This window comes from Cyprinus carpio, chromosome A20 (assembly GCF_018340385.1).
Source record: "Cyprinus carpio isolate SPL01 chromosome A20, ASM1834038v1, whole genome shotgun sequence".
NCBI classification, from domain to species: Eukaryota; Metazoa; Chordata; class Actinopteri; order Cypriniformes; family Cyprinidae; genus Cyprinus; species Cyprinus carpio.
In genome coordinates this window covers 671,714-815,892 of record NC_056591.1, presented here as the reverse complement: position 1 = coordinate 815,892, position 144,179 = coordinate 671,714, and the positions used below count along the sequence as shown (strand labels likewise).

The window sequence follows — 144,179 nt, the reverse complement described above, 5'->3', positions numbered from 1 at the left end:
GCTCGACCTGCTCGCTGACCTGGTGAGTAGGGATGGGTACTTCTAATGCAGATCCATTAAAGGATTTTTAGGCTGCATTAATTAGGTCAACCGGAGCTGGGAACACTTCCAATAACACCTGATGTACTTGCTACATCATTAGAAGAATTGCATCTACGCTAATATTAGTCTGTTTCTTTCTTATTCCGAGGTCACCAGAGGCACCAGATCCAGTCTGTATCCAGATCAGAGGGTCACTGCAGTCACCCGGATCCAGTACGTATCCAGCCCAGATGGTGGATCAGCACCTAGAGATGACCCTGACAGCCCTGAATGTCAGCAGAGACCAGGACAACTAGATGAGCCCCAGAGGCAGATCTCCCAGGATTCTTTTCTCCATTCTGTCACCAATGGAGTTTTGGTTCCTTGCTGCTGTCGCCTCTGTCTTGCTTAGTTGGGGACACTTCATTTCCAGTGATATCGTTGACTTATATATTGTACAGATACTATTTAAACTGAACTGAGCTGGATGATGACATCACTGAATTCAATGATGAACTGCCTTTAACTGAAAATTGAGTGTTTACTATTGTCATTTTGCATTATTGAAATTAATATGAAATTAATATTAATGAAATTTACGTAAGGAATAATTGACGACGGGCTGTTGAATTATTAGAAAAATAATGCACACCCGAGGTGGTGATACGGCCACGAAGCGAAGCGGAGTTACACCTCAGGTGTGCATTATTTTTCTAATAATTCAACGGCCCGGAGTCAATTATTCCGCTTATACTATGGTTACCACATCTCAAGACATCGATCCGATGATTAATATAAAGGGATTCATCCGGTTTTTGTACTTAAATCGCTATTGTGAGTAGGACTATTTCTTCCGCATCTCATCCAATGAGAGAGATTTTTTTTGTTGGGATGGATGTTGAGAATCTTTTTATTTTATTTATATCTAAAATGTATGTAAAGTATGTTAATTTTTATTTATTTTTTTGGATTGATGTTGAATGTTTGTTTACTATGTTGAGTGGATCTAAAATTCATATAATGAAAAAGGTGTCATATTTTATTTTGATTAAAAAATATCTGAATAAGAATCACATCTTTATGCTTAATCTTCTAATATTATTAGGTAAGTTTTATATACACAAATGTAAATGGTCAGAAAGGATGCCCAATATTTTTTTTCTTTTTTTTTCTTTCATAAAGTATGATTGTCCTGTTTGTAATATTTTATGATATGAATGTTAATTGTTCAGCATTTTCAATAAAAAAAAAGAAAAAAAAATGAGCATTTGTGGTTAAAAAGTATATGAATATTTATTTAATTTTTTAAAAATGTTTTTTTTTTGGCTAGATAAGACCCTTATTCCTCGGCTGGGATCGTGAAGAGCAATTTGGACCTTCAGTCCATTAGTCCCCACTGAAATCCATTATATGGAGAAAAGTCCTGGAATGTTTTCCTCCATAACCTTCATTTCTTTGCAAGACAGAAAGACACAAACATCTTGGATGAGTAAATTATCAGGAATTTTTTATTCTGGAAGTGAACTAATCCTTTAAATGTTTTATTCATTGCTGAAAAACTAAGATACTTTATTTTTTTTTCTTTATTTAAATTTTCAGCATGTGGAAACACAGTCTGGGGAGCAGCAACAAGACAACTAGGGATGGGTAATCGAGAACTATGTAGTACTAATTAGCTTCAGTACTGAAAAATTGCTACAGGACCAATGGTGCTGCTTTCAGTAATTTTGTAACATTAATTCATTACCCTTTAGGCACAACCAAATACGACCCAAACTATCTCCAGGTTGACAGCAGCAAGAATCCAGGATCAAGAGATCATCCAACATGAAGACTGTGTTCCATAGGAAGCCGCAAATTCTGGGTGACACCACGTTGTTTCAGCATCACTCAGGCAAGACTAAACAGATTTAAATTGATTTCAGTGGCTTGTATGTTTTGGGCCTAACTGAATATTCTGTTGTCCTGGATGTGAGGACATGCTGGAACTGCATTTCTCATGGTTGAAAGATTGGTATCCAGACATACAAGCAGGCTTTCTGGACCCATACGACAAAAGGGTCAGTAGGAGAGACAGGTAATCCACAGGGCTGGATTTCTTAATTCGATTACTCATAGCTAAATAGATATCAATTAATAGTGTAATTTCAGAGCCTACGAGCAATGTTGTTTTGTTGAAATCGTTGATGCTCATGTGGTTGTGGTATGAGAGGAATTACGATCCAAGCCGAGCACCTTACGACAATGATTTTCAATCCTGAATGTAGAGACCCACAGCACTGCACATTTTGTACGTCTCTCTTTTCTGATATACTCAACTGAGTTAATGGAGCTCTTTCCTCAGGAGCAGATGAGCTGAATCAGGTGTGTTTAACAATTAAGACATACAAAATGTGCAGTGCTGTGGGTCCCCAGGACTGCCTTTATGAGCACCTCCTGTTCTCCTGGCCATTTTTAAACATGTTTTACAAATATTGGAGTTGGCCCGAATTTGACCAGTGTAAAGGCTCTTCTCTGTACTTTAATCATACACAACCACACCACAGTGTTTTTTTTTTTTTTTTTTTTTTTTTGAGACTATGGTTGCTGGACCTGGGTCTATCTGTATGGTGCACTTTAAGAGCTCCAATCCATGCTTAGGGTGGAGATTTTACAAAGGAAAAACTCTATGCATTGACTCAAACCTCGTTTTAGTTATTGAAGACTCTTAAGAGTTTTGTGAATAGGTTTTAGGTTAAATCTTCTAGCTAGGACACCTAGCAGTAAGATGAAATTCTCTGTAAATATGGCCTTATATTCTGCCTTTCCTTTAGAAGCTGGAGAACTATTTAAGATTTCAAAAGGAAAATTCACAGTTTGTTGCCACCATCAAAGACAGTCTGGGGTGACCTATCCAAATTGTCTATAAAATTGTTTAATTATTTTTATATGTTTATGTTTGTGTAGGATGATGATATTATGATGTTTTTTGAGGAGGTCACTATACTGGACACTAGATTCAAGGAAAAGGTGAAAAATTAGGAAGTCTGGGAACGACTGAAGGAGGTCACAGTGAAAGAAGTAAGTAATCATCAGAATGTAAGTTATTTGAGAATGTGTGCACTGTTTAAAACAAGGTGTGTTTTCATTTGAATGTAATAATGTATACTGCTGATCAAAAGTTTTCAGTATATTGTAAAATGTAATTTATTCCTGTGACACAAAGCTGAATTTCCAGCATCATTACTCCAGTCTTCAGTGTCACATGATCTTCAGAAATCATTCTAATATACTGATTTGCTGCTCAAGAAACATTTCTGATTATTATCAATGTTGAAAACAGCTGCACAATATTTTTGTGTACACTATTGTTCAAAAGGTTAGGGTCACTAAGAGGATTTTTTTCTTTGCATTAATAGACATTAATAGCAAGGATGCATTAAATTGATCAAAAGTGACAGTACAGACTTTTATAATGTTACAAAATATATATAAAACAGGGACGTGGGAAACTATATTGTGAGAGGGGGGGGCGGGATTCTTTGGGGGTTGGGGGGGGGGGGGGGTGTTAGTGACTTTATGATTAGTTAAATCTGTTTTATCCTGATTGACTTTATGATTAGTTAAATCTGTTTTGCACATGCATCGCCACAGAGTTAACCATTTCAGACAGTACAGGACAGCCTCTGTCTCGTTCACTTCACCTCTGTGGCCGTTACGCACAGCTCAGTGTGGCCCAGGCACGGCGCCAGGATTCCGGTTTTGGATGGGCCAGACCAATCGTGGGTGGGCCTTAAATTAAAAATGTTAAATTAAAAAAAAAAAAAAAAAAACCTTATCCAATCACTGCTTAACCTAATAAATAGCCTGTTATAGTATATAACAGACTATTTATTACTGTTATATTATCTGTGCGTATACATAATATAGATTTTAATAGCTTGATGCTCTTTAAATATTTTGTTGCATTGTTAAAAGTTTCGGTGCATAGGACAGACCTATCCGCGATCGCTCTCCAAGGTTCTGACCAAAGAAGAGCGCTTTGGAATCTCCATTACGCATGAAAACGCATCATACCTTGGCGGCGTTTCCCGATAACATTGTCTCTTAGCGCGCTACGAAAGACTCTTCAGGTATAACTTAACTAAAGGTATACTACCACTAAAGGTATACCATTGCTAGGCGTCTTCAGGGGTATCATCCACTCGCGAGGCATAGGCCCTGAAAGGCAGAGGCGCTGGCGCCCTCTTAGCAACGGCGCTGTTTTTGGTAAAACATGATTTTGACGACTTCATTAAGTTTTGTTTTATAGAAAACTCTTTTTAAAAGATATTCGTTTTGTATAAATTGTATCTTAATTTTGATCAATGTTTTATCAATCAATTGCCCATATTTAATAAATAAGAAGCAAATATATATCAGACAATGTAATAACCTTAGTGTAATTGACAGAATTACTAAAAAATATTTTGCTACCTAAAAGTTAAAGATTTTTTGTGTCACGCATGCATGCATGTCTATTTCCCTCATATTAAATATAAAACGCATGTGGACTGATATTTTTCCAATGTCTGTACTCCTTTATTAATAGAGTATATAAACAGACGTTTCAATATATTGGTATTAAATGCATTTTCTGAGAATTTATATTTCAAGTTTTTACTGCAAATGTCGAAATGCGCGCTCTTTGGTCCATCAGTGCTTGAATCACTGATCACATTAGAATAAAATATCTCATAATAAAATACAAAATCGACTGATTTATGAATGTATATGCATAGTTCTCATCAGTCGGAAATACAGATAAACGCTTTCATTTGTTGTATTTTTGATCCTGAAAGAAAACAGAACAACAAAAGAGCGAATCATATGCCTACATGGAGTCTGTACGTGTTATGCTTCTTACGCGGACTTTTGGGACTCAGTTTTGAACTGGTGTCAAGGCGCAATGAATGAAATGCACAAATGGTAATTAAATAGTACCCCTGAAATGAACGAATGAATGATGATCTGCTTTTATGTAATTTTTCCTTTTTTATTCAGAATATTCACAAATGTGTTAGCTATGGCATGAAATATCTGATATTCCGATTGTCAAATACATGCAAGTGGAAGTGTATTGTTGTTGAAACACCTTTATAACGATCGCGTTAGTTGAGCTGTATGCGCGATATAATTTTATGACACAAAATTTTGAAATGTAGGCTTAAATCAACACACATTTTAATTCAGATTCTGTATATATATATATTCCGTATATATATATATATATATATATATATATATATATATATATATATATATATATATATATATATATATATACGGAAAACAAAAACAACGAAAAAAAAAAAAAAAAAACAGCTGGCTGACCCCTAGAGGGGTGGGGTGGGGAAGAGAGGGGGCCTCCCCGCCCCCCCTGTTCCAACGTCTATGAAAAGATCTATATATATATTTTATATATTAAAACTTTTTGAACTTTGTACTCATAAAATAATCCTGAAAAATAATCACAATTTATGCACAAATAGTTTTCAACATTGATAAGGAAAGTTATATATGTGGACATCTTTTTCTCAGGTGAATCATAATTTCGGAACTCTACTGATCATGGCTTTTCATAGTCGTGGTGCACACACACTAAACTCAGAAGCTGTGTCCCAAACTTAAGTGCATGGACTCCGGAGTGCGCATTTGAAGTGCGAATGCGTCACAGTGGCGCGACGAAGGGTGTCCCAAACTGAAGTGTGTGGACTCCGAAGTGCGGATGTAAAGTGCGATTGCATCACAGCGTCACGACGTAAGCTGTCCCAAAGTCAGAATGCGCACTTCGAAGACCGCATTTGAAGTGCGAATGCGTCACCGCGGCACGACGAAGGCTGACGAGTTTCAAAAGCGACATCAAATGCGCCCTTCATTTCCCATGAAAATGAAGTGTACATCTTATGGACACTTCGCACCCTACCATATCCCAGAACCACTTGCGTGCATATGACGAAGGTGTTTATATTCAGAGGCAGGTGAGAGTTCTGTGGAGAACTTCACATTGAAATGTAAGTATTGTGTTTTCATTTACTGAAATACCTAGCGAAAGTGTTTAAAGCCAGGGTTTTTTTTTATATAAAGCCCACAAACAATAAGACAGCCACTATATAAGGCAATGGTCTTTCCCTTTGTTGTTTCTGTAGTGCAGTCATGCAAGAGATGTCTACAAATGTTTTAACCAAACTTTAGCACTTCAGTATTTTGTATGCATGTCCTGCTGTGTCATATTTTCTAATGTTAAGATTGCAAACCTGTCTTTTTTCATAAGTGTTTCCATCTTCTTTTGTTTTAATACTATTCTGGAGAACGTGAGCATGTGTTTTTGTTGTTAACAGGCATGGTTTATTTGTGAAGTGTCCTGAGACAGGTGAGGGAGCGAGCGAGTGGACAGGGAGGACATCAAACTCAAACAAATACATTCTTCATTAGCCAAGAGAAAACAGTGGGGAAAAAATAAGTACATTACAGTTTTTCCAATATATTTTTTAAATGTCATATTGTCAATGAAACAACCTAATTTCTGTAGTTTATTTTTGTGACGCAAGTTAAAAATAAAAAATGCATAAATTTTATACATTATTCATTTTTTGTGTGGAATTTATTCGTAAATAAGCCTGTGTACTTAATGTACATTTTTTATTTTTGTTTTGCATATTCACATGTGTAAATAAAAGAAAAGTGCTTATGTACATTGTTAATTTTTTTTAATGTAGCTTATATTTTTTTTTCACAAAACATTTTTATATGTTTATTTGTTTGTCCTGTAAATACTCTTTTACACATTAAAACAAATCGTTCTATACATAATAGAGAGTACTTTTTACAACCATTTACAACAGCTTAGGTTTAACATCAGTTTGAGCCCGGCCCTGCCTCCATGTTCGGGGGTCTTCAGGAGGTCAATCTCTTGGTGACTGGCCAGCACCTCCTCAGAGACTCGGAGGACAGTACGGTGACAGTGGAACGAGGCACATGTCAAACACGCTGGAGACCTTCTGTATGATGTACCGCTGGCAGACAGAAGAGAAACACCAGGCTTTGGATCGTGGCACACCATCACTGTTGCCGTTCACTTCCCAGTAGATCCAGGAGCACAGTCAGGGTCTCCCTGCTCAGAACAAAACCATTAAACACCTGTCCAGCACTGACACATTCAGCTTCATCCTGCAGTACTGGGGTCTGCTCTGATTTAGGGAAAGAAGGAAAAGAGAAATTGTTTAGAGCTATGACAACGTAATTAGTAGAAGAAATATTGACATACTTTAGTAAACTACTTTTAGTAACTACCAATACCATATTGGGGAAAAACTACTAGTCATATTTAAAACTTTAGCTGAAGGGATACTTCACCAAAAATATAAATTACAAACCTGGAGCAACTGAAGGGTGAGTAAATGATTACACAATTTTCATTTTTGGCTGAACTATCCTTTAAGTAAAAGTATTATCTTGCATACTCTAATATACTTAAGGTATTGAGAGTAAAAGTAAAGGTATGTGCAGTATTGTCTTGAAAAAAAGAATTTGTCAGGATGGTTTTATATTAATAATACTGCTGCACTTCTGTGTATGTTGCAGTTTACTTCTGAATATGTTCAAGGTTATTAAATTTAAAGTTGCTGGACATTAAGCTGTAGCTACTATGCTCTATTTTTTTTTTTTAATACAGTTTTATTTTTGTGGTTAACTGCCTAAAAAAATACGGTTTGCAAACCTGTCTACATATGGTCAAGACAATAAACTACATAAAATTGCACCTTCATAAGATATCAGTCAGCATTTGAACTGCTATGTGTGTATTTTGTAGTTTTTCGTACATATCATTACATTATTCAAGTAAGCTCAAGCCAGTACCTGCAATTAAAGTTGTAATCCGACGAAGATCGCAGCAAACCAGTGTAGTTTACCTGGTCTCGGTCTTGGCTAAGCCTGAGGTTCATCACCGTCTCCTTCATTATGAGTAAATCATAAAAACAAAACCGAGCAGTTCTGGCTCCTCCTGTCCTGGCAGGACTGTCCTCTCGTCAGCGCTCTTCTCGCACCATTGCTATGCGACAGAGCGCTAATAGGAAACACCTGGTGACGGAATTAGGAAATCCTGTGAAGGCGGAGCATCTCACGCACTTCGGAGGACCCTTCGTGCACTTCGGAGGTCTGGTCTTCGAAGTCCGTGGCCTTCGAAGTGTGCACACTCAACTTTGGGACACAGCTAGAGTCAGCCTACTTATGAGTTGATTGATCTAACTCAATTCAGCTGTTCTGAACCCGAAAACAATTCAAAAACTGAGTTACCCATCTCAGGGTAAGTCAACTCAGAGTTACAATTTCAACTTCAATTTTGTCACCAAACTACGTTTTGTCATGGAAACACACGTGAGAAATGGAACGGGAATGCCTCGAAACAGTTGTTTATTTCTTAAAAATGTTACTCAATTTCTTGTATCCAAACTTTTCTTAAAGCCATGTTGCTGTTTTTCTTCCATAACCATTTCACATAGATTGATAAAAGCAATAAGACCAAAGAAGCTGTGGTTTACTCTGAATTTAGAACAGCGAGGGTGTGGTTTATTTATTTATCTATTTTTTACAATGTTTACAATGTTCTAAATTCACTGTAAACCACAGCTTCTTGGGGCTTATTGATTTAATATTCTACTAATTTGCAGAGACAACTATAAGTAAGTTATTTGGGCCTACCTGTTTGACAAAAGCAAACTAGAAAACACTTGGATAAAGCTTTACATTACTATTCCCAATTGCCTGGTGAAGAAACGGTGCAGATATTACATACTTTATTGACATTCAGCACGTACTCTATACAGGTATACAAGAAAATGAATAAGAGATAGCTTCACCGAAGGAGCCAAGCGTGCAAGAACAAATAAACATCACAAGAATAAATAAAGTGTCTGCAGCTTGAACTAGATGGCAATTCTTCTTCTGGTGTGGATGAATGCAGTGTGACATTTCCAGGAGATTAAGATCACTCAGTCTATCCTGATACACGCCATATCTGCAGCTGAACTTTAAGCACCTCTGGCACAGAACACTGTCCTTTCTTTTTCCTTTTCCATCTGTCCTTGTTCTGCCCTCTCACCACAACAGGATTTGTTTGGATGAAAAGTGTTCAAATACAGTCTTTCAGCTCTCATTAATTCTGTTTTGGTTCTTTACGATGATAAGAGATTTCCACCGTGGAGCCCAGCAGAGCTAAGTCTCAGCGTGACAGGGAGATCAGTGCTGAGGATCTGGGCTTTTCTGTTTTTAGTTGTGGTTAATTGACTGCACTGAAATCTGCCATTAAATCTGGGGTTTTTCTGCTGGAATGACTGCATTTGTTCCCTTTGCCCTGTAAGGGGCCGTCTAAAATGCGTCATAACCATAAAAAATCATGGAATGGAAATGAGGCATACTTATTTCATGCAGTTGGCCATAAAAAAACACAGTGGGTAATTGGCAATTAATCCAGTGTTCATCAAGCTTAGCTAAAGGTGGGGGTTGTGGTAGAGGATGAATCTGGCCTTGTCTCCATGGAAACGAAGGATGCGGACAGAACATACAAGGGTGTCCAGTAGCCTTATGTATATCCTCCATATTAATATCCAACAAAATGAGTCAGTCCCATATACATACACATTCAGCGTGTTACTGTAAAGAAAAAAAATACTGTTAAGTATTAAATTGTTCCATCATTTCCTGTTCTTTAGCAGATGAAGCTGCTTGGTTTAGCATTTCCTTAGGATTATAACAGTGCTGAGGGATTTCAATTACTCTTAGATAGACAGGTTGCTTGCATTTGTACTTGAATCCTGAATCACTGTCCTTTAGTCTGTATCTGGCCTCTTTAATGACACACGTATGATCTGAATGTACAGCAGCACACAGAACACCAGTAAATGCATTTGATTTCAAAGAAAAAACTGCCCCTTGCTGGCAGTGTTTGCACCTTGTGGCACTACATTTAAGTCAAGTCAAGGTAAGTCACATTATCTGGAAAGGCACCATCAATGCTGAAGTGTCCACAACTAAGCAAGCCAGAGGCGACAGCGGCAAGGAACCAAAACTCCATTGGTGACAGAATGGAGCACTTTAAACAAAAGAGATTGTGTCAAAGCAACTGAACAACATTAATTAGGAAAACAGTGTGTCAATAATGCAAAATGACAGTTAAAGGCAGTTCATCATTGAATTCAGTGATGTCATCATGCAGCTCAGTTCAGTTTAAATAGTATCTGTGCAATAATTTGCAATCAAGTCAACGATATCACTGTAAATGAAGTGTCCACAACAAAGCAAGCCAAAGGTGACAGCGGCAAGGAACCAAAACTCCATCAGTGACAGAATGGAGAAAAAACCTTTGGAGAAACCAGGCTCAGTCGGTTGGCCAGTTCTCCTCTGAACAGACGAAAACAGCAGTTCAATTCCAGGCTGCAGCAAAGTCAGATTGTGCAGAAGAATCATCTGTTTCCTGTGGTCTTGTCCCGATGGTCGTCTGAGACAAGGTCTTTACAGGGGATTTGTATCAGGGGCTCTAGTTGTCCTGGTCTCCGCTGTCTTTCAGGGCTGTAGAGGTCCCTTCTAGTTGCTGATCCACCATCTGGGCTGGATACGTACTGGATCCGGGTGACTGCAGTGACCCTCTGACTTGGATACAGACTGGATCTGGTGGCTACGCTGACCTCGGAAAAAAGAGAGAAACTGACTAATATTAGCGTAGATGCTATTCTTCTAACGATGTAGCAAGTACATCGGGTGTTATGGGAAGTGTTCCCAGTTCCGGTTTACCTAATTAATGCAGCCTAAAAATCCTTTAACAGATTTGGAAATTAGAAGCGTATTAGTGTGTTATGTGTAAGCCAGGTTAAAGAGATGGGTCTTTAATCTAGATTTAAACTGCAAGTGTGTGTCTGCCTCCTGAACAATGTTAGGTAGGTTATTCCAGAGTTTAGGCGCTAAATAGGAGAAGGATCTGCCGCCCGCAGTTGACTTTGATATTCTAGGTATTATCAAGTTTCCAGAGATTTGAGAACGCAGCAGACATGGAGGAATATAATGTAACAAGAGCTCGTTCAAATACTGAGGTGCTAAACCATTCAGGGCTTTATAAGTAATAAGCAAGATTTTAAAATCTATACGATGTTTGATAGGGAGCCAGTGCAGTGTTGACAGAACCGGGATAATATGATCATACTTCCTGGTTCTAGTAAGAACTCTAGCTGCTGCATTTTGGACTAACTGGAGTTTGTTTATTAAGCGTGCAGAACAACTACCCAATAGAGCATTACAATAGTCTAACCTTGAGGTCATAAACGCATGGATTAACATTTCTGCATTTCACATTGAGAGCATAGGTCGTAGCACACCTAGGTTCCTAACTGATGACGAAGAATTGACAGTGCAGCCATCACGTCTTAGTGTTCTACGTTATTACATGCAGAGATTTAGGTCCTATAATTAACAGTTTTTTCAGAATTACTCGTCATCCAGTTTTTTATATAGACTATGCATTCCGTTAGTTTTTCAAATTGGTATATTTCACCGGGCCGTGAAGAAATATAGAGCTGAGTATCATCAGCATAACAGTGAGTACATGCAAATGTGAACGAGATCTGAGAGTGGTAGCAAAGGAGCATAGCATCTGATAGGACAAGATTGTTTTATTGTTTTAATTTTTTCACAGTGAGACTGAAGGGAACATAAGAGGTTTTTCAGAGCTTTTTCTCATTCATGCTCTAAATGCAGCTCTGCTAATATGGATGACTCGCCACCTCTTCACTTGACCAGTGCAGATTCATATAGAGATCAACAAACATGCCAGTTTGCCTTATTGATTTTGATTCACATTTAGCTAGGAGTATGTTTAACCCTCTGGTGCTCTCCGGTTGACTGGATTTTATTTATTTATTTTTTTAATTAATTGGAGTGGTACAACTCTTGATAAGTGTTTTGTCACTTGCTATGTGAACACAAGAAAGAAACGAATGGGAAACTAATTTCATCATGTGGAAAATGTCTGGTATGGCGCAAATACAAAATCATATTGAAACCTTTTTTTTTTCAGATATCAACCTTAATTTTGGAATGCAACTTGTTTAGATTTATGGCTTTGATTTTTCCTGCAATTTTAGATTTAAATATGTTTGTAAATATGTTGTGTAAAAATCAGTTTTTTAAAACCTTTTTTGTCCCGATTATTCAGCAATAAACTGCAAAGTGTCTTCTTTCAAAACAGACCAAACATTAAGTCTTTGCTCCAAAGCATTCAAAATTTACAAAAGTTTTTGAAAAAAAAAAAATATTTTCATTTTTGTCATTTTTGATCACCACGCGAGGAGCACCAGAGGCCCATCTATGCTTGGACTTCAATTGACAAAATTAAGTAAAACCTCATTATTTGTAAATTATATATATATATATATATATATATCTTTATTTTACAATACATATGGTTTCAAGCAGCTTGACAGAAGATGCATGTTTTAATGACTGCATCAAGGAAAAATCAGTGGTGAGGTACTGGAGAAAACCTTGAAATGTTCTTAATTCATCAGGTGAAGCCTATACTCAGGAATGTAATGTCCATATGATAATATAAAAGACATGTGGGTAGTTAAAGTCACATATTCAGTTAAAAGTTATGTTATACTCATATGCATTATCTACTGTCAATGTCTGATTACAGCTTGTGATTGTAATGCTTGCAAAATAAGAATATTTGGCAGTTTTGAATGTATATCCAAAGCTGGCATCATCTGAAGTCTTCAAAATTGCCACAAAGGGAGACAAAGCAGGTGTCTGCCTGCTAAGAAAAACAATCAGTGCTGTTTTATCTTCTGCCAGACCCACCACACCATTTCAAATAGCCTCCTTTACTTTTTCAACTGCTATCTCCATATATGACATGTATATGGGCATTAATATATATATATATAAATATTTGTGAATCTTGAAATCTGTAAAAAATGTTTTCTGGGGTCTGGAATGGATCAAATCCAATCCTAATCAGTACTTTTTCTTGTCTTGTCATTTGTTTTTGTATTCACCACCAATACTCCCTGCTGATGGTCGTAGACGAGCTGAAATAGATGAAGAGTTTTGGAACAGAGCTTGTGCACAGATTTTATTTGTAGAAGTGCACCTAGGACTTCAGTAAATAATATATGGCACACCATTATAAAGAGTCTGATCACTGAGTGTTCCCCATGACCAGTGCTCCACAGAGAATTCATTAATGAGCAGAGCTTGTGATGCATTGGTGTGCTGTGGATCATTGTCTGTCAGGATTGTTTATGGCTAGAGAAGGTCAAACTGTCACTATGACACAAATGATGCCAATCTCCGTGCACTAGTCTCTCTTACACATAAGGCTAAAAACCATTTTAAAATCTTAATTTAAGCACACTGAAAGACTTCAAAAGGAAAAGATGAACAACAGTGAACGACATAAACAAATGTAAAGCAACATTTACTTCTACCAAGCACAAATGAGGGTAAATTTTATATTTAGCTGGAGAATTTTGCAGTATTAAAGACAGGTTGTTAGGGAAGGACACTCACAGAGGAATATGAAGAAACAGAAGGGTTTATTTACAGCAGAGTAAATGGAAGCAGTGGCAGGCGAGTATGAAGTTCAGTAGAGAAGTTTGACGATATGGATGAATATAATGGAAAGTCTTTGTCTTACAGAAGATTGTGGATGAAACGTATGGAGGATGGATGACAGCACACACCTCAGTGACAATGGTAAGTATAATATCCACATGGAGACTTGGGAGGAAACAGACGTTGGAGTGGGGAACACACTGCAGAATCTGGAGTAGCAGAGCAAGTCCTCTTCATATGAACGAGACCAGACACTGGAGTGTTATGAGGTGTGTGCTTAAGTAGTCCATTTGATGAGGGTGCAGATGAGGTGCAGGTGTGAGTGATAAGTACTCTAGTGATGGTGTGCACTGTGATTGGGTGGTGAGTGAGCCTTGCTGGTCTGTGACACAGGTCATAATTTAATTGTCAATAAGTTGGATATGTTAGCTGCAGCATAAAGAACCTAATGTCACTTACAGTAGCGGAACGCAAACTACAGTGGAAATGAATTTGAAACAGCTTTACATGAAAACCTTTAAAGAATTTAATAGAATGCACAATGTTAGCTTAAGTATTTGGGTAATTTGCAGTATTATGATAATATTAAAAATGAATTCTTAGAACTTTAAACCACAAATTGTGCAAAATGTCACTCCAGCTAGGTAACCAAAAGTGGTAACCTTGCTGTATACTGTTATTTAGTCCTACAGCATGATATGTGAGTATGATATTTCTTTTATTCAAAGTTTAATAAACAAGAAGTTAATATTTAGCAGCTTATGTTTAGTCACAATATTTTCAGTTGACCTTTCTTTCTTTCTTTCTTTCTTTCCTTTCTTCTTTTTTAGAAAATTCAAAACAATGTCCAAGCAGAATCAAGCAGAGCATCCCTGAGCAACACACAATCATTTTTTGAATGACTTGGTTGAGTAAATTCATAATTCAGTGACTCATAAAGCCAGTCACTTGTTGCCACCTACTGGTGTAATGATGTGACATCAAAAAATATCCACAACAAAACTACAAACAAAAACACAAATATCCCTTTCGAAAGCTTCAGTAGATGCTGCGCTGCTCAGCGCATTGGGAAACGTCTTGTTTGTGACCAGCTGTGAATAATGTGTGTAACACGTCGATAGAATTAACCCGGCGGTAATATAGCCTCAGTTGATGACGTCATCTGAGCGCGCCCGCAACACGGGGCTATAAATAGATAAGCCACAGGTGCATCAACAGGTCTTTTGTCTTCAGATCATTCTGTGCATGTGTGTGTCAGGAAGATTCTATAAGCACGATACTACAAACGAAACAGTAAGTGTTGTGTTCCTCCATGCTCTCGTCCTATGTATGAGCTGGATACGCATGATTACTGTTTTGTTTGTTTGGGGGAAGAACACGCGGTTCTGGCTTTAGAGACGGGCGAGTGCGAGCATTGTGAACTGCTCTCAATGAAGATGCTTCGTGCTCGTCTGAACTATTTTCAGACCGCACCCACCTTTTCGTCGGAGGGCTCTCGTGCGGGTCTGCGTGACGAGCGAGCGACGGGCCCGTCCCTTTCGCTTACAGTGTCAACAGATCCACGCATCCTCTCTCGTGATCTCGAAGCGCGCTCCGGTGCTTCTTCGATTCACGAGGAGGATGATATATCTCTTGAGTCTTCGGGCGATGAGCAGGCCACCTCTGAACGCTCCTCTCGCGAGAGGAAATTGGTCGAGGAGCTGCTCGAGGTGGTTACTTGCGCGGTGGACAGGCTGCAGCTTGACTGGCCACGCGAACAAGAGACCCCCAAATGTAGTAAGCTGGAGGATAGGTTTCTGTCGGGTGGTAGTAGAGAGAGACCGCAACATCAGTCTCTCCCCTTTTTCGAGGACCTCCATGATGAACTGTCGAAGTCATGGAGCAAACCATATACTTCCCGCATCTTTGTGCCCTCGATGTTGACTTTTTCAACTATCGTGGATGCAAAGTCGCGGGGGTATTCGGAGATGCCTCGGGTTGAAGAGTCGCTTGCGAGCTATCTCTCGCCTGAATCTGCATCCACGGTGAAGAAACCTACTCTCCCCACTAAACCTTGTTGTAGAATTACATCATCGCTAGTGGGTAAAGCTTACCAAGCTGCAGGTCAGGCTGGTGCTGCGTTGCACACTATGGCAGTGTTACAGGCATACCAGGCTGACCTGTTGAAGGACTTGAGTGTGGGCAGTACAATCGACGAGGAAGCATTCGCTGAGCTTCGTCGGGCCACAGATTTGTCTCTCCGGGCGACCAAGCAGAAGGCTTTTAGACTCTCCTATCTCTCCATCTGGCCTGTTTGGCGATTCGGTTAATACGGTCGTCGACAGGTTTAGGGAAGTAAAGAAACATGAAGAAGCGTTCGTTCAGTTTCTTCCTCGCCGCACTCAATGGGAGTGGCCATCAGCCACCCAGCCTCGCCCCGGTCCTTCAAAAACCAGGGAGGTTAAAAAGCAGAGCGTGGCAGACCGTGCTCCCCCTCGTAGGGATTGGGGACAGGTTCGCCGTGCTCAGCAACCTCCCAAGCCAGACCTCAGGACTTTCATTAATAATAAGAAGAAGTCCTGACGCCATGGCGCCCGTGCTGGTGGGGGTAGTCCCTCACGGGGTGGTGCGCGCTCGACTGCTTTTCGCCCCGCCCCATTACCCTCACAAAACCCCTCCATCCCCGCCGCTTCTTGTGCCTCAGGAGGCGGGGGTTTCCAGCAAGATATTAGATGTTCCAGTGCTTCCTGCCGTCATTCAGGACACGGAACATCTAACATCCCCTCAAAAGGAAGTATTGAAATTGGTACCACTCTCAGAGAGTCTGGCAGCGTGGAAACTTCTGCATTTCTGCATGGGTGTTGAGCACAGTACGGATAGGATACAGGATCCAATTTATTCGTCATCCTCCACGTTTCAACGGCGTGGTCTCCACTTCCGTGAAACCGGAGCTGATGCAGGTACTGTCTCAAGAGCTACAAACTCTTCTGGGCAAAGAGGCCATAGAACATGTTCCTCTTCCACAGAGAGAGTCGGGCTATTACAGCAGATACTTCCTAGTTCCCAAAAAGGCTGGGGAGTGCATCCAATCTTGGATCTTTGAGGCTTAAACCGTACAATCAGAACACTCAAGTTCAAGATGTTAACCGTCAAGACGGTCGTGTCGCAAATTCGGCATCGCGATTGGTTCATCACGATCGATCTAAAGGACGCATATTTTCATATAGAAATTTTGCCACAACACAGGAAATTCCTGAGGTTCACTTTCGGGGGTGAAGCATACCAGTTTCGGGTTCTTCCTTTTGGCCTAGCCTTATCACCCCGCACGTACACAAAATGCATGGATGCAGCGCTGGCTCCATTACGACTCCAGGGCATTCGCATTTTAAATTATATCGACGATTGGCTGATACTAGCGCAATCGCGAGAGATGGCGCTACAACACAGGGACATCGTGTTAGCTCATCTAGTTTCTCTGGGGTTGAGACTCAACACCGAGAAGAGTGTTCTCTGTCCAGCCCAGAGAACGACTTATCTCGGGATCGTTTGGGATTCGATCACGATGCGGGCACAACTGTCTCCCGCTCGGATCGAGACCATTCAGCAGACCATGAGCAAAGTCAGGCTAGGCCAGGATCGCACTGTTCGTCAGTATCAAAAGATGTTAGGTTTCATGGCTTCAGCATCCACGGTGATTCCTTTGGGGCTGTTACACATGAGACCGTTTCAGTTGTGGCTAAAAGCCAGAGGATTTCAAAGGCAAATAAAAGTGACGCGCCGCGGGCTTTGTACACTATCTCTGTGGCTCAGACCCTGGTTCCTTGCCTTTGGTCCCACTCTAGGGGCACCGTGTCGTCGCAGACTGCTAACGACAGATTCCTCCCTGATGGGCTGGGGAGCAGTCTTGGATGGCCACCCAGCTCAAGGGGAATGGCGGGGTCATCAGCTCGATTGGCACATCAATTGCCTTGAGCTGATGGCCTTATTTCTGGCTCTGAAATATTTCCTCCATCATTTGAGAGGCTGTCATGTCCTAGTACGGGTGGACAACACAGCAACAGTCTCGTATATAAATCACCAGGGGGGTCTGCGCTCACGCAATCTGAACAAGATAGCGTGGCAGATTTTTCTTTGGGCCCAGGACAAGCTCCTGTCACTCAGGGCAGTTTACATTCCGGGGCGTTTGAATGTGGGAGCGGATTTACTATCCAGACAGACACTACCGACAGGGGAATGGAAACTCCATCCAGAGGTAGTGAAACAGATTTGGGAAAAATTTTACGAAGCAGAGGTGGACCTCTTCATCAGACAGCGCAATGTCCCCTCTACTTCTCTCTGAGTCACCCAGCCCCCCTGGGTCTGGATGCGATGGCGCACACATGGCCTAGAATGCGCCTGTATGTGTTTCCTCCAGTTTCTCTGCTCCCGGGAGTCCTAGCCAGAGTTCGCCAACAAGGGTCTTGCCTCTTGCTGATAGCACCACGTTGGCCGAACAGGGTATGGTTCTCGGAGATAATATCTCTCCTCGACGGCTCTCCATGGGCGATTCCGGAGAGGAGGGACCTTCTGTCTCAGGCAGGGGGCACGATATTCCATCCCAGGCCCGACCTGTGGAATCTTCATGTTTGGCCCCTGAAGGGTACCAGCTAAGGAACACAGGGCTGTCGCCGGGTGTTATTGATACCATCCTTAGTGCTAGGGCTTCCTCCACCAGACAGAGTTATGCCAGTAAATGGGGTGTCTTTGACAGGTGGTGTGTGGTACACAATGTAGATCCAGTCAACTGCCATATTGCTTCAGTTCTGGACTTCATGCAAGAGAAATTGTCAACAGGCACATGCCCTGCTACTCTTAAGGTTTATGTGGCCGCTCTTTCGGCTTGCCACGCCTTGATTGATGGGATGCCACTCGGGAGACACCCTCTGCTCTCTCGCTTTCTTCGTGGGGCCAGACGACTGAGGCCTTCAGTAAAAACCAAGATGCCTTCTTGGGACTTAGCTATAGTTCTCGAGGGTCTGGTTGAAACTCCCTTTGAACCTTTAGAGTCCGCATCTGATAGACTTCTAACTCTAAAAATGGTTTTTCTCATGGCAATAACTTCTTTGAAGAGAATTGGGGATATGCAGGCTCTGTCTATCTCACCATCATGCTTAGACTTTGCCCCAGGGAGCATGAAAGTGATTCTGCATCCTCATCCTGATTACCTGCCTAAGGTTCCGTTTTCGGCTGTACATCCGGTCATTCTAGAGGCCTTCTGTCCTCCACCGTTCACAACGCCGGAGCAGGAGAAATCTTATAGGCTGTGTCCAGTCCGTGCTCTTCAGACTTACGTCCACCGCACTAGCCAGTGGCGTAAGTCGGAGCAACTACTGTTCGTCTGTTATGGTGGTGGTAACAGAGGAGCAGCTGCCACCAGGCAGACCATGTCTCACTGGGTCAGGGATGCTATTGCTTTGGCTTATGAGGCGCGCGGGTCAAGCTTCGCCTATAGGTCTTAGAGCTCACTCCACAAGGGGGTCGCCTCCTCTAGTGCTTTAGCAAGGGGTGCCCCCTTACAACAGGTTTGTGATGCGGCAGTTTGGTCCTCTCCGCACACATTCATAAGATTTTATATTTTGGATGTCCATGCTACTCCGGGCTCTCATGTCCTTGACTCAACATCACAAGCTAATGTCTGAGGCCTTCTTGTGGTTTGGTAGCACACCTGCACAACCTTAGGGGTCTAGACATTTTCAAGCACGGCGGCGTGGATATTCTCGTTCCCAATGCGCTGAGCAGCGCAGCATCGACTGAAGCTTTCGAAAGGGAACGTTCCCGGTTACTTAACTGTAACCTTGTTCCCTGAGAAAGCTGAACGAGATGCTGCGCTGCGTTGCCGTGCAGAAATATGTCCCAGGACTGCTCTTCAGACAAAATGTCCTGTTGATGCACCTGTGGCTTATCTATTTATAGCCCCGTGTTGCGGGCGCGCTCAGATGACGTCATCAACCGAGGCTATATTACCGCCGAGTCAATTCTATCGACGTGTTACACACATTATTCACAGCTGGTCACGAACAAGACGTTTCCCAATGCGCTGAGCAGCGCAGCATCTTGTTCCGCTTTCTCAGGGAACAAGGTTACAGCTAAGTAACCGGGAACGTTTCACAGTCTGTCTGGAAACAAACATAGATGGAAAATTCGGAGTAGTTATATCAGATCTCTTGAAATTGCACTCAGCCAATCAAATTTGAAAACCCTAACTGTTGTATAAATACATGCAGAAAACAGGTTAAGCTTTACAAATGCTCCTGTGCATATGAAACTCAACTGAAAATGTACTATATTGAGTTTAACTGATAATCCATGCACTGATGTTAATTTGTAATATCAAACTGCAAAGATCATTTTTAAGAATCCCGTTCTCCCCTGGTTCTGAGAAGCATTGTGGTAGCAGTTGTCAGGTAGAATCCAGCTCCGTTCTGGCAGACAATGGTTCGAAATGCTTAAATAATAACAGCACTGGCTTGCCATGGGTTGCAGCCTCCAGTTTTTGAGAAAGCAATTATTATATTCAGAAATTCTTAAAGTGCTTCTCCTTCTCTCTATTAAAACAATGTGTTTTTCTCATTGTCAGCATTTAGATAATCTGAAACAAAAGTTGTGTTTAAAGTGTTTTGATGTTACAAGAAAAGCTGTCAAAGGACTGCCAAAACAATGAGATTCTTTTTCCCAACACAATCTTAGAAACTATTGAGTAAATGATCCTATTGTATAAATTCATTAAATTCATAACTACATTCAGTTTAATGCATAACTCTTGTTTTGAGACATCATCTACCAACAAACTGTACTGCTCTTTCTGTTGAGGAATAAATCTAAAAAGCTGTGTTATTCTAATTTATTGTGGTGTAAATGAGAGCCAAAGAGCTCTTCAGCAGTAAGATGTGAAGTATATTAGATGTCTTGGTTAATGCTTATGCTAAATCTTTAGTAATGTAAAGACTGTCTTGTTTTTAGTAGGTGCTTAATGGCCTTTTTAAATCAAGTCAAGTCACCTTTATTTATATAGCGCTTTATACAAAACAGATTGTGTCAAAGCAACTGAACAACATTAAATAGGAAACAGTGTGTCAATAATGCAAAATGACAATTAAAGGCAGTTCATCATTGAATTCAGTGATGTCACCATGCAGCTCAGTTCAGTTTAAATAGTATCTGTGCAATCATTTGCAATCAAGTCAACGATGTCGCTGTAAATGCAGTGTCCCCAACTAAGCAAGCCAGAGGCGACAGCGGCAAGGAACCAAAACGCCATTGGTGACAGAATGGAGAAAAAACCTTGGGAGAAACCAGGCTCAGTCAGGGGGGCCAGTTCTCCTCTGGCCAGATGAAACCAGCAGTTCAATTCCAGGCTGCAGCAAAGTCAGCGGATGTGGAAGACTATAATGTAACAAGAGCTCGTTCAAATACTGAGGTGCTAAACCATTCAGGGCTTTATAAGTAATAAGCAAGATTTTAAAATCTATACAATGTTTAATAGGTATCCAGTGCAGTGTTGACAGAACCGGGCTAATATGGTCATACTTCCTGGTTCTAGTAAGAACTCTAGCTGCTGCATTTTGGACCAGCTGAAGTTTTTTTATTAAGCATGCAGAACAACCACCCAATAAAGCATTACAATAAACTAACCTTGAGGTCATAAATGCATGGATTAACATTTCTGCATTTGACATTGAGAGCATAGGTCGTAATTTAGATATATTTTTGAGATGGAAAAATGCAGTTTTACAAATGCTAGAAACGTGGCTTTCTAAGGAAAGATTGCTATCAAATAGCACACCTAGGTTCCTAAATGGTGACGAAGAATTGACAGAGCAGCCATCAAGTCTTAGCGTTCTAGGTTATTACATGCAGAGTTTTTAGGTCCTATAATTAACACCTCTGTTTTTTCAGAATTTAGTAGTAAGAAATTACTCGTCATCCAGTTATTTATAGCGAATATGCATTCTGTTAGTTTTTCAAATTGGTATGTTTCGCCGGGCCGTGAAGAAATATAGAGCTCAGTATCATCAGCATAACAGTGAAAGCTAACACCATGTTTCCTGATGATATCTCCCAAGGGTAACATGTAAAGCATGAAGAGTAATGGCCCTAGTACTGAGCCTTGAGGTACTCCATACTGCACTTGTGATCAATATGATACCTCTTCATTCACTGCTACAAATTGATTGCGGTCATATAGGTATGATTTAAACCATGCTAATGCACTTCCATTTATGCCAACAAAGTTTTCTAGTCTATGCAAAAGAATGTTGTGGTCAATAGTGTCGAACGCAGCACTAAGATCCAATAGCACTAATAGAGAGATACAACCACGATCAGATGATAAGAGCAGGTCATTTGTAACTCTAAGGAGAGCAGCCTCAGTACTATGATACGGTCTAAATCCTGACTGGAAATCCTCACAGATACCATTTTTTATAAGAAGAAATATAATTCTGAGGATACTACCTTTTCTAGTATCTTGGACAGAAAAGGGAGATTGGAGATCGGTCTGTAATTAACTAGTTCTTTTGGGTCAAGTTGTGTTTTTTTGATGAGAGGCTTAATAACAGCCAGTTTGAAGGTTTTGGGGACATATCCTAATGACAATAAGGAATTAATAATAGTCAGAAGAGGATCTATGACATGTTGTTGGTTTAGATGATTTAACAAGTTTACCAATATACAACCCTTACCAAAAAGTAGTATACTTCATTTTATTAAGTATACTCAAGTAAAGTTCAAGTATATTTTTAAGTATACTTTATGTAGCAAGTATACAAATATCAGTGTTCTAGTAGTATACTTGTAAGTGTACTGTTTCAATACTTCTTGGGACTAAATTGGCCCACTTTCTTGTATATAAAAGTATACTTTTAAGTATACTTTAAGTATAACAGTAGTAAACTTTGAGTACACAGCTAGTTCACCTCTATGTTTGTAATTTGTACTGCAATTACACTAAAAGTGAACTTATAGGTATACTGATAGTTTACTAATTAAATACTTTGTACACATTGAAGTATAATCTCAGTAAACTACTAGTTTAGTAGTTTTATACTACAAGTAGACTAATAAGCTTTCTTTAAGTGAACATTACATCATATAATAATACAACTCAAGTCAAGTCATCTTTATTTATATAGCGCTTTAAACAAAAAAGATTGCGTCAAAGCAACTGAACAACATTAATTAGGAAAACAGTGTGTCAATAATACAAAATGACAGTTAAAGGCAATTCATCATTGAATTCAGTGATGTCATCATGCAGCTCAGTTCAGTTTAAATGGTATCTGTGCAATAATTTGCAATCAAGTCAACGATATCGCTGTAAATGAAGTGTCCCCAACTAAGCAAGCCAGAGGCGACAGCGGCAAGGAACCAAAACTCCATCAGTACAGAATGGAGAAAAAAACCTTGGGAGAAACCAGGCTCAGTTGGGGGGCCAATTCTCCTCTGACCAGACAAAACCAGCAGTTCAATTCCAGGCTGCAGCAAAGTCAGGTTGTGCAGAAGAATCATCTGTTTCCTGTGGTCTTGTCCCGGTGGTCGTCTGAGACAAGGTCTTTACAGGGGATCTGTCTCTGGGGCTCTAGTCCTGGTCTCCGCTGTCTTTCAGGGCTGTAGAGGTCCTTTCTAGGTGCTAATCCACCATCTGGGCTGGATACATACTGGATCCGGGTGACTGCAGTGACCATCTGACTTGGATACAGACTGGATCTGGTGGCCACGGTGACCTCGGAATAAGAGAGAAACAGACTAATATGAGCGTAGATGCCATTCTTCTAACGATGTAGCAAGTACATCGGGTGTTATGGGAAGTGTTCCCGGTTCCGGTTTACCTAATTAATGCTGCCTAAAAATCCTTTAACGGATTTGGATATTAGAAGTGTATTAGTATGTTATGTGTAAGCCAGGTTAAAGAGATGGGTCTTTAATCTAGATTTAAACTGCAAGAGTGTGTCTGCCTCCCGAACAATGTTAGGTAGGTTATTCCAGAGTTTGGGCGCTAAATAGGAAAAGGATCTGCCACCCGCAGTTAATTTTGATATTCTAGGTATTATCAAATTGCCAAAGTTTTGAGAACGGAGCGGACGTGGAGGACTATAATGTAACAAGAGCTCGTTCAAATACTGAGGTGCTAAACCATTCAGGGCTTTATAAGTAATAAGCAAGATTTTAAAATCTATACGATGTTTGATAGGGAGCCAGTGCAGTGTTGACAGGACCGGGCTAATATGATCATACTTCCTGGTTCTAGTAAGAACTCTAGCTGCTGCATTTTGGACTAACTGGAGTTTGTTTACTAAGCGTGCAGAACAACCACCCAATAGAGCATTACAATAGTCTAACCTTGAGGTCATAAACGCATGGATTAACATTTCTGCATTTGACATTGAGAGCATCGGCCGTAATTTAGATATATTTTTGAGATGGAAAAATGCAGTTTTACAAATGCTAGAAACGTGGCTTTCTAAGGAAAGGTTGCTGTCAAATAGCACACCTAGGTTCCTAACTGATGACGAAGAATTGACAGAGCAGCCATCAAGGCTTAGACAGCGTTCTAGGTCATTACATGCAGAGCTTTTAGGCCCTATAATTAACAGCTCTGTTTTTTCAGAATTTAGCAGTAAGAAATTACTCGTCATCCAGTTTTTTATATCGACTATGCATTCCGTTAGTTTTTTCAAATTGGTATGTTTCGCCAGGCCGCGATGAAATATAGAGCTGAGTATCATCAGCATAACAGTGAAAGCTAACACCGTGTTTCCTGATGATATCTCCTAAGGGTAACATGTAAAGCGTGAAGAGTAACGGCCCTAGTACTGAGCCTTGCAGTACTCCATATTGCACTTGTGAATGATATGATACCTCTTCATTCACTGCTACGAATTGATGGCGGTCATATAAGTACGATTTAAACCATGCTAATGCACTTCCATTAATGCCAACAAAGTGTTCTAGTCTATGCAAAAGAATAGTGTGGTCAATAGTGTCGAACGCAGCACTAAGATCCAATAGCACTAATAGAGAGATACAACCACGATCAGATGATAAGAGCAGGTCATTTGTAACTCTAAGGAGAGCAGTCTCAGTACTATGATACGGTCTAAATCCTGACTGGAAATCCTCACAGATGCCAATTTTTCTCTAAGAAGGAATATAATTGTGAGGATACTACCTTTTCTAGTATCTTGGACAGAAAAGGGAGATTCGAGATCGGTCTGTAATTAACCAGTTCTTTGGGGTCAAGTTGTGGTTTTTTTGATGAGAGGCTTAATAACAGCCAGTTTGAAGGATTTTGGGACATACCCTAATAACAATGAGGAATTAATAATAGTCAGAAGAGGATCTATGACTTCTGGAAGCACCTCTTTAAGGAGCTTAGATGGAATAGGGTCTAACATACAGTACATGTTGTTGGTTTAGATGATTTAACAAGTTTATACAATTCTTCCTCTCCTATAGTAGAGAATGAGTGGAACTGTTCCTCAGGGGATCTATAGTGCACTGTCTGATGTGATACTGTAGCTGATGGCTGCATGGTTACAATTTTATCTCTAATAGTATCGACTTTAGAAGTAAAGTAGTTCATAAAGTCATTACTGCTGTGATGTTGAGAAAATGTCAACACTTGTTGATGCTTTATTTTTCGTTAATTTAGTATAAAGTATACTAATATGTCCCTATTTAGGTTTTAATTTGTATATATTTTGTTATATGAATATCTGAACATACAAAACGTCCAAAGAAAGAACAGGGTATCTGATTGTAAACAAAACATTTTATTCTAGCTAAATCCATTCTTTTTTTAAAACACTTTAATGTGGGTAAGTTTCAAGAAAAATAAAGAAATAATATTTTGAACACAAAGCTGAAAAAAGACTATGAATTAAATTCATAATAATAATCAAAACGTAGATGGAGTTGATCAACACCCTGAACCTTCACTGTAATTATTACAACTCTTCATCGGTCGACATTTTATTCCATAACGTTACAGTTTTGATGCTGTTTCATGCCAGATGATCCTGTTAGATTACATGTGTTAGTATCTGTTGTTTATTTTTCTTCTTAACTTGTGTTTTTTTGGAAATTCTGTACAGAAGATGTGTACTAGCGCCCTCTACCGTATAGCAATGAAAACACGGATTTTAGGAGCACAAGTATATCTCAAATATATATAGACTTTTTGTAAGTTAGTTACTTTTTGTAAGTTACAATTTTATCTCTAATAGTATCGATCTTAGAAGTATAGTAGTTCATATAGTCATTACTGCTGTACTGTTGGGAAATGTCAACACTTGTTGATGCTTTATTTTTCATTAATTTAGTCACTGTATTGAATAAATACCTGGGGTTATATTTGTTTTCTCCTAAAAGAGACGAAAAGTAATCAGATCTAGCAGTTTTCAATGCTTTTCTGTAGGATAGGTTACTGTCCCTCCCAGCAATACAAAAAAACCTCTAGTTTTGTTTTCCTCCAGCTGCGCTCCATTTTCCAGGCTGCTCTCTTTAGGGTGCGAATGTGCTCATTATACCACAGTGTCAGACTGTTTTCCTTAATCTTCCTTAATCGTAAAGGAGCAACTGTATCTAAAAATGCTAGAAAAGAGTCCATAGTTTCTGTTACATCATCAAGTTGTTCTGGGGTTTTGGATATGCTAAGGAATTGGGATACATCAGGAAGATTACTTACAAAGCAGTCTTTTGTGGTAGAATTGATGGTTCTACCATACTTGTAACAAGAAGTAGAATTTACAGTTTTATCTATATGAAGTTTGCACAAAACTAAATAATGATCTGAGATATCATTGCTTGGCTGCATAATTTCAACACCATCAACATCAATTCCATGTGACGGTTTTACATCTAGAGTATGATTTCGACAATGAGTAGGTCCTGAGACGTGTTGTCTAACCCCAATAGAGTTCAGAATGTCTATAAATGCTGATCCCAATGCATCTTTTTCATTATCAACATGGATATTAAAATCACCAACAATTAAAACTTTATCTGCAGCCAGCACTAACTCGGATATAAAATCAGCAAACTCTTTAATGAAGTCTGTATGATGCCCTGGTGGCCTGTATACAGTAGCCAGTACAAACATCACAGGGGATTTATCATTGACACTTGTTTCTCTGGATAATGTTATATGAAGCACCATTACTTCAAACGAGTTATACTTGAAGCCTGCCCTTTGAGAAATACTGAAAACATTGTTATAAATTGAAGCAACACCTCCCCCTTTACATTTTGGACGTGGCTCATGTTTATAACAGTAATCTTGGGGTGTAGAATCATTTAAAATAATGTAATCATCAGGTTTTAGCCAGGTTTCTGTCAAAAAGAGTCCATCTAGATTATGATCATATAATTTACAAAAAGTGCTTTTGTAGAAAGGGACCTGATATTCAATAAGCCAAGCTTTATCATTTGTTTATCAGTATTGCATCTTTTTTTTATTTGTTGAACCTTAATTAAATTGTTACTCTTAAATTGGTTTGGACGTTTTTTGTATTTTCTAGTTCGGGGAACAGACACAGTCTCTATAGTGTGATATCTAAGTGAAACAGTCTCTATGTGCTGAGAATTAACTGACTTCTGTGACGTGAGGCAGCTACAGTAGCAGACGGTCGGTTTAGCCAGTCTGTCTGCTTCCTGACCTGGGCCCCAGTTAGTCAAGTACAAACTCTAAGACTATGTGCCATATTTCTAGTGAGAAGATTGGCACCACCCCAGGAGGGATGAAGACCATCTATTTTCAACAGGTCAGGTCTGCCCCAAAAGCTCATCCAGTTGTCTATGAAACCTATGTTATTCTGCGGGCACCACTTAGACATCCACCCATTGAGTGATGACAATCTGCAATGTATCTCATCACCACGGTAAGCAAGGAGCGGACCAGAGCTTATTACAGTGTCTGACATCTAGCTTGCTAGTTCACACACCCTTTTTAATGTTATTTTTAGTGATCTCCGACTGGCGAAGTTGAACATCATTAGTGCCGTCATGAATAACAATCTTACTGTATTTACGTTTAGCATTAGCCAGCACTTTTAAATTTGCCAAGATGTCAGGCGCTCTGGCTCCCGGTAAACATTGGACTATAGTGGCTGGTGTCTATATTTTCATGTTCTGTACAACAGAATCACCAATAGAGCACTTTCAGGTTTCTCAGTGTGTGCGTCACTGAGTAGGGAGAATCTGTTTAATGTTTTGATCGGAACAGAAGAGCGTGTTTTAACCCACGACTATGCCGCCTCACAGTCACCCAATTGCCCTGCTGCAGAGGTGCTGTTACCGGAACCGAACAATGTACAGGACTCCCTAAGCCTGTCACATCCAAAGCCGTATCTAGGGCCCTCACATTCTTACTGTCCTCAATTAAAGTTTGGATGCATGTCTCTAATTCTAAAATCTTCTCTGTCATCCTAACTATTTCCCTGCATTTATCACATGTGAATCCCTTGTTGCCGACAGAGATAGATAATCTATACATGTGGCAAGCAGTGCAAATAACAATAGCAGGAGAGGCCATTACCCACTGTGATTGATGAAAGATTCTTACCACAGTTGTTAGATAAACTTGTGAAAAAAAAACGGAGCGAGAGAGAAAGAAACATAGCGAGAGAGAGGAGAGGAGAAAAGAAAACAGCGATAGGCACGAATGGAAATACTAATGACAAGCTAATGAATGCTAACATGCTGCAGGTGCGCTGCACTCGCGGATTTAGAAAAAAAGCGAACGATAAAATTAATCCGATTAGATTGATAGATAATATCAGAAATATTAAGTGATTTTATCTGGCACAGATTACACTATGGTGTTTTCCTCATCTTTATAGCTTGGCTATCTCAAAAGGCCTGTATAATTCTTGTGTTTTGTGTTGTGTATGCTAAGAGAGATGTAGACTGTAGCTTTACCACACACACACACAAACTGTAGCTTGTTTATATGTAGACATACTTAATGACTGACCCATTTTAGAACTTTTATTCCTAAACAAAAAGCAACCAAAAAGCCCATAGAGAAGAAGCCCAGTCGCAACAAACAGACAGAATCAGTGAGTTGGGCTGGAACTTTAAGGGATACTCCACCCTAAAATGACAATTTTGTCATTAATCACTTACCCCCATATCGTTCCAAACCCGTAAAAGCTCCGTTCGTCTTCAGAACACAATTTAAGATATTTTGGATAAAAACCGGGAGGCCTGTGACTGTCCCATAGACTACCAAATAAATAACAGTGTCAAGGTCCATAAAAGGTATGAAAGTCGTCATCAGAATACTCCATCTGCCATCAGACATGCAGTCTGGGTTATATGAAGCAACGGGAACACTTTTTGTAAGCAAAGAAAACAAAAATAACGACTTTATTCAACAATTCCTTTGTCAACCCCTGTGTTTTTCCATATCACTGTATGCTGTGTATGCTCTTCTGTGTCATCCGCGCCACAAGGATGCACTGTTTTATTTCAAATCAAAGCTAAATACACATAGAAACAGCGCATCCTTGTGATGTCTTTCATACCTTTTATGGACCTTGACACTGTTATTTACTTGGCAGTCTATGGGACAGTCTCAAGCCTCCAGGTTTTCATCCAAAATATCTTAAATTGTATTCTGAAGACGAACGGAGCTTTTACAGGTTTGGAACAACATGGGGGTAATTAATTAGTGCATCTGACCCTGATCTAAATAGTTCTGTCTTAAATCAGAACATGTTAGTAGTGTGAGTATTTTTATTCTTTTTTTTTAGTGCAAGAGGGATTGCTCTACACACACTATTATATTCTCTAAAGTAACATTTTATCGCAAATTTCTCCATGAATGCATTATATTGAATTAACTGACATCATCTATCAAATCAACAACATAAAGAACTTTTTTCTCAAACCATTACTGTTTAAATGATGTCTTCATATTTATTGTAATAATTATATTATTCCATAAGGTGGCTCCATGTGGTGTAAAGTTGTGGGTAAATATCATTTTCCAGTATTGCAATATCTGTTTGTGGAAATTTGAAAGCTTAACAGGCAATTTAGAACTTTTTCAATTTAATATAGCCTTTGGTATATGAAACCAAATTGAATTATGCTGTGTTAAATAAGATTTAATCCAGGACAATGATCAGGCAAGTTTAATATATGATGGTGGTCCGTAAGCCTGAAGTGGTGGTCCTATATCTGGAAATCTAATCTTACTATCTGGGGTTTTGCTAACAGTTTGTTCCCCCACTTTGAAATTGCCTCCTGTGCCCCTGTTGATAACATCCGCTATAATTTCGGACACCACTACAAATGGCTTTTCCCTCAAATACTGCCTTATTTAAGGGTATAGGGCCCCCTTCCTTAAATCTTGCCCTGGATGTCCAATGCGCTGCAAAGTTTAGCTCCAACCCTGATCAAAGTCAACTGCCTGTGATTTTCTAATGATCCCAAAAACATTGATTAGCATGTTCAGGTGTGTTTGATTAGGGTTGGAGCAAAACTTTGCAGGAAAGTGGATCTTAAGGGCCAGAGTTGGCCACTCCTATTTTAAGGGGATTGTGCTTTCTCCTTCGCTGGCCCTGGACCAGTGCTGTATCAGAGCTGTATCAGGTGTGTTAGATGAGGGAGACATTCAAAATATTCATTGTTGGGGGTCCCTATGGCAGGTTTGAGAAGCACTGCCCTAGACTATAAAATAATGCACCTTTGGATATTAGATCAGCTCTTACTCTTCATGTTTTAAAATCATGTCAAAAGACTTATATATATATACTCCTTAGGCATGGAATGTAAGGAAAGCATCCTAAATATCCTTCTTTTTTTCTTCTTTTTTTTACAGTTTCTAGAACAACATATACCAAAACTTACTTTGAAATATTCTACCAACTGTTGCATAAACATTTACATGCATCAAACAGAGGACTGACAAAGACTGACAGCAAACATATTAAAACATTCATAAAACATATATTTATAACAATAACATTACCCAACACTTTTGGAGCTGTTTAGTTAGTTATTTACATACAAAAAAGGGGTCTGCACTCTAAAAATATATTTATTGAATTTACAACAGGGGCCTGCTTGAATTGAATGAAAAAAGTTCAGACTTTTTTGTATTTCTTAGATTTATATAGATTGACTATAGATTTATTGGTCTTGGCACCTAATTAGCTGGTAGAGCATGGTGACTGCATTGATTGGTTAGTTAATTGCACACAATTCATCTAAAAACATAATAATGTAACACTTAATCATCTTGGCCCATTAAAACTTGGAAAATGTTAAACTTAGAAAGAAACCATGATGATCTTTGCTATCAATGACTTGTTTAAGAAAAAAAAAAATCTCAAATTAAACACACACTAGCATGTACTTACTGTACATAAATTGTGCACTTTTTTTACACTTAACATATCAGCATAATCAAATAATCAGGAGAAAATTAGACAAGAAAGGTAAGTGGCTTTTCTCAGGCGTGGCTCATCAGAGAGCCAAGAGTTCACGTGCCACCAACCCTTATGCCCCCTTGTTGTTAAATCAGTACATGACTAAGAAAAAAAAGCCAGCTATATCATCTTGGATGGTGTAACATTTAACTTTAATCATAACAAATTAATACATTATGCTTTTTTTTATTTATAGTAATATCTCTTTTTCTTCTTCTTCATATTATTTATTATTTCTATTTAATTTGTTTTATTAACCCATGTACAGCAGCAAGTTTTTCTCTCGTAATCTCTCTTCTCATCCTCAATATCTCATTCATCTCTTCTGTGTTCTGTAGTATCTCACTGTGTGTGTATCTGTCCACATCTATCCCCTTTGTCTTCATTCTCTTTTTCTCTGTTTTTCTTATTTTTTTTCCACACATCCATGTTTCCTCTTCACTCCTTATTTCTCTAGCTACCATTCTCACCTCTGACATGATGAAAGCTGAGTGTATCATCACACTGATTGATGTAGCTGCCTGTAAGTTGGTTTTAAAAACACATTTGCTTAATGACTGAGTGTAAAGAGGACTAAATGTGTGATTCTTGCCTCTTTTAAATGAACTCTCTTTCTCCCACCGCTCTCTGCCTTCTCCCGTGCTCATTCTTTAAGTGGTATGCTCTTGTGTCATCTATAGGAAGGACCACAGAAACACTGCAGGATTTTTAAAGAGATGCAAATTCACTCTCCTTCAGGCAAACATGCTCACAATAGATAAACATCCTCCTCTCTCCTCTTACACAATTACTGCTGCTAGTAAACATTTGTAAATGAACACTATTGATCATAATATAAAGGGATTACTGTATCAATATCAAATCATATATACATATTAAAGTAATATATACAGAGAAAGAGCTTCTTTTAGGGTAATGTGCAGTATGTTAACTCAGCGGGACTGTCTAACATCTATCGGTGGATTCCTCTTCCAAGCCACATTCATTAAAAATAGACGACAAGCTGCCTCCCCTACCTGGTGTATGAGGGCAGTTAAAGACTTACATCCGGGTGGAAGAAGTTCAGAAAATGTCAACAACTGTCTCCATGACTGAACTATTACAATGAAGAAATTGTTAGGATAAAAGTAGGCTCCTTCTGTTTAAAGCTTACAATGTACTCATGCATCTGGTTTTGCTCTTTCGCTTACTTTGGTCAAGAAAGAAAAATAATTTCATTATAAATAAACTAATGAATTAAATAAAAGCAAATTCTAATTTAGTACCAATATTGGCTGAGCTCAGCTGGCCATGTGTGTGTATGTACATGCATAATATTCTCAGAATCCATAAGCAACCTGCTCAGATAAGAGCGCTTTCAGTTTGAAATATTTACAGAGTGATAAAATATTTAAATAGCGTGGCGTGATAGGGATTCGTATTCTCAGTTGAGTTGGACCTGTCCTGGCTTGTGTGCCTGTGTTGGGGATTTTCAGCACTTTAAATATTAATTATGATTCAGACCAAAAATATGATCTCAGAGATGTTGTGTAGTGAATTGGTGGGATTGTAACTGATACTAAATAATGAAGTTGTTCAGTTCAAACATAAAGATTGTAATGTCGTTTTGAATTTGGGAATTTATAATATGAATGTGAAATATGAAAATATTACACACTTATTAGTTGCTTTGTTTGCTATGTTAAGGGATTTCAGTGGTTTTCTATTTTTATTTATGAAATGATTCTGAAATACTGTATATTAAAATAACTGCTTTTTGTCATAAAATACTGCTTTTGGTGTCACATAATTCATTCAGTCCACATGATTTGTAAGGTTAGACAGTGCCCCATGATAAAAACAATCTTGCATATGACATTTCTTTTCTCTTTTTTTTACATTTTTCAGGAAAGCTATGCTTTTATACTATTTCAATTTTCATAGCTTAGACTCTTTTTTTTTTAAAGAAAATATTGTTTCATTTTTGAGAATCATCACAGATGCAGACGGAATATTTGTACAGTATGTATGAATATCACAACCAGAGCATTCTATATCAAATTTATTACAAATACTGAATTTCTACTAGGACTGTATAGTATGAAGTGAGACAGTATTTCGCAGTGATGAACCCTGAAGCCGGTCCAGAGGACCAAGTTCTCCTTTGCAGCTGGTGTTTCCGTTGGAGGGGCTTTTGACGTCACTTTGCTAACTGGCAGGGGTTCTTTTGTTGCCATGGTGAGATTCTGTAACCCCAGTCACAGTGGGTGTTGGTACGACAGGACCTTAATGAGGCACGAAAGCAAACAATGGTTCTTCTCTCCAAGAGACACCACGAATTATATCTATTATTGTAGTTACAACAGAGAAAACGTCAAAAGGTAACATAAATGGAATGTTAATAAAAAAAAAAATTCTGCTAATTATTATTTAATTCATATTAATTTCTTGTTGTCACACCTGGATGTAGATTTGCTTCCAATTTATTTCTATCTGGAAATTGACTGTGTTCAAACAACAATAAAAAATACAAGAAATAAAATTGAAGTATTTGTAATCATCTTACGTTGCAGATGATGTGTGTAATTACAGCATTGTAGGCGTTAGGTTAGCTCTAGTGCAGTGATTCCCAATCCTACACATTTTACATCAGGTCAGATTTATTTGTATAATAATTTTCACATACACAATGTTGCACAAAGTTTGTAAGAAGCTTTACAAAAAAAAAAAGAAAGAAAGAAAAAAAAAGAATGAAAAAAAAAGATTTGATTGTTTAAATGTGTTGTCTTATAACTTAAAATCGTATCACTTTAGAATCTTTTGTTACAATTGTTTCCAGGGAGTTTGTTGAATATTCGTGCAGAATAATAAATGTGAACACACAACGCCACAATAAGTCTATCATGTTATGATGCACTGATGTCAAGTAATAACAATGTGTGAACATTTGTGCCTGAAGAATATAACCAAACATGAGCTGTAATATGGAGTTTTCTTTGATTTCCATGGAAACAGGATGGAATGAATTGTCAGTCACACCCTGATTTGTCGTATTACTCCAGATGGATCTTCACTGACTGGGAGCACAGTTTGGCAGCACTTCCCATGATACTCTTAGAGTTTCCCCGGATGAACACACAAGCACTTCTCAGTGTTTTCACCAGGCACTTTCACATGGGCCTAGGCTCTGATTATTGTCAATGCTTGATTATTCGCACACCCATTATCGATTTTACCCTTATAGGATCATTTTACCCTATGATCTTTATTTGTAACAGTCGCAAACCCACAAGAGTGGTCAGGTGTTTTTTTGCAATTTAACTTTTAAAGTCTTCCAGTACTAAGTGGTTGTAAGGTCTGTTTTGGGTTTTGATTCTTGTTCATTGTTTTCATGTCTTTTATTTTGTAGTTTGTTTCATGCTGTTAGTGTCATGCTTCCCTTGCCCTCTTGTCTTCATGCTATTGGTTCCTCATTGGTTCCATATTCTGTGGACTCATTACAGACTACACGACCACCAAAATGAACCCAGCAGTTGTTCGTCTCCTCCGCCTTCGTCAAGGTAATCAGGCTATTGAGGAATATGTTCAGGACTTTTGTGGTTTGTGCCAGTTGGTGGATTTTAATGACGTAGCGCTTAAGGACATGAACCCATTCATGAACCCATTCATTCTCAGTTGCCTGGGGGAAAGATTTGTTGGTCACTGGAGGAATATATTGATCATGCTCTTTTGCTGGCTGGTTCATCGTTTACTGTGGGGATTGCAGATGAGGAACACTGCAATCCTGCAGTAGCCACCATGCCTGCCAAGCCAGAGTCTGCTCATGTCATGTCTGCGACTCCAAGACCTGCTCACCACATGCCAGGGTTTGCTCACGTCATGCCTACCAAGTCAGCACCTGTTCACGTCATGTCTGCCAAACCAGAGCCTGCTCACATCATGCTGGTCACTCAGGAGATTCTTAACAACATTGCCAAGATTCAAGAGCTCCATCGCAAGATGGCCGCAACACAAGAGTCTCTTCGGAAAATGACCACCGTTCTACAGTCTCATCACAACATGGCTGCCATTCCAGAGTCTCGTCACAACATGGCTGCCATTTCTGAGTCCCCGGCCAAGAGGGCCGCCACGCCAGAGTCCCTGGCCAAGAAGGCTGCCACGCCTGAGTCCCCGGCCAAGAGGGCCACCACGCCTGAGTCCCCGGCCAAGAAGGCTGCCACGCCTGAGTCCCCGGCCAAGAGGGCTGCCACGCCTGAGTCCACGCCAAAGACCCTGGCCAAGACTGAGTCCCCGGCCAAGAGGGCCACCACGCCAGAGTCCCCGGCCAAGAGGGCCGCCACGCCAGAGTCCCTGGCCAAGAAGGCTGCCACGCCTGAGTCCCCGGCCAAGAGGGCCACCACGCCAGAGTCCCCGGCCAAGAGTCCCCAGCCAAGATGGCCGCCACGCCGGAGTCCTCCACAGATGCGAGCTTGGGTCAGGACTGATTGCTAGTATGATGGACCCACCATTGATGTTGGTGCGAGCAGCTGGCATCCCCAGGGCCTCAGCACCGGCTGTCACAGAGACTATTCCCCTGACCTGAGTACTTCCTGTTATGGCGGTCGCTGCACACTGCGCTCCAGAGACCTCTCCTGTCCATGAGTCTGCTCCTGAAGCCTCTCCTGACCGTGAATCCACTCCAGAACCTCCAGAGGAGGCAGGGTCCACTATAGAACCCCTCGAGGTGGTGGCTCCCACATTTGAACTCTTTGCCTGTCCTGTCACAGCCAGGAGGCCATCCACAAACTCTCTGCCTGTTTTGTCATGGCCAAGGAGGCCATTCATGAACTCACTGTCTGTCCTGTAACGGCCACGGAGGCCATTAAAGATCTCTCTGCCTGCTCTGTCACAGCCAAGTGGTCCATTCATGTCTCTGCTCCCCAATGGCTTCCTGCTCTGCCTGCACCGCCATGGCTCCTCGCTCTGCCTGCTCCGCCATGTCTCCACGCTAGGCCTTCTCCACCATGGCTCCCCGCTAGGCCTTCTCCACCATGGCTCCATACTGCTCTGGATCTGCTCCACGGCCCAGGTCCCCCTCTACTCCATTGTCTGTCACTGCTCCACAGCCCAGGTCCCCCTTTGCTCCATTGTCTGTCACTGCTCCACGGCCCAGGCCTCCCTCTACTCCATTGTCTGTCATTGCCTCATGATCCGGATCCACCACTGCTCCTAGCTCCAGGCCCGCCATTGCTCCACCCTCCAGGTCCTGTTCCTTTTTTCATGACCCTGGCCCTCCATCCCTCCCCCTGTTCCGCCTCCGCTCCACCACCCTCCTGAATTTCTTGTGTTTTGTTTGTGTGGGCATCAGGAACCGCCCTTAGTGGGGGGAATATTTAAGGTCTGTTTTGGGTTTTGTTTCTTGTTCATTGTTTTCATGTCTTTTATTTTGTAGTTTGTTTAATGCTGTTAGTGTCATGCTTCCCTTTCCCTCTTGTCTTCATGCTGTTGGTTCCTCTTGTTCATTGTGTCATGTTCTGATTGCTTGTCTTAGTCATGTGTCTTGTTCCCCATTGGTTTGTTCTTGTCATGTGACCTGTATTGTTTGTTATAAGTAGTCATGTTTTTGCCATTGTGCCTTGTCGTGTATTAATGTTGTTACCTGCTGTCGGATAGTCCAGCTTGTTCATGCCAAGTCTGTTCAAGCCTCGTCAAGTCTGTTCAAGTCAAGTCTGTTCATGTTTGTTCAATACTGTTTAAGTCAAGTCTTTTTTTATTGTTTGGATGTTTGGATTATCACCTTGTAAATAAACTGCACTTGGGTTATCACTACACTCGCCTTCAGTGGACTCGTTACAGAGGTGTACTTAATGTGGTGTACTGAAATGTACCTAAATAAACCAGCTGACAATGCATTTATGGAACAGAATGTTATTTTAACAACAAATTATTAAAAACACATCTAAAACAACAACTCTTAATCTATATAGCTAATTGAAGCATAATGATATTGGAATATAGCAAGACCCCAAAGGTAGGTTAAGGTAAATAATGTTAAGCTGTTATCAGCACCAAGTTTATGAAACAAAAGCTTATTTTTATTACAAAATTATATACACAGAAAGACAAAAACTTTAATCAAAAACTAGCTAAGTAAAATATTATAATAGGCTATATTATGATGTCAAGGCTATTTACAGATGTTTAATCAAACATGAACTTCCCTAAAACAAGAAGATGCCATACTTAGACTATGCTAAGACTATGGCTGACGCTAAGCCAGAGAATGACGAGCTCAGTGCTTTTCATATATCAAAACTGTTCAGTATTTTCAACTGCTTTCTTTAATTTAAGATTTCAGAAATTTAAATAGATATTTCAATTAAGCACTAGCAAAAAAAGAAATTTATAGTTTGTTAAATACACACTGATTTCTATAGAAAGCGTCAATAACAAACCTTTCAATTAAAATTTTACGACATCAAATACACATTGTGCAGGTAACCATAAAGTTTAATCTGTTTTCTCCCAGTTCACTGGCCACTTACTTTCATTCATTTCGGGAGAAATTGGTGAATTTAGGTCATGTAGATTTGATAGATCCACACGACAGCATCCAGCGCGCTTTATAGATCAACTAACATGGTCATTAAGGTTGTTTAAACGACAAAACAAATTAATTTACACATATTTGACAGAATAGGCTGTATCATAGTTTATGATGTAGGCTAGTCAAAAAGTTTGTGCATATTTTGAATAAATAAAAGTCATACATCTGTCATACAGCGCTATTGTGCCTGTATGATGCATCACTATTGAAATAAAAAGATGATAGGTATAAATGATTTAAATATTTAATGTTCCTTTTTTCCATGTACTCTTGGGGGCCCCCTGGTGGCCACGGGGGTCCTAAGCAGCCGCGTAGTCCGCTTACGCCTTGGGCTGGCTCTGGGTTAGAGCGTCAGACTAGTTACCCAGAGGTCGCGGGTTCAAGTCTTGGTACCAGCAGTGATTATAGGTGCTGGGAGTGAATGAACAGTGCTCTCTTCCACCTTTAAAACCACAATTGAGGTGACACCCTTGAGCAACCCACGGAACTCCCCAACTGCTCCCTGGGTACTGCAACAAAAATGGCTGCTGACTGCTCCGGGTGTGTTCACAGTGTGTGTGTGTGTGTATTTGTTCACTACTCACTGCTGTGTGAGTGCACTTGGATGCAGAGCACAAAGAAATGCAGAACACAAATTCCAACACCGTACACATCATGTCACATCACTCACTCATTTGGTTCACATAAAGCTATTGAATGACTTCATAAGTCTTGGAATATAGCAAATGAGTTGTATTGACTACTATATATTAATTCTTTGACACATTTTTTTTGGTAATTCATTTCTGAGATTTACAGTGTAACTACAAATAGGACAACATTATCTGGAAAGGTTGTGTTTATTCTGAGAAACAGATAAATTACACATAGACAAGTTCTCTTCAAAAATATCAGTGTGTGTGTGTGTGTGTGTTTTAAACAATAAATTATTTAAAGTAAAATAACTAGCAGTGCTGGTACAACACACATACTGTACTCAAACAGATAATAGATCCTGTCTGAATGTTAACAAAAACACTACAAACACATTTGTACAAATTTGACTAACCTGTCAGCTACTGAATTGTTTGCTGTACCCATACTTTTATTTACCATTACAGCTTTTGTATTTCAAATTCACGGTGAAATATCATTCTGCAGCACAAAAAGCAGCATTACTGAGCTTTCACTTAATTTTAAAAAACAGCAAGAACTGTCTTCTGTATTGCAGGTGGATCGCCAAACGCCAAAAGCCACTGGATTGACATTTGGCACTAGCTCAGTTTTAAAATCTAGTCTCTGAGGTGCCTCTCTTCAGACTGTTGCTCATAAACTCATCATGCTCAAAACTCAAATTATTGTGAGACCTGGAGATCATAAGAAGTTTCTCTTTTTTAGTGTAGTCCTTCTTCACAGCCACTGGGGGCACTATTAGCCTGTCCATAGGGTCCTCTTTGTCCTCCAGTTTAGTGTATCCTTTACTATTACTGCGGTCCAATCTGGGCCAGCTCGGGTGTTTCCTCTGTTCAGGGTGGACAGTCAGCATTGTGGGCCCTCTCTCTAAATCGAGAGATTTGGAATGGGCTGATAACACGTGGAGGGAGTTATTGGAGCCAAAGTCTTTACGTGCAGCTCCAGGTGACAGGAATCTACCACTGGTGGATCCAGGAGACAGTGAGGAATGGGATGATGTGGAGCTTGGGGATTCAGTGGCTGAGTTGCTCCGGAGCAGGTGGGCACCCGGAGGCTTGAAAGCTTTGGCAATGTCGGGAACAGGGACTGTTAATGATTCCATTGACAGAGGTCTGGAGTGCACCCTGTTCTGCTCTAATTCCTCCGTGATGCTATCAATGTCAGGCTCGTCGATAACGCAGTTGTTGAGTTTGATGACAGGCAGCGTGAAGGCGCTGATGGAAGAGGAAACGATAGAGCGCGTTTGCCATTTCTTGAGCGTGCCACGCTTGTCCTCCCACCGACGATTACCCTCATCTTGGAACGCAAAGATACATTCAGAACGCTCCTTGTAGGTAGGCGACAACCAGCCTAATCCACCTCTGGCCTCACTCATTAGACCCTCGTCATCCTCGGCCGAGCTGGTCCTGTGGGAGAATCGGACATCCCCATCAAGACCAGAGAAGGACATTAGTGTGTTTGCTGCAAGCCGTGAGGCAAACTGACTGTCCAGACCAAAGGAACGGATCTTTGTGTCCGCATAGGGACCCGTGTAAGCACCGTTCGTACACTTCTGCTCCTTAATCCGCAAGCTGTGAACGTCTATGACTGTCGAGTACATGTCCCTCATGTGGATAATCTTTGTCTCACGATCCCTGTTCTCATGCAAGATGGCATTAGCACAGATGAAGATAAAAATCCCAATTCCCATTGTGAAAGGACCCAACATTTTCATCTTCTCTGAATGCAGGTGCTGCTCCAAGAATTGCGCAATAGAGCCCACCTGCTCTCGGCCAACTTGCGTATTGTTTACAGACAGCTTGCTTTCTGGTGCCTTCTGGTGGTCCTTATGAGGCCAGTATCCTAGAACAGCCATTGCGATGCCTGCCATGAGGATCAGCACTCCCAAAACCAGGAAGAATCCTGAGGCCGAATACAATCTGATCTTCCCTCTGACCACCACCACATCAGCTCTAGGTTTACGCTTAGTGCATTTCTTCTCAGGTGCAGAGGTGGAGCTCTGGATTGGCAGATGATACTGAGAGCGGGCGGAGTCTTGTCTTTTCAATGCTGCAAGCCCTGTGATCACCCCACCTGTTGCAATCATTTCTACGGCAATACAAGCCTGCAAATAAAGGAATAAACAAGTGTTAAAGTAAGCCGGAGGCTTCGGTCTTGATTCAAGTGTCTCATCTTTGATCTCGAAGTCAAACTCTAGGTGTTAGGGAAATTTGTTCATTGAATGCTGGTCTAAACACAGTTGTTAATCTTTTAAAATGTTTTTAGATCAAAGTATTATGTTGTTATCCTTGTCTCGCTTTGTACACAGATCAAGCAAATCAAAGCCATGATAGTTGCGTAATTATGAAGTACATGAGAGAAAATGAAAAATATTAAAAATTTAAATAAAATTTAAGACAACTCATAACATGAAGGAGATTTGTTATCTCGATAAAGAATATTGTTATTCTAGATATAGAATATCTCCCCATCTCTTTATCCCTCTACCACTATAAATGCTAGTTTGAAATGAATGATGAAATTATCCTCTGAAAGTTTAACTCCATAAATAAAAGACTGAAGCACTAGTCAAAAATGCCTGCATGTGTACAAGGCAAAGTCTGGCAATGTGATTTAGGCAGCCAAGGGCAGTCAAGTATGTGGACACAATAAAATCAATACACAAATCAATTATGTTATCAAATCTAAAATATATTTAGTATCCATTTATTAAAATGGCTAATCTCAATCTTAGAGCTACAGAGGGTATATAAAAAATCACCCCTTTAAAATAATCACATTTTGTTGCTTTGCAGCCTGAAATGAAGACGGACGCAGTTTTTGTTCTACCCAGACATATTTACTCAGTGCAACAACATCCAAGTGTAAGATATAACACCAACATGTCTGAGAAAAAAACAAAAAATACAGAATCACTGAGTTCTCCCCCCCTCCTGAACATGACTTGTAAACTCATTAAGGTGTAGCTAATCACCTTCTCAATGGCACACAAAGCCACTTGACTTTCAGCTGTGATCATCAAGTCAGGAGATGGATACAAAAAAAAAATGTAAAGGCTTTATCTATGCCTAGAATCACAATCAAGTCTATTATTAATAAGTGGAAGATATTGTGTAGAACACAGAGCCTCCCTGGATCAGGACGTCGCACCAAACTGGATGAAAGAGTCAGCTGAATTCTGTATCAATGCATTTAATGTAGAAGTTGATACTTTTCTTTGCAACCATAAGATTGATTCTAGCCGCTCCTGAAAAATATGTAATATATTATCTCACTTCCATCTTTCACAATACAGTGCTTTCACCTGCAAAAGCCAAAACGCAGAAGTTTATAAGGGTATTTCAGGCACACTCCTGTAAGATTTTGTCCTGTAACAGTGTCATAGGCTATTTTTTACAATTATCATTGGGAAAAATTGAAAGCAAGAGAAAGAAAAAAACACATGTATAAAACACTTTTTTCCAACAAGTTTGAAAAAAAAAAAGACCTACATATTAAGGTCAGTAGGAACGCGCTGTCCCTCGCTGTAGCATACAAGCAAAAACCTTGACAAACCTCTGATTTACCTTTATTTGGTCTTCAAAGCATTATCATCTCTAACTAGGTGATCTGCTTTCATGCACAGACATTTTGCTTCAAGGGCACTAGCCACCTGCATCTGTAGATTGTTTATTTTTTATCAGGTTATACTGTTAAATAATTATATTTTCAATTTTAAAGAGTAATTATATATATATATATATATTTTGAGTAATATTAAAAAGTATTATGTATATTTTGGATGCATGTTATTATCTTTGATATTTCATCAGATGAAACAGCCAAACAGGTATAAAAGGTAAGCTTAAGTCTAGTGGTCATTTTTCATCGATCAATCAGTCAAAGCAAGTGAGAACCAAAATGATGGCTAAATGTGAACACAGAGGAACTAATTAGATCCCGGAGGTTGAAGGTGAACCCACCAAGCACACCCACACAAAGCAAGAGGTATTGGTGTTTTTCTCTTCTGACATTGACTCTCTGGGTAAACTCATCACATATCAGTGGCAGGGGGCAGAGGGAGGGAGAGGGATACTGATAAAAGGAAGATGCATCTTCCAACCTCTGTTAATAAATGAATGAATAGATTTACAAATACATTAAATAGTCCATTAATTATAAAATCATTAGCGAGGAGATCAGACAAAGATTAAAGAAAGATTGTATCCATTAAGCAAACATCCATCTTTATTAGTTTCATGTGTAATCAAATTAATCTAATCACTAAACAGGTGGTGATTAAGAGGCTGTTAGCCTTGGTGTGGTGTTGTATTTATAATCCAGGAGAATGAAGCATGCTATGTCAACAATGACTGTTGATGTATGACACAAGGTGAGTAGTGCACATACACAGTTATTATTCTACTAAAGGAAACAAAGCCATGAATCCACAAAATGTTAAAAGAGTTGGAGGCTTCAGTTTTCAGAATAGAAGAGGTGGAGATTATATAAACAAACATGAGAACAAAAGCACACATTTTGAGATCATGGCCAACAGTTATCTATTGTCTGCTACAGTCTAGAAAACGGGCACTTTGCTCTAAATAATGCTTAACTCTCTGTGAGCCGTTACTAATTGTCTGTGTGCTTATCAGCAGCCTCAAATATCTAATCTTTAACTCTCTGTATGGATATCTTATTTTAGGCAAGGGGTTTCAAAGCTACAAAGCAAATGTGATACAAGAATGCACTTTGAGAAGCATATCACGGAGTGCTAATACAAAGCAATGTTGACTTGTAGCTCGATTTTTGTAGGGGATGTCACACCTAGCAACCGTGTTTGCAGAAATTATGCTCTGCTCTGCCAGAGGTCTGTCGCATACTGTACAATGAAAGACTAAATTCTCACATTCCTCTCATTACCTGCCCCAGATTTACTGAATTAGAATGCTATATCACATTTTGATTTGAAATTAGGCTACCTCTAATATCCAGGGTTTTCAAGACGGTGGGTAGAGTGGTTCTACAAAGAAAAGAAAAGAAAAAAAGTATGTTGAGAAGGTGAAATGAAATAAGAAATATCTTGATTTTTGGTTGTTTAGCTTATTTTAATGCTTGTTTGCCTTTATTATTATTTAAATCATTTTATTAATCTTGAGGTCCCCTTGGAAGTTAGCTGAGACTATAGTGGGCCCCAGACCCCTGGTTGAGAGCCACTGCACTAAGTAGTAGTAGGGCTGTTAACATGGCTGAAAAATTACAGACATTATTGCAGTAGCTCAGTATTCTATTCTTTTCAGGGTATTTTTTATTCAAAAACATTGATAGTGCATTAAGATCTTGTGGTGTTATTTGTTTCTCTTAAAATTTTCATCAACAGTATGTTTTAATCAAATAGTTTAACTGCAGTCATGATGTGCATATTCGTCTCATCTTTGTTATAAAATCAGAACCTTTTGTTAACTGCCCTTTTTATCAGAAATGACACTAAGGAGATAACAAATACGTCTTGGCACCACTGATACTATCATGCACAGTTTTTGCACTTGAATGTGCTTTTTTTTTTAGATATTTTAAATTCAATGAATACTCAAATTTTAAATTAACATCCCTGTTACATGCCAAATACAAGCACCATGTATTTTTCCAGTGCCCAGATAAACAGGAAAAATATGTGGCACTTGCCATGTGAAACAGGCATAACTACTACAATAGTTGAAGAAAATTCAATAAAAACAACAGAAGATAAAGCTAGAACAACACTGGATGTGAAAGGTGGTCAGAAGTTACCCGCATTTGTACAATTAGAGTTTAAAATAGTGTAAAGATGAAGGAACTCCATATGGTCCTCTGTTGAGTCAAGTGAAATAGCAGTCATTGCTGTGCATGTGTCAAACACATCTGTACAAATTCATGGTCAAAAGTTTATACTTTGAAACTTCAACCCTACTTGTGGAAATCTACTGTCCTGCTGAGTTTAGCGCCAACACAGCTGAACCAGTTTAATAAAGGATGACCTATAGGGGTCATGAAATTAAGAATCAAAATGCTCTTGACATTTACACAGATAAATGATTCTACAATAAAAACATACATGGCAAGTTTCAAACCTAAAACTAACTCTTCAGTTTAAAATATGAATTATTCTTTTCTACTCTTCTGAAACACCCTGATATGAAATCAAAATCTCCCCTGGATACGCCTAGGCATCTTCTGTAATCAAGGAGTGTTCTGAGCAACTCACGTCTGTCCATCAATCACAATACCAATACTGCTGTTAGGGACAGAAAGAACTTTTGCAAACTTCATAAACTGAGAAACATAATATAAAAATGATCTGTGATGGGTGTGATATGTAATGGCTCATGCACAGATGTTCAAAGATCATTCTCTTCATAATCGCTGGAGCAGCACGAGTTTATCATTGATCTGATTACTGCATTTTCACCAAAACTCCCATTATAATCAACGACTCAATTTACTCTCTTATTTGCAATGTGTTTTCACTGTTTTATTTATGATTAAAGTATTTGTGAGAGTGCAGAAATCATATTGCATTAAGGAGATCATTGTGAGCATCATGTGCTCAGTAGACATGTTCGGCTACAGTGCAGCTCTGCAAACTTTGATACATCAAAAGTAGCTCTAAATGCAATGCTGTAATGCACACTTTTCAAGATTATGAACTTAACAGAGAGTTCCATATGTAATGCTTAATTCATATGCTAAGATGTTAGCCAATCATAGCAGTGGGCGTTTACATTGTATCACAGCAGACACGCCCCTATTATAATAATTATAATTTATAGCTAAATTATAATTATAATCCATTTTTGATATATATAAATAAAAACCATTTTTGATATATATATATATATATATATATATATATATATATATATATTGTACGTATACAGTATGTACCTCAGGAAACTAAAAAAATTGTTTTAAAAATGCATTTCATGACCTCTTTAAAAGTACAGACAGGCTGTTGTTGATTGGAACTAAACTCTCCAGGACCAGGGTTCTAGATTCCTGCTTTGAAAGGCTAGAGCACTCAACACTGTGCAAAACAAATATGAAAAATAAAGGAAAATTACCCATTCCCTGGGCTTAACTCAGGAGTCAATGGGCATGTTAACACTCACTGCTGACATACAATTCCATACAATTCCCAATACTTTTAATAAGACTAAAAATCAGATAAAAAAATAGATATAACCAAAGTTATCCAATATCAAAATGTTGGTTTAGAGAGAAGTCTAAGCCATATGTTTTCTGCATTGGTCTGCGGGCAGAGAGTGTTTCACGTGTAATCTCAAAACTTAAGTGTTCACACGGTGTGAAGATGCAGCCCAAAAGATGTGGCTCATAATTAAGTGTTTTAGGTGGCTCATTTCACAGTAAACACCTCACAGGTGGTCAGAGTATGGATTGCTTTTAAAGTGCGACAATTTAGTTCATTTCAAACAATTTTTGTAGACAGAAAGCTATAGAATTTAAAAGGGCGGATTATGACACACAGACCGATTAAAGGCCCCCCTCGGTTGAAATTTCGTTCCGTTTATTCGAAATTTTCCCAAACTTGTTACCTATATCATAAAATATCACAATTGTTAAATATAAGTAAATACATTTTGCACCTTTATAGATCATGTTAGTTTATCTATAATGGGCTATGGGAAAAGTAGCCTAATATTAGTGTAATCTATTAACTAGCCAATGCATAAAATCCGTCTTTTAACTTGTACTAGATGGGTGTCATGTCATAGAATATTTTTAATACGACTGACTTTGTATTTAACGCAAATTTTATAAAAACATTGTAAGTTACTAATTATAACACTTTCATTGTACATAAAGAGAGCAAAGAATGCTTGCATTATCAAATAATATTAACTTTAGTCTAGATTTAGTCTAGTTCAAGCACGCTCAAAAACTCCCATTATAATCACTGAAGCTGTTTATACTGTGAAATGAATATCTTACTTACACTGTACACACATCTGCACTTTGTTTATGATGAGAGGATTCTCCAGAGAGCAGCATTCAGTCAGCGAGCGAGCGCACTGAGCAAAACACACACTTTTCAGCGATGACTCATCTGAATGCCTCTGATTGGCCATTGCATTCATAAGCTCAACAGAATCCTGTGTGATTGGTTATAATGCGCAGCACTGTAAAAACGTGTCTGGCTCCGTGCGTTAATCTGTCCCTGAGCATTTAACAAGTTTTGTAGTTTTGCCAGTGAGCTGTTGTTTTGGCCTTGTTCTAGTACTGTAACACTTGAGTGGTTTCTTAAGCTTTCTCAGGCATGCAGATCTCGTCTAGGTTGAGACAGTGGTGAAAAACTTCACAATGGCCCTGAGCTTTCTGTACACGCTCCAACAGCAGTTCTTCCACTGCCTGCTATAATCACTAACGCTGTCTAAATGATCACAAAATCCTACAGAATCCTACAGGAAGCCTCAAACCATGGATTAAGAAAGTAAACAGACAATTTTCATTTGATACTAAAAACTGGTTAAAAAATAAAAAGAGAAAACAGTCACTTATCTAATCTAATCTTTCTGTGTTAAACCTTGGAATAGACATTTCTATGGATTTAGGACTTTAATAAAACATCCCCCAAAAACCCAAAGATCCTCTCAGTTTGTCATGAACATGCTATATAATATGTAAGATACATTTTTATATGTATGTGCATATGTATGATGTACTAGTGCATATATTTCTTATTCATTTTGTTGTGAATTAGAATCCATTTATAAATAAATTGAGAGATTGTCTTAAGGCTGACTAGATTCTTGTATGAATATATATGACTGCCCACGATCATATGTTGTTCTTAAGCACAGATCATTGTGTGTGTGTGGGTGGGAGGCAGAAGTAATGAAGTCCTCTGCGGCCCAGTCATATCGATCATATGCTCTCCAATATTGGTCTTGTTTTCATCTGCTCACCTGTCGGATGGAGAGATACTGACCTTTAAGAAACCTGCTGAACATCTCCTTTACAGCATCATACAGATGAAGAGAACCACTACTATGCAAGTAGGTAAGAATAACTGTGAGAGAATGGCAGAAGCGAAGAAATAAATTTTAAATCTGTGCGTTATTGGTGAAAACGTGTTTGTTGTGATCCAAAAACAAAAGCACCCCTCAACACTTCACTAAATCCACATATATTTTTACTGGTTTGCTGTTCAGTGAATGATAAAACTCAACATTAATGTGTAATGGACCGGTAACACACACCTGTCCGCTGAGATCCAGCTCCTGATGTTATGTGTCCATTACGCACAAGAAGATCTCGCGCGCAGCATCATATTTCCGCTTCACCGCGGAGGACACTTTCGCTGATACTTTGCTTTGAAAGATGTTTTTCTTTAGTTTCATAATCCAGTCGATGAGATGCTCTTTGTTTGGTTGTCTGGAGAGAAAACTTCCATTTGAGCGCGCTCATGCCCTCCATCTCAGCCCAGCGCGCGCGCTCGAGATAAACTTCACGATTCTTAAGAAAGAAAATATGTTCTGGATGAGAATATCTCTAAACGGAACAAGTTTGTCTGTCTTTTTTTCTTCGTCTTCTTTCCTTTGTTTTCTTTCAGCCCCCCTTCTAGTCTATAAATCCATAATAAACTGTACAAAGAGCGTTATTTCCATGATTTCACTCAGATGTTTGAATAATCCTATCAAACAGACGAGTTCGCGTCGACAAAAAAGTCGCTCATATTTGATTGTATAATTTAATAAATAACAAATAGCGGTGTTCCTTGTGAAGTATCTCCTCAGAGGCGGAGAGCTCGAGACCGAGACGCGCATCGTTTGTAAAGGGCAGAGCGCGAGCGTTGCCTTTGTACTCCCACGTGACGCCATTCCAGATGACGCACATTGACAGAGAGAGAGTGAGTGAGTGAGAGAGAGAGTGAGTGAGAGAGAGAGAGAGAGAGAGAGAGTGCGAATTTTAATGTTTTTTTTTCGTGGGACTGAAAGAAACCTTGCAAACAAGCTACGAGTTAGCAAACCAACACTGACATGATAATTTCTTGGATGTACATTGCCCTAAAAATGTTTTTGCCACCTTCCTGTTTATATATATATATATATATTTGCATATTTGTAACACTTAAAAAATTCAGATCATCAAACAAATTTTAATATTACACAAAGATAATGCAAGTAAATACAAAATTCAGTTTTTAAATGATTTCATTTATTAAGGGAAAAAAGCTGTCCAAACCTACCTGGCCCTGTGTGAAAAATTAATTACCCCCTCCTGTTAAATCATGAAAGAACTGAGATTAACCGCATTATTTTAGAAAGCTGAGTTAAATTATCTACATTTACATTTAATCATTTAGCAGATGCTTTTATCCAGACCTGGATATGCCAGACCTGCTGAATCAAGAAATCACTTAAACAGAAGCTGTCTGACAAAGTGAAGCATGCTTTAAGTGCAGCACATCATGCTGCGATCTAAAGAAATTCAAGAACATATGAGTAACAAAGTAGTTGACATGTATCAGTCTGGAAAGGGTTATAAAGCCATTTCTAAGGCTTTGGGACTCCGGCGAACCATGGTCAGAGAGCCATTATCCACAAATGAAGAAAACTTGGAACAGTGGAGAACCTTCCCAGGAGTGGGCAGCCTGACAAAATTACTTTAAGAGCACAATGACGACTCATCCAGGAGGTCATAAAAGAACCCAGAACAACATCTGAAGAAGTGCAGGCCTCACTTGCCTCAATTAAGATCAGTGTTCATGATTCAATAAGAAAGAGACTGGGCAGGAACTGCATCCATGGGAGAGTTCCAAGGCAAAAGCCATTGCTGATCAAAAAGAACACAAAGGCTCGTCTCATATTTGCCAAAAAATATCTTGATTATCCCCAAGACTTTTGGGCAAATATACTGTGGACTGATGCGACAAAAGTTGAACTTTTTGGAAGTTGTGTCCTGTTACATCTGGCATAAAAGCAACACAGCATTTCATAAAAAGAACATCATGCCAACAGTCAAACATGGTGGTGGTAGTGTGATGGTCTGGGGTCAGGACCTGGACGACTCGCCATAATTGATGGAAGCATGAATTCTGCACTCTATCAGAAAATCCTGAAGGAGAATGTCCAGCCATCAGTTTATGACCTCGAAGCTCAAGCGCACTTGGGTTCTGCAGCAGGACAATGATCACAAACACACCAGCAAACCCACCTCCGAATGGCTCAAGAAAAACTAAATTAAGGTTTTGCAGTGGCCAAGTCAAAGTCCGGACTTAAATCCAATTGCTTCATCAAAGTTTTTCACAAAAACTTTGAAAAAACCAGTTACTAGAACTAGGGGGCAATTACTTTTTCACATAGTGCCAGGCAATTAAGCTTTTCTCCCTTAACAAAATAAATCAAATAAAAACTTCAAAACTGCATATTACATTTACTCGGGTTATCTTTGTGTAATATTAAAATTTGTTTGATGATCTGAATCATTCAAGTGTGACAAATGAAAAAAAAAAAAAATATATAACTTTTTCACACCACTGTAAATATTTCTGCTGGCTATTTGCAGGGGGTACTTAACCATAGCTACTGTCATCAAAATCTTTTATGTCAGAAGATAAATTCTGTTGCAGTGCCAGGGTTGCTAAAGCTGACAACCCTGTCACTTTCTATATTACATAGAAATATGGATTGGCTGGCTGGAGTGAGATTTGGATGACATGGGCTGGAACAAGGACACACCTCTATTTGGATCCAACAATTCATATTTAATTTAATCTCAATACTGCAAATTACCTCTACGCTTAATGTTGCAGGCCTACTAATGTTGTACATGCACTTTTTAGAAACTTTCCCTATAACTTTCCCTGCTACTAGCGACTTGGTGCAGAATCTTTGACATTTTTTATTTCTTATACACAATGTTGGGGAATTTTGGCAAATGTAAAAAGCTCTTTCACACCAAAAGTGAAATTAATAAGTCTCAGATTGCACGAAATGCAAATTAACATCTGTACAGAACAGGGTGCCACTCAAACAAGCCTTTCAGTTAAAAAAAAAAAAAATTAAAATAACGCACACACAAATGTTATATTAATCTAAAGTCATTTTTGTTTATTAGTATGGTTGAATTGAATCACCAAAGGTCAGCAGCAAATACATTTATTTTGTGGAAATACTATTTTTTGTTTTTTTTGCATGTTCACATTTAGTCTATAGAACTACAGTAAGCATCATGTTCACATAGCGCACACAATGGCTCCGCATTTACTCCAGATTTCTCTCAAAATGGGGACAGGAGAACTTTCAACCAATAAATGGGAAAACAAAGTAACTGATTTATTTGGAAAAGTAACTCAGATATTTTCTTGTAAATCAAAAAGTAATGCGTTACTTTACTAGTTACTTGGAAAAAGTAGCCCCCAACACTGATTATACATAATTACTTATATCTTTTAAAATGTTCAACATACCAAAACTGTTTATTATAAAATGGGGTTTAAATATTTTTTTTTCCAATGTACTCCTCATTTTATGTTTAAGCTTTGCTTTCCTTATTTTATACACAGTGTATTCCCAGGGCTTCCTGAGGCAGATTTTCTTCTGCACATGGCGGTTAAAGAATTAATGTACTAAAATGCTTTATCTAAAAGAGTACAGATGTCGGCATCTCTGTGGTTTCCTGTGTTTATGCTATGCATAGCTGAAGGCACCTTTAAGCAGAGCTTTTAAAAGTAAGTGATATATATGAGCATGGTTTATTGTTGGTTTTTGGCATCTGAAGGAGCGTTTTGACCCAGAAACAGTGGCATCAGACAAACAGCTAAATTGGGACAAAAGAGTACAGAGAGTTGACAGCAAGCAAAGTGAAACCAGAGGTCTGCCCATGAAGCTGTTCACTACAACCCTTAACTATTTTAATTTCAATTATACAGTACATCAGTGTAATTGTCTGTGTGTGTCTTCCTGCTGTGGAGAGGTGCTACTCACTTCCAGAGCTGCACTCTTTGCTGCCATTCACCCTCCCCACACACAGCTCTCTGAGATCCTTGTTTATTTGATTGACACTGTGGTTAACAGGGATGCAATGAGCTTTTAGGAAATAAAGCATTGTTATACATCAAGATGGAGGCATGTTTAATAAACCTACTGGCTGGAGCAGATCTGGCAGTTTAATCCTATTAAAATGATGTTTTGTCCTCTCTTCTAACATCTGTACATGCATGCAGATCTGGGATGAGTTTTCTTTGGTTTTCTCTCTGGATGTTTGTAATTAGTAATTTTGGTATTCCTGAAAGCATAGCTGGATTCTGCTCAAAACTGAAATCATGAGCAAGATCGCATAGCCTGTGTAGTGTGTCTGATGAATATTTTATTGAAGCGGAGCGTAGGCAGCTGGGAGCTTGTGTAGTGCACTACAACATATTAATGTGTTTTTCAGTGTTGTCATCACGACAGATGTTTCAGGTGAGTACACTACATCCACACATACTCTCACAGTCTCATGGGCTGTTCACAACAAGGACGATACCTATGAAGTTTTAATTGTCATTCTAATTCTGTGGGAGTGGGGAAGTTCACAACACAGCAATAACAATAACGACACAGAAACGATTGTAAGCTGATGAATCATAAAACCACTCAAAGTCAATCAGAATCCACTCTGCTTTATTGAGCTTGAGCATTTAAAGAGGCAAACAGCAGGCCTCTGCATAGAGTTTCATATTGTGTTTTTAGGGGGTTACATGATTAGAATTTGAAACACTAAGCATTAGACTAATTGTTCTGATCCCAGCCTGTGCTCCCCTGTCTCGTGTTTCTGGACTCTTATTTTGAAGTGTTTCTGTTCCCCATTTTTTCTGTGTTCACTTTCTTGTTTAGTTCCTGTTTTCCCTTGTTCCTTTGTGCAACTTATTTGTTGTCATGTCCTGTATCCAAAATCTATACTCTTAACTCTATACTTTTAAATAGGGCACTATTTGAGTGGACAGCCATTTCTAGTGGTGTTGGAAACCTTAGGGGACGTTCTCGAGTGCACTCATTCAATCCCACAATGCACCACAAAAATGAGTCTACAACCGGTGCACGCTCAACGACAAGAGAATACCCATAATGCACTGTGAGAGTTGTGTGCCGAATGAATTCCCACGTCTACAAGAAGATAGTGCCTACAGCTGAACCATCCATCATCCATTCATTTTACAAAGCGCTCATCCACGGCGTACAGCATAATATGATACAGGTATAAATTTTTTGTAAATTGGTTATTAAATTGCTGAATTAGGGTTTATATATAATTTCCAAGACAGAGTTCAAGATTAATCTTACTACTGGAGCTGCCAGTTTGCCAGTTTCAAATAAACAGAAAGCACAAAAGCGGCAGTCCTTCTGGTGCATTCAGTGTCTTAATTCACTCACTCGTTTTCATTCACTCCTTCAAGTGAACTCTATTAGTTTCCCTAGTGACTGGTTAGCTCCACCCCCTTGTTAACCTTGTTACCTTGTGTGTGTATACCTCAGTGTTTCAGTGCTTGTTTGTGAGTCATGGTCTTGTGTTCCTTGTTTCCTGCTCCAGTGGTTTCCTGTCAGTTCCTGTAGTTGTAAGTTTCTTTATTATTTAAAGGGATCCTATTATGCTATTTTACAAAGTCTTGATTTTGTTTTGGGGGTGTACTAGAACAGGCTCTCATACTAGTTTGTTTGAAAAACACATTATTTTTCACATATTTTACATTATTACAACACCTCTCTCCACAGTCTGGTATGAACAGTTTGAATAGTTACTGTATCAAATGAAGGCCCGCCTTCTGAAATACGAAATGTGCTGTGATTGGTTAGCTGGGCCAGCGTGTGCTGTGAGTGGTTAGTTGGGCCAGTGTGTGTTGTGAATGGCAGCACTTAGCGCCTGGTCGGGAAATGTCATGCCCCTTACAATAGCCACCTGCTGTGAGCTTCAGTGTGAAAGTGACGTGACATACAGCCAAGTATGGTGACCCATACTCGGAATTCGTGCTCTGTATTTAACCCATCCGAAGTGCACACACACAGCAGTGAACACACACACACGCACGCACACCGTGAACACACACCAGGAGCAGTGGGTATCATTTATGCTGCGGCGCCCGGGGAGCAGTTGGGGGTTCTGTGCCTTGCTCAAGAGCACCTCAGTCGTGGTATTGCCGCCCTGAGACTCGAACCCACATCCTTAGGGTTAGGAGACAAACTCTCTAACCTCTAAATATTATTAAACTGGAAAGAAATTAAAGATCCATCTTTGATTGTCAAAATAATTCCAGGTTCAGTTCACTCAGCCCATTATATTTATTTAAAGCTTTTTTTTATATAGTACCTTTTAAAACAGTGTTTACAAAGTAGCCTATTTTACAGAGAGATGCATATGTGCATTTGCAGAAAAGATCAAAATACAACCATAAAGAGATATGGTGAAACAAAGTAGATACAATAACCAGTTTGTTGAAACAAAAATACAACAATAAAAAAATCAAGGAATGGCCCTGCACAAATCTGTTTTGAGACTACTTTTTAAAAGTGCATAATGAAAACCTTTGACAACGTTTAATTCTCTGCTTGCACGTGGATCCGCCTCTTCTTGCCTTGAAACTACAGTACCCTCGGCATTACACTCTTAGTTAGAGAGCAGCCATCTTAAAATCACATTATTAAAAAAGAAAAGTTGGAAAAAAATTTGGTCACAGACTACATCTCCTTTGAAAATTTTTCACCTCCTTACAATATACTTCAGAACCATAATACTCCAAATCAGACCTCATTCAAACAAACAAATCCTAAACACTCATCCAAACAAACACATTTAAACATATATTATTATACATATTTATAAAAGGTTTTAGTAATACTGTGAGTGTTTTCAATATTATTATTACTATTATCATTATTAATATCAACACTGAGCAGTAATAGGACGATGTTGATGGAATGATATTTTGTATAAGCACGGTAACGGTTTAATGAAGATCATAACACTTAATATACATACTTAAAATATATAAATATAACTAAATCAATTCTGCACCAAGCATATACCACACATGTTTTTAATGCACCACACCCTTCTTTTAATGCACCACCTCAGCTTAGGCATACATACATATACATATAGTAATCTTACCGTGAATGAAAAAAAAAAAACATGAACACTGACACAGAAGCTAGGATAGGTGTGTTATTTGTTGGGGATGTGTCATTATTATATTGTTATTATTATTATTATTATTATTATTATTATTATTATTATTACTTTTATTATTATTGATATTACTGTTGCCGTCATCACAAGGTATTATTATTACCACTTAAATATTACTACTATTATTCAGATTCTCATTGCTGTTTTTAGTACTACATAAAAAATAACACAATTATCCACATTTCCAATATTATAATTATTTTTTTTCCATTTCTGTTAATATCATTGCTGTTACACGTAATAAAAAAAATAATAATAATGTCATAAATAGATTTTATTTATCAATTAACTAAAAAATAAATAAATAAATAAATAAATCCTGTCATCTATAAACCCTAAAGTTTTTCTGTTCCCATATTATTTTCTATCATGAAACACAAAATATGCAGAATGTAGATGGTGATGCTTCAAACAGCACCCCAAAAAGCCAACCATTTTTATACTAGATTTTTGAATTTAAATAACATAATGTACTACATATATGAAAATGAATAACTGTATAAAAGCATTAGATCTTGTGAATTAAAAAAAAAAAAAAATTTTTAAAAGAACTAAACTCAGACTAAAATGTGAAGTGAACAAGAACTTGTTTCTGCTTTTGCTAGTGACATGCTGAAAGACATTACTTCAACTAGAATGCATTTTATTGTCAAAGGCCAATCCAGCACAAGTCGTCTGAGACATCCGGCTGGTAAATAAGACAAAATTACCCACCCCTGTGAAAAATTACCCACATTTGGCTGGTGTCGATGATAATTTTCCCACCCAGCTCACAACTAAACATGACATGCCAAGTTTGAATATGCAAACTTGGATGTGAGTATAACATTTGAGAGCCGTAGTGGAGAAATACAATTTCAGTGAGTAGCAAAAATTTACACAGTTATACTTTTGATATTTATGATACTTCTTTTGTGCTTTTATTTTAATCTATTTTGTAGCTTGGTGGTATAAATCATCCACTTTGTTGCATGGAAAAGAGCAGCTTAGACATTCTGCCTAACATCTCCTTTTGTGCTCCATGGAAAGAAATAAAGTTGTTTGATAAATTTGAAGTAATGTGGGTTAAATTTCTTCAGTGAATTGCTCCAGAAATTTTTTTTGTAAATGTGTTAAGACTAGATGATATGATGATAGATTTAATTGTTAGGAAAATGTGTACAAAGCCTTTAAGCTGGCAGAGTGCTCATCATGAGCACCTTACAACAACATCTTCATCTCCTACACAAGCGTATAATTCAGCCAGCATCACAGAGGAGGTGGATAGAGACGTGAGTCTTAAGAGCAGTGGAGGATGAATCTAGCACTGCAGACAGCGTAGGTGTGATCAATATAGTCAAAGAGAGTCTAAAAATAGGCATGTTCTTCAATTAATAAGTGCTTTTCTGCACATGCTGGGGGAAAAAATGAAGACTCCCACCATTGCACCGACGCAGGATTTTGTTGTTTGCTCTCTCATTTGATTATTCATGAAAAGAAGATCATCTTAAGAGACAGCTGAGGAAAGCCTGATGCTGTCATGAATCCCAGATATGTGTTCACTGTGGAGGAATGCATGCATGCTTCTTTCATTAGTTCATCACAGAGAACCACACATGCCACACACAAACCGTCATTCAGTTTTTAACTCATTTTGAGTATGATTATGTAAGGTGAAAGCATTATAACGTGTTGACAGTGTTAAATACTGCTCCAACAGTCTTCTGTTACATAATGTATGAGTACAGATCGGGGTAATTCAGACCACAGATGGATTACCCTTCACGCGCGGGGATCCATCTATCACCTCAGCATGTGCATAAGCAGTATCTTATGTTACGTGCCAACACAGGGAAGTTGACAGAGTTTTTTTTTTTTTTTTTGGGTGCTTATTGGTGTATAGTTACTGCATAAACACAACCAGAAGACTAGTTCACACTGCCTCAACAAACACCTACAGGGTTAACACACCAATCCTTAACCATTGGAATATAGTGTTTGTTACAGTGTTACAGTGTTTTTTTTTTATTTTATTTTTTTTTTAGGTAGTTTGAACCACATATAACTAAGACTCTTTCTGAATTAACCAGTGGTAATAACAGATGGCCATGTTTGGCCCAAAATGTAATAACTATAAAAATTATTGTTAAGGAAAACTTATAATTAGCACTTTCTCATTGTAGGAACATTTCTAAACATATTTTTATTATCATCAAAGTATTTTGTTTAGTTTTATGTTTTCTACAGGTAATGAGGGATATTTTTGGTATAAATCTGCACTTCCAATCCAGAAGGGGGTGCTGATATCAGAAAAACAGTCATTGGACACAGTGTGAGATGCTAATAAAGACATTGCTTGATAGGATATAAAAATCGGTTACACTTTATTTCTTGATAGCCCACTTTAGACATTCTACTAACTATAAGTAACTTTGCAGCTACTTATCAGCTAACTCTTATTAGAGTATTAGTATACTGTTAGGTTGGGTAAGGGTTAGTAGAATAAGTTGACATGTAGTTGAAAAGTTATAGTCAGTTGAATGTTTGTTGTTGGACTAATAAAGCATTTTGCATCTCATTCTAATGAGTCAAGACATCAGCATCAGTGTAAAATTACTAAGGACTGGCAACCAAAACCAAAAGTTTTACCAGTACGCTCATGTTGTTGTTTCCACAAGCATCGCAACCATAAAAGTAATTAAAGCAATCATCACAAGTTTTAGGCAGGGGCTTAGGTTTTGGCTGGTTTGTCTGGCAGTTAGCACCTGCTGGTAGATGCAGTAACTACACCATTATTTAGGACAAAAAAAAGAGAAGAAAATTGCTATTATTTCATTATATCATAAAAGATGCTTTCACAATACCTAAATTAATATAATGAAGTAGACTAGTGGTCTCCAGACATGGTCCTGGAGGGTCGGTGTCCTGCAGAGTTTAGATTCAACCCTAATCAAACACACATGAACCAGCTAATTAAGATCTTAATAGGCAGATATGTTTAGACAAGTTGGAGCTAAACTCTGCAGGACACCGGCCCTTCTGGACCGAGTTTGGAGAGCCCAGAAATAGACCATGCAACACTTGTAATAAATGTTTTTGCGTAAAGTTCAGCATGTGTTTAATCTAGTAGTGTGTAAGGCATGAACTGTATCTTTATATTCTCTTCAATGTAATGTGTGTAACGTGACTAATGATTGTGATTCTATGTATGTTGTTACTAATTTTGTTGTGCTGGTAAGCCAAAGACAATTTTCCACTCTGGTGGACAATAAAGTTATACAATACAATACAAGTTCTTCGAGTGATCAGTCACATCGTGGCATTTATGGTTCAGATGAGAGGCTCGTGAAGTGCTAACGAAGAAAAAATGAATGAGGTCAACATATAAAACTGATCTACATACTGACATCTACATACAATTTACTGTAGATGTGATTTTGTTGGCTGAGATATTTGGACTTCAGTGTGAACGGATGAAGCTGGTCTCAGGCAGAGTGTCCGTTCTCATCACAGCACATGTGCATCTGTGTCTAATGTTAAGACATTGGGACATTTCTCCTCAAAACATCTTTTGCTCCAGCAGAACACCAGACATGGAATACCATCTGTTTCCAATCCGAAAAGGCAAGTCATATTTTCCATATGCATTAAGCAAACAGTTTGAGACACTGACAACTGCAGTCATTTTCAAATGTTAACCTAATAGAAAAAAAGATAAACATGAAACTGTTAAAATATTAGTAAGTTTAACAAAAGAAAAAAAGGGGAAAAAGGATAAAATGGAACATAATCCTGTTTATTTGTTAACTAGAAGTTACCTCACCATATTTGGTGAAATATTATTGTAATGAATCTTCTATACTCCAGAATACAGGTGCAACTGCAAGTTTTATTTTGCAGGTTGCTGGAGGTTAAACGAGGTAAACCAATGGAAGAAACGGCAAACAACAAGAAAGCCCATGAGATTTGTGCATACATTCAGTGTTACCCAAAGACCTGAATGAAACTGAGGAGATATACTCCTCATAAGAATCACCCCCTTTAAAATAATCACATTATGTTGCTTTGCAGCCTGAAATGAAGACAGACACAGTTTTTGTTCTATCCAGTTGTATTTAGTCAGTGCAGCTTATAACATCCAAGTGAAAGATATGACACCAACATGTCAGAAAAATAAATAAATAAATAAATAAATCACTGAGTTGGAAAAAGAATCACCTTTGGTCAGTATTTTGTTGAACCACCTTTTTCTTTAATCATAGTCTTTATTCTGTTGGGATTTTTTCTCTACTAACTTTGCACATCTAGACTTTGCAATATTTGCTCACTCTTCTTTGCAGAACTGCTCAAGTTCAATTAAATGTGATGGTGAGTGTTTGTGGACTGCAGTCTTCAGGTCATTGCACAGATTTTCAATGGGGTTTAAGTCTGGGCTCTGATGAGGCCATGCAAGGACATTCACCTTTTTCTCCTTCAACCACTGTGTGCTCAGTTTTGCTGTGTGCTTTGGGTCATTGTCATGTTGGAAGGTAAACCTTCTTCCCACTGATAACTTTCTGGCAGCAGGCAGCAGATTTTCCTCAAGAATTTGATGGTATTTTGCCCCATCCATTTTTCCTTCTATCCTGACAAGTGCTCCAGTCATTGCTGCAGAGAAACGACCCATAAAAGTATATCACCACCTCCATGCTTTACTGGAGGAATGCTGTTATTTAGATGGTGAGCTGTAGTGGATTTCTGCCAGACATCATTTGGTGCTGAGGCCAGATAATTCAATTTTAGTCTCATCTGCCTCAGAATTTTTAAGGTGTGTTTTGGCAAAGCTCAGTCTGACTGCATGTGGCCTTTCTTGAGGAGTGGCTTTTTCTTGCAACCCTCCAATACAAGCTATATTTGTGGAGAATTTGTGATATTGTTGTCACACAATGACCACTCTCTGTCATAAATTCCTGCAGCTGCTTCAGAGTTGCTGTCGGCCTCTCTGGGGAGTGTCTGTGTTGTACAAAATACCTTCCACTTGTTAATAATAGACCTCACTGTGCTTCTAGGCATTGATAAAGCCTTTGAAATGTTTTTGTCTCCATATCCTGACTTGAGCCTGTCCACAACTTTATCCTGGAGATCTTTTGACAGAGTCTTGCCACCCATAGTTGATTGTTTTACCAAGTTCTGAAATGCTCCAGGAAAGCTCTTTTCATGCCGAGCTAATCAAAATGAGCACAGCTGATCACTGTTGAAGGTCAAATGGTTTTGTGTGTCATTGACTACATTTACATGGACATCAGTAATCTAATTATTTACCTTTTTCTGAATAAGACAATAATATGATTAAGATGTTTACATGAGTTGCTTTTAGAATATATCCTTTCATTAATGGCACACATGATTACGTCACCACGTGACGCTATCTGACGTTCCCTCCAGAATTTCACATATAAACATATAGCTCATCTTCATTATAATGCCATATGCAGTTTTGGGTGTTTCATTTTTAATTTACTGAAAGCTTCATGTGCAGTTAATTATTTATCATGCTATACCTTCAAACAGACAATGGCGTTGTTGAAGCCATTCTTTTGTTTGCCGTCAAACGGTTGACCATTGCCATGTGTGTATCCTGTTGCAAAATACGGCAAAAAGTCCTACATGATGGTAATACTGTGATTAAGGTGTGTACATGTCTATACTGGACTTCAATAATGCGACTAAAATAGGAATACTCCACATGTCTAATTTCTATTTACTTTGATTATGACTTTAGAGTCATACCAGATTTTACCAGATTAAGGTAATCAGACATCTCTGTTTACATGGTAGATTCTTAATCAGAGTATTGTCTTAATCGTATTAAAATCTGAGTATTGTTGTCCATGTAAACGTACTGACTGAGAAGGTGATTAGCTACACCTGTGGTGTTATACAGTCATGGCCAAAAATGGAGGGGGGGGTCCTCTTTTCAACTCAGTGAATCTGATTTTTATTTATTTTTTATTTTTTTCTGACATGTTGGTGTTATACAGTTTTTATCTGTATAACGGCACCCTTGGTAAATATGATCAAAGAAGACTGTGAAAATTAATCTGCATTGTTAATCCTTTTGATCTTTTATTTAAAAAATTCTCAAAGATCTAACCTTTCATTGGACAATAAGAATTTAAAATGGGGGGAAATATCATTATGAAATAAATGTTTTTCTCTAATAAACATTGGCCACAACTAACGACACCCTTTTATTCAATACTTTTTGAAACCTTTATTTGCCAGTTTAACAGCTCTAAATGTTCTCCTATAATGCCTGATGAGCACCTGACAAGAGATTAGAGACCATTCCTTCATCCAGAATCTCTCCAGACCCTTTAGATTCCCAGCTCCATGTTGGTGCTTCTCCTCTTCAGTTCACTCCTCTCATTTTCCGTAGGGTTCAGGTCAGAGGACTGGAATGGCTCTAGCAGAAGCTTGGTTTTGAGCTCAGTGACCCATTTCTGTGTTGTTTTTGAGGTTTGTTTTTGGGTTATTGTCTGTTTGGAAGATCCAAACATGGCCCATTATAAGATTTCTAACAGAGTCAGTCACTTACTGATTTTTTATCTGTTGGTATTTGATAGAATCCATGATGCCATATGTCTAAACAAGATGTCCAGGACCTCCAGCAGAAATATAGGCCCACAACATTAAAAATACAGCTGTATATTTCATTGTACACATGGGGTACATTTTTTCTCTGTGTTCACCAAACCCATCGTGAGTGTTTGCTGCTAAAAAGCTAATTTTTTAGTTTCATCTGACTATAGAAGCCAGTCCCATTTGAAGTTCCAGTCGTGTCTGATAACTGAATATGCTGGAGTTTATTTTTGGATGAGTGAGGAGAATTTTTGGTGTATGGCCTGTTTGAAACATTTTGTGATGTAGGTGCTATTTGACAATTTTTTTAATGTTTTTTATTTATTTTTTTGTTAGGTTTTCTGACCCCGAGACTATTTTCTGCAGTTCTCCAGCTGTGGTCCTTGAAGAGTCTTTAGCCACTCAAACTCTCCTTCTCTCCGCACATTAGGACGATATAGACACACGTCCTCTTCCAGGCAGTTTCTTAACATTTTATGTTGATTGGAAATTTTTAATTATTGCCTTGATGGTGGAAATGTGAATTTTCACTGCTCTAGCTCTTTTCTTAAAGCCACTTCACTAATTTGTGAAGCTCAATAATCTTTTGCTGCACATCAGAAATATATTCTTTGGTTTTTCTCATTGTAATGGATGATTAAGGGAATTTGGGCTTTGTTTTCCCTCCTATTTATATTTCTGTGAAACAGGAAGCCATGGCTGAATAATTTCATATTCATAATCACCCTGGAGTGCTTAAAATTGTGAATATGAATGGGGATATATATACTTCAGAGATATTTTACTCATAAGAATAATTGCCAATAATTGTGTCCAATGTGTATTTGAGAAAAACATTTATTTCATAATGATATTTATCCCAATTTTAAATTCTTATTATCCAATGAAAGGTTAGATTTTTGTGATTTTGTTAAATAAAAGATCAAAAGGATTAACAATGCAGATTAATTTTCACAGCCGCCTTTGATCATATTTACCAAGGGTGCCGATATTTTTGGCCATGACTGTATCATATCTACATGACCCCGGGTTCTCTAATAGGAACACTGTAGCGCTTGGCTCACTCCAAACCAGCATTTAACTCCTAATTTAGAACAACAATTATATTTTGAAAGGCAATAATATGTAAATATCTTACTGTACAATATTGTAAAAATCTGTTTCTAAAATATTTCTTAACAAGACAAAAATGTGTCAAATATTTTTCAATTGTTTAAAATTCATGGTAAATTAGTATTATCATTATCGTTATTATTATTGTGTCCAATAAGGCATTACATTTACTATTTAATTTATAGACTTAATTTTAGGTGTGTTTGATTAGGGATGGAGCTAAACTCTGTCTATAATGTTCAAGTTTTGAGCTAAAATCATCATCACAATTACCACTCCTAATCTAATTGAATTAAATAAAATAACAAATAAAAAATGAAGGAGCTAAACTCTGCTGGACAGTAGCCCTGCTTAATCTGATTGAATGGTTTTAAATAACAAGTTCAAGTTCAAGTTGAGCTTTATTGTCATTCCGCTACATGTGTGGAACGAAATGTTGTTCCTCGCAGGACCACGGTGCTATATAAATACAGACATACAATAATGAAGTAAACAGTATAAACCTATACACAACTAACCTACTGACAGATTTTGACTATAAATATACTATACATAAATGTTTACCTATACATAAGCTAAAAAAATACAGACTATACGAACGCTTCACATGATACTATACCTATACACAACTAACCTACTGACAGATTTTGACTTTAAATTCTATATATAAATGTTTACCTATACATAAACAAAAAAACAAAATACAAGCTATACAAATGCTACATATAAACACTGTACCTATACACAACTGACCTACTGACAGATTTTGAATATGAATATACTATACATAAATGTTTACCTATACATAGACTGAAAAGGAAAAATATATAGACTATACGAATGCTTCACATAATACTGTACATGTGCAAAGAGAAATTTCGTAAGTCAAGCAGCTGGCTGGGGAATAGTGCAAGATGATTTGTAGTGCACGAGCATGTAAACACATATTTGAGTCTTATGTGGGATTATGTATGTATTATGTCTGCTGCACTACAGATCCCATACCAGACAGTGATGCAGCTGGTCAGCACGCTCTCTATGGTTCCTTTGTAGAATGTGGTGAGGATGGGTGGAGGGAGACTTGCTCTTTTCAGCCGGCGGAGAAAGTGTAGCCATCTTGGAGATTGGAGGTGTTGTGGCTGACACGTAGTGACTGAGGTCTTCCAGTTAGAAAGTCCAGGATCCAATTACAGAGGAAATTGTTAAGGCCCAGCAGGTTTAGTTTCTAAATGAGCTGATGTGGGATTATTGTGTTGAATGCTGAGCTGAAGTCGATGAACAACATTCTGACATAGGAGTCTTTATTCTCTAGGTGGGTAAGAGCCAGGTGGAGGGTGGAGGAAATTGCATCGTCTGTAGATTGGTTTGGACGGTACGCAAACTGGAGCGGATCGAGTGTGTTGGGGAGGCTAGTTTTTTTGCATGACTAACCTCTCAAAGCACTTCATCATGACTGGGGTCAGTGCTATGGGATGGTAGTCGTTTAAACAGGACACAGGTGATTTATTTGGTGTGATGGTTGTGGATTTGAGACATGCAGGACCCGCAGCCTTGCTGGGTCAATCCTAGATAGGGTCTTCCTTACATCGGCTGGAGACAGACAGAGCACCTGGTTGTTGGGAGGTATGGGCAGTTTTTCTGCAGGTGTGTCATTCTGCATTTCAAACCGTGAATAAAGTGGTTGAGTGCATCCGGGAGTGATGTATCATTATCACAGGCCTGTGGCAGGGGCTTGTAGTCCATGATGGTCTGAATGGCTTGCCACAGGCTCCGTGTGTCTCTGCTGTCTAAGAAATTATTGATTATTTTATCATAATACAACATTTCATCATTTATGCAACACAAAAGACAGACTCCCTCTTTCTTTATTAATGATTTATCTATCTCCTGATCTGAATGCTTCATCTCAGGTCTTAAGCACCCCACAAACTTCTGCTGTCATCCACAGCTTTTGGTTTGAATGTGTGGTGATGGTCTTGGTGATTGTAACATCATCAATGCACTTTTTGTTATAAGCACTCACAGTTTCAGTGTACTCCTGCAGGTCTGTGAGGTTGTTGTAGGTGGCTGCCTCTTTAAACATGTTCCAGTCTGTGCACTGAAAGCAGTCCTGTAGTTTTGAGGTAGCATCATCTGGCCAAACTGTGATGAGTTTTTGAACCGGTTTAGTGAGTTTCAGAAGTGGTCTGTATGCTGGAATTAGCATACAATTGTTGTTCGCTGATGGTGTGTACAGCTCGCGAAGCGCGTCCTTCACATTAGCACAAAGGGGGATGTAAATTGTGACAATAACAATGGCCGTGAATTCCCGTTGCAGATAGAATGGTCGTCACTTCACAAAATTTGGCAAAAAATGGCATACAAGTGTTTTAAGCAGTCCATCTGAAAACTTCCACCTGAAAGTCCTGTCCACAAGGTACTGAGATTATAAAGTATTTTTAAAAGAAGAAATAATATCTGACAATGTAAGGTTATAAATGTGGTGCACCATTATTTGAAATACATTTCCAGACTTTTTAGACAACTGCCGTAAGCCCTTCTGATGTCTAGTCTACGACACTACCCTGGTATTACTCTCTTATTATTGGCAACATTTGCTGAAACTTGTTAAGTCTTTGTATAGCCTTCCATTGTTCCCTTTTGTTATGGGTTACAGTTAGGTTTTACAATTACTTTGCTTTTTTTTTAACTGCTTACACACAAAATCTTTAATTGTCACACCATTTTTTGAAACCTGACACTCAAACACCAGAAACACACACCAAATCTGAAAAACCATACACTGATTTGTGGCCTTTGAATCAGTTTCCAATTTCATAAAACACTTTTTGCAAAACACAACACACAATTCTCTATAACACACACAAAAATCTATTAGGAAGTATCTTGATTTTCTTTTTCAAACACAACCAGTCAAAATGTTACACAAATTCATCAGTGCCTCACACCAACTCCTCACACGTGCATACACTCATTGCTTTACTTAACACCATTCAATCATGGCTTTAGAATAGGCCTATAAATACACATCTTCACAAATACAAGTGGTTGATGTATTTATTTTCTTTTGTACTGTGTAATACTGTATTCCCAACCACAAATGCTTACAGTAAAAAAGTTTGGTTTCAATCTTGCTTTTGTGTTTACCATGAATTTTCAACATCTCTCTACCAATCTGGCAATAAAGCTCATTCTGATTCTGATTCTGATTCTAAATTAAAATTGTAATAGTTCCTGACTTCAGTGTGCTACACACACAATTTTGGTGTCTTTGGAAAGAAGACCCTTTGGGCTTTACTTTCCATCATCCAGAGTTGATAATGCTCATGCTCAATAATGTTGATAATCCTGGAACAATCCAAAAAGTAATGGGTTGAAAGTCACATGTCTCATGAGTTTCTATTTCAAATCTGAAGAAGATACCATGCAAAATTAGATTCCTGCAACCATTTTTCTGAAAACAATTCTAGTCAACAAACACACCACCACCAAATGCATTGAAGGGTTCTACAAACTATTTTAGTCATTAAACATACCACTGCATAGTTTTTCAATTATAAAACAATAGACAGAATCTTAGATATCGTATAAGTGAATTATTTAAGCAGTAGAAATATACATTAAGAATAATTTGAGTAATAAAAATAAATAAGAAAAATAAAAAATAATTAACTATGTATGCCAATTACAGTACATCCTGAGATTGCTACAAATACATCATTTACACTGATACACACTCAAACAGTCAGTAATCACATGCTGATGGCCATAATACAGATGGTAATCATACAGATGCACCATATAGTCAATAATCACACTCATGTATTCATGTATACCGCATTCACACTGATAGCTGTGATTACACAGTAATGACAGGTGTGTCACGAGCCGTCACGAGAGAGCGCCAGAATTCAAATAAACAGTAATCTGTGTGTATTTGACTGTTTTTTAGTGGATGGGCTCCTTTTTTTTGTGACACTGTATGTTACAAAACCATGCTGGTTTTTTTTTTTTTTTTTTGAGCATAAGTTGTTCCATAACAGATACAAACAATAATGTCCCCCCAGAACTGAGAGGTAAACAAAGGAATTACCATCCATATCATAACGTTATTGCTTCGTTGGACTAAAAGTGCTCTTTGGGATGTCACTCAGTGGACCCTTACCTTTCTAACTAAACCAGGATTTACTGGGGGGCGGTTTGTTCTGGGGGTCCCTCAGGACAGACACGGGACAGCGGGCCTCCAGGGCAGCTCCCGCCCGGGGCGCTATGGGACTCGAGAGGCCATGGTGGAGCAGTGAGATTGGGAGGCCATGGCGGAGCTGCCTCCGAGGCCATGACCCCAGCCCCTGTCTCGGCCTCTATGACTGGAGCCCTACTTAACGGGGAAACAAGAGCCCTCCCTGGGCTTAACTGGGGATCTGGATAGCGTTTACATGGTGCTGATGCTGGCACTGGCGTGTGTTTTGAGGCTGGAGCCGACACTGGAGTGAGTTTTGGGGCTTGAGCCAACACTGGAGTGAGTTCTGGGGCTGGATCTGAAACTGGAGCGAGCTTTGGGGCTGGAGCCTACACTGGAGTGAGTTCTGGGGTTGAAGCCGACACTGAAGCGAGCTCTGGGGCTGGAGCCAACACTGGAGCGAGCTCAGAAGGAGCGGGCACTTGAGGGAGTTCTGGAGGAGCGGCACTTGAGGGCGCTCTGGAAGGCGCTTATGAGAAGCGGGCACTGGAGGGCACTTAAAAGGAGTGGGCATTGGAGCGGGTGCCACATGGCTGTCTAGAGGGCTTGCCACATTAACGTCCAGTAGGCTTTCCACATTAACGTCTGGCTGACTTGACTCTGTGGGATGATGAAATGTCAGCCCGATCCAGAACAGCATCGCGAGGGTTTCCCCCTCAAAGGAGCCCTCACAAAGACGATGTGATAAACATTGCTCATTCCTCCATTTCAACGGGGAGGAACGAACGAGGAAAACAAAACACTTGAAAAAAAAATTGAAAATTAACGTGGGGAGAAACGGCGCCGCTTCACTTTCTGTATCGGTCGGCTGTGCTGTCACAATTCACTAGTGAGGAACAAGGAGCAAGGAGATCCAGGAGACGTTGGAGAATCCTTTGAACATGGAATTTAATTCACAAGGGGTAAACTCAGGAACTCAAAAGAAAATTAACAGCCAACAGAGAACAGGGGACATTTTAAATACACCAAACAGGATATTGAGATGACGAGACACACCTGGGGTCAATGGAAATTAAACTAACTGTTTACCCATTGCTATTTTGTGGAACTGAAAATAGACTGTGCCATTGACCAACTCAAACCTGATCTAAAGTCTAAAGTGAATGGCGCAATTTTTTTTTTGTTATTTAAAGAGTGTGTTAGTAGAAAATGCACCTCTGGGTGGGTCCACAACACGTGTTCACTTTGCTTAAAAATTAAAGGATTACAGTGTAAAATAATGTTATTGTGTAGGCTACATAAATATAAACATGTCATACATGTCATAATGGAAAGTCATTGCGTGTATCAGAATTAGCCTATCTGTTTTCTTGCGCATGAGCAGATCCGTTTGCTCTCTGGAGACACGTTCAATCTGTACACCTTAAAATTCCGCCGTTTAAATAGTGAATCCGCCATGGCGCAAGTACAACTTGCTCTTAAAGGTAACTGGAGATGAGACTCTGATTGGTTTACTGAACATTATGTACAAAAACACACCCATTACTCCTTAAGAGAATAGGGACAACCCTTTTAGACCACGCGCCAGGAGTGCCGTGCACATTAGACCATGCGCTTAGATCGTTAAAATAGGGCCCTTATACCTTATTCTTAAATTTTCAACCAAAAATTGGTAGCTTGGTTTCTGATTGGTCTTACTCCACTGGTTTTGCCACAATTAATTTGTACTCTTCCTGGTATATTATCTAATTGTGGAATCATGCTAGTTTGAACAATTTTCATAATAACCTTTATCTCACCCTCCCACTGGACACAGGTGTCCTCATGGGCCATTTATCAAACATATTTGTGCCATCCCTGGCATATTCTTGGAAGTTACCCAAAGTTTACTGGTTCACTCAAGTCCATCGATGCTATCCAACAGAAAGCACCTAGGACTCAAAGTCTGTGTTAAGACATCCAGTACTGAAACAATCATTGAAACTATCACCATATTGATCAGCCTATTGATTATCGTTATAGCCATACATCATATTTTTTAATAAAAATTTCAATAATGCCAGGTTAAAGAGATGGGTCTTTAATCTAGATTTAAACTGACAGAGTGTGTCTGCCTCCCAAACTACGCTAGGTAGATTGTTCCAGAGTTTGGGCATTAAATAAGAAAAGGATCTGCCACCCGTAGTTGATTTTGATTTTCTAGGTATTATCAAATGAGTTTTGCGTTTGCAGTGGACGTGAAGGACTATAATGCAATTACAATTACAATGCAATATACATTTGTGGTCACCCTGGACCACAAAAACACAGTTTATCTGAAGGTAAAGCATAGTAGGTCTCGCTTAAGTACTGAGGAGCTAAGTCATTCAGGGCTTTATAAGTAATTGGCAAGATTTTAAAATGTATACGATGTTAAATAGACAGCCAGTGCAGAGTTGACAGAACCAGGCTAATATGGTCATACTTCCTGATTCTAGTAAGACCTCTAGCTGCTGCATTTTGGAACACCTGGAGTTTGTTTATTAAGCGTGCAGAACAACCACCCAATAAAACATTACAATAATCTAACCTTGAGGTCGAACGCATGAATTAACGTTTCTGCATTTGACATTGAGAGCATAGGTCATAATTTAGATATATTTTTAAGATTGAAAAATGTGGTTTTACAAATGTTAGAAACATGATTTTCAAAGGAAAGATTGCTATCAAATAGCACACCTAGACTCCTAACTGATGACGGAAAATTGACAGAGCAGCCATCAAGTGTTAGACAGTGTTTTATGATATTACATACAGAGGTTTTTGGTCCAGTAATTAAAACCTCTGTTTTTTTCAGAATTTAGCAGTAGGGAATTACTAGTCATCCAGTTTTTTTATTATTTATTTATTATTTTTTTTATAACAACCATGCATTCCCTTCGTTTTGCATATTGGTATGTTTCGTTGGGCTGTGAAGAAATATAGAGCTGAGCATCATCAGCATAACAGTGAAAGCTAACACTATGTTTCCTGATGATATCTCCCAAGGGTATCATGTACAGCGTGAAAAGCAGCGGTCCCAGTATTGAGCCTTGTGTTACTCTGTACTGTACTTGTGATCGATATGATACCTTTTCATTCATTGCTACGAACTGTAGTCTACAGTCGTGGCCAAAAGTTTTGAGAATTACATAAATATTAGTTTTCAAAAAGTTTGCTGCTAAACTGCTTTTAGATCTTTGTTTCAGTTGTTTCTGTGATGTACTAAAATATAATTACAAGCACTTCATACGTTTCAAAGGCTTTTATCGACAATTACATGACATTTATGCAAAGAGTCAGGACCTTTTTTCAGGACCTCTGCAATTCGACTGGGCATGCTCTCAATCAACTTCTGGGCCAAATCCTGACTGATAGCAACCCATTCTTTCATAATAACTTCTTGGAGTTTGTCAGAATTAGTGGGTTTTTGTTTGTCCACCCGCCTCTTGAGGATTGACCACAAGTTCTCAATGGGATTAAGATCTGGGGAGTTTCCAGACCATGGACCCAAAATTTCAACATTCTGGTCCCCGAGCCACTTAGTTATCACTTTTGCCTTATGGCACGGTGCTCCATCGTGCTGGAAAATGCATTGTTCTTCACCAAACTGTTGTTGGATTGTTGGAAGAAGTTGCTGTTGTAGGTTGTTTTGGTACCATCCTTTATTCATGGCTGTGTTTTGGGGCACAATTGTGAGTGAGCCCACTCCCTTGGATGAGAAGCAACCCCACAGATGAATGGTGTCAGGATGCTTTACTGTTGGCATGACACAGGACTGATGGTAGCGCTCACCCTTTTTCTTCTCTGGACAAGCCTTTTTCCAGATGCCCCAAACAATCGGAAAGGGGCTTCATCGGAGAATATGACTTTGCCCCAGTCCTCAGCAGTCCATTCACTATACTTTCTGCAGAAGATCAATCTGTCCCTGATGTTTTTTTTGGAGAGAAGTGGCTTCTTTGCTGCCCTTCTTGACACCAGGCCATCTTCCAAAAGTCTTCGCCTCACTGTGCGTGCAGATGCGCTCACACCTGCCTGCTGCCATTCCTGAGCAAGCTCTGCACTGGTGGCACTCCGATCCCGCAGCTGAATCCTCTTTAGAAGACGATCCTGGCGCTTGCTGGACTTTTCTTGGACGCCCTGAAGCCTTCTTTACAAGAATTGAACCTCTTTCCTTGAAGTTCTTGATGAACCTTTAAATTGTTGATTTAGGTGCAATCTTAGTAGCCACAATATCCTTGCCTGTGAAGCCATTTTTATGCACCGCAATGATGGCTGCACGCATTTTCTTTGCAGGTCACCATGGTTAACAATGGAAGAACAATGATTTCAAGCATCACCCTCCTTTTAACATGTCAAGTCTGCCATTCTAACCCAATCAGCCTGACATAATGATCTCCAGCCTTGTGCTCGTCAACATTCTCACCTGAGTTAACAAGATGATTACTGAAATGATCTCAGCAGGTCCTTTAATGACAGCAATTAAATGCAGTGGAAAGGTTTTTTTGGGATTAAGTTAATTTTCATGGCAAAGAAGGACTATGCAATTCATCTGATCACTCTTCATAACATTCTGGAGTACATGCAAATTGCTATTATAAAAACTTAAGCAGCAACTTTTCCAATTTCCAATATTTATGTAATTCTCAAAACTTTTGGCCACGACTGTACACAAAAGAATGTTGTGGCCCATAGTGTCAAACGCAGCACTAAGATCAAGAAGCACTAAAAGAGAAATGCAATTACGATCAGATGATAAGAGCAAGTCTTTAGTAACTGATGAGAGCAGTCTCAGTACTATGATATGGTCCAAATCCTGACTGGAAATCCTCACAGATACCATATCTCTCTAAGAAGGAACATAGCTGAGAGGATACTGTTTATTCTAGTATTTTTTAAAGAAAGGGGAGATTTGAGATCAGTCTGTATTTAACATTCTCTAGGATCAAGTTGTGTTTTTTTAATGAGAGGCAGCCAGTTTGAAGGATTTTGGGACATATCCTAATGACATTGACAAATTAATAATATTCAAAAGAGGATCCATGACTTCTGAAAGCACCTCTTTTAGTAGCTTAGATGGAATAGGGTCTATCCTACATGTTGTTGGTTGGTGGCCGTCTACCTTAACACACCAGGTTCAAATCATCATATTGTTAGGAGAGAGCTCCATTTACTAAACTAAATATGCCAGATAAGAAAGACAAACAAACTGTGCAGAGCAGTGGGTCCCCAAGACTGGAGTTGAGAACCACTGCCCTAGACCAGTGGTTCCAATCCAGGTTCTGGAGTTCCCCCAACTCCCCCAACTGCATATTTTGTATGTCTCCATAATGAAACACACCTGACCCAACTCATCAGCTCATTAGTAGGGACTTCAAGACCTAAAATGGTACTTTTAGGGGTACTCCAGGATTAGGTTGGGTAAACACTGACCTAGATAATACGTAGATAGGTGACTGTCAAGTTGAACTTTGTAAAGAACAAGGCCCATTTTGTTTTCCTCCCAAAAAAACACTAATGGAAGTGAACATTTAATACTCTCCTCTTGCTTCTAGAAGAAAAACTCCTACAAACACATATTCAATAAGGTCAGATGCAAAAATAACTGTGTCTATGCCTTTTCAGTTCTAATTCTTCGCTGTGCATCTTTAGTAAATCCTTACAGTACTATTGCCAATGCCAAAAGACGGTTTGCACTGGCACAAGCTGTTAGTAAATCTGGCCCTTGGCTGCCTATGTCATAATTTTGCTTTACCGAGGTGAGTTTGCATGAGAAGGCAGCAAATGGATGGAGTTTTTCTGGTTCTCCCTGTTGTTGAGATAACACAGCTTATACATTTGTAGAGGAGGCATCTACTTCAACCAAAGGTAAGTCAAGATAAGGATGGATGAGGATGGGGCACTGGTTTAGGCGTCCTATGCTTCTGAGGAAGGCACAGGAGGCTTTGGGATTCCAGGACAGAGAGTTGGGCTTAGGAGAGATGTGATCACAGTGTCTTATAGATGAATCTTTGGTAGAAGCTGGCAAGCCCTAGGAAATTTGTATGTACTACAACAGTGGAAAGAAGTGACCAGGACTGAACTACTTGTACCTGAGTCCCTGAGTCCATCTGCACCACCCCGAGTCTGATGTTGTAGCTCAGGAGTTGCACAGGAGGTGGGTGGAAAGGACATTTCTCTTCTTTGAGGAACAGACAAGGTTTTCAATAGTACCAGGGTCACATGCTGATTGTGTTCTATCAGGTTGCGGGAGAAAATAAGGATATCAGTATTGCTAAGAACAAAGACAAGTCTCAAAAATCCTTGTTCATTAACCCCTTTGAAATATGAGGGAGTGCTGACTAGCTCCTATGGCATGACCTGGTACTCACAGTGGCCTGTAGGTGTTACTAAGGTGCTGCTCAATTCATCTCCCTTCTGCATTCTGACATGATTATAAGCACTGTGAGTTTTTCAAACACTATTGCTCCCCTCAGCAGTTCCAGGGTGGGAACAAGGCTCCGTCCTTCTTGGCCATAAGAACTCCTCCTTTGAGTAGCTGCATATATAATTCAGTCTAACATTTTGCAGGTTTGTTTAGTGTATGTTGTGTGAAAATGAATGAGATGGATTCATGGTGCTGTGAGACACTGCCAGTGTGAATGAGGCTTGAGAGACCTCGGATGCAGTCCCTCCCACCCTATTATTTACATCACCGGCACTTCAACTGACACTAATTTAAAATAAGCAAATAACATGTACACATAAATAGTTCTGACCTTGTCTGTAAATTGTGAATCTTAATCTTAAAACATTTTTCACAAACAGCTCCATGTCTGTTTCTGTTTGTGTAGTGTATAGAATGGGTTGCATTTGTAAGAGTAATTATAGTACATTTCTTGACAATCCACCACAAACCCTGGTGACAGCCCTGATGATCGAAGCATGAATGAATGTACAACATTAATATGGTCAGAATGGTAAAGGCACATATATTTCCCTTAAAACCAAGACTGTACAATTACAAGAGCTGGAATTTATCTTCTAGACTGTAGATAACAGGGGAAGGGGTGACATGACTCTGGGAGAAATGGATAATAAGCATTAATCTATAGATTACTTAGGTTAAAGGAAGGGATGTACGCATGACAAATATACAGCTTCCTTTCAACAACAGTCATGTTCAGACTTGCTCTATCACCAGTAGAGGTCTGTTAATAGATTAATCCCTAGTGAATGTCATTACTCACGTTCCAACACTTTTGTCAACATCTGCAGGGCTCAACACAATATAAGTCATTGGTAACTCAATCAGTGAGTATGGTGCAAGTAGTAGGTTCTTGCAATGTTACATGGAATGCCATTTTGCACCTATGTATCAAAAAATGAAATCTTCCTATCTTCGGTATGCAGCTATTTTGTTAAGAGCTTTTGTCTGTGTCCTGTTGCATGAAGCAAGTAAACATTTATTTTGTGGCAGTATTTCTTCTCACTATTTTACCTATGATATTATTCTGCCAGTGCCTGATTTTAAGCCTTTATTTTTAGCCAATTTTGTATAGTCTCAGTCCAATTAAATCATGAGTTTAGGAGAACACTACTGCTGATATGACTTTCGTTTTTGTTTATCACACTGGAAATGCTAAATCAGGTGCATTGCATTGTAGGATACCGTATTCCACAGTGTGCTCTGTTAAATGGTGCACGCGGCAAATGTAGTAGATTTGCAGAAACCAATCAAAGTATTCCATGTATACAGACAGTATAAGCACAAACTGCACTGTAAATATGAGTAGAATGCTATTCTGAACACAGCCGATGTTTAAAACATTATCTACTAATTTGTAACAGGTCAATAAATCAATTAAAAAAGTTAGAATGCAGTATCGTATGCAAATGTTATCAAATAAATAAACAAGCAATAAAATAAATGGCACATTATAATATTAATCATGCAATCATTAAAAAGACCATTGTGTTGAAAAGACCTTTCGATCATCAAGTTTATTTTCAAATGAATTACAGTGACGTTTAGTAGTCCATTCAACAGTGCTGCACTTCCACACTAAACCATTGCTTATTTACACATTTTATATTTAAATTTTAAATCCCCAAACTAACTGTTAATTATACGCTCTCATGGAAAAAAACAGACATGATAAATGAGTTCTGAATATGGGAAATCATACAGCAACACAAACTGTTTTGGTTTGTTAACATACATATACACAACAACATATGTTCAGCACACACACACACACACACACACACACACATATATATATATATATATATATATATATATATATATATATATATATATATATATTTTCAAAGTATTAATCTTAAATAAATAGATGTGAAATTTCATGTATTTTAATGCTGCATACCTCAGCAACTGAAATAAAATTAATACGTTTGTACATTAAATTTTTTTTTCGTACACTGTGCACATGAAGGCATTCTGAGTAAGTTACATTCTATTACAAAATACCAAATATGGCTCTCACAATTATTATTTGTGCCTTGAGTATAGCTTTACCCTCCATTCTCCATTTCTACATTCATTGTATCAAAACACATAAAGAAAGAAAATAAAGAAATTCCATGACCGTAACCGTAAAGAAGAACTGTGGCATGATGCGTTAATATGACATCACAGCACACTGAAAACAAGAAAATCAAAGAGGATCCATGTTTATCTAATGCTCTGATATTCAACCCCCTTCTGCAAGTACTCCATCCATAACTCTTTCTAAACACTAAAATTATCTACAGCTATGAATTAAAGGAGAAATATCAATGAGTTTTAACAGAAACAATGAGTCATAAGCAGACATTGTGCGGCTCTTCAGTGCATGTAGCTGAATTCAATTAGCACCTGAATTAAGAAAAGCGCTAGTTCTCCGCTAACCCCTCAGTAAATATACATTCTCACAGACAACACTATAATGAAAGAGCACTACATGAAATCATCATGTGAGTTAATAAGTGCGTACAAATATGATTATTAATGACAGTGCAGAAACGTTCTTGTGCTGTCTGAATGAATTCTGAATGTCATTATGTGTGTTTAACCTGCTCATTCGGACATAAACTACATCGTGTTGATCATGTATAATAGTGTAATGTGTACTGTATGAATCTTCATGACGAGCCCTTTGACTGAAGCAGTTCTGAACTCCCTTGGCTCTCTGTCTGTCTGGTCAGAGTTCGTTGCAGGCAGAGTTCTCTGTTGTTTTAAACATTAGAATAGAGTTATATATTTTTAGAGCCGGCCCTAGTTTAATGCTGAGGATCTTCACCAGGTCCACCTGAGTCAATAACAGGAAGGCCTCGCCATCAATTTGCTGAAACCAAACAACAATGAATTAGCTGCTAATCTTACACAGTTGTCAGTACAGAAGATGCATTGCTTGTGCAATTCTTTGATTCAGTGTCATTTCAAGGTGTTTTGCTATACAACAAAATGTCCTAAACTAATGCTTGCTGAAATTCATGCAATAGAACAAACATCTAATTTCTGTTCGCAAACAGACATTTGGTATTGTATTACTATGTAGTTATTTTTACTGGACATTCAATGGAAAATGTTTTGTATTTAAAATAATAATAATGTCTTGATGTTGATAATGGACATTAGGGGTCTAACTTAGGAGCCCAATCATTTCTAAGTTTAAGAGGAAACGCCAATGAGAATTGGCTAGTGGATTTTGCATGCAGATCCACTCCTCGTCCACATGGGTATACAAGGCGACCGCGTGCATCCACTCATTAGGTTTTATGCTGAGGAGCCGAGAACATGTCCCGTTCAAGGTTGTGGCATGGGGACTAATATCTCCGTTCCCTCCATCAGGGAATGAGGGTTACATATGTAACCGAGACGTTCCCTATCTGTTGGTCACTTCGAGTTATGTCGTGACGACATTAGGGGTCTATGGAAAATGCCACAACCTGAACACCATCACAACCGCAGAAAAGTGAAAGTGAAAGAAAGTGAAAGTCGTGACATTTGCCAAATATGGTAACCCATACTCAGAATTGGTGCTCTGCATTTAACCCATTCAAATGCACACACACAGCAGTGAGAAGTGAACACACATCCAGAGCAGTGGGCAGCTATATCCAGCGCCCGGGGAGCAACTGGGGGTTCAGTGCCTTGCTAAAGGGCACTTCAGCCGTGGGTATTGAGGGTGGAAGAGAGCGCTGTTCATTCACTCCCCCCCACCTACAACTCCTGCCAGCACCGAGATTCGAACCTGCGACCTTCGGGTTACAAGGCCAACTCTCTAACCATTAGGCCACAGCTGCCCCCTAAATGTGCTGATGTTGACAAACCATAGCGTGTCAAGACAAAAGCTACGCTAAGGTTGTAACATTCCCAAAGCCACAGCGCAAATTCACTGACCCTGGTACTGAAGGGGACCAACGGTGAGTACATCACGGCTTGAGAAGGCCATGCTGCTGTTCCGTCCACAAACATTTTTTGAAAGGGATTTCAACCTTCAGTAAAAGATTGCTTCAAATCTTTCTTATTTGTTCTTTCAGCCTGGCAGAATGATGGGGAAGCAAGCCTTCAGGAAAAGGTTGTTATAGAGACCACATCCTACCCGTAGGGAGGTGACGTGGAGATACTGATTTGGACTGACCTTAGGGGCAGTACTACATATGGAATGAGTCTGTGAGGCAGGTCCTACCTTAGAGTAGGTGATGGAACAACTGCCAGAAGAACCTGACTCTGCCAAGTCTGACTGCCGGGGGAGCTGGAGGATGCTTGACCAGGGTTCGCCATCCGGGGAACTCTATTGGGAGAAGAAAGGAGCTCGCATTCCAGTGTGAGGTAGAAAGGCACAGCAAGCATGACACCAAGCCAGTTCTTCCTGCCAATTACCTGTTACCCAACACACATTAAGAAATTGACTCCAAACTAAGGTTGTAAAACCTTGCAAAGGTGTTAGGTGTCGCCCAACCCGCAGCTCGACAGATGTCTACCAGAGAGGCGACGTGCGCACCACACAGGAGGCAACACTCCAAGTGGAGTGAAATCTCACCCCTAGGGGACATGGCTCGCCTTGGAATTGGTACATTAAGGCGATGCCATTCACTATACAGTGGGCCAACCTCTGCTTGGAGACAGCCTTCCCTTTCTGCTGACCTCCAAAGCAGACAAGGAGCTGCTCAGAGCTTCTGAAGCTCTGGGTGCGGTCCACTTATATGCGTAACACTCTTACGGGACCCAGCAACGCCAAGGCTGGATCTGCCTCCTCCGGGGGCAGCGCTTTACCACCTGATCTTGGAAAGGAGTGGTGGGAACCTTGGGCATGTATCCAGGCCGGGGTCTCAGGACAACATGAGAGAAGGCCTTAACACAAGGCACTCTTCACTTACCGAAAATGCTTGGAGGTCCCCGACCCTCTTTATGGAGTTGAGTGCGGTCAGGATCACTGGTGGCAGATCACTTAGCTCTGCCACGTCCCGTCCAGCTGCCACACGTGGAGGTTCCAGAGATCTGGATGCAGGTGCCATATGGTGCCCAACTCCTGAGAAAGAAGGTCCTTCTTCAGGGGGATGCACCAGGTAGGGGCTGTTGCGAGGAGCATGAGTTCTGAAAACCAGGTCCGGATGGGTCAGTACTGCGCAACCAGCAGGATCTGTTCCTTGTCCTCCCTGACCTTGCACAGTGTCTGTGCGAGAAGGCTCACTGGGGGAAAAGCATACTTGCATAGAGCCCAGGGCCAACTGTGTGCCAGTGCATCCATGCCCAGGGAGGCCTGGGTCAGGGAATAGTACAGCTGGCAGTGGGAGGACTGGTGGGAAACAAACAGGTTGACCTGAGCTTCCCTGAATCGACTCAAAATCAACTGGACCGCCTGGGGATGGAGGACTATGTGATCTTAGACTTCCCTGTTGGTATGGTGTACGAAACAGCTGCAATGTTGTCCATGCAGACCAACTTGTGCTTGTCCAGTGGCCAGAACTGCCGAAAGGGTAGATGCACTGCCAGCAACTCCAGACAGCTGATGCACCAAAGCAGACAAAGTCCTGTCCAGAACCCCGAAGCTGCCTGCCCATTGCACGTAGAAAAGCAAGGTCCATGCAGGGGTTGAATAAGCAGTGACACATCGGTGTGATGGTGACATAATGTGTACCATGGCACCATGCCCATCTCGGGACTCGGGGGTGTAACCAGTGCTGAAGTGGTCTCATAAGAAGCAATCCATGCAGCATGACTGAGGCTGCGGATGCCACATGCCTCTGAAAGTATTTCAGTGGTACAACCGTCCTGCCTCTGAAAGAACTTAGGCAGTTCAGCACTAACTGGGCACGTTCGTTGGTTTGGTGTGCCATCATACTCACCGAGTCTAACTCCATACCAAGAAAAGAGATTCTCTGCACAGGGGAGAGCTTGCTCTTCTCTCGGTTGACCTAAAGCCCCAATTGACTTAGGATCTGGAGCACCAAGTCCTTGTGATTAGACGTCTCCTCTCGCGACCGGGCCATGATGAGCCAGTAGTCGAGATTGAGAATTGAGGATCCTGATGCCCACTTCCCACAGCTGGGCAAGGGTGCCCTCCGCAACATTCGTGAAGACACGGGGGGACGGAGAGCCTGAAGGGGTGGACCTTGTACTGCCATGCCCGACCACTGCAACAGGGACACTGCTGCAATCTGTTGTAGCACCAACCAGAAACAGCCTCCACAAAACAAAGATGAATGGCTTTGTAGTAAATGATTGACATAGATTATTCAGCTCTGAAGCAAAAATCTAATGAGTGGATGCACGTTGTCGCCTTATACGAACCTGATTCCAAAAAAGTTGCGACACTGTACAAATTGTGAATAAAAACAGAATGCAATGATGTGAAAGTTTCAAATTTCAATATTTTATTCAGAATACAACATAGATGACATATCAAATGTTTTAAACTGAGAAAAATGTATGATTTTAAGGGAAAAATAAGTTGATTTTAAATTTTCACGGCATCAACACATCTCAAAAAAAGTTGGGACAAGGCCATGTTTACCACTGTGTGGCATCCCCTCTCCTTTTTATAACAGTCTGTAAGCGTCTGGGGACTGAGGAGACAAGTTGCTCAAGTTTAAGAATAGGAATGTTGTCCCATTCTTGTCTAATACAGGCTTCTAGTTGCTCAACTGTCTTAGGTCTTCTTTGTCGCATCTTCCTCTTTATGATGCACCAAATGTTTTCTATGGGTAAAAAGATCTGGACTGCAGGCTGGCCATTTCAGTACCCAGATCCTTCTTCTATGCAGCCATGATGTTGTAATTGATGCAGTATGTGGTCTGGCATTGTCATGCTGGAAAATGCAAGGTCTTCCCTGAAAAAGACGACGTCTGGATGGGAGCATATGTTGTTCTAGAACTTGGATATACCTTTCAGCATTGATGGTGCCTTTCCAGATGTGTAAGCTGCCCATGCCACATGCACCCCATACCATCAGAGATGCAGGCTTCTGAACTGAGTGCTGATAACAACTTGGGTTGTCCTTGTCCTCTACATCAAATATTAAATGGCATCCCAGTTTTCCAAAAAGAACTTCAAATTTTGATTAGTCTGACCACAGAACAGTTTTCCACTTTGCCACAGTCCATTTTAAAATGAGCCTTGGCCCAGAGAAAAACACCTGCGCTTCTGGATCATGTTTAGATATGGCTTCTTTTTTGACCTATAGAGCTTTAGCTGGCAACGGCGAATGGCACGGTGGATTGTGTTCATGGACAATGTTTTCTGGAAGTATTCCTGAGCCCATGTTGTGATTTCCATTACAGTAACATTCCTGTATGTGATGCAGTGCCGTCTAAGGGCCCGAAGATCACGGGCATCCAGTATGGTTTTCCGGCCTTGACCCTTACGCACGGATATTGTTCCAGATTCTCTGAATCTTTGGATGATATTATGCACTGTAGATAATGATAACTTCAAACTCTTTGCAATTTTTCTCTGAGAAACTCTTTTCTGATATTGCTCCACTATTTTTCGCCACAGCATTGGGGGAATTAGAGACACTCCCACCATCATAACCTCTTATAAAAACTGCAACCCAGACACACACAAAAAATAACCAATCATATTGCCAATTTACCTAATAAGTTGCAAATTGGTCCTCCAGCTGTTCCTTATATGTACATTTTACTTTTCCGGCCTCTTAATTGCTACCTGTCCCAACTTTTTTGGAATGTGTAGCTCTCATGAAATCCAAAATGAGCCAATATTTGGCATGACATTTCAAAATGTCTAACTTTCAACATTTGATATGTTATCTATATTCTATTGTGAATAAAATATAAGTTTATAAGATTTGTAAATTATTCCATTCCTTTTTTACTCATAATTTGTACAGTGTCCCAACTTTTTTGGAATTGGGTTTGTATACTCGTGTGCACTGGGAGTGACTCAGCATGCAAAATCCACTAGCCAATTCTCATTGGTGTTTTCTCTTAAACTCAGAGATGATTGGGCTCCCAAGTTAGACCCCTAATGTCATCAAGACATAACTCGTAGTGACTTTAAGATAGGGAACAGATAATTAGGGATGAACCAATATTAAAAATCTGGCTGATAAAACAAGTTGATAATTATTTTATATGTTATGGTTGATAAACAATAATTGGAAAATATTAAAATGATCATTTGTGTAAATAAATTAAAATGAAAACATCAAAAAAGTGTTTAAATGCTACAAATTAAGCACCATAATATTATAATTTGCAGAAGGACAAATTAATATTTATTTTGAAATTTAGTAAAGTTTATATTTAAGAATTAAGTTATTTTATTTTATTACTGTTTTTAAAAAATAACTTTAAGTGAAATGGCAGCAAAGGTAATCTAAAATATAATATAGAATATAATATTTCACCACAGGTTCCCTCAAGATTTTCCTCTGGGTTTTTATTAGAGGGATACTCCATCCCAAAATGAAAATTTTGTCATTAATCACTTACCCCCATGTCGTTCCAAACCCATAAAAGCTTCGTTCGTCCTCAGAACACAATTTAAGATATTTTGGATGAAAACCGGAAGGCTTGAGACTGTCCCATAGACAAATAAATAACAGTGTCAAGGTCCAGGAAAGTATGCAAAGCATCGTCAGAATAGTCCATCTGCCATCAGTAATTCAAACGTAATGTTATGAAGTGACGAGAATACTTTTTGTACACGAAGAAAACAAAAATAACAACTTTATTCAACAATTCCTCACCTCTGTGTCTCTCCAAATCAGCCTAGCGACATTTTGGCAATTCTGAGCTGTACGCAGGCAGTGTACGCTCTTCTGTATCAGCCGCTCCACAAGGATACGTTTTTTTACCTGTATTTACACTTTGGTTTGAAAGCAAACAGCGCATCGGCGCCCCGCGGCTGACACAGAAGAGCATATGCTGCCTGCGTACTAGTCAGATTTGTCAAAATGGCGATACGCTGATCACTGATGGCAGATGGAGTATTCTGATGATGCTTTTCATACTTTCCTGGACCTTGACACTGTTATTTATTTGGCAGTCTATGGGACAGTCTCAAGCCTCCCGATTTCAACCAAAATATCTTAAATTGTGTTCCGAAGACAAACAAAGCGGGTTTGGAACGACATGGGGGTAAGTGATTAATGACAAAATTTTAATTTTGCTGTGGAGTAACCCTTTAAGGTTTTTTTTCTAATTTATATGTAAAATGAGGTCTGTGGTAAACATTTTTGGATGTTTTGATGTCAACATAAATTATAAAAACTCAACCCCCAAACGTTCGTATGTAGTCCCAGTTACTTATTATAAACATGTTTTTGAAAATAAATATAACTGCTTCAAAATCAAAATGTGTTTCAGTATGGGTGTGTATAATTGATGTTGTAGAGTGAAACAAAGTATCATTAATTTATATTTAACACAGACCTTGTTTTGTTGAAAAATATAAATACCCATTATACAAACCCACAGGAAGATCTGGAGGGAACCCATGGTAAATTAGCCTTCTGGGTTTTGACATCACAGCAGCACTCTATGGCCATGCAGATACACATACCGCGGTATCAACGGCATGGCAGAATCTCTGGCAGTTCACACATACTGTATCTGCCACTGCATGGTATGTACTGTACTGTGTGAAAGTAAAGTGTGTGAGATGATGTGGAAATGTACTCCAGGTGCTGATGACGTTGAAACTATGCAAACAGTGGAAGTCTTGTTTTAGCCTATAATTAGTAACACATTGCATCTGTTCCTTGCAATGAAAACCATATCCTGCCATTATAATAAGCAGATCTGTTTACTCTGGAAGTGCCTAGTTGCACCATTTTAACACCACTGGATTTCCACTAAAAATTAACTATGATTTCAGCAAGGGATAATATATATCGCAGAGTAACCCCCGACAGAGTGATCAGCACTTGTATCACACTAAAGGGGATTACTCTGTGTTAACAACTGACTGAATGTACTATACATTATCCTGCTTATTAAACATCTACTTTCTACATTAGTAAATAATTAGACACAAAATTTTAAGTTGAAAATTTGAGTTGAAATATTTGAAGACAGTGAAGAAAGCAGTTACTAGCAAGCGGCAAGTTCAAACTAGACAGACATTAACAATTAAGGTGATAAAAGATATTGATTTGAAAATGTTTTAAAATCTTACTAGTTTGTTAGTTATCTTATAATCCATTACAGTGTACAAAACAATCATCGCAAACCGGCAGCAGCTGTGTTTGTATGAAACGAGAGAGCGAGTCAGAGATACCAGAATGACATTAAATATTTGTACACATAATATTGAATCAAGTTGTAATATTTAATTAGCTAACGAAATGCAAAGCTTCTACAAAAAAAAAAAAAAAAAAAAAAAAACCCTTCCTATCAAGAGTATAGCGCCGACTTCAGTTACCCGGATGAGCCTGTGTTATCAGCTTTTGCCGGCTGTTATCGAGGGATAACAGACCTTGGAATGTACCGACTGACCAATCAGAATCATGTATTCCACAGAGCCGTGTAATAAGGCAGGATATTTTCAAGCGTACATATTCTGACATGACGTGCAGCTTTGACACATCCAGTGTAGACAACATCCAGCTGCTGCATCACGATGTTATGTTGGTCACTTTCAACACAGACACGGTGTTTCAAATGAAGATTTAAGCAGTTGTTTCAACTTAAAGGTTCAGTTGAGAGGAACAAACATATCACTAGATAGACCACTGCAATAAATTTAATGAGATCACAGCACAATGACTGAATGGAATGGGTGATTATGTGAGACAAGTGCAATCTCAGTAAATCCAAAGCTGCTGTCATCTTATAAGATCTTTTCAGATAAATGTTCATGGGGTTCAAAAGTCTAAGAGCACAAGTCTGAGGCCTGGAAATAAACATGTTAGAAACTTTACAGTCTGAAAACAAATAATGGTTATGCTATAAAATGATGAGAAAATAAAATATTTAGCAAATTTCTATTTCACAAATCAAATGTCTATGTTATTTTGAGTGCTGCTGCTTTTTTGCTGATTAAAAAAGGGCACATTACAAATACTAAGACATTCAGAAATGCATGTGAAATTTCCAATTTTAAACTCAAACTCTTATGCTAATTATATGTATTATAAATGGAAAAGTTTGTATGCAATTAAAACATTTTCACAATCAGGTTTGTGTGTGTGTGTGTGTGTGTGTGTGTGGAATGGATTGGCTGCAGGTAATTAAACTCATGCAAATATTGTGACATTGATTTTAACCAACCGTTCAATATCTGCAGGATTTTTAAAATCAAATTTAAGACCTGCACAAATAAAATAAATAGCATATAAGAGAAGTAGGGTATACAGTAGTCTAAAAAGCAAGGTTTACAGTTCAGTTACAGGTTTTCACACAAGCAAAAAGTTTTGTAAAATGATGAACTCCACATTTCAGCCTTTAAACCATTTTTAAGAAAAAGTCAAAATGATCAATTATTACATTTAAACAATTATTACAAGTCTTTTATTATATTAATTTAATAACACAAATATATCAATGTGTTAATTGTTTAGATTTTTTAAGTGCATTAGCAGTAGCTTCTTGTGATCCACTTGTTAAAATGTACAATTCTGAGTGTTTGCTGCATAAAAATATGGGTTAATATTCACTTTGGTCTGAACAAAAACAAAAGGGCTGATTGAAAATGCACATTCATTCTCGGCCAGCAGGAGGAGCTTATGGAGCAGGAGTATTCCCGGTAACATTACTGTACACAAAGCAGCACAGCAGCTGACTTTGAAACATGCAGCGCTCATGTTTATTTAATGAAATCATTGCCTTTTGAAGTTTAATCTGTCCCCAAATTTAAAACCTCTTAAAAATCATAATTAAGACTTTCTTGTACCATTTAAGACTTTTTATGACCTTAAATTTAATATTAGTATCTTGTACCATTTAAAGGTGACATATGAAAATCTGATTTCTCCAGGTTTTAAGTGCTATAATCAGGTACCCGGTGTATCTACCAACCGAAAACGAGTGCGTCGGATTTTGCTACCTATTATATGTTCCAAAGGAACCAAACCACAACATTAAATTAAATTTATGCATTTAGCAGACGCTTTTATCCAAAGAGACTTACAGTACATTCAGGCTATCAATTATAACAAAATATAATATCCAGGGGATCGAACCCCCAACCTTGCGCTTGTTAACGCAATGCTCTACCACTTGAGCTACAGAAACACTCATAATATTATCGCCCCTTAATCTGTAAGTTTATACCCACAGTGCTGTTATTTTGATTTCGCAAGCAACAATGATGTACCAGCTCCTACGCCATGGTGAAAGTTTGAGCAAAACATGCTAACTGTTCTGTCTTTGGCTGCACAGACGAGCACAGAACACTGTTTAGAGTCCCAGCCTCAGAGAAGACAAGAGAACCGTGGAATTATTGATTTATTTACTGTAAATTGCTTCTGCCACACAGATCTAAAACCATAAACTTGTGTGTGAATGAGAACTTATTTTAGTACTCACATGCTTTAACAGCCGCTATCTGTCCGTGTGCTTCAGATGTGTGCTCTCAGAAAATCAGATATGGTACTAATATGGTTTAAAATGCATGATTTCAGCACAATAAACATGATAATCAGAACCAAAACAGATGTTTTTTGCAGGTAGGAGCTGTAATGGCTCAGCTCTATTCTATAAAAGGGGGGGGGCAGCAGCTCATTTGCATTTAAAGAGACAGGCACGCAAAACAGCGTGTTTCTACTTCCACTTAAAACAGGCATTTTCAAAATTATATAATAAATGATCTGTGGGGTATTTTGAGCTGAAACTTCACAGAAACATTCTGGGGACACCAGAGACTTACATTACGTATTGTGAAAAGGGGCATAATATGTCTCCTTTAAGACTTTTAAGGACCCGCGGAAACACCGATAAACATGAAGTTAATGTTAAGTGGCATTTTAAACATAATATTACGAGTTATTTTGGCTAAATTTCATAAGTAAAACTGAGCAGAGATATATGAAACATCCCAGTGCTGTTTTAATAAATATCAGCATTTTATATTATAAAACTGTTTTATAATATAAAAGAACACAAAGTAGAAGAATTTTCACCAGTGCTCTGAGACTTTTACACCCCATTGTATGACAGGACTCATTAACCCAGTTCCCATTTGCACATAAAATTAGAAAACACAGGACAAGACACAAAAGTAAACATGAGGAAAGAGAGATGGAAAATAAGAGCAGAAGAGCAGACAGACAGCAGCTCAGAGAGAAGAATTATTTAAAGCAGCATCCCTCTGGCCTCTTTAACTTTCTTGTTAGCTGTAAACAGGCATGATGCTGTGACGTGGGATGACTTGACATGCCTATAAATGGTTTCAATGAGTTCTCCTCAAATATCCCATCATGCCTCATGCTCTCTTCCTCATGCATTATGTTCTGTTCCTAAAATGCTTCAGTTACTCCAGCTGCCAAACCTCATGATGGAGAACTAGTTAAATATTTCCCAGAAGATTCAGTCGCTCTGATTTCACTCGTGATTAAAAGGAATACTTTACCTCCTCTCTGAAGGTGCGCACTTGCTCCTTGCAGCCTGGAAGTCCTTGGATAAACTCAATCACCTACAGAATAACAATGAGGATTAGAGGAGGGACAACAGCTGAAGTTAACTGAATCTAAAACTGATCAACTGATCTCATAAAACATTGCAGTAATACAACAAAGTGTAACTGTCTTATATTTGAATAGCACGTGGGATATGCAGATTAACACGGGACCTCTGTGTACCTCATCCACGCTCCACACTGCCACTTTACTGGCTGTGATGCCTGCCACTGTTGGAAGCAGCTTGCTGTGCTGATCCCAGCAGTGAGGCATGCTGGGAGATGGGCTGGAACACGGCATGAATACAGACTGGTGCAAAGCTTGCTGTAGAGTCAGCTCTGAGAGAAACAGAGAGAGGGTGTCAATTCCATAGTAAAATAAGCATCATTACGCCCCTAGAGGAGGACACTGGTTACTTGCTTTGGAACATATAGTGAAATTAAATGATTATATTAGGGATACGCCAATATTTATGGCTAATATCCATAAGTCAGTTATTAACCATTACTGTGTCTAAAAAAAAATGTAGACACTACAACTAAAAACAACAGTTGCATATGCTAAAAGTACATTTTAGAATAAGAAACAGACAATAGGAACAGATAAATGTACAATTTATAGTAAAACAAAAACATGTCTTTATGAGGAGGAACCACTGAGATACTGGTAAGATATTAAAACTCAGTTTGGAATATAGATAACACAGGGATATACAGTAACCAATTGATTTGAGTAATTGGTTCAGTATGAGACAGCTGTGTCACACAGCCTGTGTGGGGTATAGGCTAAAACAAATATAGGTAAATATGCAGTATAAAGTAACACTGACAACTGTAATGCACATTACATCTGGAGCCCACAGAAATGAAAAAACAACAACGAATAATAGGCTTGATTTCAGACACTACGTGAATATGCATTTCCAAATAACATTAATAAAGGTTGTTTTCCCTTTGTCAAGTAATAAACTTAATTCTTTTTTTAATATACTGCACTGTTTTTGCTATATAAGTATTAGAGGGAAAAAATGCTATCATTATTACATCTCCAGATTAGGCATAAATGAGAGTCCACAGTTAAAAATAAAAGATTTTGTTTTTAAATTGCATAGACACTAAAAGCGGTACTTGAGGCCCACTCAGTGAAACCATTCACTCATATACCTTATCTTTAGACCAAGTCTGCAAGTTTGCTATTGTAAAACATACTTTTTGCAAAACTAAACACAGTTCTCCACATTACACACATCACTCAAAACTAACAGCTCTTTTGTTTCATTTGGGAAACATTGCCATTTAAATGCCATTTAAACACTTATACATAATTTCTTCACTTTGAAATCAAAATTCAGTATTTTGAGAAAGAATTTTTTTTTACCCCCTTGCATTTCTGTTTACAGTGTGTGTGTGTGTTTGTGTGTGTGTGTGTATATATATATATATATATATATATTAAATTTTAAATTAAATTAAATTAAAATTAAATTAAATTAAATTTATGCATTTAGCAGACGCTTTTATCCAAAGCGACTTACAGTGCATTCAGGCTGTATTACAGTGAAGTTAACACATATACTGAGGTTAAGCACAATATGAACCCTCCTAGCTACAGTATCACTTAGTGCATGGCTTTGAATAGCTTACTGGTTTTATAAAATTCCATGACTGGACAAGAGACTCTAAACACATCCCATCCGAATGCTGTGCTCCTAGTCTGTAGGAACTTTGTATGCTTGTATTTTTGCCTTCTTTGAAGCACACCTTTCTTTATATGACAACTGAGATAGCTCTGAAATCTATGGGGTAGTTTTTGTTTTATTTTGCAGCTCACTCTCTCTGTCTCCGCCACGGAGGCAGTCCCAGAATCTGTTCTAGTGCTGGAGTTCAGGTTCTGCCCTCCTCCGTCTTCGCCCTGGCTATCTGCTGGCACCATTCTGGTCATCCTGGCACTCCAATGGGGTTCCCAACCAACTGAAGCCTCCCTGGTCTGTCCCTCCAGCTCCACTCTGGCCATCCAGTAGATTTCCCGACCCACTGGATCCTCCCTGGTCCCTTCCACCAACAGCAACTTAGCCATCCGTCAGTGTGTTTGGGACGTGTGAACTCTGGTCCATGTGATATGTTGTGTGTGCAGAGCACGGTGTTTGGAGCCCAGAACTCCTGCCTAGTTTAGTTTCAGTTAAGTCTTGGGGTTTGGACTAATATTCCCAAGGTCCTGTTGGTTCCCAGTTGTGTCGTGTCCTGTCCTGCCATATCCTGCCTGGCCTTGACGGAGTATTTCTCCTTACAGAGTAGTTTTTGTTTTATTTTGTAGCCCACTCTGCCTGTTTTGGCCACCAAGGCAGTCCAAGAATCCGTTCCAGCCCTGGAGTCCGGGTTCTGCCCTGGTTCTGGCCTTCTCTGGCTTTGCCCTGGCAAATCAGTAGGGGTTCCTGATATGCTGGAGCCATCCTGGTCTGTCCCACCGGCACCACCCTAGCATTCCACTGGGGTTCCAGACCCCTTGCAGCCTCCCTGGTCAGTCACTCCGGCTCTGATCTGGGCATCCAGCAGGACTCCCAACCCGCCAGATTCACCCTGGTCCCTCCCATGATACCACTTTAGCCATCCGCCAGGGCTAGAGTGTGCTTGGGCTGTGTGCTCTACGTTCCGTGTAATATGCTGTGTGTGTGAAGTGTTGTATTTGGACCCCAGCACTTCTATCTAGTTTAGTTTTGGTTTAGTTTCAGGGTTCGGATTACTGTTTCCAAGGTCTTGTTTGCTCCCAGTTGTGTCGTGTCTTGTCTTGCCTTGCCTTGCCAGAGTATTTCCCATTAAGGAGTAGTTTTTGGTTTATTTTGCAGCCTGCTCTCCCTGTCTCGCCCATGGAGGCAGTCCCAGAATCTGTTCCAGCCCTGCTGCATCCATGGTCCAGGTCCTGCCCTCCTCTAGCTTTGCCCCTGTTCCTGATCTGCCAGAGTCATCCTGATCTTTCCCTCCGGCACCACCCTTGGCACTGTGGGGAAGTCGTGGCCTAATGGTTTGAGAGTCAGACTTGCAATCCAAGGGTTGTGAGTTCGAGTCTTGGGCCGGCAGGAATTGTAGGTGGGGGGAGTGAATGTACAGCGCTCTCTCCACCCTCAATACCAAGACTGAGGTGCCCTTGAGCAAGGCACCGAACCCCCAAACTGCTCCCCGGGCGCTGCAGCATAAATGGCTGCCCACTGCTCCGGGTGTGTGTTCACTGCTGTGTGTGTACACTTTGGACGGGTTAAAAGCACAGCACGAATTCCGAGTATGGGTTACCATACTTGGCTGTACTTCACCTCAATCCCTTCACTTCCACTACACTGGGGTTCCTGACCCATCACAGCCTTACTGGTCTGTCCCTCCAGCCCTGCCTTGGCTGTCCACTAGGACTCCCGATGCACAGGATCCTCCGTGGTCCCTTCCACAACATGTGATTGATACAACATGTGAGTTTAGTGTTGGGGTTCGAACTAATGTTCCTGAGGTCCTGTTGATTTCTAGGTGTCTTCTCCTGCCTTGTCTTCCCTTTCCGGAGTATTCCCCTGTTAGGGTAGTTTTTGTTTTGTTATTTAATAAAAGCCCTAAGGGGAGGGGGAGCAATCTAACTCGGGTTCGGACCAAGTGTCACAGCACTCTTATATTCAGTCCTTCATGACTTTTCAAGAAAACATGCCTGTACTTTAGTGTGAGTAGGGTTCTCTAAATGACACTGTGGTGAGCCAGAGAAGTCCATGCTGAATATTCACTGCAGAGTTGAAAGGCTATGGCTGCTCACTTTCTGACATCAATTAGTGGAGCACATAGCCAGTGGGCACCATCTGATGCCTGTTATATAAACAATGTAATCATCTCTGATATTGGCTCTATCCATGTCATTAGCTGTCATAAAAGCGCATCCTCAAGGGAATTCATAAAAACTTGCTGCTGAATACAACTAGATATCTAAGTGGCAATACCGTGTTTGCTCTTGCAGTCTTTTAGACCTGAATAAAATTCTCTTAAATCATTCTCTAATGTATTCCAATGTATTCCAATGAAAAATTGCATGAACTCACAAGTGAAACTTAAAAAGACAAATGAAGCAGCAACGAGAGAGCAGATGTCAGGTACTGTCTCTTCAGTGTGTTTGTTTTGTATAATTTTGTTATTGAGGGAACAGTATCTGTGCTGTGCTTTTTCATTCTCAGCTCTGAGTGAATTATTGGATGCCAATGCAAAAGTCAAATCACATTTATTTGTATAGAGCTTTATAAAATACATATCTTCAAAGCATCTTCACACAAATAAAATATAAAATAAAAGCAAATCTAAAAAACATAAAATAATAAACAAACCACAACAAATCAGTTAAAAATCACTACACAACTGATAGTGTCAGTGCAGCAGCCCACTTTAGTTCAATGTTGATTCAATTCAGTTCACTAACAGCGTTGATGCTGCAAAGTTAGTATCATTATCCAGCTCAATTCAGTTCAAATTTAGTTCCCATCTGATAGTGTCAGTGCAGTGAAACCGATAATATTATTGAATATTATCAATAAGTAGTAAATAATTTTTTCTAATCTACTTTTAAATTCACCCTCAGGCTCATTTAATTGGAATTATATGCTAAAAGAAGATTTTATTTTGATATATCAAGGCATGTATAATGGGGAATGTACTGCATAGTGGGAATGACACAATTACTCAGCAACTCCCACAGTCTCACTTAACTCCAGGGCATGGCTGGATTAACCGTATGGATATTCATGCATACAACCATGTGCACACATTTCTATATTCTTACACGTGTACACAGTCTCCTGCTCCTGGCCGGTTCATTCCAAATATTTTTGGCTAACACTTACACACATCATTGACACATCTGTCCTAGCTGGCATTTCCCCCAAAACACTCAATCAGGCTCGGGTAACTCCACTGCTTTAAACCCACTCTAAACCTACACACAATCCCCGAGGCTTGCAGGAGCTGCCTCCAAACCGTCTGTTCTCATTCTGCGGATCTATCAGCAGCTCACGACACAATTAATTAAATATCCCCGGACATCACAGCAAATGCACTCTGCTGCTCTGAGTCCTGCTTCACAGGTAGATCCTTTAAGGTATGTTGTCGTGAACTGTGTCAAAGTCACATCAACCAGCCACAGCCGCAGGCCCTGCAGCTCAGTCATGCTGATTTGCAGTATTTAACATCAAGAAGATCAGGTCTTTTTACACAACTCCTCATCCAGGCTCTTGTCATCTCTAGACTGCACTAGTACAATAATCTTCAACCGAACCTCGGCAAATGATCCAAAATGCAGCAGTGTTTTCGGTTTTTAATGATCCCAACGCACACTTCACCTCTCTTCTCTTTATGAATATATATAAAAAAAAAACTTTGTATTGGGGCATTACTCTTTTACTGCCTCCTCAGGATGAAACGCTTATGTTGTATTCCTTATTTGCAAGTCAATGAAAATAAAAGCACCTAATAAATGCAAAAAAAAAATGCTAGATAAAATATGATTCCACTTGTCTGCTTTCTACTTTCTTCAACGTCCTCATCATTTTCTTCTTAAGTTACAATTATCCATGGCTCGAGCCCCTGTAGATTACCACTCACGACGCCCACAATGATTCCAAGTACAGAAGCTGAGATTCTCACATCTTTTATTCTCAGACGCCTGTGACCGGAGCAAGTTAAAAAGCTTTTAAAGCTAAGGAACAAATAACTAATGGTTTGAATCCAACCCTCTTCCTCATTAGTGACTGCCACTAAACCTTTAGATAACCAGCCACAGAGAAGGAAGGACAGACCGATTCTTCTGGAAAGAGACTCAATCCCATCAAGAAACAGGAAGGCAGAAAGAAAGAAGGAGTGAGTCATCACAGAAAGAAATAGAGCAGCTGTGATGAACTGAAATGATTCCAGCTCATCTGTGAATCACAGCACTGAGTTTCACATGCTTCAGACACTGATTCTGAGGGCGTTCTTCACACACTGTACAAAGTGGTAACCAGCAGTGGTTACCGTGAATTCATAAAATTAGTTTTGTTTGTGTGAAATATTTAGGTATATTCAGTAATGTGAAATAATATTTCTGACTTGAATGAAACCAGTTAATTTAGATCTTATAATTTCAAGTTTACCACTTTTTCAGTGCAGTACTTAAACTTTATGTATGTTCGTATATGAAACCTGTTTTCCCCCGTCTTGATATTATTATACAGTAAACACAGAAAATGTCTTTAAAACAAGCAAGTTTGTGTATTTTGGTTATATGTTGAATTCATTTTTTTCTCATTGGCAAGTAGTTTTTTCATGTTTTAAAATTAAAACATCAAGCTTAAAACCTATTATTTCTCTTACTTTTATTACATTTGTTATTAGAATAACTATCACCACATTTATTAAAAGCACTTTAAAAGACACTGCTCATTTATCTTTTTCTGTTTTTTCCCTCTCTCCCTTCTCACTCTCTAAATGTCATCTTTATTCACTTGTCTTTATTTTTTACTATCTGAGTGTGTTGTTGTTTACTGCAGTTGCTGAAGCTTCTTCTGTCACAAGGATTAATTTCTTGTGTGTGCAAACATTCTTGGCAATAAATCTCATTCGGATTCTGATTCGGTCAAACAGGATTGTAATTCTTGTTTTCATTTCAAGGCTCAATACTGACGTTCACCAAATGACATGCAAATGTAATATGAACATACAGTACAGTGAGGGTGGTGTAGATCTACCTTTGGTTTCGGTGACTGACGACACCTCACTCTCCACTTCCTCTTCCTGCGGCAGCTCCTCGACCTTCCGGACTTTACAGGGCCGACCAACCCTGAGAGAGAATATCATCAGGTGATTGTGACATCATCAGAGCGCGACACACAGACAGACGGGATATGTGACAGTGGCTGTGTTCAGAATAGCATACTACCCTACTATTCTTACTACAGTATGCTGAACAGAGCATATAGTTTGCACATGCATTTACTACAACACCCCAGTACTGCACGTGAGAACAGCTGTTTTTATTTCAGAGATGAAACTATACACCACTTAACGAATTAAACATGCAACTGTAAAGTCATGTGACATCAGATTGTGTTGATGGTAGTAGCAAGCTAGTATTCCATTTCGAACACAGCCACGGCTTTGAATGCAGCTCAGTTTATAAGGATCATCTATTCTGTGTGCGTTGATCTGTTTGGCACAAAATTCCTAATAAGTATTTCTAGCCGAGGTATGATTTTGTATATATGTCTTGTGTAATATAAAGCTCATTATGCAAATTCTTTCTGTAAAGCAGAAAAATTTCAAGGATATTTGTGAACAGCTGAACAGGAGAAATGAATAAAAGTGTATCTTAAGAGATCTTGTTTAAAGCATCTCTGTCATGACCCAGTGAGCGATGGCATGGACCTTCCTTTGCGTAAGTCATCGCAACAGTTTCCAGCAACATGTTTGGGTGAAAATAAAGCTTGTTGACTAACAGGTCATCATGTCAACAGCACAACTGAGAAGGATCATTTTACTCTGAGTAAACAATGAATCAGCCTATTAGACAGAGTCAAGGACAGCTGTTTGTGTCGATCGGCGTGTGTCAGCAGTGTGAATCTGTAAGTCTTTGTTAGGATGTTTTGCAATTCAACACATTTTCCCCTGACATTCTCATTACTGCAATGTAAAAAAAATCATTCTCATTACTATAATACATAATTACTTTTTCTTATATTATTTAAATCATCATGGTTTTTTGTATTTAACTCTTTCCCCGCCACTGACAGATTTTTTTTTGGATTTCTGTGTTTTCACCATTATGGATATAATATGGAGTTCCCTTTCATAGGTCACTTCGATGCTGCGGTGACGTCACCGTATGGGAACACCTTCGGTGTGACGAATGTCTGAAGCCCTATACCATCTCGCCAATCCTATTGGCCAAATAGCGCTTGGCACCGCCATACGCATGACGAATCGTATACCCGGGCGCCGCGCGCTATTTCGCTCAGATTTCATTTCCTTCAGGAAAGAGAATCAAATCATCTCGCGTTCATAGCGGTTTTCTCAAGCAGTGTTAACTCCTCTTCGCAGACGCGATGACTTTCGAAAGTGCAAGGAACCGTGTACCAGGTTCATCACTAAGGGAGACACTCACGAAAGGTGCGTAGTCATACATCACGCGCAGTCTGCGCTTAGTGGCCTTTTCCTCTTGTCCCCACTGTGATGGCCTGCGACTAATAGTACTGCGCTCGAATGTTTTCCAAGGTCGCCCCCGCGTCCAGCCCCCGCCGTGTCGCTTCTGCGGCTGCCGAGGCACCGCACGAGGCGATGGCTTGGGGAGACATGTGCGACCTCACTTACGACGACAGCGCGGCGCTGGAGTTTCTCCACATCGCTCGCTCTCCCCTACCCGAGTGCAGCACCTTATCTTCGAACCCGTTGTGTTCTCGGACGGGGGTTTACAGCCCACCCCGGAGGCATACGATGCTATCTCCTTCGGTTGTGGGCAGTTCGACGACGACGTCTTATCCACCGCGGCCTCGGAGTCTGAGGACTTTGTGGCAGATACGGACAGCCCTCTCCCTCCTAGCAGACAGGAGAAGCGCGTTTCCCCCTCCTACAGCGAGCTGTTGGATGTGGTCTCTCGTGCGGTGGGTAAGCTGGGACTGGATTGGGAGGTTGAGAAGCCGAGGCCCAACCTTCATCTAAGCTGGACGACCGTTTTTTTAACAATAGTCGTGCTCCTGCGCAGCCCCGTATTTCCACCAGGAGGTTTCGAGGTCCTGGAAGCAGCCCTACTCGGCGCGCATCACGAACGCTGCGGCTGCGGATTTCGCCACCATTTCAGATATGGCGAACCGTGGCTATACAGCGATGCCTCCGGTTGAGGAGACTCTCGCCGAACATCATGGCGCCTAATTCGGCCACGGCATGGAAGTCTCGCCCCCTCCTTCCTTCGAAGGCGTGTCGAGTCAAGTCTAGCCTCGTCGGGAAATCATATGGCTGCTGGCCAGGCGGCCGCATCGCTCCACTCTATGGCGGTCCTCCAGGCCTACCAAGCGGAGCTTTTAAAGGATCATCACACCCGGGCTGTGAAAGAGCTTTGTTCGAGCAATGGATTTGGCGCTACGCGCTAAAGTGGGCCCGTTCCATGGCATTACGGTCGAGCGCCACCTTTGGCTGAATCTCACCGATATCAAGGAAAAGGATAAATCTTTTCTCATGGACGCGCCCATTTCTAAGGACGGTTTGTTTGGAGAGCCAGTTACGTCGGTGGTGGATCATAAATTTAGGGCAGCGAAACAGCAATCAAGCCGCTTTCCGCCAGCTGATTCCACGCAGACCCAGGGAGACTGAGGCGGCAGGCACCCGCGCGGGTCTCGTGCCAACGGGCTGCCTCACGGGAAGAGCCTTCGCCTATGGCGCCCCCCCTCGGAATCGTAAGGACTGGGGTCCTAAGGCTTTTCCACCAGCTCGCCAGCGACAGCGGGAAAAGATTAGACCTGAGTTCGGCGGCTAATGCCTCTCGCTCTCGGGCTCCTAATAGCAGCTCCTGATATTCTCGCTGCTTGCCAGGGACTGTGCCCCCCGCCAGAGAGCGCTATTGGACCGTTTTCGTGCATCCAACCCTCTCACTGCAGTCCCCACGCTCTAACATTGACTGTCTCGCCGCAAAAGGCGATTTGAGCAGCATTGGATCGAGCAACCATGTCAGGCGTTTCCTCAGACACTCTGCGCGATTCAGCCTTCAGAATCCGAGGAACGTTACAAGGGTCTGGCAAAGACTGCCCGTTTATGACGGCTCATACAGCCGCCGCTTTTTCGCTAGCGGCAGAGCCCGATGTTCATCTTGTTGGATTAATTCCTGCCGTGGACACGCTTCAGGATTATACACAACGAGATGCAACGGATTTGACGCACGCGCTTCCCCGGCTTACGGACGCCGCGAGCTTTCGTATTCGGGCATGTTAACGCGTATGAAAACGCTGAAAAAGGCGGAAACCTTGAAGAAACCACTGACGCTATTTTTCGGGCCGCGTGGGAACGCTTGCCCGGCATTTCGCAATGGGTGTTACGCATTCGTCTCGGATACACCATTCAGTTTTCGAAAAGGCCCGCCTCCTTTCCGCGGAAAACGGTTGTGAACCAGAGGAAGTCGCAGTGCTGCTGCAAGAAATGACAGCTCTGCTGAGGAAAGGGGGCTATAGAAGAAGTACACCCCTCTCAGATGGAGTCAGGTTTTTACAGCCGCTATTTTGTTTGTACCAAAAAAAAGGGGGCGGTCATATTCATGGATCTACGCCGTTTGAATCTTGCACTCAGGACGAGCAAATTCAAGATGTTAACGGTAAAGTCCATTTTGTCGCAGATTCAACCAAATACTTGGTTTGTCACGATCGATCTGAAGGATGCATATTTTCATATTCAGATCATCAAGAGACACAGGAAGTTCCTCAGATTCACTTTAGAGGGCAAAGCGTATCAATACCGTGTTCTTCCTTTCGGCTTAGCCCTGGCTCCCCGAACTTTTTCAAAATGCATGGGACGCAGCTCTGGCCCCGTGCGGCTCCAGGGCGTTCGTGTGTTGAATTACTTGGACGATTGGCTGGTGCTAGCTCAATCACAGACTCAAGCACTCTCTCACCGAGATTTAGGTGCTGAATCATTTAAGCAGCCTGGGCTTATGCACGAATTTCCAGAAGAGTGTTTTAATCCCCTCTCAACGGATAACCTTTCTGGGAATAGATTTGGACTCTCGCGCGATGACAGCCAGACTATCTCTCCCGCGCGTTTCAGTCCCTCTCACGTCATCGTGCGTCACTTCAAAGTAGGCCGCACAGTGACGGTGAGTTTTTGTGTCTCAGGCTGTTAGGTTCTGATGGCAGCGGCATCCCCTGTAATTCGTCTTTACTTCACATGCACCCCTTTTCAGTGGTGGACGAAAAGTCAGAACATTTCACCCCGTTGTTTTCCGCATCGTACGATTTCGGTGACACGGAGGTGTGTTATGTCAATAAAACAGTGGATGTCAACCGAGTTCCTTCTAGCCGGAGTTCGGCTGGGAATTTGTGCTTCCCGAGAGACTGTCACGACGGACGCGTCTTTGACCGGTTGGGGAGCTGTTTGTCAAAGGGCGCCCAGCTCATGGAGTGTGGACAGCGACACAACGCAGTTGGCACATAAACAGGTTGGAACTACTGGCAGTTTTTCTAGCTCTCCAATCTGCTGACCGGCCGTCATGTACTACTCAGGTCAGACAACATGGCGGTTGTGTCATACCTGAATCATCAAGGAGGGTTACGGTCTCGCCCCCTGTCCAGGCTGGCGAGGAGTATTCTTCTTTGGTCTCAGAACAGATTTTCTATCGATCCGAGCAGTTCATGTCCCCGGACGTTTTGAACGTCGGAGCGGATTGCTATCCAGACAGACTCTGGAGCAGGGGGAATGGAATGATTACACCCACAGACGGTGAGCCTTTTATGGCGGATATTCGGAGAGGCGAGAGTGGACTTATTCGCATCGAGCACGACTACGCATTGCCCCGCTGTGGTTCTCCCTATGCCCTCCATCGCCCCTAGGCTTGGATGCGTTAGCTCACGATTGGCCCAGGACCAGCTTGTATGCTTTTTCCTCCAATTCGTTTTAATTCCAGCGGTGTTGTCCAGGATACGGCTGGACAGAGTGGAGCAGCTGCTGCTGGTGGCTCCGTGGTGGCCCACACAGCCGTGGTTTGCGGAACTGGTCAGTCTAATAGCGGGCTCTCCATGGGAGATTCCACTCAGACAGGACTTACTATCGCAAGCACGAGGGATGATTTGGCACCCAAGGCCAGATCTGTGGAAACTGTGGGCGTGGCCTCTGAGCGGAGTGAGTTAATATGTCCCGGCCTTTCTGCGGAAACCCTCCGAGACTATTATGAATTCCAGAGCAGCATCTACGAGACGCTTATATGCTTTCAAATGGAAGCTGTTTACGACCTGGTGTGGTGTTTCGTAGTATATAGACCCAGTTTACTGCCCAGTGGCTTCAGTACTGGAGTTCCTTCAAGACCGTTTCTCTGATGGAGTAACGCCAGCAACTTTGAAAGTTTATGTGGCAGCCATTTCAGCTAACCACGTATATATGGATGGTGCTTCAGTGGGCCGTCATCCGCTGGTCTCTCGCTTTTACAAGGTGCGCGACGGCTGAGGCCTTTTCCGCCCTGTGCGAGTTCCCTCATGGGATTTATCTATTGTACTGCACGGCCTAACAGGACATCCGTTTGAGCCCTTGGAAACCGTACCGGATAAAATCCTGACCTTGAAGACAGTTCTTCTTATGGCTTTTATCCTCCCTCAAGAGAGTTGGGGATTTACAGGCTCTTTCTGTTTCGCCGTCGTGCATGGATTTTGCACCGGGCTTTGTGAAGGTATTGCTGCGACCGAGGCCTAATTATGTCCCTAAAGTCACTTCGAACCCCTTTCATTTTCAGCAGACGGTCCTGGAGGCTTTACCCCCTGCTGGGACAGGTTCAGAAGATCTAAGTCTTTGCCCTGTCAGAGCGCTTAAGACTTATGTCGATCGATCAGCCTCATGGCGTGAGTCCGACCAGCTGTTTGTCTGCTTTTGGACACAAGAATAGAGGCCATGCTGTCACAAAGCAACGCATGTCCCATTGGTTGGTGGAGGCAATATCTTTAGCCTATGAGGGCGCGCGCGCGGTCTCACTTCGCCTCTAGGAGTCAAAGCTCATTCCACTAGAGCAGTCGCTTCCTCTCAGGCAGCCCTCAGTGGATCTTTCTATGGCTGATATCTGTGCTGCGGCAGGATGGTCCTCACCGAACACTTTTATCAAGTTTTAGAGTTTGGATGTAAGGACGGCTCCTGGCTCCCGGGTTCTCTCCGCTTGAGCAGATGCTTCCTTGGATCCCAGCTATCAGGTACGTCAGGCGTTATGGTATAGGGTTCCCATACAGTGACCCGCAGCATCGAAGTGACCTATGAAAGGGAACATCTCGGTTACGTATGTAACCACAGTTCCCTGAATAGGGAACGAGATGCTGCTGGTCCCGCCGTTCCATACCTGATAGCGTTCTTCTCTTCAGTTCATGAAATCTGAGCGAAATAGCGCGCGGCGCCCGGGTATACGATGCGTACGCATGCGTAGGGCGGTGCCAAGCGCTATTTGGCCAATAGGATTGGCGAGATGGTATAGGGCTTCAGACATTCGTCACACCGAAGGTGTTCCCATACGGTGACGTCACCGCAGCATCTCGTTCCCTATTCAGGGAACTGTGGTTACATACGTAACCGAGATGATATTACACATATCTCCCTATTATACATCTTCTGAAAGAGTACTGAATCTCTGGATCAAACATGGTGAAGAAGAAGAAGCAGAAACAAGTGACTGTGTATGTAAGAAGATGCATATGTAAAATAACACAATCATCAGGCATTAAACAGAATATAAATCATAACTGGCTAATGTTAGTGGGTGAAATGTTGAAGCAGGAAGTGTTTTAGGACTGTGAAGCTTTGGGGGTGTTGATGGTGATCTACTCCAGCTTTTGATCATCGTACTGAATCCCATTTGGACGTAGTCTTTGACAAAAAAAAAGCATTTTCTCAGCTGTTTGATCAAAATGTTGCTTTTTTTATGAAACTAGAATAAAACAGATTTGTTGTTTAAAAGCTGAGGCTCTGTTCTTTCTTTTAACATATTGCATGTTCAGATATTCATACAATATTCATAAAAACGCTGGTGGGGAAAGAGTTAATAAAATTAACTTTATTCATTACTCAATAATATGATCATTAATGAGAATAGCAATATAAAAGTTAACTGTTTATAGCAAATGAATCACCAAGAGAGTGACTGAACCTAACCTTCGCTTGGTCTCCGTGCCGACGGGCTTCTTCTCCGGCGTTTCCACAGCAACACTTGCCGTACTGGGTTTATCCGGGTGTGATGGGGCAGAGGTGATGGGTTTGCTAGAGAAACAGAGGCGAGACAGTGATAAATGAACACTTCACTGAAGGTGTGAGAGAGCCCAGACGTGACGAAGTCCTCACAGGTGCTGTTCTGGGCCTGACAGGATAAGCAAATCAAGTGCAAATGTGCTAATTTATTTACAAGCGCAAGCATTACACTTTACTGAGCTCACCTTAAAGTAAATAAATAAATATACCATTTCAAATTCCAGATTACAATTATAAAAGTGACCATACCGTACACTTGTGTCTAATTTTTCTTTTGTGTCCACTATTTGCTATTCAAGTTTCTTGCACCAGAAATTTAATAATTTCTAAAAGTAGGTGAAGGTGACCTTCAATAACAAAAAATAAAAAAATAAAATAAAATGAAGAGGGTTGGGAGGTACAAAAAACATTTAAAGATACTCGGCAGTTTTGTTTGAGGCACTTAGCTGAATGTGTTTTTGTGTGTTTGCCTCTGAGATATGGGAAATGGAAATATAACAGAAATATGAATGTACAGGTGCTGACATCACAACCAGCTGAAATAATAATGTATTCGGATCACCTGAGTTGCTTTTGGGCACATAACTGATTGGAATAGCTGTTGACACAGAGCAGACCATTGAAAACTTTACAGACATCACCAGCTATTTTCTTATGTGTTTGTAAGACCGTTGCATCATAATTTGCTTTAACTTTCATTGCCGACCCTGAATGAATGATGTACAGTACGGTTGTGCGCCGTTTTGTTATTGTATAAACATGTCAATGAGCAAAACAAACTGTTATTAGTTGCTTTACATGTCATTAAAACGTCCTCTTCTCACATAACTGGCACTTCTTGGCCAACTGAAGGGGCTACAGGGACCATGCCATCAGTCAAAAATCTGCCAACATGAAACTAGGTAGTGTGTTATCTTCAGTCATTTAGTGCATGATGCCCAATTTTTTCTCTGTAACCATTTACAAAGTCATCAAGTCTATGATGGCTAGTGTTTTAAAATCTGTTCAGATATGAGTGACACTCACAGACTCTGACACGGTTAGCAACATAAAGAACCATTCAGATTAATAAGCCAGAAACATCATGAGCCTACTTTGAGGTAATGAATAAGACGTTTATTTCAATTGTCAACTGAAGGTGCAGCTCAAGAGTGTAGACAGCTTCATTACTTATAATGTAAGTCATTTAGTTTTAATGCACCACAAAATGCCACTCACGTCTGCTGTAGACTAGAATGAAATGGCTGTTTTTGCTACTGTACCTTTAAAACAATGTAAATGAACTCTGCAATTATTGACTAAACTCTGCTCTTTAATCAAGTCCCTACCAAGTCATTGAAGACTGAACAGGTATTGGTGTGTTAATGTGGGCAATCATATGCAGTTAGATGAATAAATTTGCATAGTGTACCATAAATGTGCATAATATTCCCAGTTTATAAACCTCTTGCAGAATTGACACACATATAAAAGATGAAAGTTTACACCCCCGGCTCTGGATGCATTACATTATCTTCTTGAACATCGATGAATGTTTGCAGCTTTTGTAACAATTGCGTATGAGTCACTTGAGATGGGTCTCAGCATCACACAGTCATGGTTGTGCTGTGATAATCATTAAATATATACAGTCAGTTCTGCAGTTTGGGTGGACTGGAGTGGGAGCTGCATGCCACACAGTACTGTACATCAAACTGTTATTTAAGGGGTTTTCCATCATAGGAGCGTATTAAATATTTCAGCAGACCCCATCAGAGAAATGAACACTCACTCATTAGCGTCAGCTGAAATCTCGGTGTCTGGTTCTGCTCTGCGTGGTCGGCCCACTCCGCTTCCCGGCATCTCTCCGCTCAAGCGATCCGGCAGAACCGAGTCCTTATTCAGGTTGATGTCAGAATACGGGCAACCCACAGCACTGAAACACCAGAAAACACGGGTCATTTCACAGACATAACAACTATCATTGTAGCTCAGAAAAATCAGTGAAGAATATCTTAAATTAATAAAGTCAATACTTCCACAAATTAAGGCCTAAAATGATCTTAAATCGGAGCAGAAGTCTTAAATTCATAAAGTCATGGCATTAAATTATGCATGTAATAGCTATTGTTTATTCTGTGTATTGCTCAGGGCAGTGTTTCGTTGATGAAAATGTAGTTATTAATTATATCAAGTGTCAAATGAAAATAAATGGGGCTGTGCGATAATCACAATATAGCTCAGTGTGATTATCAAATCAAAGACTGTGATTTAATCAAATAACTGTACAGTGTGCTGCACTGCATCTCAGGGTGAAGCGCAGCACTGTGATGATCTGATGCTTTTAGCAGCTCGGTTTACAAAAAAAATTAATAAATAAATAAAATGCGGTCACCTATATTTTTGCATTTGTGCTAAGGCTTACTTTATTTACACATTCGCATAATTTGCAACATTGCATAAACTTCTAAATGGTTACAGCATTTCATTAGAATTCTGCCAAAATATAAGCTTGACAATATTATTATTGTCTTAAGAAAACTATTATATATATATATCATTAATATAGTAATCAATATTCATTTTTTACAGTAAAAAGCAACAGCAACAACAACGACAATAATAGCACTAAGTAATGTATAAACAAAGTCCATCTTCAAAGTCAAAATAAAAAAAAAATGATAATAAATTAATAAATGCATGTCATGATCATTGACTGATATGTGAATGTGTTGTTTAATCATTGGAATAGTACCTCAAAATTTCAAGAGGAAATTAAAGTAAATATTTTATGTCTAAGGGGCTGGCAAAAAGGTTCGTGAACCTCGCTTAGAAGTCATCCCAAATATGAAGCATGTTTGATTCGGTAAAGTGATATTTTCCATATGAGATTTGATCAGTATGGGTTTTCTTGCCCTCTGGGAAATGTTTCTCAGACTGACTGTAAAAATAGAAAGATCAGAGAACAGATGTGCAACACCTTTCCTCGGGCTGATCGCTATATATTTACCATTAATGGGGAAGGAAATACTTTCCACATGTTTGTTAGACCTTGAGAATGAATGTAAACATAATTTGTTTGTTCACCATTAAACTCCACAAAACTGCCTTTTAATTGATAGCCCTATGAAATCTGTTTTATTTCCCCATAAAATCTGTTTTGCCTTTTATTTTTTTTCCTGGATTCTGGATTAATTTATCACTAAAATGGAATTAAAAAAACTGTAACAATTTAAACAATCTTTAAAATGTAATGAAATGAAAACAATTAATTTACAACAAAACACTGCATTTTTATTTGTCGAATAAGATGCTGCACAACAGCACTGTATAACAATACTTTTACTATTTTATGTATTTAAAATAACAAATAATAATAATAATAATTACTTGACAATTACATTTTAGTATACAATAGTAATACATTTCTGTCATAATTTGTTCAAGTGAAACCCGACTTTTTGATGGTTTGCAGTGAAGATATTATAGTTTCAGTGTGTATTTGAGGGTCGTTTTGTCTCAAAGTAAATGCTGTGAAGCTGGTGAAGTGACTCTCAGAGCAGCTCTGGAGATGAAGTTCATGTTCGTCTCTCATATATTAAGACGGAGATGCAAAACATTCACTGCGTGCGTCACATGTGTTTGAGTATCAGATGAAACAGATCCATTCATTAACACAGAGACACAGAACATGCAAAGTTACCAAAATGATGAGAGAATATTAAAAATACCTTCACTTGTGTCTAATGGGTTTGGATCAACATGAGTAAATAATGACAGAAATGTAATGTCTCTTTAAATCACATTTATTAAGTTTTTTGAGCAGCAAAGACTCCACACCAATGTAAGTGCATTAGTGTACACATGGCTTTTTTCAATGCGATGAGTTGAAATTATTTTCTGTTGTTGAAAGCACATCACAGACTGCAGCCATAAATCTTGAATTGAAACCAGAGCATTCCTTTGCATTTGTTGTGTATGCTGGCAACTGAATGATAATGTGACACAACTGTCTGCTGAGCAACTCGTGTAATTTTTACTGAACTGTAACTCAGCTTGATTCTCCATACATCATTATATGGGTCACCACTAGAGTGCAAGCTTATCACAAAACTATGATACCCAATAGTAGGCCTGGGCGACAACACAGTATCTATATTTATCGACGGTACACCATCCTCGATAACGAAAGAAAAAATGTTCCATATAGCGCATGACAGCACGTTATGAGTGACAAGCAGAGAGCCAACAGAACATTCGAACACATGCTGAAATGAGTGCGGTACCTGCCTGCGATGAGGAGACCGTGAATCAAAAAAAGGAATATTAGTCGAATTTAAAATAAAATTCGCATTCAAATGCAAAAACGGTGTATTTGAATTTTAAGTGTGCATCAGGGAGCCTTATCAGCGGCGCACGAGATAATGATGATGTAAGTTTCATTGTTGCATTTTAATGTTTTTAATAGTTTATCCAGTTTAACCCGTAAGACACGCCGCTGCTGCATTTGCCATACAAAATATTAGAGAAATATAGAAGCTCAGTGTGGAGAAGATATTGGTCAGGTTTAAACCCAAACCAACCATTCACACAGAATGCATATTCGGTGCATTTTTGAGAAGCACAACTATGACTGTTGCACTCGTGTCTCGCACAAGAGATAAATAGAAAGCCATGTAAAGATAAAAGAGAATCAACTTTTAGAAAACATGTCTGGATAATTTGTGGGGGTTCTATTCCATTCCACTGCGTCTCATATGTTTTACATGCAATCGCGTGATTGGCGCTTTGGCTGTTTGTATTAAGCTATGCATAAATACATGATGCTGTTTTGTTCATTATTGTTTATACAATTTTGATTTAGAAATATTAGTTTAGAAATTATTCAGGTTTTTATAGACAGCCGTTGTTTTATTGTATTTTGCTCATCGCGCCCTCCTGTGGCCTCAGGAAACAGGCCAAATGTTTCCTTTACAATTATTTAATCTGCATATAAAATATAAGAAAGGAGATATTTGTTTCAATTTTATTTTGTGTTTGACTGTTAAAACTAAAATTAGTTGTTGACTCAATTAATTGGGTAGATTAAAAATACAGTGGTCAAATTTAAATATTTTTTCTCCTGCTGTTTAAAAAAAAAATCAATAATTATTGATATCAAATGATATGAAACATTATATCATGATAATCTTTTTAGCTATATCGCCCAGCCCTACCAAACAGTACATACATTACAGCATTAAATTATTATTTGACTAGAGTTCGACTGATTCCCCTCCTCCGCTGGATTGTGTTCACGCTTTGTCTTTTGGTTCCAAACCACTGTATGTTAGTGTCACCAGAGAAGCAGCTGTTGCTAGGTATCGATTATGCAGAAGACATATACCGAAGCTTTCTTGCCTCACTTTTTTTTGCTTTTTTGAAAATTTTGTTTTGTTTCCAAAGCATCAACACAACATGGCATATGTACAAATTTAATGCAATATGTCAAGGAGATGGGAAAAAATGAGTTGTGAAATACACAGTTTGACCACATCACACATCAGCAATAGAGTTCCCCTTCTTGATTCTATGGACAAAAACATGTCAAAATGCTCATTTTTGGCCAGTGACTTCATAAACACAATCTTTAATTAGTTAAAAAGTCCTAAATGAACTGGGAGAATTTCGGATGTGTGTCAGATCTGCTCAGGTGCTTCTGCTTTTAAAGTGAAACCTGCTGCAGTCTGTCATTGATGTAAATCACAGAACAAAAAAAAGAAAAAGAGAAATCCCTCACTGCTCTGCTCACTGAGTCACTTCTGTAGCTTGAATAAAAATTAAGCTAGATAGGCTACTTAGTAAACAGATGCCATTAAACAGATTTCAAATATACCATCTTTATGTTGTTTCTACATTAATTTACAAAATTCAACATGAAATTATGACAATACAAATATATAATATTAATATGCAATTAATCAGGATTAATTAAAGAGAAAGGTGTGATTAATTTGTTTATTTATTGACACTGACCTGTGGTGTCCAGAGTAGCGGGCTCCTTTGATGTGACCCACTCCTGTACAGCCTGGCGTAGGACAGCCGCTCTGCTCAGACGTCTCAAACATGTCTTGAGGAGCTTTGAAGACACACACAGAAACACATCACACATTATACGTCATCCTCACTCTGGAACGCACAATATCAGCTTACACACAGAGTTTTCACTGACTGTTTTTGATAACTGATTACACATACACGAGCTTCACCAAGACAAGATATAATAAAATCAAATGTAATTTGCACATATGAGTGTTTCTTCAGCTTTGGACACTCTAATGTCCCAGGGGTTGATTTTTCTTCAAATTAAATATTTTGTGTTCTTTTTGTTGTCATATTATTATTTTTATTATTATTATTTTGTTTCCATCATTTACTTTTCCTACTTTTATTGTTTTAGATTTAATCTTTTACCCTTTAAAGTGTTGAGACTTTCTAATATTCAGTGAACATATCAGTCTATTAAACCTTGAGTGAAATGATTTGCATATATTTTTATATTAATTTTTAATTATGGCTGTCCCTCAGTCATTTCTGGTGTCAGTTATTAATAGAGTAGATATAGATTTTTAAAGAGAGTGTATATAGACTCAGATTCATATATAAAGATATACAGACTCAAATGGATGTATTCTCTTTCCCTGGTTTTCTGGTTTCTCTCTCTTTTCTCACACTCGTTTTGTCTCTCTCTCTCTCTCTCTCTCTCTCTCAGTAAGTCGGTCACATCCTGATGCCAGTTGCTGATTTCTAAACATTGCTCCGATTCCGTTTCCATGGACACAGAGGAAGGGGATGAGAACGAGAAGAAGATTATCAGCAAGACTGACTGGAGAAAAGCTCATTGTTCAACAGCATTTTCCCAGCATCCTCTGGAGCTAATAGAAGATATTGACATGAGAGGAAGAGAGAGGACTGTTAGACACTCCATCCCTCCTTTATACCCACATCATACCTTCTCTCTCTACTGGCTACAATTTTCTATGAAATGACGAGGAATATGGCTGTCATTTAGAGAGTCTGAGGCAGTCTATTTATGGACGATACACAACGCTGTTAACTCAACATTTAGGGTTGGGATTACAGTACGTTTTGTCTGATTCACTAAAAAAGCAGTGAGTACTTTCTCGTGCTCTCTCTCTCTCAAAACAAAACAAAAACCCCTAGTGTAAAAACATCTACGTAAAACATATTTGCTCTGCATTATACATGCCTAAAAAAATCTAATCTTAGTCAGTTTCTTGTTTGGTCGTACAGAAAAATATTTGGAACATATTAAATGAATTTAATAGTGTTAGTATAATGCACAATATTAAATATTGTACACAAAACAAATCGTCCATTTAATGTATATACAAATATTTAATAGAGATTTACAGTATTAAATAAAATATTATTTCTTTGTGCATTGCCTGTTTTATACATAAGAGGGACATGTGATGCTGTCTTAAAATCTGGCCAAAGCCAAGTGTCTTCGAAGGCCTCAAGCATTGCTGATTAACATCTGTAACAGCTGCTGCATCGCGAACGGGTCTATTAGCTAATGACTGCCGCGGGAAGGACACTGCTCGTGTGATATCAGTCTGTACTCACTGATGGGCGGCTGCAGTGGATGTCCGGTTTTGGCGCACCACCCGGCAGGATGAATATCTGGGCTGTCTGCATCCATCCAGTAATCATATTCATCTGTCCAGCCATCGAAATGGATCTAAAAGAGAGCAATGCAGATCACTCTTTTACAATGCAAAAACAATAAAACTGCATCCCAAATGATGCACCATACTGTACACTTATACATTTTATACTTATGGACTATACAAATATATCTTAAAATCTTTGACATTTAAAGTCCATATTAAAGTTTATTATTCATTCTTGTTTTAAACATAAACCTCACTGAATTTAGTGAATTTAGCAAATCTCCAGATTTACTAACAGCTTGCACCAGCTCAAACCCTCTTTTGGTGTTAAAAAAACTACTGGCAGGATTTTTTTCACACAATTTTCTTTGCTAATCCTACTGCAAGTGAAACATTAGTGATGAAAAGGCATGAACATAGTCATTTTTGTGGCTGATCTTACTGCATATGTATTTGTAGGAGTGTTCCTTTTAGATGGAAGTATTTAAATTGGGAATACAAACTCACATAAGCCGAATTACTTTTGTTACAATGACATCAATATTAACCAAAATAAAATATGTTACAAAAACAACAATAAAAAACAAACTACAATTTCAAAAAAAAATTACAAGAAAACATTGGGGTTTTTTTTCAAAAGATGATGCTAGGTTATTTTAGAGGAGTGCAATATATATATATATATATATATACATATATACTTAATTTGAATAATTACACCATATTTTGCAATAATTAATTAACCCATGTTTTGCCAAGTGTGTTTCTGAGATAGTACCTTGTTTGGTACAAATAAATATCAAAACTAACATCGCCAGTAGGTGGCGGCAAGTCCTAATGTATGATTCATTGACTCATTCATTCAAATGATTCGTTCAAAATGGCTGATTCATTTTAAAAAATGTAACTAGTGACTGTCTTTATGATTGGGCCACTGAATCATTGAATAACAAAAAATACTGAATTCATTCAGTAACAAAACACACTGTGTTGATCGGAGACACACAAATGTTCTACTCCTGCTTTGTAAAATAAATATTTTGGTTGTGAAACAGAACAAAAACAGACAACTTTGTGTCTATACCGAAACTCATTAAATTTTTTGTGGATTTGCGATGGCGCTGATATTCGGGAAAACAACACTCTTGGTCGTGTGATATTACTTAACTATCATGCCATAAATATAAAATTTCTTACAAGGCATTTTTCTGCCTCCATATGTTGAATTATATTATAACAGCATTCTAATAGCATTCAGCCCCCAGTGAGAGACTCTCAAGACATGTTTTTGTTTGTTTTTTTGCAAAGTGAGTCACATAATGTTAGCTCGCAAAGTAAATAGACAATTATGCTATTATAGTAGATGATAAATATCGCACACCCCTAGCTTGCTAACTTTTCAATCCTAAACTGCCAAGTGCCTTTCATAGTGTCGTTTAATATTGCACTTTTACCACAGCCACGGGTTGTGATTAAATGGTCAGTTTCTGTAAGATGACTTTACAGAATACCTTTTTGTGCATTTCACCTTAATTATCTGTCCTTCCAAGTCTGATTTATAACGTGCATGTCTGTTAAGTGTCCCAAGGCTTAATATCAACAAAATAAAAAAAAATTGCAATTTAAGTTAAAAATAAAATTTTGTATCGAATATACTTTATTTAATTTTCAAAATAATGTATTAATTATTATTTTATATTATTGTTCAAATCTTCCCACAGGCTGGTTTGGACACCTGTGAGCTGCATTCGACCTGCGGGCCATATGTTTGATACTCCTGAATTAAATGAATCATACAAAGTGATTTACTAAGGTTTGTGGTAGTAAATTTACTAGTATCTTAGACATTACTTAACAACCCACACATTGATTTGCCCCTGGTGGCTGGTTTGATCCTGGAATGAACAACTTGTCAATGTTGTGCTCTTAATCAAGACTCCTACATCCAGGTTGCTCCAGGAGAAGCTGGTTGTGTGGCAATAAATATAGATTTTATTCTTACATAAGGTACAAAACACCCTGCCGCACTTCAGATGAAACCAGGAGCAGCATGGCTACTAGCATTTCAAGGTCCCTTGAGAAGATTGTCTTCATATTGCAATGCACATCTCTAGAGATATTAACGTTCAAACTGAAATCTTAAAGAAACGTTGGCAGCTATCAGCCGGCTGGCAGGGTGTTTCAGTCATATTGTGTTTTAGACTTCCTGAACTCTTTGAAAAGTCACAACAATGAGAAGAAAAGAGCAACGGCCCTTAAATGACAGCCTTTCTCCAGGACTGAGATAAAACGGGTTCCTGGGAAATCAGCCGGACAGCAGGAACAGGGACAGTCTAAAAAGGCGAGCCGTGTTTTTAGTGGTGTTCACAGCACAGCTGACAGTCATTATGTGGAGGCTGAGTAGACTGGCTTTGTGCCGCCCATCCAGACCAGACTGGCTTTTGTGAGTCACTGCAAGATAGTTTGAGATAAAGAAATGTTTCATTTGCAGTCTTATCATCAGTCTCGCTCTCTTTTAATCTCTTTCCAGTTTGCACTCGTCCATCCATGACTGCATCCATTCATCATCTCTCTCATCTCTATCTCTATCATCTCGTTTTCAATTAGCTTCATTCACAATCAGTGTAATTTTAGCATAATTGATGTAATGATATTGATCCTTTTCCCGTTCTTCGCTATTTCCACAACGGTATTGCACAAAGGATTTGGCATGTAAATCTGTAACTTGTAGTGTAAAAGTTTACTTTTTGTCAAGTTACATTATAAAAGAACTCAAACTTAAAAACTATTTTACACTTAATCAAGATTCAAAAACATGAATGATAGCTTTTCCCTCGGTTCATCTGTATTCGTCTTCAAATTGTTACACATGTATTATGTATAAAACTAGCCAGAGTCACATAATACAATACAAATAACACAAAATATACATATATCAAAAACAAAATCACTCTTAAGATAAAGATACATCTTACAAAATTCTTAATGTCATTTATGGCTCAAACAATTGATTTACTAGTATAGTTTTATTTATTTATTTTATTATATATATTTTTTTTTCTTATATTTTCTTTGTTTATTATCATATTTACGTTTTCTTTTTTACTTTTAGTTAAAGTTTTAGTAATTTTGTTTTATGTTTTCATCATTTTTAATTTTTTCAAGGTCTATATAGTTTTTCCCCATTTCACAGACCAGGCTTAAGCCTAGTCCCATATTAAATGCATGTCTGAGCTGTTTCAACTGAAATAAACTTGCACTGACATATTTTAAAATATATCAGTGCCATTGTTTTGTCTCAAGATGCACACCAGTAATGTTTCATCGACCGGAGCGAGAGCAAGAGCGCACCCATCAATGCGCTTCATTCAGCAGCGCTGCACAGGACTTGCTCGGGAAGAATGTCTCTAAAGAAGTGTGTTTTTGGTTGTAAGGGAAAGATAACTTTGTTCAGCTTCCTAAAGGACCCAACATTATGTAAACAGTGAATGCAGTTTGTTTTTCCGAAGCAGCAATGCAGTGTCACAAGCGTGTTTGTTGACAAATGTATATAAACAAGGCCCAGTTCGACACTGGATTAGCACATTGTTTAATACTGAAGGATGGAGCGGTCCCAGCTATAAAAGATCCCGGTCACTATCTGTCGGTCACTACGAGTTATGTTGTGATGACATTAGGGGTCCCTATGGAAAGTGCCACTAACACTGAATGCCTTTACAACTTCTGGCACTGCAAATGTTGACAAGCCATGGGGTGCCAAGGCAAATGCAGATGCATAAGTCGTAACCTTCCCAATGCCCTAACGCAAATTCACTGACCTTTGTACCGAGAGGGGCCAATGGTGAGTACATCTCTGCTGGAGAAGGCCATGTTGTTCTGTCTACAAAAACTTTTTTAAAGAAGGAATTTTTTCAACTTCAAGAAAAAAGATTGCTTCAGATCCTTTTTTCTTTTTTTTTTCAGCTATGCCATATGGAAATGTTGTGGAAGCGAGCCTAAGTCCCAAGGAGAAGGCCGCTATGAAGACCACATCCTACCGGAAGGGAGGTGACATGTGGAGACACTAATATGGACTGACCCCAGAGGGGTCTATATATGGAATAGGTCTCTGAGGTAGGTCCTACCTGGGAGTAGGGATGGAGCTACTATCAACAGAGATGGACTGAACGGAATCTGCCCAGGGGAAGACACAGGTTTACCGTGAGGGAAGTCCTATTCTTGTGCATCTGTTTGAGTGCCTTGGCTTGGTGAACTTACAGGATTGTCATGGCATGCAGGGCTGAGGTGGCTTGGCCAGCAGCACTGTAAGCTTTGGTATCAAGAGCTGACATTAGCTTACAGGCTTTGGACGGGAGGCGTGGACAATTCCTCCAAGTGGCGGCGTTTTGTGGGCACAGATGCACCACAACTGCTCTCTCTGCCAGGGGAATGTCAATGTACCCCCTGGCCGCCCCCAGCCATCGAGGGTAGTGAGGATGGAGGAGGTCAATGAGTGGCTTCTGGCCGTAAAAGTGGCCTTCCACGACTTGGTGACCTCCTCATGCACCTCAGAATGCAATTGTGAGCCGTGCTCCACGCCGAGAAACCAACCACCCAGACGTGAGTGCTCATGGCTGGGCTGTGTATTCACCTCCAACCCAAACCTCACAGGCTGCCCTTGCAAGCATGGCTGTCAATTCTGGGTTGGCTGACAAATCTTCATCCTCAGAGAATGATAGCCCATCCCCTGATGCTGTAATCGACATCTAATCCTCTGGTGAATCCCCGAATGAAACGCTGGGACAGCCATGTGACAGGCCAGTAGAATTATTGGGGACAAGTGCTGCATGAGGAGTGGGAGGCCCGAGGGGACTGGCCCAGCGGATTTGCTCCCACTGTAATCCTCCTATCTCCCAGAGCACTAACCTGACAGGGGGGTCTCCTCCATTCCTCAGAAAACCAACTGCAACCAAGAGGACACGGACGTATACCCCTAAAAACAACTACACACAACAACAAAAAAAAGCACTCTCAATTTGCTTTCTAGAAGAAATTGTTCTTTTAGTTGAAGTGCCCAGGGGAATCGCAGGAGCAGGGACACCGCTGTTTGCGCCGTCATGTCAACCAAGTACAGCCCTCTTCACTACTCCAAGGTAAATTGTTGTGGATTACTCTTTACACCACCACTCAGTTCCGAAGCAAAAATCTGAATGAGTGGATGCACGCTGCCACGTTATATAACCGTATGTAAGGGGGAGTGGCTTGGCACGCAAAATCCACTGGCCAATTCTCATTGGCCATTTCTCTTAAACTCAAATGTGATTGGTGCTCCCAATTAAAATCCCTAATGTCATCCTAACTCAAAGTGACCGACAGATAGGGAACAATTGTTGTTGGGCTTCATTCTATGCAATTAATTTTTTATTTTTTTTTTATAAAGCCATGGATTTAAGATTTTTTTTAAATACTATCAAATAAACTACTCCACAGGCACCCTACAGTCGAACAGGTTCGAGTCGAACAGGCAAAAAAAAAAAAAATCAAACCCTTTTGTCTCTGTCCTGTGGGATAGTCGAGTGTGTTGCAGAGAACCATCAAAGACCTGGACGTAAAGGTCTTTTTCCTCCAAGTCAATTACAGCTACTTCAGGAAATATTGATGGGGGATTTGAAAACGCTGTGGGAATCCAACAAATCCATCCAGTGCATGGCACTGAGCTCTGGTGAATGTCAGCGAACAGAGGTGATGAGAGAGAGCAGCACTGGAGGTGGAGGTCGTGCACTATACGGCTCTAACACATGAACAAGACGGACACGTGTAAACCAAGTATTGATTGGGTGTTTAAGAGAGAGACTGAAGGACCTCTGTAGAGGATCACGAATGACGGCTGAGCAGACAGACAGCGTGAGCGTGAGAGTAGGGAGATCTCACAGCTCTCTGTGTGAGTGTGAGACAGACAGTGACATCTGTTATTTCTCTCGGTCCGTGTAAATGATGTGTGTGGATTCTGCTGCCCTCTTGGATCCAACATGTGTAATTACAGCCAAATGATTACGATAAATTTGAGACCCCAGACGGCATGAACGCAGACTGCTGCACATTGCACTCAAAAATGACCAAAGGATACCCTGATTAAAATCACCTTTCACTTTGCTTCGTGCAACATTTGGGAATGAGGCCTGTTGGTCGATAGCAAGGTCATCCTAATCAACTACTGAATAATGTCTACATACCCACTGGTGGTCGGCACATTGGTCATGACCAATCTTTGTTGCATTGCCAACAATCGTTGATGCTGCCTCAAACCACTAACTCTCATTTAAAATGAATGTCTTCAAATCACTTTGCTGCTCATTTAGTGTGAACAGCTGTGAATGCTTGGCCTTGTCAATCTCTAATATAAACTGAGTCTTGCTCTTTCTTTCCGTTTTGGAAAACATCGCAGTTTCAAATATATAATTCAATAAGGCTTATATAATACAATCAGCATCAAAAAAGTGAAACATGAGCTAAGTGCATACACTGAACTGAAACTTTCAGCCATTTTCTGAGTGATGACAGAAAACTTACAACCACAAGAATCTGCATTAGAATGGCTTTGGTACAAACTCCACACATTACATTTATTCGTGTGCATGAAGAGTAGACATTTATCAGCTGGAGGACTGACAGATCATGTTCAAAATAAGATTTCTATATGGAACAGAGCTTCCCTGCAGCCCACACGGAGGGAAGTACAGATGAGTCATTCTGAAGTCACTTCTAAACTCCCAAACAGACGGCTGAGAGATCAGATTCTGTCATGGGATCACCATCAGCTGAATCAGCACTGCATCATTGGATGTTCACTGACAATTAGAGTGATAATGCTGTGAAACAGCATAAGAAATCAGTAATGAAATGCATGATCCAAAGTGGATTTCTTGAGTACATGAGCAAGAAGCAGATCACATTCTGGTCATATTTATTTCAAAATAAAACTGAACACCTCAAAATTGCAAAAAAAATCAAGTTTGACACAACAGCCTCTTAAATGTCCTGAGTTTAGATTAAAAAGAGCATAAGTAAAGCAGCATCCTTCAAGAAGGTCTCAGCCATGTCCTCATCTCATATATGAAACACCTGCGATTCATAAATAGCTGCTAATGCGCTCACATTCATGTAAAGCAGCCGTGTTGACAAATTTGAGCGAGTAAGGGCAAAACGCACAAGATATAGTATCTTCAATAACCTGTAGATGGCGATATCACTTATTTTGTAGCAGAAATAAACTGCCACAGAAAAAGTTAGGTGCCATGCTAAAAAACTGCATTAATCATCACAAATGTACAGTACTGGAGTAAAGAGTAAATACACTTATTCAAAAATGCTATCAAGTAGTGAGTAAAAGTTGCTGATATCTTTGATAACCAGTCAAACTCCAAACCAAAGTAACCAAAAAGATTCTTACAGTAACTAATTACATTTACACAAATACATTACACTGCCTGTTATTATACTGAGTAGACTGAATAGGTCCTTTAGTGTGAATTACATTGTATTAATCAAACCTGTGCAAACTGAGTTCCAGTCACAGAGCTGGTCACCATTAACAAAGCTTATTGATGATTTAAAGCATGTTTTTAAATGTATCCTACTGTCTTGCAACAGAGAAATAACCAAGTGGCCACCCTAGATAGGCCTAAAACAACAGAAAACACATTTTTTCTAAATATTTTGTCTACAGGTTCAATAAACTGTTTTATTTAAAACTAATATTATATATATATATATCATATATATATGATATATATATATTTTTTTTTTTATTTTTTTTTTATTATTATTTCATACATCAGGGTTTAAAATGTAAAACAAGGTCAACCAGCTGACCGGTCTGGACCAACATGGAAATTCATGCTGAGCCAGCATTATGTGTGCAAAATATAGTTTCTCACCCGCAGTCGATGTTCATCTGTATCAACCACTGTGGCCACTCGGATCAGTGCAGGATTCCTCTTGTCGACCACCTCCAACTTCATATTGTGCTGGAAACTGTGAGGAGGTTTCTGCAGAGAGAGGCTTGTTCAGGCACCTCGGGTCTCTCGGAGGACCTGGAGATGTTTGGCAAGAAGCACATGCACTCACCACTTTGAAGGCTCGAGCAGGAGCTGGTAACGAGTTGGTCTCTGCCAAGTATCTCTCCCAGGAGAAGTTCTTCACTTCAGGGTATCCTACAGCACAGAGAGAGTGAGGTTTGAGGGACTGATGAAAACATGATGTTTCCCAGCACTCACTGGTTTTTATGGTGTATTATCAGATAATTTTGAAAATGGGACAATCCTAAAAGTTGACTTTGTGGCTGGTCCGCTCCCTGCTGAACTATCGTGATAGAGACAACATTAAACACTGCAAAAAATAAATAAATAAAAACTAATGGACATCTTTTAAGAGAGAACGAACTACTCGTCCTGTCCCATTAGGAATGACATAATCAAATCAGAAATGATGCAAGTATAGTCAACGTAAATTTAAGACTTTTTAAAGCCCTTTTAAAGACCAATTAAAGAAAATTTAAGCAATAAATCAACAGGAGCACAATATGTCAATATGGTCTCTAAATGTAGATGTCTAATCAGCTCACAATATTTTTAAGCAAGAATTCAAAGCTTGAAAATACAACTTCCAACCAATCTACATAGCTTTTTAATTCATTTCACACACACACACACACACACACAAAAGCTGGAAATGAAGTGAATTTATGATTAAAAAATGATCAATATTTGCCAGTGGGCTTAGAAAAATCAACTTAATTCAAAGGCAAAACAAGTTTTTGTACCCCACTGACAGATATTTGTTCTTGTTTTAAGCATAAATGCACATCATTTTGTTCAGAAAAAAAGTCTTCATATCTTTGCATCGTAAGTAATTGTATCTTTATTTGAGGAGGTTTTAATATTTGTAATGAAAAACAAAACAAAAATACTGCCTTTTTTTTTTTTTTTTTTTAGCGCAAGCAACATTTAATGCCACTAATCTATGAATTTAAGACTTTCTGCTCCAATTTAAGACCTTTTAAGGCCTTAAATTGTGGAAGGGTGAATTAAGACCCGCAGAAACTCTGATTCAACAATTGACTTGCAGAGGACTGTGCAATAAAGAACTAGATTCAATATGTCCATGTGATTTTCCAGGTGCTGAGTCACTACTATACATCTGAATCCCCAGCAGAAGTCTGAAGTCAGGTCAGTATAAACACGCGTCATCCTCTAGACCACGTCCTCACACTGAAGTCCCTCTGAAGACACTTTCTGAAGCTAGTCTGCATTTCAGCTGGAATGGCTTTCACATGCTAAGATCTAAAGCAGCTCAAAAACCTAACATCTTACTACATATTATCGGAGATCCGCAAATTAATGAGCTTCAAAAATACACAGACCTGAACTTTCCTTCTTCCTTCCACAAGCTCTTTTAACATAGGAATAGGCTACTTCTACAGCAGGCAATTGCATAATAGTATTTTAAAATTCTGTTGTTTTTTTTTGTTTTTTTTGTACATTTTTCAAAAAATGATTTGTGATATTTGTGTTGGCGTGTTGCATCACCTGGAGGGGTGGTGAGGGTCCTGCCGTTCTCTTGACACCAGCCAACCGGATGGATATAAGGACTCGTTGCATCACACCTGTGGAAAGGAAGAAATACACAAATGCAATTTAATGCAACTGAAAAAATAATCTATTTCACGCATTTCATGCAATGTTTCAAAAACCCTGAATCCATTTCCTCCCATAAAATTTTGCTCTTTAACATTTGGAAAAAAAAAGTATTTTTATATAAGTATTTCTTATCTTGTTTGGGACAGACATTGCATGCATTAAAATACAATGAAATACACCAATTAACAGGGTTTTTCAATCCATCTGCGCAAGTCGTGACAGTTCAAAAAATGGTGCACACACCTGACAGTCAGAGACAGAAGGGAAAAACTATTCTGGTAAATCAGAACCAAATACTCATGTGCAGGTAAGAGAGCAACAAAAACTCATCAACTTTTAAAAGGGACGCGCAATGTATCTTTTGTTGTTTGTCTGTCTACATTAATTGTACACATCATAATTACTTCTTTTCCTGTGGTTTATTGTCTCCCAAAAGCATAAAAGCATCAACATTCAACCAAATGCTTAAAAATGTTGTATTTTGTTATGTTTCAGCAGGTAATGTTGATACATTTCAATACTGGATTTTAAGGACATTTTGATTGTTTAAGTAGGATAAACATTTGTGAGGCTGTGTTGGGTCTCTACTCAGTCCTGAAGCAAAGCTAGTTTAGAAGGAGTGATCTAACGATCATAACAGCAGTGCTGGAGTTAAGCTGACCAGCCCCAGACTGCTCATAACCAGCAACATCTGATGCGGCTTTTGGTGAATTATGTACTCAAACAGACACCAATTTTCCTGAACTCCTGAAATGGTTTGTTTGAATAAAGTGAAACAAATGGTGATGCGATGTTCAGGAGGCGCTGTGACTCAATACACAGAGCTGTCAGATGAGATTGTGTGATCTGAGCTAAAGACACGGTGTGTGTGTGTGTGTGTGACTGTGGTACTATCCTCCTCCTTCACCTTGTGTGTGTGCGTGTGTGTGTGTGTGTGTGTGTGTGTTCACTGTGGTACTATCCTCCTCCTTCTCCTGAGTAATTGATGAGCAGTTAAAAGCATTCTGCCTGCTCTACACACACACACACACACACACACACACACACACTCAGCAGAGAATGGATGATGAGCACAGAATGATAACTGGGTCACTCATAAGAATGAGAATGTGCCCCATTTGTGTCTTCATGACTTATTACGACTGATATAATTGACAAGATACTCAGCTTAGTCTTTTGATAGATTTAAGCCTGTTCAGTTTCATCAATTTCATCAGCATTTTCAAACAATTTTTTATGAGCATGAAGTTTGATTCAAAATTAAAATATGATGATTTCAATTTGTTATGGACCACATGGCTTCAACAGATGTTAGTTTTTCTACAAACCACATGGCTTCAAATATGATGATTTCAGTATTGTATTGTTCATGTTATGGACCATTCAAACATATTAGTTCAACAGATAACTAGTTTTTTTTATAAAAAAAAAAAACAAGAAGTAGTATTTAATTATTGTTCAGATTTATTCCTATATTGCATCTATTATAGTCAGTTAAAAAAAAAAAACAAGAAGTAATAAATACTAAAATAATATAAAACAATTAGATTTATTCCTACTTGGGGTTTTAACATTTTGGAAAGTGTCAGGTTTTACTTGGGGTTTTAACATTTACTAACATGAAATTACCAGTAGTCATAACTTTCTTAAAACATAATCACCTTAAACAACATTTGTAAACATAAGCCAGTTGTCAAAAAAAAATGTAAAATATGATCCTTTCCAAGATAAAAATATTGAGTCCAGGAAAGGCACAGCAGGAATACTGTCCAGTAGTCATAACCAGTGTCAAAGTGCGATACCAGTCCACCATGTCTGTAATTGTGGCGACACAGATGAACGAGGGATTCTTCTTATCGATGGCCTCCAGCTTCATACCGACCCTAAACCCTGACGGCGTCACGGTCTGAAAAACACAGCATATTCATTCAGTTTTAATAACTTACAACCTAAATTATTGTATTAACCAACGATTTCTTAGCATTTCATGATGCAATGAAATCCTGAAGCTAAAATCAAGTCAAGATTTACCTAACATTCTGTTTCACTTGCATCTATGTCCTGTTACTGTTAAATAATACAAGTGGAGTGTTCAATGTAGGTTAAATGTGCTGTGGATGTCTTCTTTGATTTTAACTAGTTTAAGTGCTTTATTACATGAAGTGAAACAGTGCCATCTGGGGGAAGATGGGACACATCTCATGTGGCTTCATCTGGAGTCATGTGATGCTCTCACCATGTTCTGGTTCTGAAAGAGGGCTTTGGGTGCCGTCTGTATTTTATTAAGTTTGATGTAAGAGGACCAGCTAAACTCTTCATCCTTCATCCCTACAGAAACACAAAAACCACACACAAGCCATGTGAGGAACAAGAGTACATACTGCTACACTTTAGTCATACAAGTGAAAAATATGTAGACTTTTACATCCAAAACAGAACCATTTCTTCTCAACTACAATTTGGCCTTTGAACGTTTGAACTGAATTGTGGGTGTTCTTTGAATCGCTGGTGTCTCTTGCCTTTAGGTGGATGCAACTTGTGTCCGGTTTTCTCACACCATCCCACCGGATGAATGTCAGGAGAGTTGGAATTTACCCAGAAGTCATAGCAGTCCGAATACTTATCAAAATGCAGTCTGATCCGATGTCCTAACACCTGCAAATATGCACAATTCAGCCACAAGGTGGAAAGAAACATGACTTTAAAATATCATGTTGCAACATTTACTATACATAGAACATATATGGACTATTTAGAAAGTATTTAAGTTTTGGTTGTTACCTCAGCGATGGTGAGGACACAGTACATGGACGGGTGTTCAGGGTCGACACCCTCCAGTCTCATGCCAACCCTAAAGCCATTCTTACACTGTGGAAATGACTGATACTGCACACGCACACACACACACACACACACACAGAGTCCAGTTATACACTCCTTGTACAGCTCGAGATGCACCAGCAAATAAATGTTCACTAATACAGATGGCTGATAATTCTTACAGTGAATGAATAAAATATTCAGACTCCTTCATTTTTTCACATTTTATGTCACAAACTTATGCTAATGATACACTTCATTCCCCATAATGCCAAAAAAAACTGTGATAATTTTGCACATTTATTACAGGGTTTCTGCAGGTTTATGAAAGCAAATTTAAAACTTTTTAAGACCAAGTACACAAAATGTAAGAAATAACTTAAAGGGAACAAAATACATTAATACGGTCCCTAAATGTCTAGTGAGCAGACAATAATTTGTTTTAGCAACAATTCAAAGTCTGAAAATACAAGTTTGATCTTCATTAATTTTACAGAAAAACAAACAAACAAACAAACTAAACTTATGGCTTAAATAGTTCTACTCTCAACCACTAGAATAGAGAAATAACTTTTATTGTACCAGCTGATCATAGCAAAAAGGTGCAGTTGCTCAGTATTTTTTTGTCTTGTTTTCCAATGAAAATTTCTAAAGATTCTTAATTTACTTTTAAATCAAGTAGGGGAGGGGAATATGACCAAAATCTTGTATCGCAATATGAGTTATTTTATTTCACGGTAATGCTATATATAACAATATAGTTATTTTTGCTTTAAATAAGGTCTTTATGATGTCAACATTTTTGATACCATAGAAATGTCATAATTCTTGTCAACAGTGTCAATATCACACACACACAAAAAAAATACTATCCAAAAAAAGCAAAACAAAAAAACACTTAAGCTCACAGAAGTAAACAGTCAGCGATTAAATAAGAATAAGAAACTAATCACAAGCAACAGGACAAAAAACTACAGTAGAACAAATGAATAAGAAATGCTACATATAGTGTATCAAAAACACTGCATATTCTTCACTGTGTAAATTAAATATGTTCCTTCTTATTAAAGTTGCAAAAGTGATCCAGACAAAATAAACTATATACTTCCCATCTTTTTTCTTTCGATTAACATGAATGACACACAGCAGGAATTTAAGACTGCCGTCACTTTAAGAGCTTCCCGGATCCAATATACTGTTTCCTTCTCAGCTGAATGCTTTTACTGTGCTTCAGAGGATACTTGCAAAGACAAAACTAACTCGGTTCAATACTCCTGTGCTTTACGAGCACCGTCTTCATGTTCACGCGCCTCTCAGACAGCGCGCGCACACAGTATAGTGAAATTAGTTCTCTCACGCTGCTGAATGCATTGCAGCGGCTTAAAATCACTTGTTTTTAAACTGCATTGCTTAAAAAACACGAGCAAACAATATGATTACATGACCAATGTCACATGAGCATGTAACCACAATAGAGACGATAGTCCACAAACTCTACTGGTTGACAAATTTCTACGGGTTAATCATGTCTACCGGTATATAGTTTCCACCCCTCACCTCCTAACTGTTACCGCCCCATTGGCAGGATGCTTGGCGCTTCTCTTTTCCCATCACATCTTTTAGTAATCATTATAAATTCTACATAATTTGAAGGCTTATAATTAGTCCCGTGAAAACCATTTTGAAATCAGACATTGTGTTACCATGGAAATGGTACTTTAAAATCTTTTGGCAGTCTCCTCCTCCTAAGTGGGCGTTGTCAAGTTTCATATTACAAATTGTATTACGCTATTTTACAATCAAAACTTTTTACATTTTTATCTTGACAAAATACATACCGTTGAAAAGGTCTGAGTCTCAAGATTCCATATTTGGTGGTTATTTTGAGATAGAAGCAATATTGTGGGGAAAAAAATAAACATTTATGACAGAAAAATGCATTTAAAAAATTCAGTGGAGTTTGGGTGTCACCCGGTGGCTATTTTTGGTATAATGGCTAAATTTTTTTTTTTTTTTTTTTTTGTATCAACTTCAGATTTGGAAAATAACTTATTTAGACACAAGGCTTCAATTTTATAGCAATTTTGGATTAAAACATATTTTGTAAAATATTTATTTTATATGAATTAAAAAAAAAGTACAGTACATTTTATTTACAGTAAATTTAAGCTTCTATAACTTTTGCATGCTTTAATTTTTTCATTTTTGCAATAATCTGCTGATTGTCATCTTTAAAAAGAGATCCTTAGGTCTGTGTTCCAAAGCTGGTGTGACAGTTAAGGGGCTAAAATCAAGATGCATTTACTCAAGAGAGAGAGAGAGAGAGAGAGAGAGAGAGAAAAACAATATCTTGCTTTCTGTGAAAATGAACAAAACAAAATGCATTTATGAATAAAACAAGAACAAATATCTGCCGAAAATCAGTTTAATTCATAGAGAAAACAAGTGTTCATTCCCCCATGACAAATATTTGTTCTTGTTTTAAACATAACATAACATTTGTTCAGTTCCTCAGAAAACAAGTTCATGGGCCAGATTTACTAAACAGGACAAATTAGCGTGAGAGTGCAATCCCATAAAAGCACAGACACGAGTGGGACGTGATCAACTGACAATGCAGGTAATCTACTAACAACACAGGTTCATTCCTGAATGAATCAACTCTTTGAACGAATCGAATGAATAAAAGACTAAATGAACATAAAGACACTTTTCAAATAAATTTTATAAAAAAAAAAAAAAAAAAAATATAATAAAAAAAAAAAAAAAAAAAAATATATATATATTTATATATTTGGGTGTGTGTGTGTGTGTGTGTGTGTGTGTGTGTGTTAATAATAATAAATAATTTATGGGATAGTTCACCCAAAAATCAAAAATAAATCACAAACAACTAACACATATCAAACCTAAAAATGAAAATTCTATCATAATTTACTCACACCTATGTCATTTCAAACCTATATGACTTTCTTTCTTTCGCAGAACATAAAAGAAGATAATATTTGTAAAAGTGTTGGTAGCCAAACAGTGTTGGAGCTGCAATTAATGGTATGTAAATATTTCCAAATACCAATTCAGATGCAGCTTAAAAAATAAAAATCATGGCTGTTGTAACCTAGAAATTTATGGGTAAAAAATTCTGTTGAATCAAATAAAATATTTCTTTCAAAAACTAGGCCTACATTTTGTAATGTCTGCTTCATGCTTTTCTCATGTAACATAATAATGATTTTAAATGATCTTTTGGGGGTAATATCTCAGCTAAAATGTGTACGCGATTAATTAGATTAATTCATCATCGCATTGCGTAATTAATTAGAATTAATCACTTGACAGCCCTAAAAAATATAATCCATAGCAACAAAAAAATCTATACTGGTGCATCACTAGATATTCATGTATGAATCAAAGTGGAAACAAAGGTTGTGTTCTTTCATAATAGTGACACTGAACATTAGCGTCTGTTGTCTCACCTCCTTGAAGAGTTTACTGGGGGCAGCGATGGCTCTCTCCTGCTCCAGGTATGAGGCCCAACACCACGCTTTCTTCTTGCCTCCATACGGAACCGCTGCATCATGGGAAACAATCACAGGTGTCACAGAGTGTCATATAGGTGTCACAGCCATGTGTGTGTGTGTGTGTGTGTGTGTCTCACTGTATCTGAGCAGTGCTGCATCTCCTCTGCGTTTCCTGCGGCCTCTCGTCGCCCCACGTGCTGGTCGCCTGCTTTCTTTCTCTCCCTGTCACACACACACACACACACACACACACACACACACACACACACACACACACACACACACACACACACACACACACACACACACACACACACACACACATCAAAACAGGAATCTAATGTAAATCTGCAGTGGCTTCCAGAACAGAAACATACAGATCACTGTATCATCCTGACATCTTTTTCATACGAGATCAGTTTGTGTGTGATCTGTCAGGAAGCAAACACATGCCAACATCTTTAGCTTCACGAGCAAATCTCATTTAAGGCTGTTTAGATATTGTTTTTAACATGGCAAAGATTAACTATGCTGAAGAAAGTTTTTTTAATTCTTCTGAAACCTGATAAAAAAACCACTGGCCAGTGTTGTGTACAGGTACCACAGGTAATAGTGTTTAAAAAGGTAAATGTTTAGAGGTTAAGATGCTCTCTATACGCTACATAGCAAAGTCTTTTGAGGTTGCAACCAGAAAATAATGCCGTTTGATTTTAGGGACTTTTAAAATTGTATCTCGCCACAATGACCTATTTCTTTGCTACCCACACGTCACTGCCACATAAACCAGCCAGAGAAATCTGAAAAAAAACAAAAGATGGAGAGTAAAAGTAAGTGAACTGACGTAGTCTTCATCGTCCTCCTCGGCGATCTCCATCGAGCTGTCCATGTCTTCAGCGAGTCTCTCGGTCAGACGGGGTCTCTTCCTCCCGAGCGCCTCTCCGTTGGTTCTGGAGCCTTCTCTCTTCAGCTCTCTGCACCATAACAAGACATTATTTTCGTGCACTCTTCCAGCATCATCCTTTACACGCCTCGACAACATCAGCCTGATACAGAAACACCATTTTAAAGAGCACCGATTCTTTATAACATCTTTTTCTGCATAGATTCCGAGCAACTAGAGTCTGAATAACAATATAAGATGTGATCAAGAATATGTCTTGTTGTTATCAGTATAAGAAAATAATGTTTATGGTGTTAATGTGACACAGAGTTGTCTGTTTGGATAAAGTCAGTCTCTTTCTCTCTTTCTGGGTTAGCATGGCACAAGTCTGTGTGAGACAGGAAGACCCCTTTCACAACATCCTGTGGCCTCTTTCTTAACAGTATAGAACTGTTCTGATTGTTTGCCAGCAGCTGTACTGCCTCAGCATAAATGTGAATGATATCAATGTTTAGTCATTTCTGTGTCAGTAAAAACTCCAAAAACTTTCATGAAACGTTTTCAGTGAGGACTTCATAAACACACTTCTGCTAGGAAACATCACTCGTTTGTGCATCATTTTCAATCCATTCTAAATGATGAAGTCATTCTTGGCTTTTGTAGCTCTACATGATTCGCAACAATAATTCACCACATCAGTGATGCAAAAGTGCAAAATCCTGGATCTTATCACAAAGAGCTCATCACTAGAGAGCTACACTATTCTTCTCCCACTCTTACTATAACTTAGTATTTTCACGTGGCTGGTGAAATTCTAAACAACAGTCTATATTCGTGGCATAACTGTGTGTTACATACTTTTGGTGCAAATCACACCCTGAAAACTTACATAGCTTACATAACTTAACACCCTGAAAAATATAAAGCTTAAATATAAAGCTGGAAAATACCACAACATGAAAGCTTCACAGCACACTGTGGTGTTTAACAAATCAGTGAGAGGGCAGCAACAGAAACTAATTTAAAGTAAGTATGCAGTATGCATACTATACACATTTTACCAATTTTATGCATGCATGAATACCTAGACGTGTCTTGTATCACACTGCTGTTTTACAAAAGCAATATGCCACACAAGGCTGTGTGTTACAGTGATTTTACTATGACTAAGGGAATTTCCCTTCTGTATGTGTGCAAGTTTTTCCAACAAGAAGACAAAAAAAAATTAAAAAGACGTGAATGCCATTATGATTTGATCTTTTGAGACAGTTTCTATATCATTTCTAGGCTTTCAGCGACTGTGCTGGGAACCTTGTGTTTACAAAAATACACCGCACTCAAGCTGACCTTCCTTTTCTGTGAACACATGCTCCGGAAGCCATACTGCATGCCATTTCCTTCTTGACTCATTTGATCAGAGAGAAAACGGTCAGTCAGGATGATTTTACACAAAAGCAGACTTGAACACTAAACAACTGTTTTATTTACGAGACGGTAACTCAATCTCTGTACTAAGGTCATGTGACTATAATCGAACATTCTGCTATTTGAAATGTTTATCATTACATACTGCATATTGTTTAACATGCTATCTTTATATTATATCATTCTGCATGCAGTGTGCCTTCCATTCTAAACACACACTTCATTTTAATGCTCTTTCTAACCAGTGTGAGAGGTCAGTCAATGCAAGCGTGTTTCCCAGTGCTCACAAACAAACACATGACAACTGCTGCTCAGATCAGCTTCCTCAAACCTCACAGACATCACTATACTGCACTGATCCCACTACAGGCCAAGAACGGCTTTAGAGTCAGATATCTGCATTCAGTGTGTCAGAGACGAGTGCGAGTGAGATTATCAAAGTCGCCAGTGTATCGCTATATGCATATCGCCAGGGCTTCTGATAACTCAGGTACATTTAAGACATTTTAAAGACATTTTTAAGACCAAGTAGGAGGAATAAACATGAATAAACAAGTAAATGTCTACAGAGCATGCAATGAGTTGCACTAGCAACACTTAAAACTTTAAAAAACACAATTTATAAGAGATCTCCATTACTTTTTGAATCGCTCTGCTCCCAAACACTAGAATAATGAAATAACTAAACACATTGCACAAAAGTGATCAGTATTTTTGTCTTGTTTCCTAGTGCAGATGTCTAAAGATACTTAAATCAAGATACATGTACTTTATACATTTACAGAAGATGAAAATTGATCAAAATGAAGTGAGCCTCTGATTTAAAAAAAGAAAAAATATCTAAAAATTGGCTCAAAAAAAATCAACTTAATTCAAAGGAAAAACAAGTTTTCATTCCATGTTGACAAATATTTGTTCTTGTTTTAAACAAACTCACTTAATTTTGTTACATTTCTCAGTAAACAAAACTTCATATCTTTAATTTAGCCTCTTAAATATGTATTTTGATTTAAGGATGTTTAGATATCTGCATTGGAAAACAATCAAAAATACTGAAAAAGACATTTTTAGCAATGCATGCAATGCATTTATTGTTTCTGAATGTAAGACTTTTTGCTCTGATTTAAGACCATTTTAAAGCCTTCATTTGTGGAAGGACAAATTTTTATGACCTTTTTAAGCCCCTGGGAAACCCCGGACTGAGACCTGCACACACCGTGAGACTGTGAATATGAAACGCTGATAACACTAGCATCTGTTCTTTCACATTAATCGCTGTCAGATAGGTGTCATGAAATTAGCATGAAATTCTTTCAGCTGTTTAACACACCACAATGCAAAAACACCACACGCTCCTCCAGTGTCGGGGAAACATACTTTTAAAATTAATGCATGTCGGGGAAACATACTTTTAAAATTAATGCATTACATTACTTTTGTGTTACTTTTTTCACCTGGGCTGGGCTTTTTTATTGTTTTTTTTTATTAATGAAAAACCCAAAGCTTACACTTCAGGCGACTGTAAAGGCCCTTTCACACTGAAAGTGAACTGAATAAGCCTCACGCTGAAGAAAGAGCCTCTGAAACTCACTCCTGATTTTTAAGGACAACTTAAAACACTTCCAGCACATTTAACACTGGCTCAGCTCATCACTAACACCACGTATGATCAGTAGTGACAGTGATGCTTGACTTACTCTTGCTGCTCCTGCTGCAGACAGCGCTCACTGCAGTGAAGCCCATCAGACAGGAAGTCCACCACCGAGCCCTTCCTGTTACAGCGGACACACACAAGGCCTCGCTGGGCCCACGACGTCTCCTCCTTTGAGACCTGCTCCTTAGAGAGAGCTGAGGAAAATGAACACAAGACCCTTAAATAACAAAATGTATCTCTTGACTGACTGACCCTTTCCTGACCAATCACCACCTGCAACATCAGACAAGCCTGTGCTCTTCTCCAGTGTAAGTCTATGGAGGATCTGTGTGTTTGGATAGTTTTTAAATGCCATTCAACATTAAAAATTCTTGCCAGGTCACTTATCATAGTGACATAGTATTAGTTCATTTTGTTAAACAAACTTAGGAACAGTTCAAGAATATTTTCCAATTACCTTGATAGTAATAATTATATTAAAATTAGCATACTAGTAATACGTAAGTGTACTATTTCAATAATTATTTTAGTTCATGAAAGTGTCATATTATGTGTACTAGAAGTGTTAGACCACTACATTTTACTTTGGTATCATACACTGTAAAAATTAATTTTTTCACTCTAATTTTTTTTTTTACAAATAATTACAAAGAAACAGCAAGTAGCACTGAATTAAACATGGAATTTTGAAGTATAAAGACTGACAGTATTTTCTTGTAAAACCCAACCCTTTTTTATTCACAACTTCTAGATCAGGGATAGGCAACTCCACCTGGAGGGCCACTAGAGTTTAGCTTCAGCCCTCATAAAAACTCACCTGCCTGTATCTAGTAATCCCCGAAAAACACGAATTGCCTTGTTCAGGTGTGTTAATTAGGGTTGGAGCTAAACTCTGCAGGACAGTGGCCCTTATAAGCATACTGTTTTTTTACTTGTTCTATACTTGTATATCCCTGTTTAGAAACTTCTAGATGAACTTATAAGCATACTGTTTTTTTACTTGTTCTATACTTGTATATCCCTGTTTAGAACACGCTGAAGTGCACTCTCAGTAAACTCCTAGTTTAATCGTTTTTATATTGCAAGTATACTTGTAAGTTTAGCATTATACAATGAAAAAATAGTAATCTAAAAACATCTAAGTTAACAAGTTATATTCAAATCAAAACATTAACATCTCTAAATGAACCAAAATGCATTTATTTATACCAACAAAACTAATTTATATGGTTTAAATCAGGCAGAAGTAGCTCTTGCAGGTTACCACTTTCATTTTTGTATTTTTACTTTAACTGTAAAAATTACACTTTTTTTCACCAGCGCTTGACCAACTAATACTAGTACTTACCTTTTCTTTTCTAATCTATTCTATTCTATTCTAGCTCTGTGTTCTGTGTTAGACTAACTGAGACTTGTCATGTCACTTGTATACCGTTGTTGTTCTCTCGCTGGTCTGATTGCTTCTGTTGTTCTCATTTGTAAGTTGCTTTGGATAAAAGCGTCTGCTGAATGATTAAATGTAGCTGTAACTGAACATTACTTCAGGTGACTGTGTTGTGACAGGACCGCAGTGAATGTGTTGCATCTGTTCACTTGCACTAACATGATCAGCTGCAATCGCTGTGAAAATGAGGCTTTTCTCTTTTCATTGGACTCCATTCTGATTCACAGTCTCTCCTGTTAAATTATGTTACTGTGTAATTACGGAAAAACAGCAATCCCACGATTCATTCCAGCCCACTTAAGTATAAAATCCAGTCATTTTTACCATGTTATGAGCACAATAATGTGAAAATCACAGAAATCTCCAGTTCATTCCTCGGGGATGCTGTGTAACACTGGTTAGAAGCAGTAGTCAGGGGGACTACTGCAGTAATGAACCCAGACACGAGCGTATGGTGGTGTGTTTACCCTCCTGTGCAGTGGGGACGCTCCATGTGGTGGTGGCGTGAGCTTTTTTGCCCCTCTCCTCCTCCATCTCATCCGTTATGACCTCCAGGACCCCAAACTCATTCACCCGGAACTAAAACACACACACACACTGAATGTACACAACTAACCTACATGATGGCCATCAGAGCATTATTAAAACATCATAAAGATCAAACGCAGTAAACCGGTCATGTTTAGGTTCATAGACAGTCTTGTTTATGTAATAAAGGCCTGTATGTATTTGCTAACCTTGAGTTCGCTGCCAGGCAGAGTTCCCACTCCGTCCTTCCAGTCCATCGCCCCGTACACATCAAACTCTGTGCTCGGGCCCGACTCCATCACACCCGCGCACAGCTAACCTGAAGAACACTGTACGATAACACACAAGCCTTACTGAAGGACATTACAAACAACACTGGAACACTCCTGAGCTCTACACACACATGCTGTGTGCTTTTACTACTGAGAACACGAATTTAAATGTTGATTTAGTAGCTATTTTGTGTTTGTATGCATGCAACTTAAGTGTGTGCAATCCATAACGACTGAATCTCAGGATACACTGGTCACATTTCATCCAAAAAAAAAAAAAAAAAAAAAACTAATTTGTTTTGCATAAAAAATTAAGCCTTTTTTGAGATCACTAAATCGACTTAAAATGTATTTTTCTTTAATTTTGGGGGTAAATATGGGCCATATGTGTGTGTGAGTGAGGTGTCTGTGAGTTGTGTAAGTGAGGTGTGTGTGTGTGTGTGTGTGTGTGTGTTTTGTGTATGCATGCATGTGTGTGTGGTAAGTGTTTGTGTGTTTTGTGTATTGTGTGAGTGTTTTGTGTGTGTGTGTGTGTGTGTGTGTGTGTGTGTGCGTGTGTTAGTGTTTTGTGTTTGTGTGTTTTGTGTGAGTGTGTGAGTTGTGTAAGTGATGTGTGTGTGTGTGTGTGTGTGTGTGTGTGTTTGTGTATGCAAGCATGTGTGTGTGGTAAGAGTTTGTGTGCTTGTGTGTTTTGTGTGAGTGTTCTGTGTGTGTGTGTGTGTGTGTGTATTTGTGTTTGTGTGTTTTGTGTGAGTGTTCTGTGTGTGTGTGTGTGTGTGTGTGTATTGTGTGAGTGTTCTGTGTGTGTGTGTGTGTGTGTGTGTGTGTGTGTGTGTGTGTGTGCATGTGTTAGTGTTCTGTGTGTGTGAGTGTTGTGTGTGTGTGTGTGTGTGTGTGTGTGTATGTGTTAGTGTTCTGTGTGTGTTTGTGTGTGTTTTGTGTTTGTGTGTGAGTGTTGTGTGTGTCAGTGCCGCATGAGGCCTAGCGCGCGTGAGTCGGTCCCGGAGTCGCCAGCAGAGAGCGCTGTTGCCCGCACTTCATCCGCGACGCTGGAAACTTTCAAGCCCCTGTTCAACAATGAAATCAAAAAGAAATGCTCGCAACATTGTCACGTATTACAGGATCCTGTGTGCGCGGCGCGTGTTTTCATACATTTCAACACAGTTTCGCATTAAATGCAGAGTCGCATATCTGGACATGAAACGGTTTTCACTGCTGTAGTTGGTATTTATAGCTATTTGATGCATTATATAATTAAACAAAGTTCATTTTCTCGACAGATATTTTAAATATCCGTGCAAATGCTTTACTTTTCGATGTGAAGTACAATATTTCGACATCTATTTAAATAACAGTTTATTTAACTAACGATTTAGATCAAATTTGAAGACGACGATGGTGATGATGATAAAATAAATTATTATATATATATATATATATATATATATATATATATATATATATATATATAATTTCCCACCGTGTGTTTTTCTGTGAAACGCGTTTATTTCAAGGTTTGAGTGTATTTCTATCGTGCAGCTCTATCATATTGAAATAGTTTCCTCTGAAAGAGGTGAAATGATTCAGCTCGACGGCGACAGTGCAGTATTATTTCCCCCTGAATATCGACGAAGATGAGCTGCGATGACATATTTCAGACGACACAGGATCAGATATTAAAACACTTTTCTTTAATGTGTTTTAAAGGCAGTTTCTCAAAATGGCGGAGCAGGAATTAAATTCACTATATAATTCAAAGACAGGGCCTGGCGAATCGCGACATTATTGCTGATCAATGACATTTAAAGTGCATGATTGAGCCGATCGCACGAGACGTGTTTTGTTTCGCACGACTAGTTCCTGTCGTTCCCAGCACACAGGAGCGAATGCACTGCTCTGTCTTATTCTACACAGACACAGATAAACACATGCTTTATTCCTGCCATCATGCACACTTTGATCCTTTCTGTCGACTGCGTCTATTCTGAGTGTCATTCATTCGCGCTATTCTTTATTTCATACTCTCTTCCTGCTGCTCATATTATTGATGACACGTCCAGGCGTTTTCTACTTTAAATCTAACTTTCATTATTATTGCTTCGCATTAAACCTCCCGCGGAAGTCTAAGACGGCGCATAAAGGTTTATTAAAGAGTCTAAAATGCTACACAAGCAGTTTTTCCTAGCGTGCGATTGTTTTAATTTGTCTGTTTCTTACCCAAATTCTCCCACGAGTACTGAGAAATTGGCCAGGCGGACTCCAGTGCGCATGCGCAGCCGTGGCGCTTCACACTCGCCCGTCATGACAATAACGAAAGTTTTGCGCTGAAACAATTCCGACGGATCTCGAGGACGTCGCGCGCACTCGCCGCGCCGCCGACCTCCCGCGAACCCCGCTCGCGGCTCTTTTAACGCGCGGCGACGTGCGCGGACGGCGCGAAACATCGCCATTGCTGTTCTGTTGCTAAAAATAAATTCCTGCGTGCAACCCAGGCTTCCAAAATGAACAGAAACGTCTCATTAAATACAAACGACCAAACTCTCGAGTGTTGCCTGTGGTTTAACTGGAGAAATATGACGCAAACAAACGCTGTGAAGACTTAACAGCACTGCTCCGGGCGCATCTGTAAAAACGACTCTGACCTGTGCTCTACAGAGCAACAAAATAACCCTGAACTGGACAGAAATGGTCGGATTTAGCGCGACGCAACAATGTATCATACACCGCTTTTCAGCTGTAGGCTACAAAATAACATTACACTAAACGAAACAACTCTACATACTAAACTCAAACATACTGAATTCTAGCCTACTACACTAAGATCAGGCTCGAAACGAGTGTGTTTCTGTGAGTCGTGTAAATGAATGCACCTCACGCTTTTATTTTCTGACCTAAACACAGGGTCACAACACGTGAATGATGCTACAAGAGTAGAATTCATCTTAGATCTTTGGATAAAACACTACATGACAAACAATCATAATATATGTTATTTGGTTGGCCAACCAAGCAGTCTAGAGCTGGATTTATTTAGTTATTATTGTGCAATTTGTGACACGTGCTATTTATTACTGCACTCTTGCTAGAAGTGTATGCCAGGCTTTAGCTGTATAGCCATTTGCACTTTATCTAATCAAACTTGTTTGTCAGGTAGTGCGTTTAGACTAAAGATGTACACACTGAATGAAGCGACTGTCATCACTGCTCATGTAATCAGAGCAGGAGCTGCACGCCTGCAGAAGGTGGTTTTGGTTTTAGTTTTCATTTGGCCGCTTGCAAGGACTCAGCCTCATGCTAACATAAAGAATGTATGTTTCAAATTGAGTTCAAAGGCCAAAGATATTTTCAAGGCCGAGATGAGCCCTTGTCACACACAATATACATTTCTGCAGTTTCATGTCAGTGGGAACACACTTCATGCACTGAACTCTCTTCTCAAGAGCTGATGATCTGAATCAGTGTTAAATAAGAGAGACATGCACAATCTCACTGTATGTGAGGCATTGAGAATGTTCTTCACTGGCTTTACTGGAAGAGACAAACCTGTTCATGAGAAGGGTGTGTCCACTTACTTCTGGCTTAGAATTTGGACTAAATTTTCATTTTTCATTCATTTATTTATTTTTAAGTTTTTAATCACAGTATCACAATTAAGTGAGCATGGGGTGAATGGAAAATACATTTGGTAGAATTGGTTTGAGTGGATATTCCTTAAATTTCAACACAAGCATGTTTATTTTTGTTAATAAAAAATATCCAAAAGATGCTTCCTAACAGGAATGACCCAGATATTATTTCAAACAAGTAGGGCTTAATTTTGTGCATGCTCTTACCCATGTGTTGCAGTTGGTGCACAGTGAAAACTGAAATCTGCACCATTTCTACAGTTTTATCAGTGCTACAGAACAGAGACCAATCCTGAAACACGTTCGTACAGCCAACTGTGCTAGCGGGATGCTAATGTGAGGTATTCTAGCACAGCCTTACTTAACCAGGAGTATTTTTAGTGTGTGTGGGTAATCAGTTAGTGTAGCCCGGGCCTGGAGGTGGGCTTTATCCTGCCCAGATTTACAGGAGCGTTTTAGAGCGTGGCTAATCTTATTAAGAGCAGCCATGACAGATGCACTGATTCAGTCTTCTGCTACCTGCGAGAGCGCCGAGCAGAGAATCGCTGGCCATTCATGTTGTTGGACTACTGCTGCCGGTGCTGTGGGACCACGCTGATCAAACGCCATGCCCAGCATCTGCCCATCAGCAGCAAGCTGCATGACACCTGGGTAAAGTCTGATAGTCTGCGAGTGGTGCAGCAGAGCTGATCCTGAAGGATCCACTGCGTCCCTGTAGCAGTAGCCATGTTTCTATAGGCCTTAGTTTCAGTAAGTCTTAATGTAAAACTCACACTTTTCTGTGAAGGCTTCTACTGGAAAGGACTGACTAAATAACAGAAACCATGTGCAGGAATAAGGCAGGCCTCTGTGCCAGTAGAAGATGTTTGATTGATAGTGCTAACACTGCTAGAACGAGCTGATGTACAGATGTTTCCCAGAAGCACTGAGCGTGGTTGTGTTGTGTGCTCGTCGTCAGGCTGTTCTTCAGAACCTGTTGATGTGTATGCTGTGCTTCTACTCTCTCTACTATATTGTGGTCAGTCTCTGCATCGGCATTCTCAGGTGAGATTTTCCACGTTGAGCGGCACAACTTCCTCTCTCTCTGTCTGCCTCTTATGTGGTGATGTGTCTACTGACTTCCTGTAGTACAGAAAAAAACTGGTCTTCGTCAGTGTTTCTCAACACGTGTAATATTAGTCACATGGACTGTTATATCCAAAACACTGCTGCTGTTCTTTATATGCATTCACAAAATCATCAGTTCTCCTGTTCAAGCCAAGAACAGTTTATCATGTTATTAATTAGAATACTGTTGGGCCTATGCAGGTTTATAAGGGTTAGACTTTTGTTTTTTTTTCTATGAATGTACAAGCAACAATTTTAGCATAACTGAGAGGCTGTTAAATATATATATAACTCTTTCTCAGTTATGCTAAAATAACACTGTGTGTGTGTGTGTGTGTGTGAAACTTTGTTTGTGAAACTGTTTTTATTTTTACATTTTCAGTTTTAATTTTAGTCCAAGATTTATTAATTTTGTTGTGCTTTTGTCATGTTTAGTATTTTTTTATAGATATGTCTATAGTTTTTATTCATTTTTATTTCAATTTTATTTTAGTACATTAAATTAAATTCAATTTAATTAAAGCAAAGAATGTTGCTTTGGAAAGCAGCTGAAATAAAAATCTTTCATATTTTTTTTTTCAGTAACGTTTATTTTATCTCAAATAATGAAATGCTGTTTTAACGGTTTTAATTTTAGTTTCAGTTTTAGTTTTATTTAACTATAATAACTCTGTTTGGGTTACTGCTTGATGTATAATGAACAATCTGGATCCTAAATTTTGCGATCCACACAATATAATCATAAGCACGATATTCACTGTAGTAGAGCAGGATCAGTTTGACTCTCAATCACCATGTGTTTTTTCAACCTGATCTCACGAGAAAATGTGAATTATTTACAAATTAGCCACAAATTCAGCAAAACAAAATAGTTAGGAATTGCCGTGAGATTGTGTTGGTTTTTTATCTTCAGTAAACATTATTGCAGTCATAAAAAATGATCAACATGAAAGCAGCATCCCATTCTTGGTTTGAGCATCCCATTCTTAATATCAAAAACCAAAAACAGAATACATTTCAAGCTGTCTGGGTGTTTATGTGTTGTTTGTTTGCTGTTATCAGGGTGGAGGAGGTGGACAGCTTGTTAGCACCTTTTGACTACACAACTCAACCATCATGGCAAAGTCCCAAATATTTAGGTAAAGCTGCATTCAACTAAATACTAGCTCAAGATTTTGACTTATAGTCATACAAACTTTGGATTATGTATCATTACTGTGCAGTGCAATGATTGGAGAAGATTTGCTGCTGCTAATCACGTGCATTATTAAACATGTTATCTTGTGTTGTGGGTTGCTCTCATACGTGTGTTGTGCAGTGAGTGTGATCTCCACCGAGGTGACGTATGTTCTGGGCTGACATACACTCGCATCGATCATGAATGAGTGTGTGTGGGACTACGCCATCACTGTCACACTGCTGCACGTCGCTCTGACCGTAGCAGGTGAGAACACCTACATACTGTACAAGGTCAAGACTTGACATCAAACATATTTGGTCAAATCAGTTTGATCAAATAACCTGAATGCCTGATATGAACATTATGGGTGCAAATCAAGTAATCAAACAATCACAGCAAACATGTCCATCTCTCATCCCACAGTTTGTGAAAGACAAGCAAAAAGTCATATTTACCCTAGTGAAAGAAAATACTAAAATGTATTTGAAAGACATTTACTTTGTGCTAAGTATACTACAAATGCATTTACATATTTACTGTATGTGCATATTAAAAATACCCTGCGGTTGTACTTTTGGTATACTAAACACTTATACTTAAAGTCTGCTAAACTGGAACAAATCATTTTGTGCTTAATGCTCTTTAATGTGCGGAAGTAGTGTTAAAGTCCAAATAAAGATATACTGAAGGTCATTTGAGTGTGCTAAAGTGGAACTAGTGCAAGTATGCTTCAGGTACACTTTAAAGGTCTTGCATTTAAAGACTGATATTATACAGAAATCATACAATCCTTATTAATAGTGATACTAAAACACATTTTAGACATAATATTAAAAATAATGTGCATTGTGCAATAAAGAAATACTCCAAATAAAGCTCAATTATAATTTTATATTAGTAATTCTGTAAGAAATGTAAAAAAAAGTTAATGGATTTGAAGTATACTTAGTATGAAATTAATGTATATTAAATAAATTATGGCATTTTTTTACTAGGATACAGAAATGTCCTTGCAACGGAAGACTGTGGGCCAATAAACGTACTTATAATACAGTTGCATATAATGATGTGAGTTATTATGAGCCGTAAAGTGTTCAAATCAACTGTTTCGCCTCTTCTATATAGATGGACTTCTCGTAAATCATTACCAATGTTATTCACATTGAATGGCCTTCATACTCCTTTCTGCTGTCCTTTAAGTGTGTATCATGCAAGTTACCATGTTTACTGGCTTTACTTGGTCACGATAGTCACAGCTGTCATAGCCAACACAGGTGTGTTGAACTCCAAGAAATAACTGAATTCAAAAAGAAGAAAAACTCACCATTTTCTGTTTTGGCTCCATTAAAAATGTTTCTCTTTAGATTAAGAGAGAACATTTCCTGAACATATGAGATGAGTATGATAGATAAACCTGATGTGTCTCTGTCATGCTGCAGTCATATAAGTACATCAGAGTTCCAGAGCCACAGACTCTATTGAATAACATCCATTAGTTCACCCACACAACACTATACTGACAGCCTCAGACTACTGCGAAACATCAGCCGGTCTGTTTCACTTTCAGCTCCTTCTGTGAATCTAGTGGACCTATGCTGTTGTGTTTCACTGAATGCACAGAATTATGTCCTGTAAACTTGAGTTGCAGTTCTTCAAAATTACATAAAGCTTAGTAAGTAAGTATGTTTGACGAGAGGGCCGATATAATGAATCGTGGCACTGACCCGTACTTAAATTCTGTGAAAAGCTTGAAGTTTTAACTTCATGTTGCTGTGAATCTGTGGTCAGGCGACACTCTTCACCCAAGCACACTTACTGAGAGCAGAAAACATGGTGTTCATGCTGTGCATAAACGAACAATTAAAACATACAGTACTGTAAATGGTAAACAAGGTGGACTTTTAAATGGTTAAATGATTAAATGGACTGCTGTGTTGTGATGGTCATCACAGGCAAAATGTGATAATAAGTACATCAGCTTCTACAGACATTTTTTTTGTCTATACAATGCTTTATTTGCATGGCATAATAATGTAGGCAAATGTCTTTTAATGATTGATAGATGTGATTCATTGCATTTAATAATTTGTATAATTTAATAATTTGTAATTTGATAATTACAAAACTCTATCTATTGACACTCCCAGAACTTTCCTTGCATGTACTAATAGTATTTGCTTTGACGATATGCATGTGTTTGTGATAAATGTTTTGTGAAAGTGTCTATCTGAAAGTACACGGGGGCTGTTTTCGAACCTGTTTTCACTGTGAATTTGGTTTCAGTTATGGCTGATTTTCCCTCGACAGAGCATTGGTGGATTGCTCTCGGTAAGTTCCCTCTTTTGGAAAAGCTTTCAGTTTTGGCAGCGAAACAGACGTCATTTTAGGCTCTGTCATGTAGTTTAGCATCACACAGAATCAATTAAAAGGACATATAGAATATATAACCAAGAAAATAATTAAATACCAAATAGCATTTGCAAATGATACTATGAAGAATGTGAATATGTAATTTTCAAGACTAAAACAAAAAAGGTAAGCAGGTATCTGTGTTAACTCCAGTATCATTAGTATCACATTCTCTATTCACTATTCACCCCTGTTAAAGGTCAAAGGACACGTGACCTTTGTGTATAAGGGGCGGGAGTTTTCTGATCATTTGTGTCACCACTTTAGAGACAGATATTAAAATCAGTGTAATAAAGTGAAATCACGGCCCTCATCTGATACTGAACATATGCTCAGTGTATCAGTGTGTGTAATGAAATGGTGTGTGTGTGTGTGTGTGTGTGTGTGTGTGTGTGTGTGTGTGTGTGTGTGTGTGTGTGTGTGTGGTGTGCGTGTGTGTGTGTGGTGTGTCTGTGTGTCTGTGTGTCTGTGTGTGTAATGTCTGTGTGTGTGTGTGTGTGTGTGTGTGTGTGTGTGTGTGTGTCTGTCTGTGTGTGTGTGTGTGTGTGTGTGTGTGTGCCTGTGCGTGTCTGTCTGTGTGTGTGTGTGTGTGTGTGTGTGTGTGTGTGTGTGTGTGTGTGTGTGTGTGTGTGTGTGTCTGTGTCTGTGTGTGTGTGTCTCTGTGTGTCTGTCTGTGTGTCTGTGTCTGTCTGTGTGGGTGTGTGTCTGTGTGTGTGTCTGTGTGTGTGTGTGTGTGTGTGTGTGTCTGTCTGTCTGTCTGTCTCAGGTGGTGTGTGTGTGTGTGTGTGTGTGTGTGTGTGTGTGTGTGTGTGTGTGTGTGTGTGTGTGTGTGTGTGTGTCTGTCTGTCTGTGTGTGTGTGTGTGTGTGTGAGAGTTTAAGTATATGTGTGAGTGTGTGTGTGTGTCTGTCTGTTCTCCTGCAGGCTCTGGGTTGTTGATGATGATTTTTGGCGGGCAGCTCCTGGCTTACAGACTCTTCAGAAGTAATTTTGTGCATCCAGCAGATCTTCAGAATTTCTGACACGCTGTGGAACATGTACAGGGATGAATTTTCTCAGTTTTGTATTTCTTTTTTACATCATAGGTAGTTTGAAATAGTTTTGTTATTCCTAACAATATTTTGTCTGCTCATGCTGATGAAGTAATTCCAGTAATCATGTTATTTTGATGGCCTTTTGTGACGTCCCTGTGGTGAAATCTCAGTGGATTTTGACTCAGATGCAAAAATGATCGTCTGTGATTACATGCACGTTTACATTTGCTTCACTTTCTGTACAGCAATGTCTTATATGTAAAATTATTTGGATTAGAAACTTTTTTTCCTCAGGTGTTTAAGTCAGGTGCACTCTGTATGATTTTGGCACGGTTAATATTAATATGATCACGTTCATACAGTCTGACTAGCAGTACTGGGTAGTAATTGATTACATGTTATCTGCGTACATGTACTTGTAATTAGATTATATTAAAATCGTAAAATGCTCATAAATCAGATTACAGTTCCTTTTTTATTGCTTATGTGATTACATATTATTTACACAATGGCAGTGAATTTGTCATCATTTATTGATTGTCCCTAATTCTTTTTCCCTCTTAATTAATCCTACTGTCTTTTACACCATTTAGCTTTGACTATATTCACAGTATAAAGTATCCATGTAAATGTCAGGTAAACAACTTTGTGAGACACTATTAAAATATGTTTTAATAACAGGAAGTGACATCATTTTGACCCTTTTTACAATTATTCCTTCTGAAGAATTTGGTAATACTTGAGTCACTACTAGTGGTTTACCACGACCTTCACTTTGGAATTAATTATCGATTATGCATTATTTATATTAATTATGAACCCGATTAACTAATAGTTAGATTAAGCACTATTACTTACTAATTCATTCATCAGAATTTCTTGTTAGTTGCTAGTAGTTACTAGAGTGCTAATATTGTGTTACACGCGTGTTCTTGTGTAGCTATTTATTAATGACGGAACAATATTCTAAATCATTACCAAAAATTCTTCTTATATTATTTTTCCTGATCATAGTGTTGACTGTGTTCCTCAGTCTCAAGCATCAAGCCTGTTACCCCCATTATATCAAACAAATAATGTGCCATAATTTATAGCAAATACAAGTTTATCCAAAACTACAAACAAACATTTGTGTGATAGCTTGATTAAAATAAGTCTGCAAACATTAGTTGCAAGCATTATGAGATGTTTTGATATTTTATTGGGCCTGTAACCGTTTCCTTTGGGTAAATCTTTTAGAAGAAATCTCAGAAACGATGCCTGAGACATATTTCATTTCAAAATTATTTTTGTGAGACAAGAATATGAGAGAATAATGATATATTTTAACTGTGATGTACAGTATTTGCATATCATGATACTGGTTTGAATTTAAAAAAGAGACTCACTACTGAGGATAATTAATAGACTTTATCAAATAGAAGCTAACATCACGATGCAAAAGATCGACATTCAATGAAACTGTATTGTTTCTCTCTTGATTTTGTGGTGAAATGTGCCCTGGACATGTTTTAGCAGAGGAACTCTAGATGTAGTGCAGTTAGAGTTTGCTCTAATCCTGAACAGCTGCGGTCCTCTAATCGGTTTGGATTAAGTGCATCAACTTTTACCAATTCCTCAGGAACGGGCCGCCGTCTCACGTTAGATCAGTTGAAAGCGTGTCCATTTTCTGCTTTATTCTGTGATCTCATGTGTGTGCATGTATAAACAGATTCAACACATGCTCAGCTCTTTCAGATACAGGGTTTCTGATATGTTTAATACATTTAAACAGTTATAAAATGACAGATTCGACACAAACATGACAATAAGCGCATAAGCACTGCAGTCCTGCGGCAGGTTTTTCCAGAGGCATCGTGTGTCTGGGGATTCTCTCCTGGTGTCAAAATGTCATGAATGATTTAATGAGATGATGCATGGCAAGACACCACCCTGACCCGCATCAAGGTCACACTGGACGCAGGGCTCAGACGCCCCTCTGACCCGAGGTGTGCCCCGAGGTCATGGTGACCAAACTGGTGTGTTACCTGCAGCTCTGGTAAGTGTTTGGGCTCTTCTCTTCTCCATGAGGCCGCTGAGATCATTTAGATAATGAGATGTCATGCTCCTGTTCCTACAGTGGCCCAAAAGAGACACGTTTGTATATCTGAGTAATGTGTTAGACGAAGTGTGTCTGTGTGTGTCAAATGCTGTGGGATGTTTTCTCGTGGCCATCGTTCACTTTTCTTCATTTTGTCTGAAGTCTGGGTGTGTTTGAATTAGCTGGTGATTCACCATGTTCACGCAGGTGTAGAGAATCGCATTAACTAGCAACATCATCCAATAACTAACCAAATACTGACTGCCGGTCTTCATCTTAAACACTACATCTGTTGTTTTTAGCAAACGTGTGAAGGGTGTTTGTGCATCTTTCTTTCCTATCAATGACACATGTTTTGAATTTTTGTTAGATGCTGCAAAGACTTTCAGACCAAATTAAAAGTGACTCAAGTGTGCAGAAACTTAAATTATCGAAATATTACTGAACCCTTCTTTTTCTTCACAGTAGTGCTCGTACATTTTTAAAAATAACTTTTTATCTCCCTGAAACTGCCACTACAACTCAAACTTTCATGTAATTGATGATGCTAATGGAAATGTGATGTGTGATAGTAACAACAAGGTATTTTTGCAGATAAAGTAAACTTCGTGAAAGACCAGTTCTTACTATTAACTAGTTTCTTATTAACATGCATATTACTAGCATATTGAAAGCACATATGAATGCCTTATTCTGCATGAGCATATTTTAAAAAACGCTCTCTAAAAACACAAGAGCGTGGCGTGTGTTGAGCAGCTCGGGCGAAGCAGCCAGTGACACCTCTGCTATGAACAGATAACATTTCAGTCTATTCTTCAGATGGCCTGTATCTGTTTCACCCTGAGAGAGGAGAAGAGCTGTTTGGATGAGCAGAGCAGAAAGAGATTTCTTTGCATGCAAGTTTCTAAGTTTGAGCAGCACTGTCCTGTTTTTCATTTTCATCCGCCTACCTTGTGAATGTAAATGGAGACTCGTATGAGATGTGTTGTATCTGGCAGATGACCCTTCACTCTTGTGATGTTGTGTAACTGGTTGTTAGTGTCTGTGTCAGAGAAACACTGGTCCTGCGTTGAAACAGCAGTTTACACAAGCAGGCTTGTTTTACACAAGCAATGCAATAATTATAAAATCATCTGATTGACATTTGAATTTTTTATTTTTTTTAAACTAACTTAATGTAGTTACCAGAAAAGTGTTGTCTACAGTAGCTGTGTGGCAAACCGATCATGCAACCTCATCACAACAACATTCCTCCTTTTAAAAAAAAATGGAGTGTTCCATAAAATTGTGCCACACAGGAAGTGGAATCATTTGGAGCGTTTCTCCAGCATGACAGGAACACAAGTAAATAATCAAATTACATTTTCACTATTTTTCATAAACTAGTAGTGTTGACTGCATTCATTAAAGGGACAGTTCACCCAAAAATGATCTTCTTGATCCAAACCTGTATGAGTTTCTTTCTTCTGCTGAACACAAAAGAAAGATATTTTGAAGAATGTAGAAAAAATACTATGGAAGTCAATGGCTACCGTCAGGTTTGCAACAAATGGATGGTGCATAAATAATTTCATTTTCATTTTTTGGGAGAACCCTTTAACCCTCCTTAGAGAGATCTTAAGGGCCATTTTGATCTGTTTCACTTTTTTCCATTCATTTTAGTGTCTTCCTCGAGAAAAGGAAGCTGAATCTGAATCATCTTCAAGCTGAATCTCCAGCATTATATCTCAGACTCAGGATATTTTCTAAAATTACCAAGACAGTGGACTCCAGACTGTAAGGATGTTTCAAAAGTGGGCCAGCATGTTTTGACTAATGTGGGACAGTCAAATACACTGTTATTCAGTTGATAAAATGTGCATTAAGAAAGTTAAATGCCATAAATGTATTTTTTGGTTAAATATTTACAGTGGGTGTAGAAAATAAAAATAATCACATTTTGTTGCTTTGCAGCCTGAAATGAAGACAGACCATTTTTGTTTTATCCAGCTACTGTATATTTACTTATATATAGTGCAACTCATAACATCCAAGTGAAAGAATGATTTCTGATATATGATTTCTGTGTTATATAATTGTATTTTACATTCCACAAGTTTTTAGACAAACTGATGAAGACAGCAAACACTACTAAATGAATGAACCAAAAAAAAGGTTATAAACCTTTAACCAGGAGTGTTAAATGTGAAGTCTGCTTTGTAAAAATTAAACAGTTTCTAACCCAAAACATAGTGTCCCAGATTTGAGCACGAGCTGTCCCACATTAGAAAAACCACAATTTATTAAACCACTTGGCACAAGGAGCACTAATATACGTGCCATTTCCACTTTAAGTACAATATCTGAAAAGTTTCTACTGATTTAATAAAGGAACGTCTTAGAGATGTCATAAT

General features: G+C 39.1%; 3 protein-coding genes across 4 annotated transcripts; 1 reads left to right on the top strand and 2 right to left on the bottom strand.

Moving 5' to 3' along the window:
• Nucleotides 1-38,470: 38,470 nt before the first annotated feature.
• On the bottom strand, nucleotides 38,471-48,155 carry LOC109044810 (transmembrane protein 200A-like). 2 transcript variants are annotated; one of them, XM_042777275.1, is made up of 3 exons: nucleotides 47,574-48,155; nucleotides 47,303-47,383; nucleotides 38,471-40,441 (listed from the first exon to the last, which is right to left on the bottom strand). In XM_042777275.1, exon 3 carries the CDS (start codon nucleotides 40,421-40,423, stop codon nucleotides 38,930-38,932), a length of 1,494 nt encoding a protein of 497 aa, XP_042633209.1. In that variant the 5' UTR covers nucleotides 40,424-40,441; nucleotides 47,303-47,383; nucleotides 47,574-48,155; the 3' UTR covers nucleotides 38,471-38,929. The 2 variants fall into 2 exon arrangements, with proteins under 2 accessions (XP_042633209.1, XP_042633208.1); XM_042777274.1 differs by lacking the exon at nucleotides 47,303-47,383.
• Nucleotides 48,156-74,419: 26,264 nt separating this feature from the next.
• On the bottom strand, nucleotides 74,420-132,987 carry LOC109082652 (lethal(3)malignant brain tumor-like protein 3). The gene is made up of 23 exons (XM_042777273.1): nucleotides 132,569-132,987; nucleotides 130,289-130,408; nucleotides 130,019-130,130; nucleotides 128,151-128,301; nucleotides 124,990-125,119; nucleotides 124,286-124,370; nucleotides 124,104-124,198; nucleotides 120,589-120,693; nucleotides 120,327-120,462; nucleotides 120,044-120,135; nucleotides 119,605-119,713; nucleotides 119,437-119,452; nucleotides 117,697-117,773; nucleotides 116,237-116,322; nucleotides 116,047-116,157; nucleotides 108,084-108,198; nucleotides 106,470-106,572; nucleotides 102,247-102,390; nucleotides 100,383-100,487; nucleotides 93,257-93,348; nucleotides 86,707-86,861; nucleotides 86,478-86,540; nucleotides 74,420-75,780 (listed from the first exon to the last, which is right to left on the bottom strand). Exons 2-23 carry the CDS (start codon nucleotides 130,376-130,378, stop codon nucleotides 75,637-75,639), a joined length of 2,316 nt encoding a protein of 771 aa, XP_042633207.1. The 5' UTR covers nucleotides 130,379-130,408; nucleotides 132,569-132,987; the 3' UTR covers nucleotides 74,420-75,636.
• A 1,011-nt stretch (nucleotides 132,988-133,998) lies between these two features.
• Nucleotides 133,999-140,353, top strand: tmem244 (transmembrane protein 244). The gene is given in 6 exon segments (XM_042777272.1): nucleotides 133,999-134,628; nucleotides 134,936-135,021; nucleotides 136,147-136,223; nucleotides 136,403-136,528; nucleotides 138,548-138,592; nucleotides 139,597-140,353. Coding segments are annotated over 6 exon segments (528 nt in total). The 5' UTR covers nucleotides 133,999-134,532; the 3' UTR covers nucleotides 139,695-140,353.
• Nucleotides 140,354-144,179: the final 3,826 nt, after the last annotated feature.

Bases quoted from the DNA above. Each gene is read 5' to 3' on its own strand.
- LOC109082652 (XM_042777273.1), bottom strand. From the start codon at position 130,378: ATGGAGTCGGGCCCGAGCACAGAGTTTGATGTGTACGGGGCGATGGAC. The intron at 120,136-120,326 runs GCAAGAGACACC...GTGTTTCTGTAG, and splicing joins CAAGTTGCATCCACCTAAAG to GGATGAAGGATGAAGAGTTT. The intron at 86,541-86,706 runs GTACACAGAGGT...GTTATTCTGTAG, and splicing joins CAGTGTGGAGCGTGGATGAG to GTGATTGAGTTTATCCAAGG.
- LOC109044810 (XM_042777275.1), bottom strand. From the start codon at position 40,423: ATGATTGCAACAGGTGGGGTGATCACAGGGCTTGCAGCATTGAAAAGA.